Source organism: Lupinus angustifolius, chromosome LG02, assembly GCF_001865875.1.
Source record: "Lupinus angustifolius cultivar Tanjil chromosome LG02, LupAngTanjil_v1.0, whole genome shotgun sequence".
Classification (NCBI taxonomy): domain Eukaryota; kingdom Viridiplantae; phylum Streptophyta; class Magnoliopsida; order Fabales; family Fabaceae; genus Lupinus; species Lupinus angustifolius.
Genome location: NC_032010.1, coordinates 22,804,526 through 22,944,235, shown reverse-complemented (window position 1 = coordinate 22,944,235; position 139,710 = coordinate 22,804,526). Strand labels below are relative to the sequence as shown.

The following is a 139,710-nucleotide window of genomic DNA, read 5'->3' as shown; positions in this document are numbered from 1 at the left end:
GACCTCCTCAAGTGTATCAATGTTACGCCGCCACTACATCTTATACACGTATTCTATTGATCATGTGCACACTGCTTTTACAGGAAGTAGGGCCAATCATGCATATGGACAGTGAAGTTTCAACTTTACAAACAGTGAAAAATGTAGAAACACTATGGGTTAGGGATTGTAAAATACAAGGCATTTTTCAGCTAGCAGGACTTCCCATCGATGAAAAGCTACATCCATCATATTTACATGATCTGTCCTTAAACAATCTGGCTGATCTGAAGTTTATATGTAGGGGTCCCCCACAGAGCATGAATCTCCATAATCTTGAAAGTTTAGAGGTTCATGAATGTGGAAATTTAAAATATATCTTCTCAACCTGTATTGCCGAAGGTCTGCCTCAGTTAAAGGAGCTTACAGTATCATATTGCGATCAGCTAGAGCGTATCATTGAAGATGAGGAACATCGAAATCCTTTGAATCATTGTTTGGATTCTTATGATTGCCAAAAGTCCACTTCATCTACTCCTCTTGAACATTTTCCTCATTCAAACCAAAAATCAGGTACAGGTAAATGTTACTTCATTTAAAGTTAAGAGGAAAAGAAAGATGAAATTTCATTGATTACTAAAATCTGCAATTACTCTACCATTATCTAGCATGTAACTGAATGCATAAATGAATGCACCGATTTGAGCCGTAACATGCTTCCAAAAGACACAAGGATACTTTGCTTATGAGACAATAGCGTTTATATTGGAAATTAGTCAAATTACTGTGTACTAAAAATGTTTGAAAGCGTTTTAATTTAAAAATGTATAATTACGAATGTCACATTTGGTTGCTTTGCAGCTTGCATGAACATGTAAACAAGTATTTTTCATATCTTTTTAAATTATATGAACTTCAAAATTGCATGTCTCCGTATTGCAGGATCATTCAAATTGTGCAGTCTTGAACGGCTGATAGTAGAGTCTTGTCCGATGCTAATATCTTTGTTTACACAATATACTGCTCAAACCATGACATCATTGGAAGACATGACAATAGATAATTGCCATGGATTGAAATGTTTAATAAAAGGAAATGAAAGGGAAGAAGTTCAGGGCAACCATGACTTGCAAAAAATTTCACTGTTTCCAAGATTGAAAGATCTCAAGGTTGAAAATTGTGACTTAATGGAGTACATATTCCCTATATCTTTCGCTCGAGGCCTAGTGAAATTGCAAAAAATTCAAATTTGTGAAACTCCTCGACTGAAATATGTATTTGTTCAAAGCAATCGTGAAGATATTTCATCTTATCAATCCCAAAACAAGGTTCTGGTCGAGTTTTTTTTGGAGAATCTCACATTAAAATTGGCACCAAATTTCATTAGCATATGCTCCGAGAACTATTATGCATCTTGCCCATCGTTGCGGCACCTTTCTTTAAACTACATTGGATTGCCTATCATGTCTGTGAGTAATTTGATTGTTGGTTCAGAAGAGACACTTTCAGATTGTGATTCTAAAAAGGTATCACCCTCTCATTATATCTTATTATACTGTCACTTTTTGTAGTATGTGTATTTTCAATTCGGGAAAAAAACTTATTCATAGTTATAGTTCTCCTACTGGTAGATATTTGTTGCGTAGGTTCGTCGGCATAAATTTGGTGACTGTGACTTGTTCGCAGTCATTAGTTTATTTCGTCATATGTGAAATTATATATTTGGGGATGAGAGACGACTAAAGAGGGAAAAACTATTTGATTTATTTAAAAATTCTACTTGTTGCATATGTAGAGATATTGGCAAGCCTTATTCAGCTAATCAACTTGTTTGGGATATTTATTCTAGATTTATTTAAAAAATTTGAGAACACTTTTCTATTTTCAATTTAATTTTATGCCCGAGTCTACGAGCTAAGGGGGTTTGTAAGATGTTTAACTATGAAACAGAATTATAAAAAGCTATCATGGGAAGCTGTTGTATGGTTTGGTCTGTAAGATGAAAGTATATAAATTCTACTTGTGTTTCATCAACTAATTCATCATTAAACATTAAGGAAATGAATCATATAAACAGATTTCTAAATTTATGTTCAGAAAAATAATTGGAAAATTTCTGATAAAGTTTGATAAGAGGGAATCGTTTTGCAGGATGCATCACATGTGAAAAATTTAAAATCACTTTCAGTAGAGAGCCTCAATGTAGATGGTATTTTTTATCTTGAAGGGCTTCCTATTGAGAAACAATCAGTGATCTCAGGGTTGGTTGAAATGGATTTGCTCCAGCTACCTGAGCTGAGATATATATGCAAGGGTCCGAAAAACATCCTAAGCCTCGAAAGTCTTACATCGTTAACAATTGTAGGCTGCAGAAAATTAAAATTTGTCCTTTCTGCCTCTGTCTTGAGATTTTTACCACTGTTGGAGAGCCTACTCATAGTTAACTGTGAAGAATTGGAGCAAATTATTGAAGAGGATGAGGAAAATAAAAATCAGCAACAAGTATGCTTCCCACAATTAACCGTACTTGTCGTAATACACTGCAACAAGTTGAAACGTCTCTTCTCCTTCTCAACTTCTCAAGAGCTTCCAAAATTAGAGCAGCTGATCATAAACGAAGCCTCTCTGCTAGAGGAAGTATTTGGATGTGAACTAGGTGATGAGTCAGAAGAGATGGTGGAGATTATGATTCCAAAGCTAGAACATTTAATACTTGTAGAATTGCCATGCCTGGCTAATGTCTTCCAAGGGAATGAGTTGCAGAGTGTAAGGTACCGTGTTGTGCACAACTGTCCGAAGCTCACTTTGACTCGAACTACTACTCTTCGGGACTTTCTGCAACAATACCAGAATGAAGGTACCAATATGATATCTTTATGTTATGTTTATATAAGATGTATGTAGTCTTACCCTTACAAGTAAAGAGACTGTTTTTTCAAGATTTGATTCCAGGACCTCCATGCCACAAGGTAAGCAACCTTTCTGTTGCGCTGAGGCTCACCTTCTTAACATCAAGTAAATATTAAAACTTTAACACCACATCAACAAGTGATACATAATTCTAAGTTGAAATGTCAGAATGTGGTAAACTTCAATCTCGAAAAAACTTGGGAGGTTTTTGCACCTACTCAATCCTTGAAGTTGAGAAGGATGCATTTTTCAATTTAGAAGTTTCAACTTTCAACAGTATGATTTTTCTATGAATTATGGAGTTTTTTTCTTTTAAAAAACTTATCAAGTCCAGTACATTTAGTTTTCACATGAACTCAAGTTTCATAAGATTTCAATTAACTTACAAAAGTCACTTAAATTTAATTTATATGATTTCATTTAAAATAAAAAAATTAGGAAAAATCATTAGAAACTAAAAAATTGTAATAGTAATGTTAGTGGCACAACTTTAAGATCATAAAAGAAGGCAACTCTGTCTATATAGTATTGTTCATGTGTGAAAAAGATTCTTCAAATCAATGGAAAGTTTCAAGTTTGTGATCCTTTATAGAAGTCAGGCCATGTGTATTGGAATGTATGTTTGTTTTCTTTGTTTTATTATCTAAAAGGAAAGCGGTGTATGAATGATGTTAACTTCTTTGTGTGCAAATCTACTTTCTAACTCAAAGGTGACTAGCTTTTATGTGGAAATCAATAGAGTTCACATGGAGATTGATTATCATTTTATAAGAAAAAAAGACCATCTTATGTGACATTGTCACAACCTTTTTACTTATTCTTTTTCATCTTACAAGGTTGTCTGATGCAGTTGCTAACTAACACAAATTCTTATTTTAGGTAACGAAATGGATGACCCTGCTCGTATTAAATTACTTATACTGATTGAAATGATTAAAGCCAACATGCATTCTAGAATCATGGCAATAGCCAATGAAAATTCTACTTCAGATGCCACTTATCTTCAAATGGACCTCCACATTGAAGACTCAGAAGTTCAGGCAGCATCAAAGATTGAGCTACCTCCTTCACAGGTCAAAACCAATACTATATTTATGCCTCATTGCCCCTAAAAGTTCATTAACGAAATTAAATGTAGTAAGCAAATTCTTTGTATGCATCGGGGTTGCTTACAGTATTCAAAAACAGAAAACGAAATTGTTGTAAAAGTTATCTGATGCAAACTTCAACTGATCCAGAGCCGATAAGGACATCTTCATGTCTAAATCTTTCACTTGCATGTTATAAATTCTTCAATGAGTATATGAAGGGGATTGACACACACTTATTTTTGTTTAACTATTACTTTATGCAGGACTCTACGGATGCGCAAACGATGAATGAACCAATTTCAAGCGGAGAGAGGTCAAGAAGTGAAACAATCTTCATGGACCAAGAGGTGCATCGAGAAATGGCATCTGATATGCATAATGATGACTCACAAAATGTTAAAAGAAAACCTCCAGATAGTTGTACTTTTGAATGATTAGTAGAAAATAAAAACTTACCTATCTTATGGTTCTGTGCAGAGTTTTAAAGATATTGTTCAAGAAAGCCCTGCAACAGAGAAAGCTAGCAAAGTAACCTCGCCACAGCTACTGCCAAGTTCATCACTTATTTATCCATCTCCACAGGTAAATGCACTGTTTTCATAAGATCTGTGATACAAACAAATGGCCTTAAACCAATTTTTGTTGCTTGTCCACTACTAACACAGGAGCTGACTCGAGATAATCAATCAATGAGCAAATCAACTTCATTGGAACAGCAAGCACTTGCGGAAGACAAAAAAATCAATCAAACCTTCTATTCTGATCCACAAAATGTCGAAGAACCTGCAAACTATAGTTCTTGTAAAGAAATGTCAATTAGTAATACAATGACAATTTCATTAGCTGTTCCAACTTCGTTCACAACGTCGGAAACCTCTTTGGAGAAGACCTCTGATCCCCAGGTAAAGTTTCTCTGCAGCATAAAGCAATGTTACTAATAGTTTGCAACTAAGCTCTATCTTTAATTTTTCAGATTTCTTCAGTTCCTGAAAATAGTACCTTCAGTGGCAACCTGTTGATAGAGCTGTCTAAGAGAGATATATTTTCAAACTTAATTACAAGCACTGATACGTCTAGTTCTAGCACGATTCATCAACCAGAGTTTCTCGGAAAGCTTAAGAATGAACTGGCTGTATATCTTGACATGTCTTTGGAAGCTATTTGTGAAGAAAATGCTTTTGACAATATTGAGAGGATTGTGAGCTCTCTGGCTAGGGGAACTACTAATTTTCTCGAAAAGAACATCGTCGAAGACTTGGCAACTCGACTTAGAATTTTCAAAGAACGTGTTCCAGAAGCCATAAGCTATATGGATTCAAGCTCAGAGTTAGAATCATCCAAGTATGAAGATGTGCTAGTGAGCTTGACGGCCAGATTGAATGAAGAACAGGAAAAACACATAGACTTGAATTCCACATTCTCTGAGACATGTGCAGAAGAATGTGAAGTTGAAATGGAGATTCAACAGTTGATTCTAAGGAAGAAAGAAATTATTAACAAAAAACATTCCCTTCTATTTCAACTTGACCAGTCTTCTCAATCACTCTCCAAACACTTTGAAACTTTGGAAGGTATAAGAGAGAAGTTGAAACTATCCATAGAAAACTGGATTAAATCAAAGGAAGACATAGTCCATGCAAATGCTACTTGGAAGATTTATAAAGAGAGTTTAGGATTATGAATTTTCTTTCATAACTCTTAGGTTGATAAGTAGTTAACTATAATGGATAAGGATCATTTGTCACATAATTTTCCTGTTTCCATGTCCCGAACTAATCAAACTTCACAAAATAATATTAAAATATTAATTTATGTTTTTATAATTTTTGCTTTTAAATGAATGGAACATTCTCATTGATTTGGTACATAAATTGGGACATGAGATTTCATCCTAACTAACCTAGTTAATTATTGAGGGCATGAATAATAAAAATGAACTAACTAGATATCTAGATATGTAGCCTTGCAAATTCTGATTGTAATGCTTGACCTTTTGTCTTCCTTCTCATTTTGCAATTCATTATTTCTATTAATTTTATCTCTTGATTAACAAGATTGGTTGTTATTTTCTTTATCAAACACTTCTTAACAGAGAATTGTGCTTTTGCTTTTGTTGTAAATAATAGAGAATTATAGATGGGAAATGCTACTATAAATAAAGTAGCTTTTTTGTAAAGTGACTAGATATTTCATTTTTGAATTATGATGTGAAACATCTTTCTTTTGAGAGAACATATGAGAGAGCAACCATTGAATCCATTTCAATAGTAACCTTTATGTAGCAGCTCAGGCAATAATTACTAGAGCATGTCTATTATCACACAAGTTGTATTACTAATTGTACCAGTAGTTTTTTATGGGTTGAAAAAACATATTTAAGTTAGAAAATTAATAATTAATTATTTTGCTGATTAATCACAGTTAATGATACATGAAGTGACACAACTTGTGAGACAACATATGTATACCATATGCCTATATCGACATTACCTTCATATATTCTACTGCACTAAGATTTCTAGGCATTTCATCTAATTAATCAATGTTGGATACAATTTTAGTTATTCACTTTTGGAAGATTTATATTTATAGAATAGTTTATATGGTTGCTTTATGGTTTTGAGGTTACATGTGACATTGGAGATTAAATTAAATTATTTGCAATTTGACATATTAAGTGGCCAAAACTGTCAAATTAAAAGTTTTAAACTTCAAGTCATAATTTACAAAAGGTCTAAGATTGCAAATGATTTGCAATTTGACTTTTTCATAAAGTGATTAAGAGGGTATTTCTTTTATAATTACTAGTGTCACAAATATGAAAATGTTTGCTAATCCACATTTTTATATTAAGTATTAAATTTATATTTTTTTATTTTAGAGAATTAAAATATTTTTTATTAAATGTACTTCATGTTATAATTCTCATATTTATTATAATATCAAATTTAAAGTGAGATGTATTAATTATAGTTATATAGGATTATATGTTTTTACTTTTTACTTTAGAAATAAAAAAATATTAAAGACAAAATAGGAAAATAGAATCAAGTTTTGTCTTTATATATAATATAAATGTAATTATTTATTGAACAGTTTGATTTTTTGGTAAGGTAATTAGGATGATATTATTAATCGAATATAAATTTGAATTTAATTTAAGAGTTTAATATTTTATGTGTAAATATTTTTAATCATAACTTTGTTTAATATTTTTGAAAAACCAAAATTTATTTTCTCATAATATTTGTGTGACTTTGTCCACAATCACATTAAAAATCACATCACACATGTAATAATGTAAATTTATTAATTATATAAAAAATATAAAATCAAAATTAAGTTCTATAACAATAATTTATATTGAAATTAAATAAAATTGTTTTTTTCTTCTTGAAGAAAAAAAAAATGTTTTTCGAAACTGGCCAGCAGCCAATTAAAACTTAACACGTAGTGAGTGACGACGTGGCAAATTGTGATTTGTTGGCACACGTAGCAACGCAACACAGTCAGATAGGGAGGTATTTTTATTTTGTTCTTCTCTGCATTGCATCACTCATTCAATTTAGAGAGAAAGAAAATGAGAAAGTTTCAATCTTTAGTTCTTCTTCCACTTTTGATTTCCATTTTCAACATTTTTGTTCCTTCATATGCACTCTATGGTTCATCTTCACCTGTGCTTCAACTAACTCCATCAAATTTCAAGTCCAAGGTAAATCAAGTTCAATTTTTTTTATCTTTCTATTCATGATCCCATTGTATTTTCTACTATTTGGAAATGGGTATTGCTTAAAAATTCCAAATTCTGCATCTTTTTACTTTTAAACAATCTGGGCATTTTGTAAAAAAATTAAATTGTTATTTTATTTGACGCATTTTTTACTTTTAATTGCTACGTTGTGGCGTTGGATCTTTGTAAATGTAATATTTTTGGGATTTTAGTTTGATGAATCAAGTGATTATATTTGAATTTGTTGCTTATATTGGAACTCGTGATATTACTAATATCCCAGATCACGCTGTGTAAATAAGCCTGATACGATAATGATTCTATGCAATGGATATATACAATCTGTTAATTCATTTTTTACACGTGCAATTATGTCATAGTGTTAGTGTTTTATCTCTATGGAAAATACATATCAGTGTATTGATTCCTTTCTATCCGTACAACAAATCTTTCTTATATATAGGACTTAGTTCTGGTGCATAGTGTATGGCCAAATCATCGAAGAAGTTTTACTATCATAATTACTACCTAGGAAATCTTACTTTTTTGGATGATAGTTTAAAAAATCGTAGACTTAGCATCAAATTTAAACTTCTTTCGATTAAGAAAGATGTAGAGAACAATTTTGCTGTGACTTTATCCATATATATATGTATGTATATACTAATTCTGTCATTATGACATTTTTCGATCCATGTAACCAAGCTCACCTAGTGAGATTAAACTTTGCATCAAATTTAAACTTCCTTGTTGTTATAAGACATACTATTCTAGTGCTACTCTGCTAGACTATGATCCTTATAGTATATTATAATGCAATGTATAAAGGTATCTTACCTTCTCTTCCAGTGTGATATATATCAGTCTTTTCCCAACACGGGTCCTTATTACTAGGCAGCTTGTTTTTTTTACTTTATCTAGTTTGTAATACATTGGGTTTATGTGAGTTGTCGGAATAATGGCAGGTTCTGAATTCAAAGGGAGTTGTTCTTATTGAATTCTTTGCTCCATGGTGTGGGCACTGTAAGGCTCTAACTCCTACGTGGGAGAAGGCAGCTACCGTCTTAAAGGGTGTAGCTACTGTGGCAGCACTTGATGCTGATGCTCACCAGTCTTTGGCTCAGGTTGTTTATTGTACATTTCTTCATAGCTGCTATTTTTGTTTCATGAAATCTGTTAAAGGAAGAATAGGGCGCATTATCTTTACTTCTTGCCATCATGCTTTTTGGAATATGAAGATGCAATATTATATGCTTAACTTTTGTATACTATGTTCACTTAAAGTACCCATTTGTGGATCAAGGAAGATGCGAATCATGACTTTGTTATATTAGTCACCAATGACTTCTTGGAAAAGTTTCAAACAATTGGAATACGATTAATTGGACCTCAGCACTTCATCCATTTCAAATACATGAGTGCTTGTATTGCATTTGTTGCATTAAGTCAAAGAACCTATGACACAAGTAGTGGATGTGTAAACTTTTTCCTTTTTGTTTCTAGCCCTACTATATGTATAAAGCGACAAAAGAATAGATGTGTTGCATTTTTTCTTCCATTGTATTCCTTTGGTGAGATAGAAGAATATCTCTACAAAGATTCTTTCTTTATCTTTGTCTTGCATAACATTCATCATTGTTTGTGACAATGTGATGAATATGAAATACAGTATGCATCTACCTTGTCTAGGCTTATTCAGTTATGTACATGTTTTTCTATATTCTTTGTCCGTGATAATAAATTTATATTAAAAGTTCAAGAAATTTAGAATTGCCGTATTTTAATTACATGTAGGAATATGGGATTAGAGGATTTCCAACTATAAAGGTGTTTTTACCTGGAAAGCCTCCGGTTGATTACCAAGGAGCGAGAGATGTCAAATCGATTGCAGAATTTGCACTTAAACAGGTTTGTTTGAATCTCTTCTGAGGTGTTTTAACATTTTGTCCAAAAAGTTGTAGCATGTAATATTTCTGTTGATGTATCACAGTATCGGTATGTGAAGTGTTTTCAGCTTGTCTCATGTTGGACTTTTGCTAGAGTATATATCTGTCTTGTTTCAGGGCAAACAAATTCTTCCACTAATATTAAAAAATAAAGGACAAAAAGAAGTAACAACTGAAAATTTGAAAGGGTAAATTCTTTTTGTGCACTACTTAGTCTACAAAATCTCAAAAGCAGTAACAATTTTTTTGTATTAAGATTATACTTTGTTCATTAAGTGGCTACTCCTTGTAATCTTTTATCATAGTGATTTGTCTCTGTTTTACTCATGAATATGCCTATAGATCACTGCTCGAACTGTGTTGAGTTCTGTCTATTTTTCTTGCCCCTTTTCTGTGCTTGAAGTTTGAACACCCGATTTCAATATTAATGTTGCCATACAGCCAGGGTATGGAAATATTGTGCATAAAAATGTGTGCAAATGTCATACTTCAATTTAAAAGTTTTTATTGAGTGGTAGTTCATGCAGCTTCCTCGCTACAATTGCATTGCACTCAAGGTGTTAAACTGCTCATAAATTGAAATACGTGTGCTCTTCAGAGTTCAGACTTGCTGAGAAATTTGAAAACTTCAATTAAGATGCTTCGTAATTTGTAATGTGGTTGGGTAGTCTAGTATTTATATCTGCCAAATAATTTTGAAAGAGCTTCCACACAATAGGTATAACTGATTTGTTGGAATGCTCTTTTCAGTTAACGAAATTGTTGATACTATGTAATCTTATCTGCATGTGCAGGTAAAGACTCTTTTGAAGGATCGTTTAAATGGAAAAGCAACAGGGGGATCATCACATGAAAAGACCGAAGAAACCAATGTTTCAGTAGAATTAAACTCTGCTAACTTCAATGAGTTGGTTCTCAAAAGCAAAGAACTTTGGGTTGTGGAGTTTTTTGCACCTTGGTAAGTGCTGCCTATGGTTAATTTTTTTTGTAGATATCACTATATTCATGACTGAGCCTAAAGTATTTCTACTTTTTGATTTGTAGCTCTAATAACACCTACTGTCCTTTTTTGTTTCTTAAAGGTGTGGCCATTGCAAAAAGTTAGCACCTGAGTGGAAGAAAGCAGCCAACAATTTGAAGGGGAAGGTTAAACTGGGTCATGTTGACTGTGATGCTGAGAAGGTAAGCTTATTGCGACATCATTAATAAGAACTATTGACTCTGAAATGCATTATTGAATGTATGAATATGTTTAAGTTTATTCTCTTGTTCAATTTTTATTATTCTGACAAAAGATAGTTCTTGCCAGTCTCTAATGAGCAGGTTCAATGTTCAAGGATTCCCAACTATCTTGGTGTTTGGTGCTGATAAAGATACTCCAATTCCTTATGGGGGTGCAAGAACTGCCTCAGCTATTGAATCATTTGCGCTGGAGCAGCTGGAAACAAATGTTGCTCCTCCCGAAGTGACAGAGCTATATGGTCCAGTAAGTGTGCCAACTTTACTTGGTTGTGGTTTTAATTCGAAATCGAGTGATTAATATAAGCCTTCTTCATAGGATGTTCTGGAAGAGAAATGTGGTTCTGCCGCTATCTGTTTTGTTGCCTTCCTTCCTGATATTCTGGATTCCAAGGCTGAGGGGAGAAACAGATACCTTCAGCAGTTGTTATCAGTTGCAGAAAAGTTTAAAAGGAGCCCTTATAGGTAAGTAAAAATATTTTTTGGCTTTAATAGTTTCACTTTGTGAAATTGTTTGTTAATAATACCCATGTTGCAACGACTTTATGCGCATGTGTGTAGATAAATCTTCATTGATAAATTCTTAATTCTTTCTTGTTATTTAAATTTTCGCCTCGGACAGCTATGTCTGGACAGCTGCAGGCAAGCAGCCCGAACTCGAGAAGCATGTGGGCGTTGGTGGTTATGGTTATCCAGCTTTAGTGGCACTGAACATTAAAAAAGCTGTTTATGCTCCTCTCAAGAGTGCTTTTGAACTTGATCAGATTGTGTAAGTCTGTTCTTCTAACTTCATGCTAAAGACGAAACACCGATACATATATGAGCAAGTACTTACTAGAATATAACCAATCTGTTTCTTTTTCAGTGAGTTTATAAAAGAAGCTGGACGCGGCGGCAAAGGCAATTTACCCCTTGAAGGCGCTCCTACCATTGTCAAGACAGAACCATGGGATGGGAAAGATGGAGAAATAATTGAGGAAGATGAATTCTCTCTTGAAGAACTCATGGGGGAGGAAACCTCAAGCAAGGATGAGTTATGATAAATGAAGAAGGAAATTATACAAAAAATGATGTTTCAAGTCACAACCAATTTTGAGGTTAATGGCAATGTTAGTATGTATGGTCAATGTTTCTATGATTAGAATGGTACACTGTTCTGTTTTTTCATGTTCCAAGTTAAGGATAATCTAAATCTTTTGAGAACATCCCATTTGTCATTGAGTGGTACATATTAACAAAACTTGCATTTATTTAATACACAAGGATGCAATTATTAGCATGTTTTTTTCTATTAATGAACATTCTGTTAACAGGCATTGTAAACATTACATACAATTTCATAATGACGTATATATGATAACATATCTCCTAAGGTACCACACCTATTAATATAACCAAGACCGAAATTATATCAAAAGATTGTAATGAATGGGCAAAGGTAGAACAGGGATAACGGATTAGGAATCAGGATATGTGGAATTATCTTTTTATATAACATGAAATGCTGCCTAAAAAGAACTAAATTGGATCATCATAAGTCTTAATCTATGAATTACTTATTTTTTATTAAGCAATATTCCTCAACTTTTCATATATCATTTCATATGTTAAATTACATAGTATACTAACATATTTTGTCTAAAGAGAAAAAGATATATACCAACAATGTAAGAATTATTTACAATATTATTATATCATACACTATTTATTTTTAATTAACATTGAGTCTTATAGAAAAGTAACACAAACCAATAGTACATATGCCAATATTCTGATAGTGTATAAATCTATACACAATCATGTATAGATATTGTACTTTTGTCTTAAAGGATAGACCAAATTCAAGTTAAAAAATAGATGCATTTGACATGTGATAAGGGTAAACTATTATTTTATTTTTAAAATAATAGATATAAAATATTCTCTAAGCCGTAAAAGAAGATAATTTCTATACTTACCATAAGTATAAAATAATTTTTTTAAAGAATCAAATTTTTTAACCTGAACCGACCCGGTTTTAGAATTGGAGCATAGTATTTGACTATTTGAGGGAACAAACACGATTACATCCTATTTCACATTATCCCAAGTTTTCAATTCTAAATTTGTGTTACATTCTATTGCTTCAGACAAGAGTTCGTATTTCTCATACTCATTCAAATGATTTCACAACTCAACCACAATCTAATCTTTCTTTTCCATCTTCCTATTCACAAAAAATCTGTTTTTCCACCAACCCCACTTTCTCTTTCTCTCAAAGTTTCAACCTTTATCGATTCTAACACTACCCATCTTCATTTTCCTCTTTTTTCTGCTCTCAATTCCACTCATTCATGTCCTTCTCCAAAACGCGTGTCTCATATTGTAAAAAATGAAGGTCAACGTGTGTTAATGGATTACCTTTACTTAACAAGGGGTTACAATTATTTAGATGCTGAATACATTAGCAAAAATTCTCCACGTTTTATTCAAGGTTTAGTGTCAAAGATTAATGTTCATGATGATGATGATGATGTTGCTAAAGAGTTAATGAAGTTTTTGAGGTACAACCCTATTAATGAGTTTGAACCATTTTTTGAGAGTTTGGGTGTTAACCTATCTGAATTGCATTTATTTCTCCCTAGTGGCATAATGTTCTTGGATGATGATCATGTTTTGCTTGAGACTTTTCATACTTTGAGTAGTTATGGAATTCCGCGAAATAAAATAGGGAAAATTTATAAGGAAGCTAAGGAGATTTTTGGGTATGCTAGTGGATTGTTATTGAAATTTCAAGGTTATGAAGATTTGGGTTTGAGTAGATCAACTATTATAAAGCTTGTTGTTTGTTGCCCTTCACTTTTGGTGGGTGATATCAATAGCGAATTCGTTGCTGTTCTTGACCAGTTGAAGAATATTGGGATTGGAAATGATTGGATTGTGAACTACATGTCTTGTTCAAGAACATATAGTTGGAAAACGATGATTGATACAATGCAGTTTCTCCGTGAAGTAGGCTATTCGGAGAAACAGATGCACGATTTGTTTAAGGAAAATCCGAAGTTTTTATTGGAGGGTTTCGGGAAGGTGCTATACACTTTTTTGGATCGATCAGTCGAGCTTGGTATAGAGATGAATGTGATTTATTCTTATTTCACAGAGTATCCTCATATATTGTCAAACAAGTATGCGAAAAATCTGTTAGAAGTGGTTGATTTTTTGTGTTTCATTGGAATGGGAAGAGATGACATTGTACACATTTTGTCAAACTACATGCATCTCCTGAGCACACGTTCCTTAAAAGGTCCTAGAACTGTTTGCAAGGAGTTAAAAGTTGAAAAGGCTGATTTATGCCGAATCATTAAGGATGATCCACTAAAACTAATTAGTGTCGGTTCAAAATTGGAAAAGAAGAGCTCTGGAAAGATATCTGGTCATGACCCACGTATATATTTGCAAAAAATAAATTTCTTGCAGAAACTTGGGTATGCCGAGAACACTGAGGAGATGGCAAAAGCTTTGAAAAGGTTCAGAGGGAGAGGTGATCAATTACAGGAGAGGTTTGACTGCTTGGTGGCAGCTGGTTTAGATTATAACAGTGTGGTTGAAATGGTAAAACGAGCTCCTATGATACTAAACCAGAAGAAGGCTGTAATTGAAAAGAAGATTGATTTCTTAAGAAATATTTTAGGTTGCCCAGTAGAATGTGTCGTGGGATTCCCGTCATATTTCTGCCATAATTTGGAGAAAAATATTGAAAGATTTTCAATGTATGCGTGGCTAAAGGAGAGGAATGCAGTAAATCCTGCATTTGCCTTGAGCAACATAGTTTCAGCAAATGATAAACGGTTTGTAAAGTACTTTGTGGATGTTCATCCTGAAGGTCCAACCATATGGAAAGGTATTAAGAGTTTATCAAATAAAGATAAAATAACTTGTAAGTTGCCTTGAGTTTTTTCCAAGGTAGGAAATGTCTTCAAATGAATATGCTGCTTTTTTACTGCACTCTAAATTTTCAATTATTGATATTTTCTCTATGCCGTTAGTTGTTTTTATGCTTATGTCTAGTTATAATGACGTCATCAAAGTATTGGAAGCAATTACTTATGCACATAAATTATATGTTTTATGCTATAAATTATATGAATTACCTAATCTCACTTAGATTGTGACTCGAAGAAATAGTTTTCATGTCCAGTCAAATATGAAAAAACAAGGTGCATAAATGATGAAATCAGCAACCAAAAAGAAAAATGACCAAATTATATGAGAACATCAAAGAGGATAAGCTTTAATATCATTTGTGGGGCAACTCTTTTGGCAGAGACATAAATTGGAAGTTTCTTCTCATGATAGTGTGACTCTTTCTATTTATGTTTGGATCTTTGTATACAATCCTACCCTCACAAACATAGGGGTTGTTTCCATGACTTGAGCCCATGACCTCCAGCCTCGAGGTCACAAGGCAAGCAACCTTACTCTTGCGTTGAGGTTCAATCTCTTATATTTATAGTTAGTTTATTGATATAAATTTCCAATCACCCTTTGTTACATTTCTAGATTTGTATACATTATTACTACCTGAGATTATTTCTTCTAGCAAAAAAATTGTCCCTTCGTCTAAAATGTGAAGTAAGCCATTTGTTCTTAAGGTTACCAGGTTTTTATGGTATAGTTTTGTAGAAAATATTCATTGCTAGTTCAATTTAAACTGTGTATTATCAATGGTGCGCTTGGGTGCAGTCCTTCCTATAGGCACATGCAGTTGCTATCCTTCTGTCTCACTTCAATTAGGTGAATTGCTTTTTTGTAAGAAGACATTGTCAAAGCTTATTAGAGACTGGATGGTCTGGGTTTCGTCAAGGAGAGACCACTTGGTTGGCCTCTGCTGTTTGTTTGATTTGGAGGGCAAGGAAACTCCGAGGTCTTCAACAATGAAAACCTTAATAAGGATATGGTGATTATAAGCTTCGTCCAAATGGTGGAAACTTGCAATTAAGTCTTTTCTGCAGAGGACCATGCTCCTTGTCTAATTTGTTGGGTGATGGCTCACGTCGGATGGTTTAAGATGAGTGTTGATAGCAGTCATTTGGGAACCCAGGCTGTTCTGGTTTTAGCAGTTCACTCACGCAGTCAGGCATGATAACAGGTCTGGTAACCTTTTGGCCAAATTGGCAGCTATCATTGGCAAGGTCTCAAACTAGCTTGTCGTGAAGCGTTCAAAAAATTGGAACTAGAGTCAGACTAGCTTTTGCATGTGTACATAACAGAGTGGGGCGCATTGATCTGTTCTTTACCATTCCACTTGGAACCAAAATGTCTCACTTTTTAGTCTTAACATCTTCTGTTTATAAAATTCGTCAACGCATTTTATATTCCATGGATGTTATGAGGTTAGAAAATGTGCATGACAACTACTATCAGCAATTTGGAAATGTGATTTCAGAACTTGACGGTCGTTCTTCTATACTTGAAGGTTTCTGGTTCATGTTGTGTGAAGTTATGTCAATGTGCTGATTGCAATTGCTCATGTGCTTGCCTAACCTAACATGTCATAATTGGATATTCAAGATTGATCTGTGCTACCAAACTTCAGAGTTGAGTTCCTTATATCAGCAACTTGATTAGTCAACCACAATATTTTCAATCATTTAGGTATGTATATGAATATTTATGACTATAATCATGTAGTCAAGTAACCTATATATTGCAGAATGGCAGAAAAAATTCCCCCAAACACGTCTCTGTTTGTTAGCATTTTCCAAATTTATTGGCGGCCTAATCATGAATGAGTGAGCCTCGCAATAATGGTATGGTTGCTTGTCTTACGATTTGGATGTCATATTACATTTGGTTGGAGTCTCGTGTATTGGTCTGTCCTTTTATTTTTAAGAAATGTCGGAATTAGCTTGATTTCTTACTTCATGTTGTATTTCTCAAGAGTTGTTTTCAAATCAAAATAAACATGGCAATGACATGTGATTGTGATTTTCTTGACAGAATATTAGTGAACTTCTGTGTTTGAAGAATTACCTTACAATCGTAAGTCAGAAAATGAACTTAAAAAAAATCAATATTTAACTAAGACTTTATATACTCTTAAAAACCAAGACTTTATATAACATGCTTTGATAATTATATCACATTTTCTTCAAGATATTCATGCACCAAACAAACTTCAAATTGTTCCTAGCAATGTGAAGATTTTCAGGAATTATACATACCCAACATCAGGAAATAGGATTCTTGGTGTTAGAATTGATCCCCACGATTAAGATACAATTTGTAAAAGTGCGTACTGCAGTGCAGTGACGTGACACAATTTGTGAGACAACAGAAGTTATCTTGCAGATAACCAACAAGAAATCTAAACATAGTTAATGAATAATTAAGAGCTTTAATGCTTATAGGGGCTTAGTCCATTATGCTCATGATCCATTGTTTTTGGAAGAGTTAGCCACCAAATGTTACCTAGATCTTAGGGGCATCTACAAGTAAATTCGGATCTCAATTATATCTTCTCTCAAGTAATCATATAGATAAGATAAATAAACAAAAAAAAGATTTATTTAGTGGACACAATCAAAATTTGTAAACTTCCTTTCATGACATGTATCAATCTGCTCCAAAATGAACTCCTATGTAAGCTTTATTCAACTACACCCTCCAACCCTCACATCCTTTATGTACTACTCCTTGCTCTCTACTCAGAGAGAAAACAATTAAGTGTTCCTATGACTTTCAATAATCAAAAAAGACATTTATAATTATTACATCCTAATTAATTCCCAAATGTTACCTAAACACTTTTAGTCTATAGAAAAAATCAATTGCTTTTATATGATTAAAATGAGATAATTACCAATAAGTTGTTCTAATAGTGTAAATTTCTACTAGATCTTTATACAAACTAAAAGGTTAAAAATTCGATTTCTAAAAGCCACAACTGTTAAAGACCACACATCCTGAAAGAAATTAACTCATTACCCATAAAATAATGGGACATCCTCCGTTAAAGCGGAAAAAAATATATATACTACTACTTTATGGACATTTTAATCAGAGAGTAATTTGACTGTTGAGAGTTTTTATAATGATTCTGTGACAAAAATGAGCTTGTACCTGACCCGGTTCGGGTAAATCACCCGAATTTTCGGTTCATTGGCAGGAACTGTATAATTTTTCATCACTTTCCTTCTCAATCAAAACCCCTTTTCTGTCTTTTCAATCTGCAAAAGGGTATTCTTCAAATGCTCTGAAATGATTTCAAACCATCTCTTTCTTATATCCCCTATCATATATCAAACACAAAACCCATCTTCTGTTTTTCTCAAAGTTCCAACCTTTCTTACTTCTAACACTACCCATGTTGTTAAAGCCTCTTCCTTTCCTTCAATTCATTCATCAAATTCCAATTCTAAAAAACGGTTATCTCGTATTGCAACGGTTGAAGCTCAGAATGTTCTTCTAGATTACCTACACTCTACACGTGGTTACACTTTCATGGATGCTGAGTACATTAGTAAGAATTCACCACATTTTGTTCAACTTCTTTTGTCACAGTTGGAACACCATGATGTTGATAATGATGTTGGTGTTGCTGGTTGTTTAAGAAAGTTCTTATGGTACAATCCAATTAATGAGTTTGAACCATTTCTTGAGAGTTTGGGGATTATACCAGCTCAGTTACCTTTGTTTCTACCTCATGGAATGATGTACTTGTCAGATGATTATTTGTTGCTTGAAAACTTTCATGCTTTGAGGAATTATGGGATTCCAAGGAACAGAATAGGGGTCATTTATATGGATGCAAAAGATGTTTTTGGATATCCCAATGGATTGTTGTTATCGAAAATTTTCGCTTACGAAAGTTTGGGGTTGAGTAGATCTATGGTTATCAAGCTTGTTGTTTGTTGCCCTTCACTTTTGGTTGGTGATATGAGCAATGAATTAGTCATTGTTCTTGATTGGTTGAAGAAAATTGGGATTGGAAATGATTGGATTGAGAATTACTTGTGTGGGAATTACTTGACTTGTTCAAAAACATATAGCTCAAAAGGAATGCTTGATGCTATGCAATTCCTTCATAAAGTAGGCTATTCTGAGAAACAGATGCATGATTTGTTTAAGGCAAATCCTACATTGTTATTGGAAGGTTTTGGGAATGTGTACATATTTTTGGGTCTATCACTTAAGTTGGGTCTCAAGATAAATGTGATTTATTCTTCTTTTATAGAATATCCCCATATCTTGTCGAATAAGTGCGCAAGAAATCTGTTAAGAGTGTTTGCCTTTTTGCGTTTTATTGGAATTGGAAAAGATGACATTGCATGCATTTTGGCTAACCACATGCATATTCTGAGTTGCTATCCTGTGAAAGGTCCTAAAACTGTTTGTCGGCAGTTAAAAGTTGCGAGAGCTGATTTATGCCAAACCATAAAGGATGATCCATTCAAGCTGATTAGTTTGGCTTCAAAGTTGAAACAGAAGAATGCTGAATACTTATCTCCTTATGACCCTAGTATTCATTTGGACAAAACAATATTCTTGAGGAAACTAGGATATGCAGAGAACTCTGAGGAGATGGCGAAGGCATTAAAAAGGTTCCGAGGGAGAGGTGATCAACTACAGGAGAGGTTTGATTGCCTGGTAGAAGCTGGCGTGGACTATAACGCTGCAATTGGAATGATAAAACGTGTTCCTACGATTCTAAACCAGAGCAAAATCGTTATTGAAAAGAAGATCGATTTCTTAAGAAACACTTTAGGTTACCCATTAGAATCTATGGTGGCATTTCCAGTGTACTTATGTTACGATTTGGATAGAATTATGCGCAGATTTTCTATGTATGTGTGGGTAAAGGACAAGAATGCAGCAAAACCTATGTTGTCCTTGAGCACCATTCTTACATCCTCCGATGAACGCTTTGTAAAATACTTCGTTAATGTGCATCCTGAAGGTCCAATCATCTGGGAAGTGCTGAAGAGGTTGTCACATGAAGATAAGAGCTAAGTCAGCGCGCTTCCTTCGTTTTTTTATTTTTTTTACTACGATGTCTATTTAACTCAATTTGTGCCTTGCTAACCCTTTTTACTCAAAATATGGTGAAGTTGGTTTAAAATAGACATCATTATTTGTGTCTTACAAATGAATAATTTGGTATTTGAAGCAAATAGCTAGGTAGATATCATTATTTGTATTTTTAGATGATTTTTTTGTTGAATTTTCCCCCTTTATGTGGGACAAAACCAATTAATCAAATCCCAATAGAGAGGGAATTATTTGTAATCATCATGAATATAGAAACTGCTTTTTCTTTTATTGTTTTCATGGTAATTGTGGTGATCTCATTCCAGGAAGGCTTCTTTGCCTATTCCTTTAGGCTGAGATGTTTAAGTAGAAAATTTCTTCTTAGGATAATGAAAGCCCTTTGTAGTTTTCTACTTATATTGGATCTTCAGATGTTTAAGGTTGTACTGAATCATGGTTCACTTACACTTTCGGTATCTAGTCATATAACTTTCCTGATAGCTTGTATAGTTGTATGGAAAATAGAAAAATTCTATTACTATCTAAAAAATTGCATTTCATGCATTATTATCAAAGGCACTGTGCAGTCCTGTGAACAATGCATACTCAGGTGCCACCCCTTTGCCTCAAACCTCGGCCGAGGCGAATCCCCTTCGAATTTTGATAAACCACGGCAAAGCACTGGCTTTCTGAGTGACTTTGCAGTTGTTTATGACTTTATGTGCTTGTTGCTCCCTTCTCTAAGCAGATGTCTTCTTCTGCTACCTTTCCAGCCCTCTTGTTCTGATTGTGATTTTAAGGAAATGTCTATGCAGTTTTTGGTGTTAGATATAAAACTATTTATGGTCTTGCTTGGCCTCTTTTTTTTTTGTATTACCAAGGATATCTTTCACCCTTTGAGTTAGAAACTAATTTCTTTCGGGGTGCGTGACTGTTCCTCCTAACAAGTGCCGCTCCTAAGAGTCGAACTCTTGACCTTTTGCTTAGCCTTTTGAAGGGACTAAGTTGGTCTTAACTTAGTATTAGAACTTTTATAACTAAATAAATGGTCATAAGTTTGATTCTTGTTATTCCAGTTCCTATGAAGTCAAATTGTAACACTTGAGCCTAATTGCTAATAAATTGTTAATCATTTGTTATCTTTCAATTCCTAGAAATGCATACATTGGTGAATACAAGTTTTATGATCATCATTTTCAATAAGCACATAAACAACACTATTCAATATAATTGGATAACTTTGATTGATACCAAATTGAAAAACATTGTACTAAAATAATGTATCATCTAAAATTTGCTAGAAGCTTAGGAATTAAATAATCTGAGACTATTCGATTTGTCTTCTCAGTAGGATGAAATGCATCCCAAAACACATATTTGTTGGCATCTGGGCATGTTAGTGGATTTTTGTCACTACACAAATAGCTCATTTCAAATGTTCCAGTAGAACAACATGCTTTTTCTACAACTTCATATCCTGAAATATATAATAATAAATATACCCATATATCAATAAATTTCTGTAAATATAATCTAAAAGAGGAACATAAAATAATTCCTAAAGACAACACTGAATATATATAGTTCTTGTACTTCTACTAGTACAATTGAGCATTTTGACTACTTTTTTAGTTTATACCTTTCAATATTTTTATGTTAATTTAGAAGAAAAAGTCTGTATCCATGACCAATATATGCACTGACAATATAACATGTTTATACATTTTTTGATTGATAGTATTATTGATGGGGTGTGAATCTTAATGAAAAGTTAAAACTACATAATTTACCAATTTTGTTGGTAGATAAATGTAGCATGTTGTAACTTGTTTGTTTGAGCCTCCATAAATTAGTATTAATGGTAAGAAATAAAAGCAAACCTAAAAGGTGATAGTAGGTACACATGGTCCCAGCTAGAAACTATATATCATAAACTTCAAACAGCAACTTTAAAGCACAACATATATAAGATAAGATTTTATTAGCCTCATAAGGTGTTATGAATTAAATTCATTTGAGATCTCAATCTAGAGTACTAGTCTATAAGGTTAGAAAACTTTATGGTTAAATATCATATTGAAGTTACTTTATTCACTCAAATTACCATTATTGTCCCCTTTAAGTATCTGTACTCAATACAATTTTACTTACTTATTAGTATACATTATTTAACCTTAATCTAGTTGTTAGGATTTAAGCTAATGGAGAAACCTGATTAACCCAAACAATAGTTTATAAAGTAAGAGAATCTCATGGGTGAAGTTTCCCATGGAACTATTCACTCATGGGGAGATTCATATGAAAAATCTTATAATTAACTAAGTAAAATAAATTCATAATTAAATAATTTCCCCTAAAATTTCACCTTTAGATAAGAAAAAGTCAGTGGATCATGCCATGTAATTTTAAAATAAAAATACTTTAATTGTCAAATTTGCAAGCCACACTGTTAGCTTTTATTATTATTAAATTGAGTTTCAATTCTTTATTTTAAGGAACTGAGTTATCAATACTTAATTAAAGATATATATATATATAACTTATATTTATAATTATTAAAGATTGATTTGAAAATTTGAATGTAGCTCTCAGCCAGCCTACACTATCCCCCACCCACATTATAAAATGATTTAGTTATTTAATGATTGAAGGTCCACCTCTTGAAAATGTTTAATCACTCACCAAAATTCTCTGCAGTTCAAAATTAGATTTTTTTCTATTAATATTGAGACATACTTTGTTAGTGAGTTTCAGCCATTGGATACAAGCTGTTAATTAGCTTTATCAACTACACATTATTTTGATCACAAGTGTGTTCAGCCATATCAGTATTGATTGATATAGAAATGTCATAGATTGTGAATATTGTACCATTTCACTTGTGTCATTATCATGCACTTCTGTTATAATAAGCAAACAACTTTTTTATAGGAGTGGAGAGAAAATTCACTATACAATATTTGAATTTGTTTTTTATGTCCTAAACTTCTAGCAATTGCGCTGATTCTTAGGTATACTTCTATTATACTTTGAAGTTATTTTAATGATTTATTATAGAAAATATATATATATATATATTAATTTTTAGAGGTATAGGGATGTCAAGAAAAAATATAGGCAAAATGATTAGGAAATATTTAGACATTAATATTTTGTCAATGAACATGATTTATGATTTTTCATAGAACATTACGTCTCATTTGATCTATGTAGTCGATCTCGCCCAGTAAGACTAACATTTGGATATATATACATATATATGGAGCGATTCACATGATAACAATGCGCTATTGTGAGAAATGAAAAACAATTAATATGAACCATTGAATTTTATTTGAATAATCAAAATTAAAATTAGACACGAGACTATCATATGACCAATAATTAATATTTAATTCCAACTATCCATGATTGGTTATAAGAATCAAATTTATTTTTATTGTTGTATATATATATATAGTGGAAGAAAGAAATTGGCAAACATGAAGACCAAACGTAATCATGGGAAGAAATTGAAGCAAATAACATAAGTTAGAGCAAATATAAGAAAAAACATACCATATGCCGAAGGTCGTGTAATAATGTCATTGACAATGTCATAAGCATTTGCTGACACCACTTTCAATTGTGGAAGTTTCCTATTTAGCTTTGAGATAAGTCTATCCAACTTCTTATTAAATCCCAAAGCCACATTGTTGTACTCTTCATTACAAGCATGGTCACCAAAAATGTTTGCAGCCCTTTCCAAGGGTAGGCACCCCATGGGAACAAGACCAGTTATGGAAATTTTCCTGGCTCCAAGTTTATATAATTCCTTAACAAAATTCTCTGCTATACCCAATAGAAAATCCTGATATTGTGACACAGTAAAATGAAATCTTGTGGTTGGGAGTATATAATAGTTCTCAAGGAAATCATTGGTTCCTAAACTCATTAGATATAATGCCTCTCTTATGATCTCATTTGCCTTCTCTACACCAACATAGCCTCTTAATTTGGCTTGATACTCCTTGTAGTTCTCTAATTCTTTCCACATTGGCATCACATTCTGTGAGATATTAACATCAAGTATTAATTAGTTTAAAGTTTAGTAACAAATTAACTTCATTTTGTGTTACATTATGTATTTTTATTAATGTTCTTTGGGTTTGGATGATTGGATCATGAACAATAAATATACTTATATTTATTATTTGTACTATGTAGTGTTTATACTCAACTTTATCTAGAATGATATCAAGGACACACAATCATTCATGTCTCTACTTGTTGGATAATAAACTCTTGGACAACCTCAATTGCATTTTAATCATTCACCATTAAAATCTGAGGAAAAAAATTAAAATTTCTCATACATAACTTCATACCCCAAATTTTTTTGGATCCCCTTGATCCTTATCAAGATCTGTCCTTGCACTCCTCCCTCTTCATTCAAACATAACAAGGTAAGATTATTTACAAATTTGCACCATTATTGTCTTTATTTCTCTCTCTCTCTCTATATCTATCTATATATATAGTTAAGAACAAGGTTAAGGCTTTAATATGGAGAAGAAATAGGGAAGAGAGACATACAAGTACTTGAGCAGTTGCATTATCATATCCAGTTCCAGCAGAGGCAAAGCAAACACCAGTTGCAAAATCTTTAATACTATAAGCAGGATCCAAATATGCAGGTATAGCACTCTTAACACCAAAAGCCTCAGCAATAAAATCTGGTGGAACACGACCATTACAGAACCTTCCAGTAGGGTTACCACCTTCGAAGTCACGTCCATAAGGCCTAAAGTTACTCTTTAAAACTGTCCCTATTTCATTGTTGTTCCCAGAATCAACACTGGAGTCTCCAAAAACTATGACTGCTGGAACTTTCTTATTAGCCTCAGAAACCACTATGATGAGAAGAAGAATGTGGGTTAACAATAGCCATGTTGTTGCTATGTATATGCAAGTGAAACCCATGTTTTTGGTTTTGGTTTAATTTAGTTTTGTGGTGACTTGTGATGTTTGGATTGGATTGAAGCTTTATACATGTTAAATATATAGTACCATATATGTAATTAATGGGTAGAGAAAGTTTGGTGAGAATTTTAATGAGTGATATGCATGGTTGGTTTTGGCTACTCCAGAAGAGTAGGTAAGAGTTTTTTTCAGAACATAACCCTCCGCATGACCAGATCACTAGGTCATGCAAGGTGACTAATTCATTTTCAGATATAAACATTATTGCATTGTGTTTTCATTTTGAGACTCAATTCATGTACATTCATATTATGTTTATTTACAACTATGGTGGGTGTTAATAAATTAAACTTGTATTATGTATAAAGCTTATATTTATGTGCAAAGAATACCAAGTAAGAAAATGCTTCGATGCTCATTATGTTTATGTGTAAAGTGTAAACAACAGAAAGTAAAATTCGTGGGCAATAATTGAACTTATATTTATTAATATATTAATGGTATTTAAATTATTTTTTAGTTGTAACTGAAGGATGTGGAATAAATAATAATATTATTGGACTTGTAATGTGTCATTGTATTCTATCTATATCACTTAAATAAGATATTGACAATCACAAGATATTATTATGAAAATATATATACTATCAGTTGTCTATTTAGAGTGTCAAAATGGGTTGGTCCATTCATAGTTATCCTATCCACTTCAATTTAATTTTGTGCCAATTCATACTGGTTTGAATGCATATTAGGTCTAATAAGTTATATGAAGTGGTTCATACATCAAACAGAATACAATCAAGTTCTTGTTACCATGTATGAGTGGGAATGAAGAAGATATAAACAGTAAACTATAATGTTAAGGATATATATATAAGGGATTTGTTTACATTCAATCTCAAACATTAATTTTCTTAAATTTAATGGATCAAATGAGTGAAACTTAAACGTTATTTAAGATTTTTTGTTTTATTTCTCATCATTTATTTCACTTACCCATTTGGTCCATTAGATTTAACAAAATAAATGTATCAGATTGAGTGTAATTAATATTCCTCATCTTATATATATACTCTTCATCTCTAAGTATTATCAAATAAAAACTAATATACCAACAAGTTGTTGGTCTAGTGGGGTAAGACTTCACTGGATCTCTAAGGTCGATGATTCGATTCCTGTGAATGACATTTGTTGGGAGGGCAATCACGGACTCCAAAAGGATTAGTTCTTTATCCAAAAAACATGAAAGAATACTCTTAATAATACATTTGGCATTGGCAATACTAAAAAAAATAGAGACTAATATATTTTGTGACGAATAGATCAATGAAATGAGTTTGACTCTCCCAAAGAAAACATATTCTACATAATTTGATGATTCAGATTTATGTATATAATTTAATCACGAACATATATAGAAGGGAACCATGTGGTGTTTGGTTTGGTCTTTGTAGCAGATATAGCTTGGTCTATTCTGTTTTTGCTTTTTCTTTTTAAGTATAGCTCTATGGAGTTTGTTGAATATGGTTGAGCTGATGGATTTGGTAAATGTATATTTTTTTATATGATAGATTTTAGGTGTGTTTAAAGTTTAAACCCTTCCTATATAGTAGGTGATGTTGTGGGGAAGAATATGTTCCAAATTTGATGCATGCTCAAGTTAAACCTTTTTCAAGTTTCATTATTTATCTAAAAATACAAGTATTTTCTTGTTATATGAAAAATCATGCACCATTTAGCATTCAGTTAATAAGGTTGATGTCACCTTTTTTATTATTTCTACCATGTATATAGAAAGGTTTTTTTTTTTATATTTTATTTTATTCAAATAGTCTTCTTAGCTTTTGGTATGAAAAAGCTAAGTATATCAATTCTGGATAAAGGTATAGTGCAGATGAATCTTGTACAAAATCCCTGAAATTGTATTAGATGGGAATTAAAACATAGATCCTTTGATGCACCATTCTTTTTTTTTTGACCCAATTCAACCAAAGTTACTAGCTTGCTTCAACTATGATCACATCTTATACTCACCAAATAGACCATTATAACTAACTCCACCTACCAACTTCAAAGCACCCTAAAAGCAGCATATGGCCTTCAAATTAAAGACATCAGCCAGTTAGTGCCTTATCAACTTCCTCACACACCCTATTTCATATTATATTCATAACCGCAATGACCAACTCTTAATTTTATTAGGTGACATTGACTTTATAAATCGAACAATATCGTAATGAAGTATCATATATTATGTTTATTGTCAAAATAATGATATCTCCAATTGATTTATTCTTCTAAAATTTCTAATAATCTCTACCGTACATATCCAAATCACTTAAAGGAAGGAATTTTAATTACGTGCACTATCTTGCACCTCTTGTCCTAGCTACCTCTGGAGTGTTCTAAAGTTGTTATATTATGTGGCAATGAACTTTTTTACTGACAGATAATAAAAAATGGCCACCATACTTTAATAAAGATTTGAGGTAGGTGCATTTTAATGAATAAAGTGCATCATTTATAATGGAGATAGAAAAACTTGTCAGCTTAAAGTTTCATGATATACTAGCATTGTATATAAGAAATTATAGCTGTGTATAATTGGACCTTTACTCTAATCAATGATCACCACTTTCATAATTTCACCAACTTAGGATTTAGTTGAGAGTGACTAGTTACTCTAATTAATGATGAACAATCTTATTTATTCTCTATCACTGCAATATAAACATGGGTTTTAACTTTTAACTTAACCTGCAATAAAATAAGGCTTAAACTCGAGTACTTAACTTTCATAATTTATAAATAAAGGTTTTGATAGGGCTTTTATCTCAAAAAAATATAGATAAAAATTAAAGGCGTCCTTTATATGAGGCTCCTTCCTACTAGAGAATTAGGAGTATACATATACATAATTTTACCAGGCATAAAAACTATATTAAAGGTTTGAACCATGACCTCTTGTAAAATTAAGAAAAAGATTCATTTTCTCATAACAAAACAAATAATAACAGAATGAGATGGGGTCTCAAACTCTCAATTGATTATTATATTCACAAACTAGTTGGAGCTTTCAATTGCATGTCAATAATTAGCTGATATATTTATTGAAGAGGTCCACGTAATTTGAACTAAAATAGATGATTGAGTCTTAGTTTATCGTTTACCATATGTATGTAGACAATGTGGTGGTGGAGAGTGGGGTATTATTCAATTACTCATTTACTTGGGACAGTTGAGATATGCCATGATAAACTCTTTTTGTGGTTGTTTATGTCATTTCAACCCAAGAAAATTTTGTCGGGAGATATATCCTAACATATTATATTCGGAGATATATATGTTTTATGATGCTATAATTTAAAATTAAATTTATACAGAATTAAATTTTTAACATGTTATTAACATTTTATTGATTGTCTTAAGATACATATGTCTTCACATAAATATTTCTTTTTTAATGTTTACATGAGACAATTCACTTAAGAAGAATATGTTAATATGAGAAATGAGAACAATTAATATGAACCATTGAATCTTACTTAAATAATCAAGATTAAAACATTTATATATATGATAATTATATTATTAATAACTAACTTTTAATCTTAATCATTTATGATTAGGTGTAATACTCAAATTTATTATTATAATAGTATTTATATCATAATTATTCTAACTTAACTCATCCTCTTTCCCATGTGACATGTGTATACAATTATTTCAACTATACTTAGGATTTAGATTCAATGAATTTCATAATTTGGTTACTTTATTTTGCATTTATTTTAGAATACAAAGGAGTGATGTTGAACTCGATTAATCGACTCTCAGTTTAATTTATTTAATGATGAGTCAATTATATGCTAGATTATTCAATATCACTTCCCACCAAAGTCTTCCAAAATTAGTTCACCATGGATTTTGTGTTCCACATTAATCTACATTCATGAAAGTCTCCAAATATCAAACATTACCAAACGGCTTTAAATTACAATTATAGAAACTAGCTTACCATATATTATCATTTTTGTGATAAAAATATGACATTGAATTGTGATATTATGAAAAATTATATTGGAGTTTGATATTTTTGGTGTATGTAACTTACTTTAATTTTTATTAATATTTTTTATTATGTGAGAAAATATTGTAATTTTAGTTAATTAAAATGACAAAATATGTAAGAGATAATTACACCATATAGGTAGTTATAAGAAGTTTTCCCTTTATATATAGTATAGAAGTATAGATATAGATAGATAAATATAGATTTTCATTAATATTTTTTATTATGTTAGAAAATATTATAATTTTAGTTAATTAAAAGAGCAAAATAGGTAAGAGATAATTATACCATATAGGGTTATAAGAAGTTTTTCCTTATTTACAAACGATGGTTATATAGTTTTTTATAAAAATTAAATAATGTGAAGGGTAAAATAGGAAATGAAAATTACACAATGAGAAAAGTTATTTCAAGTTTTGACTTTATATATAGTATATATATATATATATATGCCATCCTTCATCATTCATATATTTAATCCACGAAAATATAATGACAGTGTAAAAACTCTTATATTATGAATTTTATACATTTTTTCTCTTTTTGTTTTATTTTACTTAGATTTAGATGCAATTTGCTACTCTGTTAATTTTCACAAAAGTAGTATCATTAGCCTTATTCCCATGTTTGTAGTAAAAACCTTATTATATGTGAATAACAACATGTTCCAAATTTCAAGTGCATCAACCTTAAGACCAGTTCTAAAGTCCTCTAACAACCATACCCTTTAACACAAATTACCCTTGTTCTAAAATAGCAAACAACAATTGCATGCTTTAAATTCCCAACATTTCCAACTCTAACAATATTGATCCATAATATAATCACTCATAAACTAAAGCTAGTTGCAGCAATAATGGCCATATATTCCAGCAGCATGGTTGTGTTTTGTGTTGGAATACTTTTGGTTATAAGCTTATGCTGCATGAAAACCATTGAGGCCAATGATGGTGCAGAGAAATTGGATGCATTTAAGCATGAGGATCCTCATGTTGGATGTAACTCACATTCAGATGCAGGTCAACAATGCACAAGTGAAGATGATAAGCTTGGATTATATTCTGATGTTGATGACACTTTTAAGGTTGTGAAAAATGTGGCTGGTAGTGATAAATTACAACAAGATCTCTCTGATGTTGATTCACCAAATATCTTACACAACAATGTGGATGTGTTGGGACATTGAAGACAAGATCATTTTTTTATCAAGTTCCATGTGTTGGGTTCAGTTAGATTGTTGTTTTTTCTTTTTTTTTTGGGTAAGTGTTGAGTCCCATTTTTTTTGTTTTCTTGTTATTTTATTTTCCATAATGAGATAAAGGGAACTTATTTGGTTTAGTACTTTAGTTAAATTTCAATCTTATATCATTTTTGTAAGGTAGGATCCAGAAAAGTTACTTTAGTAGGGCCAAAACATGAAGCAGAAATTGAATCCTTCAAAGTTCAAGTTTAATAATTGAGTCAACTCATTCTTTGATTGGTGTATACACTCAGTTTCTTGCAACAACCATGTGATTGGTTAACTCTTATATAATGTTCTTGAACACTTCTTCGTAGACACTACCATCAATTTTTGCAGTATTTCTTTTGGTACAATCATAAGCATGTATTATGGAATATGCTATGGTTAAAAAAATTGTTGTAAATGCAATGGTTAAAAAAAGAATAGGTTCCTACACTTTTAGCTAGTATTTGATAGACATGTCACAAGTATGATGTTTTGAAAAAATGACATTTTAATTTCACCAAAAAGTATAGTATTTTGTTACATGTTAATCTTTTCTTGCAAGTATCTTATTTTTTAAGCATTTCACAATAGAGTTATGAGAAAAAAATATATACACTGATTTTTATACATTGTTATAGACTGTTATTGTATCATCATCATTGATTTTTTACATTGTCAATAGAGTTATGAGAAAAAAATGTATACGGTAGATGATGAAGTGCATGTGTATAAATTTTTACACTAGCTTAATTTTCATTCATTAACTAAAGTTTTGGATCCATTTATACTCTCTAAGAGGGAAAGCCATGAGGATTTAAACTTTGAACGCAGAGGACCAAAAGAACAAAAAAAAGTACAGCAGATGAATCTTGTTCAAACTTTTATTAGTGGAATGAGAAGAAAACCATGGAACAATAGTGATATGATGTAGAGCCTAAGTCCTAACAATCCTGTTAAAAATATAAAAAACATTAAAAATTTGCTTTTTTTTAATAGTTAGGTGGAATTATAAGAAGGGTATAGATTTATATATAGAGATGGGTACATCTTCTGTCACACAAAATACGTCACTTGATGTGATTGGTTGAATTATTTTGTAAATTAAAAGTTTAATAATCAAATATTTTTTTGACCAATCACATCAAATGACACATAGTATAACACACTTTCAGTTTACAACAAATATTTTGCAAAGGTGGACAATGGAATTACCATGATGGAGTAGGTGCTATGATTGATTTTGAAGGTGAGGCAGAAGTAGAAAGTAGAATTAAATTGGATTGAGCATCCCATTGTTCAGACTTTTTTCCTTAAAAAACCACATTTCTAATTTAAAAAATTATTCTGAGATTTTTAAGTTGATCTTTATGAAGGAAATTGTTTGGCTGAACATTACTACAAACATTTATCTGGGAGGGAAAAAAAGTGAATCTCAGCTTTTTGCAAAAACTTTGATGTCAAAATCATTTTGAAGAAACATAAACAAATGGACCATAAATGGAGTACAAAAATAACTTCAGCTGTGCTAAAGTAATAATAAGAAAACCAAAATGGAAAAATCACTTTGTCACCTTACCCTATGCATCTTTATTATGGTCAGTTTGGGTAATTTCATGGATAAATTTTAATACATAAAATTACATTAAAAACTCATGTACAAAATTTTCACTCCATTTTCTGTGAATCAATAATGCCAACAGAACATTTTCACAACATGATTGTTTAAACTTGTATACTTTATAGAATAGAATTTTACCAAATTAAAAACTAGACAATGTCAAAGTGCAGATCCACTGAAACAGGCACATCAGGCCAGTAAATAACTAAGTATCCTGAAATTCAATACTACAACCAGATAACTTCAAAAAGATTTAAAAGACATGAGAAAAAGTACTCTGTATAGAATTTTGCAAGTCCACTTATATGATCATTGCACCTTGTCTTGAAATATCGCAGTTGGCAGCCTTAGTACCTGTATAAAAACTAACACCGCGAATCAAGAACCATCCATTTGAATATCAGTACCATTTGGATTAGGTGGATTAGAACTAAATGGGCTTCCGGTCGCGCTATTCGGCATCTGACCAGCTCCAAATGTAAATGCAGTTGGAGCAATGTCTAGGGGTGGTTGGGCGAAAATTGAAGTAGTTCCGGCACCGCTGAAGGGAGGAAGTGAAGGTGAGTCATGGATCTTTGGGAAGCCAAAGCTAATTGAGCTTGCAGGTGGAAAACCGGGCAGCACAGAGCTTCCACCAACATTTGATACAAAGATCTTGTGCTCTAACTCCCTCAGTTGCTGGTAACTACCTATATTATTAAGAAAGGAAGGATGTGTTAGAAAGATGGTAATTACCCTAATGAAAAAGAAAGGAAAAAAACAATGAAAAGCTGCAATTATTCACTGTCATCATCACACCACTGACCATATATTAGAAAAAAAATGTACGAGTTTTATCACTCGAGATGGGAAGAAATGTGGCAATAGAAAACGTTACCTTCAGTTAATTCAACAGACGGTCTTCGTTCCTTCACCCACTGATAGCTCTGTGCAAGTCTCCATCCTCTGGACTTCATCAAGTACGCAATTACAATAGCCGGAGACCTACCATATGTGATTCAGATAAAATAAATACAGATACACATGCAAATACAAATATTGGTTCGGAATATCAATGTCATGCTTTTATAGTACATCGCAGCAATTTCTTACCTATTCTTTCCTGACATGCAATGAACCAACACACGAGCCTTATCCTTCTCGCACTGCTCTGTAAAACAAGCACATCATTGATTTCATTACAAGGGTAAATAGAAGAAACATAGATAAACAAATAGCGCTGTTAATAGTAAAACAGTGAGTCTATTAATTGAACTTTTAATTAGGCAAGTCACATAGTCAGTCCCAAGTCTGGATAAAAGAGGAGGGTGCTGAAAGTGCACATTCTTCTAAAAGAGCATGAATAAAGACACGGTTTTTCACACCTTGCAAAACTATCACGGGAAAAGTGCACCAAGCAGATCATGCATCCTTCTTTAAAATCATAGGCTTCCTGGTGATAACCAACAATGCTTAAAATTAATCATGCCTTATGGCATCTAAAGTTTCAAACTCTATTATGCCAGAGGGACCAAAATAAGAGGGTTAAGCGTAAGAATATAATAGATAGTCATCAGATTCATGAGTCTGAGAGAACTATTAATCGATCTTATATTGACTACTTCAGAATGTACACCTGCTGCTTGAATATGAGTATGAAGTGAAAAATGTGATAAACCAAAATGATTAAATAAATTAAAGAAACAAAGAACATGGAGGTACTAAGTGATAGTCCAATAGCATGTGTATGTATCTTGTTTGATAGGTATTTGTAGAAATTGTAAACCAATTACAAGTTGAAAAAGCACATTAGTAAATAAAATGGGCAAGACATGAATTTTAAATGGACAAGAGAGAACATGCCTAAAAATTGAATTCCTTCATCAAATGGCAAAGTTTTGTCATCTGGGAGGCAGTGATAGGTAAATGAGTTCTTGTAGAGATTTTGACAAGAAGGAACAGTCTGCACAGGTGGAAAATTCAAAGAGGATAAGATAGTAAACTGTCAACAGATTTGTATAAGAAAAGTTCAAACCTTGATAGGTTCACACAACTAAGTAGTAAAAATCTAATTTATCGTCATATTCATCATTGCATTGTACTCATATCTATGTTGCATTGTACTCATTGGCTGCTACAACAAATATTAGGGAAATAATACACACATGATTCATGAATGCTAACAAAAACCAAAATTAAAGACTTACTCATCATTAAATAATCGACAGTCATAGTATGGAATATTGACATACAACAAGCACCGTCAATCTAAGGCATAACTAACTAGTTACTAGTTAATCAAGGAAGATAATGGCAAAAAGGTGGTAGGCTGTGAAGTACAGAGCAAACAGAAAAGGAAAGAACAAGATGGTTTAAATACACAAGAATGAAGGGAAAAAGCAATGGTGGGCTACAAAGTCCGCAACAAGACAGCAAAAAAAGGGTGTTCGAAAACATGGCAGAGTATATCAGGTTGCTGCGAACAAGAGGCTGAAAGAGCATACCAGAGTCGACAATTACAATTGGGTCGACGGAAGATGGCCAAGTTTGGCATGAAAAAACTGGAATTTTAAGCCTTGAGCCTTTGAAGAAGAGAGAGCAAAAAACTAAGCGTAAGGGGATTACAGTTTGGGGTAGGATGATTAATTGGACGAAGATGGAATGTAACCCTGAATAAGTTGTGACTAAAATGTGCTACAACAATGTGAAATGGTTAACACTGAGTAAAATATGGGGATTTCTCCCTTGCATAAGAAAACATCTGTGAAGGACACAATAGCAGCCGTGATTCACCGCTTGTGTTATAGCCGTGATTCAATTGATAATGACTAAAATTAAGTGATTTGCACAAGGCTTCTCTCAAATGAGTTCACCTGCAAAGTAAGCAAGTGAAACTCTACTCACCTTTAAATTCTTTAGTGGATTAAGATCACAATGTACTTCAAATTAAATTAAAATTGGATATACCTTGCTATCTCTATAGATAAGGTCAATTTAGATGACCTTTTTGTTAATTACAAAGTGCAAAGCACATTATATACATAAAAACATATTGCATATCCTTTAACTTCTCCATTCTAATTTTAGCCACTTCCCCATGTCTATAATTAAAACTAATTACTTTTGTCTAAGAAATCACCAACATAGAATTATAAACTGCAATTAAGTTTACAAGTTCAGCTTCATGATTTTCGCCAGTTAGAAATTACAAGGATGTACAGAAAATTTTAGAATTTATCTTTTAGGCCTTCATATTTTCAAAACAATAATTTATAATTGAAGTGGTGCACATTCAATGGTACAATTTATTTTCCCTTACATTGAGGATACGAGTGATTCCCTGAGTCTTCAGAAGCTCCGAGCGCGAAGCGTTGTCGTAGCTTCCGAGGTAAAGAAACTCCGGCAATATCACCGACGGGAAGGCGCTAATTTGCACCGGAGTTTTCTCACCAACCGTTAACCGGTGGCCGCAAATTGAACACACTTCGCCTTCCTCGTATTTGTGATAGTGCCCACACACTGCACAAGGGTTTTCCCTTTCTCTTTTCCTCATAATCACCGATTCAATCGAAAGATGGGTTTATAAAGATTGGATTTTTTCGAAAGTGATTAAAGACCCAGGATCGAAAAACGTTTCAAAATTCAAAGAAATGAAAACCCAGATCGAGAAAATAGGAATAAAGATGGATTAAGAAGGAAAGGTTGAAGCTTTAGCGAAATGAGGAGAAGGGGTGTGGAGTGGTGCGACAGTGAGAGAAAAAAAAATTGGGTGCAGAGAGAAATGAAACATAAAGAATCAAAATAAAAGAAATAAAGAGAAGGAAGTAGTATATGCACCCATGTGAGTTTTTTTATGCAATGAAAAAAATGTATCTGCTGTTTAATTATAGTTGATTCTTATAAAAAAAATAATCTAAATAAACGAAAAATGATATAAGAGCAGTCCATTTCGTTGGATTTGCAAGTTTTATTTTTGTAAGATGATGGATGCAAATGAGTAGATCAAACCTTAGTATGAACAATATTACAACAGAACTTTTGAAGGGAAAAACTATAAACCTTCTCTCAATACAACTACTACAACTTTTGTGAACTAAGTTGCAAACCCTCCTCCACAACCTTACTACTCACAATTTCTTCACCTTTATTCTCATAAACATACCAAATTACCATATACAAGCATTTATAACCCATAATAATTTACATACTGATCAACCACTCATACAATTATCCTATTATTATCCTCTTACTAAAACAAATACTCCTCATATCAACTTGGAATCTGGATCAAACACAACATATTAAACACATTGTCCACATGATAGAGTCCAACCCTTTATGTATAGCTTAGACTACATCTCAACACTAGACACATGAGTAGATTTTATTTGGCAGATTAATGTTGAAAGTGATTCAGGAGGTTTTAGCTTTTGCTTAATATCCTTATCAGCAATGCTTGAACCATCTCTCTAGCTAGCCTGTGGGAGCATACAAATTATCCTAGCTTAAAAGTTTGTTCACTGTTTTCTGCATTGATCCATTTCTCCTAGCTTTGAAGTTTGTCTTTGTTTTTGGTGGTTTGAAGCTAAATTTTTCTTCTAGTGAACTTAATGAATAGTTATCCAAATGAAGTGGCACTTCATTTGATCCACAACTCTCTTTTTCTTCCTTGGCAGCATCTAAAATTCTTGTCTTGATTGCGAATTTGTGAGTGCTGTGAAAAGGATCATACTGCTTCATAGAATGGCTTTCAATAGATGAAGTGTCTGGAATTCGGGTTGCCATCCACCTTTCAAGCCAGTTCCAGCTCATATTTGGTTCCATGCTATTATATTTTGGTGATTTTCTCTTTGAACAGATTCTTAGCTGCAGAAACCAGAATTAGTGTTTTGATTTCAGCTCTATTTTTTCACTGTAAGAAATAGGTTTTAATAGTTACCTGCTGTGAGAAAGCATAAGCTAGTGCTCTTTCCCTCCTGGTTGTTGCCTCCATTCTGTTCTGCATTCTCATTTTTGAAACAGTGCTACTCACAGTACTGTCATCCCAGTCCTGAGAATGTCCATGTTATTATGCTAATGCTACAAAGGTTGTTTGGTATACGAGTCTCACACCTAGTAGGGTTTGGGGAGGGTAGATGCATGCAATCTTACTCTCGAAGGCAGAAAGGTTGTTCTAGGATTTGAATCAATGACCACTAGGTCACTAAGGCAAGCAATGTTACCGTTGCGCCAAGTTCCATGTTATTATGCAGCCTAAGATAATTTTTGAGGCTGAATTATGGCCAATTTGCTGAGTACAAATTCATTGAAAATTCAAACTCTTAAAAATGCTTCAACAATGTCTCGCTTTGTCTAAACATATACATAGTGCAGTGTTGGGAAAAGCAGAACCAATTCTCCTTCCATGTGATGCAAAATGGACACTTACATAAGTAATAAGAAGAAAATGAAATAGAGCAAACATAGAAGAATAACTAGGGAAACTTTAACATATTGACCTTCTTTACATATCTTTAACCATTGTTGTAGTTTTAAATATGTTGAGGAAGATGTCTTAAATGGCAATTCTCTCTAATTTCTTTGTCCTTGTCTTTATTTATTTGACCAAGTGAGTCATTGGTTTATTTATTTTATCTAACCAACATCATGTGTTAGTTCACAAAGTAACATCCTCTTCTGTTATACCTTTTGCTTTATTACTGGAATTCTGGTCCTCTGCTTGTTGATGCTCATTTTTTCTCCTTGAACAGAGAAAACTTCAGTAGAATTCTCTGCTTGGACTTCAACTGATGTACTCAAGGAATTTCTGTGTAAACTTTCTGTCACTAAATTGATCTCCTCTCTGCCATTTTTCGATCCGATTTCTTCATTTTGACGCCTCAGCTGAAATGTGTAGCATACCATTGATGTTAATGAGCTATAAATACTCTTCATGCAGAGGTCAAACATAGTATGCATCATATGAACATTAAATATATTGTTATATTCTATAATTCTAGCCATTGTCACTTTCCTCTATTCTCTCTTAACTCTTACAATTTTCACTCATACCATGCATACATTGAAATCATCACAAGCAACCTTAAAAGGTATATGCATGACTAGTACTCAAATATTTCCTTTAACTTCATAACTTTTTGTTAAGATAAGCTATATCTTTTCATGTATTATATGCAAATTGATGTAATCAAATATTGATGAGCTAACCAGAAAGCCTCTATATGCTGATTGAATTAGAATAGCTGCTTCTTCTTCATCCAAAAATCTGGAGTTTGGTTTTGGTCTATTCTCCACAGTTTCTTCACTTTTGGTCTCTTCTTTATAAGTTAAATCCTCTTGTATTGGCTGTGTAACAGTGAACTGTGAGCTTTTAACTGAAGCTGAATCTTCCTCTACACGGACTGAATTAAATTCATCACTACACAAGCATGTTCTAACAGATACCCATCTTCTATTTTCCGCGGTATTGCATTTCACCTGTTAGAATATGTTAATCCAAAGCTTGGTTCACTCATGGAATCTACTGTGTAAGTACAATGAATGAGACTAGTATTGGAAGTAGAAAATTTTGCTAACAGAACTGTTTTACTTTTATGCTTATAATACAGTACTTAGTAGATTAGCATTGCAGCATAAAGGGAAGAATGAAAGAGAGAAGCTATGATTATAGAATAATAAAACATAACAGTAGCCTTACTTTGATTTCATGAGACCCAGCAGAACAATTTCTAGAGAAGACACTTCTTACCAATCCCCTAGTGAAACCCATCTCAGCTTAAACAAGTTTTGAAGAGAAAACTTTTCACAAATTCTGAATGAGATTGTCCTCAACTATATATAGTAATATGAAAATGCAAAGATGGTGGAGGATGCTACATTATTAGAGACTTTGGATAAAGTTTAAAAGGCAAATGTCATTCTTACTTATATTCACAACATTAGCCATTAAATAAAGTTGTTTATAAAGTTGCAATAAACTACTAAGTAGATATCTAGAGAGAAATCACATGTTGCCTAGAGATGAATTAAATTTGATCATGATCTGTCAGCAGGAGAGTGCAAAGCTTTAATTGGTAGATTTAAATCAAGAAAATAATAGAAGCTGGAAAGTTAAAGAAAGATAAAAAAAGGGTGGATTTGAGTGCATGTTTTTATTGCTTTTGTGTATACTTTTAGCACATGGCTTGTAGAAGATAGGCTTTTATAAAGCTTGCTTGTTACTTGGTTTATGTCTATTCCTTTCTGGTTACTGGCTTAACCTTAGTGTAGCTTTTCTTTAGATTACTTTAAGGGATGCTCATGGCTTTGGGGACAGGTTAGGAAGGTATAGAATTTTTCTAAGGATTTTTCACTATCAATTTTGAAATGCTTTCTTGCATGTGTGAATAATATGGATGAAGTTCTATAGTGGGAAAAAGTAGAAATGTGAAATGCTCATAAGTAATAATTCACAAGTTTGATGATGCATTTCTGTGAGTATGTTGATGGAAAGTTATGTGCTAGGACCACACTTTATGCCATGGAGTGATCTAATGGAAAACCTGTGAGTTTCTGGTCTAGCTCAGTTCATATAATTTATCATAATTTGTAGAAGTTATGTGATATGTAACATTAAACCACAATTTCTCTTATATAAGTTATGTTCTTAACTTAATATATAATACTATCCAGTTTATTTGAATGTTGAAACATAATTCTAGATTACTATGACCAATATGTTACATCATATAATAGTTTTAGTCACAAGTAGTCCTACCTCATTATTCGTAGAACTATACTAAGATTTTATCACTTCATACTTATATAAGATGATGTGATTATATGTGTTGTGTATAAAGAATATTCAATATAAAAAAGAAAGAGTAGAATATTTATGTATTGATAGTGTAAAACTTTATACATAGTTAGTACATTATCCACAATTTATTTTTATTATTTTTATTTAAAATCAAACGAGTAAAAATAAATGGTAAGTAATACATTGACAATATAAAAAATTCTTAAACGGTTAATATTTTCATTTTTTTCTCTTAAAAAAAAGGTCATGACTGTCTTTAGTCAAAATGATAATAATCATATATGGATGTTATCTAAAATGATTATTTGTGAAGACAACATGTGGGTCACACATGTGATACATTGTCACATGACATCTCTCATGAGACTCAACTTTTCAATTGAAACAGTCTTACATACAAAAATAAACTTTATTTTTGTTTTCTTTATCATTGACTTCAACTTTCCTATATTAATCTAATCATGAAAAATCTATGAGATATCTTGTTCACAACGTTGAAGTTTAAAGGATATCTATGCATTGTACCCAAAATATTTTAACAGAAATACTAAACCATCAATTTTTCTTAATAAACGAACCTTTATTGTGTTATGGACTTGAAGTTTGGAGTAGTGTATCTTTTAGCACTTAAAATATTGCTATAGGTCGCATCTCAAACATAAAGAAATTATTACCAGGTCTAACAAATTTGACCATGTCATCAACACACATAAAGAAAACAAGAGTGCTAAGGGTAAGAGTTGATGAGTTACCTTATGTTTTCCAAAATGAGAAAAGAAGACACTTTATTTGCATTATTCATGCCAATATACTTAAAGCTTTAACAGAAAACAGACATATATCATTTACCTTATGGGTATGGATTTAATCCATTTCGGGGTGTGTAACTATCTCTCTCAACAAGTATTGTTCTCATGAATTACATGATAAATTGGACAAGGTGGAGAATTAGCTCAACTTAGAGGATGAAGCAACCATAATAATTAGGGTAAGGATCATAAACTACATGATACATGGCATAATGTGGAGGATAGTTCCAATGATTATTACAATAAGGAACCAACACATTTTCCATTTCACTGTTTTGTTCCCCTCTTCCAGAATTATTATTTTCAGCCTCATTTGGAGTAGGGTTCACAATCACATCTTCAACACTTATAAGGGTTGCATGGTGGAACTTCTTTCTTAACTTATTTGTCAAGCAAACTGAATCAATTCCATTTCCAGTTACCACCACTTGATTTCTGCTTTCTCCTTCTAATGACACTGAATTCACACCTGCATACTCATGTGTTTGATTTAGCCATCACAAATAATTAACAAGTAATGCATACATTTTCCGATAATTGTTCTCTCCAGTAATGGAGAGGGGTCTGACTCAATTTTTCAATTTTAACAAGCACATCTTAACTAATAGATTACTCCAAAATGAATTTTAAAGTTAAGAATATCGTTAGATATATTCATAGAATTGGTGTTGAAAGTTACAAAAGTAATGCAAATTGAACATGACATATACCTTGAGAGGCTGCAGCAATTTTCATGGCCTTGCTTCTGCATTTCTCTCTCTCCATGTGCACTTGGATTACTATTTTCTGCAGTGACAGCATAGAGATTATTACTAAATACGAAATTGCATATACTTACCAAGCATGTAATGTGATGTAATTAATTCATCATTTGTAGTGATCTTACCTTCATGTTTGATATATGATTTGAAATAAACCAATGGCACAAGTTTTATGTAGCTAAGCTTTATGTTGTGAGAGAAGCTTGATATATATTCACTTTGTTTAAATTTCAGTGCTTCTAAGTTATATACTACATATCTATATGTTAGGGATCTTATTTACTGTTTTTATTGACTCACCATAAACACGTTAGGTGTTAAGGAAAATAGCTTTGGTTTCTTTCTAGAATTCTAGCTTCAATTTTCTCCCTTTTACACTAGGAAGAACATGCTGAGAAAGTAGGTGTTAGTTAAATATACCGTGTTTGATGGGAAATATATAAAATTAAGAGCGTAAAGATTTATATAGTCAATATATTAATTTTATTTAAAAATCAATAATAATAAAATATAAATGATAAATAATATAATGATAGTAAAAATTTGAAGGAATGTATCTTTTCTATTAAATTAAATTAACTAAAAACAAAGAAAGCGAATTAATTATGAGGGAAGAGGAAATGAGACCCAGGAATAATGTGGGTCCCCTTTGACAAACTAGGCATCGTGGTTGAAGTTCCTATTTTGGAATTGACTTCATTTTTTAAGTTTACTTCATGTCTGTGACTCTTCTCTTTACAGAAACGGCCAAAGTCGTTGTAGTTAAATGCAATGTCCTTAACTTTAAACATTTGAGTAGTTAATCAATGGGATTAGTTCAAATGTTAGGAAATATTGATCAATGGGATTAGTTCAGTTGTTAACCACAGTTGATTTATGATTAATCCAGTCATAAATAAATTCATTTTGAGAACATTTTAACTCGTGCCTTTGGAAATGAACTTGTTAAATTAAGCTTCTAGCTACAGTGATATCAAATAAGGCACGAGAATAATAACATCTTCAAGTAGCAAACCTTTTAAGCCAAAGTATAATACTGAATAAGGCAACGTATCATTTTGACATACATCACTTTTTTTATATTGTAGGAGAATATATACTTTTTGTATGTAGATATATCATTGTTCTGTCTATATGAGTTAGGCTTTTGTACTTATCGAAAAGTAAGTAATTACTTTTGCATTTATATAAAAGAATAAAAATGTTATATCATTATATTTTAAAGATAAAAATATTAAATTATATTACATTTTCTCTTATTTTAGTTTACATGTGTCTCTATTAATGGAGAGAATCCCAACTCAGTCACTATATACACATAGAAGGTGATGCATTCTTTAATATAGGAGGAATGTCTAGCTTAAACTATGCATTTTCAGGTTTGAACCGCCTTGGATGAGACCTGAAAGAGGAATGTTAAAATGGTAGTAGATATGGATAAGAGAGATTCTTGATGAACAAGAAAGAATGAGAAAATGTTATTGAATTGAATTGAATTCCAAAGTGACATTGAATCACCTATATAAAGAAAAGAAAACATTAACTATCATAACCAAATTAACTAACCGACTAACAAAAGCTTTATTATTTTAAGAAGGACTTAATGTTTAAGTTAGTAATTTATATAAAATTGATACTTAAGGGTGAAGAATGATACTAAAATTACCATGGTTGACATTAATTGTGGTCCACCACTCTAATCTATCTCATTAGTCACTAGCTAAAGTTTTAAATAAATTAAAAACTTAATTAAACAATTAAAAATTTGTTACAACATACGATAATAAATAGCAAATAAATATGTCGAAAGTACTAGATTTTTCTCTTCTCTAACGATGTCATTTTTTTTACCTTTTAAAAATGTCCCAGAGGACTAAGGTCATACAAAAGTCTTGGAACCAATTTCATAAGAGGGCATATTTAGAAGACTTAAAGCCTAATTTATAGTTAGATGCTGGAGGCTTATTAGTGAGGGTGGGCCTCACGACTTAGAAAACCTTGTAGATGTATTTTTAAAAAATCATCAATAGATTAGTAGTAGTAGAATTTAAACTCACTTCTTTCAAATATGAGTCAAATTCTTACAAATTATGTCACTCTTCGTTTTTTTGTACTATTAAGGGTATTTCTTACCTTTCATAGGTAATGAACTAATCTCTTTCAATGTTCATGAATATTCCTCCCAACAAATGCCACTCTCAGAAGTTGAATTGTTGACATTTTCATCGCTTACTAATATTCTATTTGGCATCTTATTCTAAACTTGCTCCGCTCATCGTTTGCAATATGAATTTAATTTTCATACCCGAAAATTAAAAAAAATATATACTCCACTATTTTTGTTAAACCCTAAAATACTCATCATATCCTATATCCCATCTTTTGTGAGGAAGTTTTTCAAAGAACATAAGGCCACTTTTAAACCTCAAAATACTCATCTTATCCCATCTTCTGTGAGAAAGTTTATGGAAGAACGTCTTTGTTATTCTCGACACTTCTTTACGAAAGTACACTTGAATTTTCCTGAGAAATTTACGAAATAAAAAAATGTTCTTATGTATGTAAACTTCCTTTGGGAAGAAGAAAATCTTAAGCTTCCTTAAACATGAATAATAAACAAATCAAAAAATCTGTTCATGTGTCGATGTCCATAACCATATGCATGTGCAGCGGATATTTTAATCATTGGTTCCATTTTGCATTTTTTATATCATTGGGGAAGTAATGTCATAATAATTAAATAAATATTAACATTTTTCATTATCGTATAATGATTTATGATAACTTTTTAACATAAAACGTGTATTTTCATATTAAAAGTAAATATTTTTTTAAGAATACAGTCTATAATTTTATATTTTATATATTATGGTATTATATCTTATACATCCTCATAATGGTATATACCACTCCATTCATCTCATCTTAAGTTACATTTAGTTTTTTTCTGTGTCGTTTTGGAAAATAAAAGGTGTTGTTAATTACTTTTATTGCCCTTATTGCATTAAATAAATTGTAATAATGGTGGGTGTGAACTAGTAGGCATAGTTTAGTTAAAATAAGTTATTATTTTATTTTGGCATTCAATAATTGCTTTAATATGTGTGAATATGTTAAATTGACAATTGAAATGTGGCCAAGAAAGTAGTACTATTGTCTGTACTCTTTTCATTTTGGTCTTCTTATGTTACATTTTCCAAACATTAGTTGATTTTACTATAAAAATACATTCATTAATTAAAAAATATATCTAATTATTGACACATTTAATAAACCTAACCAAATAACAAAAACAATAAATTATTAATTTCATTATTGAAAATATGAATCAAATTGATATTATAAGGTTCTAGAAACTATTTTCTTAGGTGTGTATGAATCTAGCCAAAGTATTTGTATAGAAGATAGATTTTTTTTTATTACTAAGAATATCTCATAATATTATAGATAAGAAATTAATTTATTTCAGCATCTATAATTATTCCTCATAACAAATATTACTTATAAAAATTAAATCATTTAATCTTTTGATTTTTCTTATAATCTAAGAGAATCTTATACCATTTGTCGACAATTGTTGTGTATGGAAAATAGGATATGAACATAGAAAGTAGAAGAGACATGATAAGAATAAATAAATGAAGTGGTTTGGTGATTGATAGAAGATTATTAAGCTAAAAACCGTTGACTGGTGTTTTAAGAGGAAGACAAAGAGAACGACACCAACGTGTGAAACAAAACGCCTTCTTTGTTGGCCCACACCAAAGAAAATTATAACACTCTTTGAAAACAACATCAACGGGAAATGCTCCTCATCTTCTTGGGAACAACCTTCTTTTTCTCTCTGTTCTCAGTTATAATAACCACAAACAAACTCACACCCTTTTCGTCTTACTGTTTAATTTCTATCTTATATAACTACCCATTTTAGGTCTTAGTCTTATCAAACCAAAAGGTTATGCTTTTGGTTTTGAGAATAAGATCATGATCATTAACAACAAGATGATGAAGAAGTTCATGAATGGTATTCCTCATTATGGAAATGCCATTGCAGTTCGTGTTGAGCTGGAAGAGGTTCATTTTGTATCATTATTCAGTGATGTTTTTTGTCACTCTAAGATAGGGTTTTGAAAAAGAAGAGGAACTTATTTCTTGTGGTGGAGAATTCACCATTTCAAGATTAGAGGCGTACATGGGAAAGCCAGGCATTTCTTCACTTTCTTCTGCTTAATTGTTCTTTGTTTTCTTCTACTAGTTATTTATGTTTCAATTGAATCTTATCGATTATTATATTTGTTGGTTTAATTATGGGGTCAGAGAGAGCCAGAAATAGTTACATAAAACAATTGTAAGTGGTTTTTAGGATATCAATGTTCACCAGATCAAAGCAATGAAATAAAACTCTTGGCTGGTTTTCATTGTCCCTCTATATCAAATCTTCATTTCAATGTTGTACTCTTTCTCATATTTTTGGTGTCCAAACTGTATATTATTATCCATAAAATAATGGAGCAGATTCTTTATTTCTGTCTTGTTACTGATTTGAATGATGATAAAGGGTATTAGTCAAATTAATTTATCTTGTTTAGAAATAAAAATGGTTACAAGAAAAGTAGTATTCCTGAATTATTTGCAAGGTTATTGGTGGGTTACTATGTTCCGTTGGTGAATTGTTGCAGTGTCTTCACACACTTTAAATAAACATTTTAATGTGGTTGCTGTGTCTTTCACAAAAATAAACAATTTATTTAAAATGTTCACTTGAATAAAAATAATTTCATAAATAAATTTTAAAATGTTTGTTTTTTTAAAATGTTCCTGCATTATTTATTTAAAATGTATTTGATACTTAAATAAATGTTCATTTTAAATAAATAAATTTATATTTATCAATTTATTTGCCTTGTTAAAATTTATTTTAAATCAATGTTCACTTGTCTTTCACGGACATTTTAATTGTTTATATGTACTTCTATTCTATACTATATACAAAGTCAAAACATGGTGTAACCGTCATTATGCTATAATTTATATATTCTTATTTTGCCCTTCAATTTTTTAATTTAAAAAAACCATATAATCTTATATAATCACCTCAAACACATTACTTGTAAGTTGCATATTCTAATAAAGACAAAAATATATAATATAAAGTAACTACAATACAAAATAGATATTTTAATTCTACAAAATGAAATATATAAAAAATAATTATTTAGTACTTTAAAATAAGGAACCAACAAACACTTAACAAACACAAAATTAAAAATAACTTAGATCATTTTATACTTATCAATTACTTTATAAGTATCAAATTCTTCTGGTCTAATATCATCCCATATCTATATCATATTAGTACTTTATAAGGAACAAACATGTTTATGTTGAAACCCTAAACTTTTTTTCCTGACATTATGTTCTTCATTTTCCTGCATTATTTGTTTTGTTGGTAACAAGGCAAATCATTTGACATTAACGTGTCATTTTGATAATTTAGTTGACTTAACCTTAATTATTTTCCGAACATTTACCTACCTTACTTGTTTGCATATGTATTAATTAAAGGATTACTTAAGATAACCCTGGGGTTATTGTATAGTTAAATGGAATCTTCAAGTAACACCAACATTGATTACCTATTTAAAAGTTGATAGACATTTCACAATGTCTGGAATAGAATGGTACTCCAATAGTCCAATCAAATATGAGTGTAATATCATTGGATTCTCATCAAATATAAGTCAAATTTAAATATTTCATGCTAACCAAATATAACCAAATATTTATTTGTCCCAAGATGTGTTTTTACCCTCTTTCTCTTTTTTAGTCAATTTTAATCAGTAATCCATTTGATTTCTAAGTGAATATTCTCATTATTGTGCAATAAATATATTTAATTTAGCGATTGTAAAAAAAATAGAAATGTATAATTTTCTTCATCCTATAACCATTTTTTGCTTATATAAAAATATTTTATTTTTTTTATATAGCCAAATATATCTATCCACATATGGATAACAAACTAATTAGAATTAGGATGGTAAAAATACACAATCCATGGCTATCAACAAAATTATAGTTTTTTTTAACTGAATATTTTATTAAATTATAATTTCTGTAATTATTTTATTATTTTATAATGTATTTTATTGAATGAACTATAGTGATAAATTTATTATGTTTTTATTATTTATGTAATAATTATAAAATATATAAATATGTAATTAAATTTGAAAATATGTATGAGCACAAGAAAGCACAACTTATATCCATCCCACCTTATTGAGAACCCTGATTTGAGTAATATTTTCTGATTTATATATATCTTCATTCATGTATTCTCATCGTATTTGAGTAATATTTTTTTTAATCTGTTACTCTTTGCATAAGAATATTACTGTCTTATTGTTATAAGAAAATATGGGTCTAAGAACAAAATGAAGTACAAATATATTGTGGGACTTAAATGAGAATGACATTTATAATTGTGAATACCTAAATAAAAATAATATGTAATAAATTATAAAATAATAGTACTCTAAATATTAATTAAGTAACCATCATATCTGTGCCTGGTTTTATATATATGCCGCTCTCAATTATTAATTATGTGAGAATAATGCTGATTTCTTATTTTAATCATCAACAGTAATTAATGTTGCATTATGTTTTAGAATTTGGATTTTGGAAGGTGTGAAGCAGGCAACATTTTCAAAATTATACGGCATACGTTACGCCCAAGAAAGAGTTGTTGACTTTATTTTCTCTATTATTGAATATTGATGATCATATAATTGTCTCTTACTACATGTTTTTCTTTTAATTCAATTATTGTTAAGAATCTTCCTACAGTGATCAACTCAAGTTAGTTTATATACTGTTACAATCAAATCATTCATAATTATATAATATAATAATAGTGTATAAAATTTTGTAATTATATTAAAATGTTGCATTAACATGGCATGTGTTAAACTTCCTGTATTTTTGTTGTTGAGGTTTTTGGGATTGGGAATATAAGACTTTAGAGTTTAGACATTGAAGGACAGAAATGGCTGGAACTTTGTACTAGATTAATGATTCTTAAGCTTGGTTTAGTTTAACTTTGACATTGGGTTCCATCCCTTTCACACGTGGATCTAACACTTTTGTCTCTCTTTGTCTCTCTGCTTGTGCACACGTGTGTATGTTTCTTGATTTAGAGGTAATCCATTTGATCATTTTTTAATTATCGTTTGTTTCAAAAGAGGTTTAGCTAATTCATCAAGTAAGGCACATAAAGATAATTGAAAGACTTCTTAATTCAGATAAATGAAGGATGTTAATAAAAGAAGGTGAAAGGCTACTCAATTTTAATAACAATGGAATTATTCATCATCACTAATTCTTAAAGTAAGATTTAAAAGTTTGTTTTTAGAAATAAAGTAATTGAAACGGATAATTTGAGAGTTATCTCATATATGTATTGTTCTAATATTTCTTTTTTTCCTTTAATATTCTCTAAAAATTAACTCGCAAACAGACACTAGGGCTGCAGAAAATTAGTTGAAACTATCTATTTTTTTGGTTTGTGGTACGTGTCTTTAGTTCCATCCAGCATCAAACTCAGACAAGAACCCATCATACCTGATCTGTTCTAAAAAATTGTTCAACATAAAACTTTAAACAAAGGTATCATAAACTTGGCAGCCCTTGAAAGGCATTTGCCTTGTTGAATGATAGAGTTCAGTATAGACTACTTGGTAGTGGCCTAAGGTTAAGTTACATTTGATTGTTCTTAGTTCTGCATGCAAGCTTGGCGCATAGAGTCTGATATCTCTCCTAGGAATCTTCTTAAAATATCTTGGATTAGTTGTGCTGTAATGAAGATGTGTTGCTTTATGTGATTAAGCGCAGAGAGGGAGATTGGCTACTAAGGAGGAACTTTAAAGAAGGCAAATTGTTAGTGGGCTACATTTGAACCGTGTTTTATTTACGAAGCATACAGAGTCCATTGATCAGCTACTTTTAGCATGTCCTTTTACTTCGTTAGTGGATAGTATTCTACTATTGGTTATAGGTTCCAATTCTTCTCCCTAACTCTATTTTTGATCTTATGATGATGTATGATTCTTTTTATAAAACACCAAAAGGTAAAAAGTGTTGGAGAACACTTTGTTTGTTTGTGTGATTGATTTGGCAATTATGAGAACTGATGTAATTTTCTTTGATAAAGAAGTTAATTAATTATATTGTGTTGGACTTGATTCAGATTCGATCATAAACTTGGTTTTGTTCTATTAGTAGTCTCTATATATTTATGATTTTGCGCACTGGTTATAGACCCTATGTCTTGTATTTTTCCATCATAACAACAATGTTAATGACTTGTGATTGAGTGATGTATTGTATTTGGGATTTGGGTTGGTCCCTTGTAACTTGTTACTGAAATTTTGGCTTATATAAAACAAAAAGTTGTGCATGCAAGCTGATGTCATATTTCAGCTAAGTACCCTTCTCTTAGTCACTTAATTAGAGCCTTGACTTATTTACAGAATACCTCTACTTCCTCCCAAACTTTTCCATGTTTAGTCACTTAATTTCACACTGTTTTTGAACTTTCCTATTCCAACAATAGCTGCTGATTTGTGTAACAAGTTGTTTAAATCTTTTGAAAATTTGATTTATGATAGGGCCTCCAACATCACTAAAAGACCTAACCGTGGATACACTCTAGTATGTTTTAAAATTGTTATTTTGTTTTAACTATTTGTTTAACTTCCCTTCATATCATAAACTGTTGTAAACTTCTCTTTCTAAGATCTGACCAAATGTATATTATAGATTAGTAGTCAGTTATAATTTATGTCTATATATAATGTACTAACAATGAAGAAAAGGAATGAAGAATAATTTCCAGAATTCTATTTTTTTATTATTTTCTTCCTTCATTGAAATACTTCCTTGACCTTCTTAATTAGAATAAACTTCCTAACAATTTACGATGGAGGTGTTAGAAATAACAATCATTCAATAAAATTAGGTCTGTAACATGTTGAATTTTGTTAAACATAATATCTAAAATTAACATGCATTATTATATTTAATATAAGAGTAAATTACACTGACACCTTTGAGTTTTAGCGAAATTACACAAATCCTCCTCAATTTTTTACACCTACACAAGCCCCCTAATTTTTATATTTTCCTTACACGGACTACCTCTGTATGAGAAATAAGTGCAATATTTTAAACAAAAAATGCGATAAATGTAATTAAGTTAAAAAAACATTGTATATTATGGAGACAAGTCCAAATAATATATGAGTCGACACCTCTTTATTATTTTTGGTTCTTTACGATATAGTATAAGAGCAATTTAAACAATATCTCTTTAGAATTGTTGATGCATTTTGTAATAAAAAATAATAAAAATACATTGATTTATATATTATTTGGATTTTCCCTCACAATATACCATGTTTTGTTTAACATTATTGCATTTATCACTTTTTTTTAAATATTACACTTATTTATCATGCGAAGGTGGTCAGTGTAATAAAAGTGTAAAAACTAAAGAAAGTTTATATAGGTATAGAAAAGTGAAAGGTGAGTTATATAATTTTACTAAAACTCAGGGATGTGAATGTAATAAACTTAACATATTATTATAACATGTGATGATGGGCCAACAAAAAAGTAAACAAGGTAAGAAGTCCAAGATGGCGTGTAGGATCCACTCTGTCATCATTCTATTGGAGTACTATACGTGTATTTTATTTTCTTTTTTCTTTTTTGAATTCCCATTTTTATATAAACAAAACCCAAAAAAGAAAAAAGAATAAATTTTCCTTCAAAAAAACTATATAACTCACTCAATTTTCAGATCCAAACGCACAAAGAAAGAGAGAGAATGGACGCCATTGATTCCGTCTTCGATCCACTCAGAGAATTCGCTAAGGACAGCGTTAGGCTCGTCAAGCGTTGTCACAAACCTGATCGCAAAGGTTAACTAAAGCCTAATTTCTCAGATCTCGCTTTTTTTTTAATTTTTTTTATTCGTGATTTCAATTTTTGTGGTGTGGATCTTAATTTTTACGATGTGTTTTGGTTTGTAGAATTCTCTAAGGTCGCTGTTCGTACCGCGATTGGTTTCGTTGTGATGGGATTCGTCGGCTTCTTCGTTAAGCTCATCTTTATTCCAATCAACAACATCATCGTTGGATCTGGTTAGGTATAAACTTTTATCCTTTCAGTTAATTCATGTTATTTTCCCAATTTTCGGATATTGCATGTGAATGTTGTTCTATGCCAAATTGGAGATTGTGATTATAATCTGTATTTGTATTTGCTGTAATTTTGAAATTGCTTTCCTTTGAATGACTTATCCGTTTAAATTGATCTGTGTTTTTCTGTGTTAGTTTGACAAATGATGCGATAAAGGATCTAAATTGAAATTTATATTTTTATTTTATATTTTGAGTGATTGATTTTGTTACTTTCATCATGATTAGTCAAGCATAATGGATTGGATTTTAGATTTTTTGTTCCATTAACAATATGAAAGGAAGCCTGCATGCAATCCTGTATTATACGAATTAAGATCTGCCTCTTTTTTAGTTACTGCCTTTTCCATTATCATATCTTAGATGTGATGACACAGTTTTAAACCTGGTTTTGTGGTTGCAATTGAGGCTGCATGCTACATTATGGTTTTAGCTTTCTCCGCAACCACATGGAGACTGCAAAAGTGGCCCTCGGCTGCACTTTTCAACAGTAGTCCGCAATTGTGGTAAATGCAGCATAATCGTGATTACATTTCAAAACATGTGTCATGATGAAAAGAATTGTAGATTCGCTCACTGAATGACAGTTTGCTATGAGATGATCCCTTGGATCGTTAGCGAATCTTTTCGAAATTAGTATAAAATTTACTGCTATTTATACATAAACATATTTGTTGATAAGTTTATCAAATGACAACCTTCAATATGAAGCATACCTAGTCAAACATCTCAGAGGGCAGTTGCTGCATTCCTACATGTGAAGTTAATTCCTCAGGAGACTATTAACTGTTATCGATGCCCTCTGGAGCTTTTGTGATTTCTACCTATTTCTCTGATGAGAGTATTTAGTATTTGCCATTGCAATTGCAACCTATGTCAGGGACTTTTATGTTGGAATTTATCATTCTTTAAAATATTTTAATAGTCATCTTAGTTTTTATTATCAGTTTAATGCTTACTTTTTTTGTTTTGTCAGTAGCAATGCTGGCTAGTTTTTTGATGAAACTTCTTTTCAATGTTAAGTTCAAATTTGAACTGATTGCTTGTTGTGATTGGACACTAAGAGGCATCATATATATATGTCTGTGTGTGTGTGTGGCATTAAGGATGCAAAAAAAATAGTGTCCTAACTGAGGTGTGTAAAATGAAAAAGTGGGCTAATTAACTATTTGTTATCTCTGCAGGGTAAGGGCAACTATAATCTCGCCCAAGAAATTCTAGTCGTGAAGCAAAATGAGGCTGACAGTTCCCTCTTCAATAGATCAATTAATGTACTTTATCTTATTTAGTTTTTGCAGTATTTCATTTTTGGTTTTCCCTTCTATCTTAACATCAGGACATTACAGTGTTATCTAAAATGTAAAACTTTATTTTATCATTGTTAGACCTTGAGACTTTGTTTGATATAGGAAAAGGTGGAAAAATAGTTGAGTAATTGTAGTTTTGCTTTGTGGCTTTGTCTATGCTGTATCCCATTGGATTAAATCTGACTACATGAGCTTTAAGTTTCAACAGAATGTAGTTTGAAGTGGTACACATACCACAACTACATAAATATATATTCAACAAAATTGGTTCTCACGTATATGGCCATAGCTCTGTAATCTCATCTCATTAGTGTGCAGCAAGTTTGAGGAACAAAGATGATTATCATGTGAAATGTTAAGAATAAAATAATAAAACCAAAAAATATTAACTTCAACTCTTGAAGTGAAAAAAGAAAGATCCGGAGAAGTAATTCTTTCCAACAGTCGACAAATGGCTAATTATTGCCCGCTTCTTTTCGCCTAGAATTCTGGTTGGTCCTCTATCAAGTATTCATGGTGGCTAATTATTATTTCTCGAACAATGCACTCAGAAGTGATACTGCTGTCTTTATTATTTATTTATTTTAGTTAAAGTGAATGAAGATTGTAATGCATTATATAATGGACAAGTGATTATGTGATTGATGTTATATAAATATGAAAGTTGTGATAGGTTGTTCATAGCCAACATACTATGGAATAATGCTAGTGCTAGGTTGTTTTTAAGAAGCAACACATTGTATAACCCGACCCGAGCACAGTGTCAAGAGGTTGTTGGAAAATAGTTGAATAATGATTAGGAGGATTAATTTTATGCACCTATAAGAAGCAAAGTAGGTTAGGAAAAATGTATGAGAATTATATGCTCCAGGTGGACATAATTGTAGATGAAGAATAAAAAATGATGTGTTGGATGTAAAGAGAAAATAAGATTTAATTATAGCCCTAAAGCTTGTAATGAATGAAGGCAATTTTAATGTTGTTAGTGTTTATGCACTTCAAGTAGGGCTAGAGAAATATTAGCAGATAAAATTTTGGAAGGATTAGGAAGTGTAGACCATGCAATAACCTTTGGAGAAAATATTTTCCTTAAAGACAACCTTAATGGGCCTGTAGGAAGAGACACTAGAGAATTTGAAGGTTCATGTGGTAAGTATGACATAGGAGAAGTAAATGTGGGAGGCAAGACTATCCTAAACTTCTCGCCTTTTGATTGTCCAATCCTAATATGTATTTTAAGAAATAAGAGGAATTATCATATATAAGAGTGACATTCCATGTTTTGAAATCAGTTTTTTACTTATAAGGAAATTTGATAGAAGTTTCGTTTGGATTGCAAAGAAATACCTCAAGAGAGCTTGACGATCCAACATAAAATTTTGCTTATAATTAAGAATAGAGTGGAAAAAATTATAAATGTCAACCAAACATATATTTTACTATACCTATGAATGACATTCCCATGATAAAATTGATACAATATTCTCACTATTATAAATTTGTAACCTTAAAATATTATTGGATATTGATGGGGTATTAATTGATGAACTAAATCTTATTGAAAATAAATTAATAAACAAATAAAAATACAGAGTAATAATTTTTCCATATTCAACTCATCCTCACATAAATATCGATATTTTTTGTTTTAATATTTCCCTTCTTTATATTATTTTATGTTACAAAATCAATCAAATGCAGGTGATGGATGTAGGAAATGTTTTTTTTGCCGAATTATATAATAAATATAATATATGTTTTGTATAATAAATTATATCCTCATTTTATGACATACCAATAAGTATAGTTTCCATAAATAAATATTTATAGGATACCTCATCCAATGGTTTATAGACCAAATCATTGTTGATATAAACATATAATAAAGAGTAAATTATACACCAAATGAAATTGCACAAATCAATTTTCTCTTCTTTTATAACTATATAAATCAATTTTTCTGTTCTTCTGCAATTACACAAATCATTTCATAATTTATATACAAATATGAGTTTAAAATGTGTGCACTGACAGTGTAAAGTTTTTTACACTGTCAACATATCATCTACTATAATAATGATTAATAGATTAATGGTGGATGATTGACTGGCAGTGTAAAAAACATTTACACTGTCGGTGTATACATATTAAATCCTACAAATATTATCATTATCCTGTTGAAGGTGAGTGTATTATATGTATATAAATTATAAATATTGGTGCAAGTGGAAAAAAATAAAGACACTAAAATCAGTGTATAATATCCTAATATCACTTCACCACCATGTTTCACCCACGAAGCTCTCTTCCTTTTTAGCGACGGGTTGTGTTCATGTGTTAATGCTCAACCTCTCTCTTTTCCCTTCAATTCTTCTATTTTCCATTGCACCCTCAGCTTCATTCTAAATGGAAGCTATGGCTTCTCTCAAGTCTCCCTTTCAATCTCTCCCACCCTTCTCTTCCACACTCAGAACCTCTTTTCCTCCAACACGGGTCTATATCTCTACAAGAAACCCCTTTCTCACTTTCTCCGTTCGAGCCCAGGTGAAAATTTTGACAAATTTTCAATCTTTTTGCAACCCTTTAATCCGTGCCTGTGTGTGTTGAAATGGGTCTCTTTTATTTTATTTGATTATATTGATTTTTAGTTTTTGGAGTTGGGGTTAGTTATGGCTTATGGGTTCAACTGGGGTTTAAGAATGCTGGATTTTATATTATGAGGAACCTCAATTGTTTTGAAATTGTGATTTTTTATGGCATGTGTGGCTGTTTTGATTAGATGGAACCTACTGAAGGTTCAGCTGCAATAGTCTCATCTAGTGAGCCTGTGGAAGAGGTTCTTAAAGTTAAGGAATGGGAAGTGGGAATGTTCCACAATGAAGTTGCTGCTAGCCAAGGTATAAGAATTAGGAGAAGGCCACCAACAGGACCTCCTTTGCATTATGTGGGACCATTCGAATTCCGGCTGCAGAATGAGGGCAATACACCGCGTAATATCTTGGAAGAGATTGTGTGGAACAAGGATGTAGAAGTTGCAAAAGTATTGTGATTCATTTGCTATGAGCTTTATATTTCTTAATGTATGGTTTTGTATGAAATTGACTGACTGTATTGTTGGGAACTTTATTTAATTTTCAGCTTAAAGAAAGAAAGCCTCTCATTTCACTGAAGAAAGCCCTTGCTGATGCTCCACCTGCTAGGGATTTCATTGGTGCTTTAAGGGCAGCCAATGAACGAACTGGGTTGCCGGGACTGATAGCTGAGGTGAAGAAGGCTTCACCAAGCAGAGGTATCTTGAGAGAAGACTTCGATCCGGTAAGTCTGTCTTGTTTTCCGCTGTCATTTTTTATGGCTAGAATTGTTATGTTTATACATTGTTTTTAACAGCAATGAAGTTGTTATTGATGTCATGTGAGAAATATTCGAGTCAGCTTTAACTGACTGGCAACATCACTGCATCTTGTTGGTTATAACTGTTCAACTATTTGTTTTTTGTTTGGCCTCCCACTTGTTACAACATAAGTGTTTGATCTAAGTCATGTTTGCAGAAATAGTTCTTAAATTATTTAATGCTACTACATATCATTTTCTTCTTTTGTGCATCTTAAGCCTTTTGCCTCTCTTACCCTTTAATTAATTCTCCCTTCCTTACTTGGTGATTCCCATCGAAATAAATTCTTTCTTTCCACATGTAGTATAAACACTAAGGATGCTTTTATTATTATTATTGTTTTTGTTGTTGTTGTTGTTGTCGCATTTAAGTCATTTCTGCAGTTTTTAATTTTATCTGCTTCCATTTAGCTCAGTTAATTGCAAATACAAATTTGTCTAAGAGTGGTTGGATTTTTAGCTGTGTACACGACTTAGATAACCATTGCCCGAATAAATACTAAATATTAAAATTTTGGTCTCAATAAAATATGTGATGCCCGGTTTTGGATAGCTCAGTTGTTTCTCAACAACTAGTCCGAGTTAACGGCTTGGAAGGTAGAACTGCTTCAAAATAAGGAACTGTTCTGAGTTTACTGTATCAGGAAGATGAACGTTTTCTCATTAATTTGAGTAGTTTGGTCTCCTATTATTTTTGGACCTTCAAGCAATTTCTCAAAGCTGTTGTTAGTCTGTATTTCTTATCTTTATAGTTTATGCCACTATTTTAGAGGTTGTCTACCTGTTCGTGATAGGTTGAAATTGCTCAATCTTACGAGAAGGGTGGAGCAGCATGTCTAAGTGTTTTGACAGATGAAAAATATTTTAAGGTAAACCAACTTGAGTGCTGCTGGATAATATTTAGTTGGTTGAGAACTTGTTGATATTGCATGTAAATGATAATTAACTCAAATTTGGTTTTCTTGACCCAGGGAAGTTTTGAAAACCTCGAGTTAATAAGAAAGGCTGGAGTGAAGGTATGCTTTTTTGGGAGTTTATTCTATGCTCTAATGCTTTATGTAGCCCGTGTTGATGACTTGAAAAATATGCAGTGCCCTTTATTGTGCAAAGAGTTCATTATAGATGCATGGCAACTCTACTATGCTCGGAGTAAAGGTGCAGATGCTGTCCTTCTAATAGCTTCCGTTCTACCTGATCTTGACATCAAATACATGGTTAAGATATGCAAGTTACTTGGACTGACTGCACTTGTTGAGGTATGGCTTGTACTTCTTTATATCTTTCCTAAGTTTAATACGAATTTATTCCGGAATCCTAGTTTTAAGGTTATCCCATCTTGTGTAAACTTGGTCCCAAAGTGGGCTAATTTGAGTTTTGAATAGTGTACTTATAAACAACGATCTGCTTTACTTGTAATTATTCGTACTTGAAAGTAAGACTACAAGAATTAGAGCATATTAGACTTACCATTATAGATGGACTAAACTTATGTTGGAACGTGGCCTAAACCAGATTAGCTTTACTTAAAACCTTGAATTGCTATGGATGACTTGATGATTGTGATCCTGCACTGTATTCCGTACTCTTATACTGAGATAAAAAGTGATCAATATGATTTGCTTCATATTCTCCTAAGTGTACTGTGTGTGGAATCTTTTATTTCATGAAGACCAGGAGAGAGAGAGAGATATTGATTTATTTATGTTCTGACATTTTATGTTGTTTTCTCCTAGGTGCATGATGAGAGAGAATTTGATCGTGTTCTTGGAATAGAGGGCATTGAGCTCATCGGCATCAATAACCGTAATCTTGGTTTGCCTCGTTACTCTCCTCTCTCTGCCCCCTCCCCACTCTTTTCTTTTTTGATGAAATGGAATGCTTTTTCTGTTGCTTGTACTAAAGAATAGGATTAGTAAGTCAATAGATTATGCGAATTGTCTTTTATTTATCTCTAAATTAATCCCTTTGATGTTTGATCTGCTTCTTTGCCCGAACTCTTATCGGATATGTGTTTTTGGTTTCTAGAGTTGCTTTCATCTTCTATATGATTTTCCAGTTCTGTTATTTCACCTTCTGTCTTTCTTTAACTTCTACCGGGATAGATTATTATCTTCTGAGATTCTCTTACCTATTACAGTAAACTTAATCTTGTAAAACTTTAAGAATTTCGGACAACAGAATTATTTTTATCTGCTTACTGCATGCTTCTCCTGGCAAAATATATTATGACTTTTCTGCTTCTATCAGATTATGTCATTCATGGCATCACCGATAAGCACATGAAGGTAACATTTCTTGAGTCAATTGTAACTTTTCTTGTTTGGGCATGCAGAAACATTTGAGTTGGATATCAGCATCACAAAGAAGCTTCTTGAAGGAGAGCGAAGAAAAATAGTCCATGAGAAAAACATAACTGTAAATGACCTTTCCCTTGTTTATTTAGTTATTTTAATGAAATGTTATTCTGTTTTTAATATTCTGCTCATGATTATATATGTTTTATTTAGATTGTTGGTGAATCTGGTCTATTCACTCCTGATGATATTGCCTATGTACAAGAAGCAGGTGTTAAAGCTGTAAGTACTGGAATTTCATTTCTACACTGTAAAACCTGACTATATACCTAAAGGGTCTGTTTGCAATTTGGTTACTGGAGGGCAATAGAAAGAACTGGAAGACTTCGGAGCCATGAAATACACCTGTGAGGTGGCTCTCAAGTCTTCTATTTCCCTTCCTTCCTCTCTAAAAATCAACTCGTAAAAAGACCCTAAAGATGATAATTACTTCCTAAATCCCTTCAAGTCCGTTTGCGAGTTGGATTTTGGAGGGGAAAGGAAAGGATTGAGAACCATGAAATACACTTATCATATAACTCTGAAGCCTTCCCTTTTATTCATTTCTCCTCCAAAATTAGCAAAAAAAAACCTTATACATAATGTGTCAGTACTAAAATGTGATACAAAATTCTGTTATCAGCCAAATTACTCATCAGTCATCACCTACTCCTGCACCCAATTATCAAGGGTACTATTACCTAGAGTGATTTGTTAAACATAAAATTATATCCTAATGATTATTCCTGTTTATTTTTCTGTAGGTTTTGGTTGGAGAGTCTATTGTAAAACAAAGTGATCCTGGGAAAGGAATCAGCAATCTCTTTGGCAAAGATATTTCTCATAGTTGAAGTTAGCAATGTTCCTTAACACATTGGCATTTCAAATTACAGATTTTGATAAAGTTCTTGATATGCTTCCTCCTACCTTTGCTTGTACCAAAATAAAAGAATATAATATGCATTTTCAAATATACTTTTCTACTTAATTATATCTTTTTGTGATAGATGGATCATTGAAAATAACATGTGCCCTTTACTTTATATTGAATCTCTCATTTCTCAATTTACAGTAATACTCAACATGCTTTGTCTACTCGATGGTCCTCTTGTTTTTGTTCCCTAGCAAATTCTGATATTATGTTGTAAATAATTAATATACTTGGTTTTAATACAGTCAACAAAATAATTAAGTTTCTGTCACACTCACTTGTATATAAATAAATTACAAGGATTCAAGTAAAAATAATCCGAGATTAAAAAAAGTGATCCAACGAAAACAAGGTACCAAGTATCTGATTCCTTTGGCAATGTCTTAACTAAGATTCATGTTTCCCTCTACCAGCTTTTCTCATGATATCATTTATTCTATTAGTGATGAACTCTTTTGAACTGAAAAGGACACCATGATTCACATTACCCTCGACCATTATATTTGGTCCTAACAGCTTCCCCCTGTCAACATTCTTATGGTCTACTTGCAAGTTGGGTTTTTGACGGAAAATAGAATAATTGAAAATGATATTTCATGCGCTTTGCATAAAATATTAAAGGGAGAAATTGGACTAATCTATAAAGCAATTCTCTCCACTAATCTTTCATTTGATCTACTCTCTTTACTAAAACTTCTAACGATTTTCTTTACATTATCTAATGCATGATTGTATAATTTTTTTACAATTATGAGCTACTCCAATTTTCTCCATAATATATTCATTTCTAATACTAATATATTGTTTAGTATATCCACTCATTCAACACAATATTATCATCTCTGGTACAAAGAGTTTATTCCTTTATTATCATTTTTATCCTCTAACATTCACACAATATAACATTGCAAGTTCTATATCAATGTAGTAAAATTTGTCTTTAAGCTTGAGTGACATATTTCTATCACATATAATTCCTAATACATTACGTCATTTTATTTATTGGCTTTAATTCTATGGTTTACATTTTCCTCAATTTTTCCTTTGTATTGTATGATTGACCCAATATATAAATCTAGTGACTTATGGTATGCTATGATTTTTACTTCTATAACAGAGTTTGTTTGATTCTTGTTAAACTTACACTTTGTATACTTCGATTTATATGAAAATCATATATTTTTAAGACTTACCTTTATATCTATAACCTCTCATTTAATTCATCTAAAAAAAATGCATTATAACACCAATTTTTTAATATACTCAATAACCATATCCAAAATTGATGAAACAACTTGAAGCTTAATGTTAACCATGATGTAGTGATATAAGGCCATAACAATAGAAAAATCTTCAGTCTTCATAAAAGCTTATAGAAAAAATCATTTTCCACCAAAATTACAATTATTAGAAATGACAATTTATAGTAGATTTTAGTGTTGTGCATGCCTAAATAATTAGTATTAATGAGAAATTAATGATAATACAAAAATTATGTGTTATGAAAAGGTGATATTAAAGTTTATATTTATTTTTCTTACGGATCCTGTAAACTCTTCATAATTAAACAATCTAAACTACACCAAGAATGATTTTTCTTTTTAATGTACCAAAAAACTACACCAATAATGACTAAGTGGCCCAAAATAGAGTGTGAGAGATCGATGTCTCACATTTTGGGAACTTTTTTCTCTAATTAGCATCATGATTAAAGTGTTAATATTTTCTTTGTTTAGTTTTTTCCTCTTGGATTTTTATACACAAATATTCGAAGAGCAACAGACATAGAAAAGAGAACAAATAGGAGGAGAATTCCTTATCCTCCATAACCATCAAAACTCCTAACGTTCCTAGGGATTTTTGAAGGAACAATAGAAAATATATAAAAATATACAACTTTACGCCATAGTCAAAGTTATTTACAAAAAATTGTTTACCTCTAAATATAATCCACAAGCAAATTCTTTATATAACTTTCGGCCCTTCATTTAATTCTTTAGCTTTTGAATGAAAAAGGAAAATCTTTAATTTAGTCATATAAAAGTACGTCTATAAATGACTAAGGGACTTCAAAACTTGAACACTTTTTAGAGACTTTTTTAATACAAAAAAAAGACATGATTATACAGGAGTAGTTTTGAAGTTCCTTGTCATTAAATAATGGCCACAATATACTTTAGTAAACTTTTAATTTCTTCAATAAATATAACTTATTCCATGAATATATATTGAACGGTGATGAACTCTTTAATTTGCACTCTTCTCTTGTCCATACCATTCTTGATAATTGAATAAACCAAACCAAACCAAGTTTTAACATCAAAATAATTTGTTTTGCACCTATAATTAACAATATGGTACGTAGTCGGTGAATTTTATTCTATAATCTATATACTATATAGAGAATAATACACGTTATTAAGGGAACCCTCACGTGAATTTTCCGATGAATCTGCATTAGAACATGGTAGCATGAGTAGAGTAACAATTACTCCGAACAACTTTCATATTTAGTAAACAACGCTTTCTAAATATAATTGACACATATAGTTAATGATTGTACTTGTTTAATATACTTCACTATATCACCAATTAATGTTTTGAAGTAGAAGCATAAGAAGAAATTCATGCATCAAATTCTTCTTTTACCAATAGTGGACAAAATGTGCTGGCTTTTGAGGCTGTTGATTCTGTCATAAGTACAATGAGATATAATTTTTGAACGCAGAAATAGAAGATAATGCAGATAGTGGTTATTTTTATAGTAGTGTGGGCCATTGTAATATAAGAAAGGACAGAATATCTAATTAATAAGGTAGTTGATATAAATATGAGAAGTTGTTTTAAGAAGAATCAGTGCAGTAACAATTATCTAGATATATCAATATTATACTATAGTGTAATTACGTTTACGCAAACTATATATATATAGCATTAAATCAATGATCTCAAGGGAAAAAGCAAAGAAGTGTTCTGTTCATACAGCTCATCTATATATGTGACATTTAATAGTTAATAGACTTTACAGTGTTATGTACTGTGTGATATGTATCTATCCGTGATGCTTGAGTAGGTCCGATAGACATCTAAATTTTGTATCACTCTATGTACTACTTCTTTTTATTGGTCACAAAAGTAAAATATAAATTAAATACATATTACTTTTATATTTTTAATCAATGATAATAAAATAATATATAAAATGATATATATATATTTTGGGATAGAAGATGTGGTCGGGAGTAGATAAATATATTCATTTATTTCTTCATGCAATTTAATGAGGATGAACGGTTAGCACACAAATCCATGTTCAAGAGCAAAGTTGATAAAGTTTGGTAGGAGGTCATAGTGTGAAACCTAACCCATATTTATTTCCTTGTTTGCTCCGGAAGGAATAAACATTACCAATTAATGAGATGATAATTAATCACTCTGTTAATTAATAAGGTTTGATATATGGTTATGATCTTTTAATATATTTTAGAGTTAATTACATTAACATTCCTCGAGTTTTAGTAAAATTACATAAATTATCATTCACTTTCTACATTTACACAAATTTTTCATAGTTTTTATACTTTCATTACATTGATAACCTCTGTATAAGAAATAATGTACTGATTATAGATATTATACTCCATTAGTTTTGCTATATTTATATGCATATAAGTATAACTTCAATGCCCAACAAGCCTTTTCCTTTTCATTCATGGAATTATGCGACCACAATGTGTTTTCATTTAATATAGTGTTCATCCTTAACCAAATTCATTTTTGCCTCTATTGTTTTCGGTCACTATGATATAATATATATATAAGAAGAATGTATGTATTAAAAATGTATGAGTTTTATAAATTTTTACTGTATCATTATTAACCTTACAAAAATAATAATATAAATAATTAGTAGATAATATATTAATTATATATAAATTTTTATATTAATATTGTATGATATTACACTCATAATATAAATGAACTACCCTAAACTAGGTCAATGTTTCTTAATCATTGGTTCAGATTCTTCCAAAAAATGGTTTATGCAACCATATAGAAGACATTAAATTTGAAAATTGGAACTCCTCTTCAAAAACTAAAAAAAAATTAATATGATATGTTTATCTTTTAAACATAATATTTTATTATTATTATCATTAAAAACATAAAAAAAATTAAATATTTCTCAGAGGATCCCTATTCGTTAAATTAGCTAAGAATTAAATTTGTGCCAATCAAAACAAGGCCTATTTTAAAATTGAACAGCACCTCCTTCTTGAACTTAAATTAATTCCTTAGCAATGTAGAAGAACGTGTCCCAACCAAAAACAATGGAAAAAAATTGTGGGAGAACATGCACCCTTTATTATATTGGTAAACTATTATATTAACATTTAAGTTATTTTCTGCTTTTATTTTTATTTCAATTTGTTTTCATACTACAAATTTTTCCCTCATAATTTTCTTTATTTTCAACAAAACATAGTTTTATTCTTTGAAAATGTCTTTCATTTTTATTCTTTTAAACTACCATTACAGATAAATTTTAAAGTATCAAAAAAACAACCTAGAACATTAATTTAATAACAGAAAATAAGTTACATACATATGAATCTAGAAGTTTGGATTTTATATATATAGTAAGTTTTAAGTGAAGTACGAGAAAGCAGAAGACCAGTGTTGAGTTCTAGACAGCAAAACATAAAGAGTGTATGTGCTCTACTGTTTATAGCTCCATTTTTCAGATCTTGAGTCATTTATATGTGACTTCAAAACAAATAATACAATCAACTTTTTTACTCTTATAATCCAAAATGGTCAGTGATATTTCCAATTCTCTCTCAGTTGAAGAATCCTTCAGAATAAAACAAGATGATAGGTTTTTTTCAAGACTAATGTCAAAGGAGAATTCTATGGCTAACACTTCTTCAAGGGTTTTCTATTATGGAGAGAAATCAGGTGCAGTTCCTTTCACATGGGAGGCACAACCAGGGACCCCAAAGCATCCCTTATCTGAGACATCTTTGCCTCCACTTACACCTCCACCTTCTTATTTTTCCAATTCAAAGTCACTTAAAAACAAGCATAGAAATTCAAAGGGTAGTAGTATATTTTCATGTATTTGTCCAAGGTTTTTAGGGTCAAGGAAAAGTACTAATCATGTGTCATCACCATCATCATCTCAATCTTCTTCATCTTCTACATGGTCATTATCAGTATATCCACCTTCTTCATATACCATGGAAGAGAAAGATAAAGGAAGCATCTCTTTCTCTAACTCAAAACTAGCTTTTGGCTCTTTTTTGAAACATAGAGGTTCATCAAATGGATTTAGAGGCTGCTATGCTTTTCGGAACATGAAAGAGTCTAGTTTATGAAGGTAACTTTGCTAGAAATTAATTTTCTACTAGATTTATTACTTCTTGTAGAAAATCTTTTAAAAAGTGATTATGTGGGCTTATATCTGGCAGATATATATATGATTCATATATCAATGATGAAGATTAGCAATGTACATTCTTTAAATTAAAATATATTTTTACCTTTTTCTCATTGTATGCATCAGCATAATTATATAAATACACATCTATAGTTGAACCTTCCACTCACATATAAGTTTCATTGTTAGGTTAGTCCATATAGAAATTCAACTTATAAATGATAAATCCAAAATTTCATCACTATAAGTTCTCATTGAGATTGATGGTTGCGTGTGGTTATTTTCTGAGTTGGACCCTCCAAAACTGGAGCAACCATTGAATCATTTGGTTCCCGAAACTGATAAACAAGTGCTACCAATAAAGATGAATCAAAGAAATTATGTTATTAATTGTATGATTTATATGATAAATTTGGTTTTAAGTTTGGGTGATTATTTTAGATTTTCCAAATTTAATTATAGCCACTCTAGAACCAGCAGTGAAATTATATGTAATATTTGTTCATATCTCACTCTCTAATTACACTGAATGTAATGTTTTAAATAGATGGAGCTGTAAATATAATTAAGTTAAACTTTACTGTAATATACTTTCTAAATTTTTATAAGACAAAACTGTGCATGCTTTAATGGGATGGGGATCCTCTGTCCCAAAAAATTTATGTCCCCATGTACCAAGTCAATGAAAGATTATAGAATAGCGTAAAAATATTAATTTATGTTATTTAAATTTTATTTTTAATTAAATAAAATTTTCTGATTGGATGGGGACACCAAATGGGATACCAAATGGGACACCAAATGGGATACCAAATGGGATACCAAATGGGACCCCATCAGCTTCAATGACCATATATGTTTTCAACTCCATTTACCCTAGTCCCACATCCAATAGTATCCTGCCATCAATGTGGTGCATTTAATGTTCTAATATTTGTTTCATTATTTTTTTAAGAATGGATAATAATACATGAATAGATAACAGTGTATAAAACTCAAATGTTGTCAATGTATACACTTTTTCTTTTTAATAAATACAACATATGCTTAATTATCAAAATAAATAAATACAAGATGTAAATATAATAATATTGGAAAAGGGAAATTAAAGCTATAATTAGTTTTCCAGCAGGGTTGTCTTGATTGATAAAGGTTTAGACAAAAAATATCATGAGTTTTTTTGGTTCCAAGTTATATCACTAATTTAATTTCAACATAAAACTTTTCACTATTAACTCTAATGACTTATTAAGAACTTATTGCTAAAAATGAAAAAAAAAATTGTTGCTACATAAATCAACAAGTTGGCTACCTTAACATTTAAAATATAAATGCTACCATCTAACCATACATGATATATATATATACGTCGTTATATAATATGATTTATACTTTACACGAAGCTAGACTAGTATCATGCTTAGTTAAAAAGTCAATATTTGATTTATATAAGCTATGCTTACGGATAGGGATAACCATAGTATCACAAAAAGGATTCCCTCCTCTGAATTTGCATCTAGTTCTGAATTAAAGAGAGTCTATTGTATTCAATCATATAGGTTATTATTTATGTGCTTAAGTTTTATCAAAATTTAGACTTCATTTTATAAGTTATTATTAATATTGTAAAAACTGGGAGGATTTTCCGCCTGGGAAAAAGAGTGTCAAAACGAGTTTAATTGTTGGTGAGAAAAGTCACTGGTTTATACATTAGTTTAATTTGTTAGCCTCAACTTCGAGAGAAAATTTTATCTTGTATTTTTTTACTACAAAATCTTATAATAATTTTTACTATTGGGTATGATTACACTACTAGTGACAATGTGGGTGAAAGGGTACCACAACTCAACCTCTCTTCGACCTTGCAATAAGTACTCAGTGGCTCTTTGTTCGGCTATACTTAGGAGTTAGCATGAGTCAAGTTAGGACACGTTAAGATTTGTCCTTATCTGATCTATATACTATATAAGAAAAGAAGGTCCCTCCATGTCACGTGTTACAAGCTCAGTGATTTTTTTCCCGCTTAAAACCCTCCATGTTCTAGCATGTACTGTCACATACATGATAATATATCTTGCTGATTATAATAATAAAATAATAATAATAACATAAAACGTTAATTAAAGTCCATTTAATAGTCATTTGAATTTCATCTCCCTACCACACTCAAAAGGCTTGTGTTTTATGATCTCTCATGTCTCTCTCCTTTTGTCCCTTCATTTCTCTGACTCTTCCTTCACCTTCATTTATACTTATCATTCATTGGTTTTTATGGGAAAAAAAAGTCTCTTATGAGTTATAAGTCTCCTTATCTCACATTCATGAAAGGATTTACATATTAACTATTTGTGTCATATACTTTACACAATATTAAATTGTTAACATTATCTTTAATGATTAGTTGGTTATATAATCAAATGTTTTACACTATGAATATTATATATTTGTCCTATGAACTATATGTAAGTGTGTTGAACATGCATCAAAGCCAATTTGACCCTTAGAGAGTAACAATTTAATGTATTGAAATAACAAATATAATGATATCTATATATTCCATTTCATTTGATCAAGCTATTACACAATGTAACAAATATATATCTTTAATAAATTGATGATTATGTTGTTTTGAACATGCCTCAAAACCAATTTATTTCATATAAATACATGTGTAATATGTGTTTTCTTAATTATGTGTTAAAAATTATGTCTCGTGCATATTTGCACGGGTAACTTACTAGTTCTAAATTATGGTTAGGTCATTTTTTAAATTTGGATTCGATCATAGATCCGAAACTAACATGATCTTAAATATTGATAGGTCAGACTTTAAACTTGAACCCAACCTTAATCCGATTAAATATAATTCATACTCATTTTATAAAGTTTTATCAATATTATTTATTATTATGATTATGTAATTTGAATATATAAAATGTTATATGTATATATATTATTAATCATGTATATATGATGAAAAAAATATAGAAATAAAGATATTTTCGACCAAAAATGTGTCATTACTCTATACACATTTGAATAGAGATACATACAAACATGATGAGTGAACAACCATGGGACGAGTCATGTCAGGTCATGTTTGGTCTCTACCCGACCCTAAATAATAATAGGGTCTAATTTTTGAACTCGAACCCGACCCTAGACTCGATGAGATCTAACTATAATCAGACTTGATCATGATCAGGTAGTAACATGTGAACGGGTAGGGTCAAGTCCTGCTCACCCTAACTATAGGTAAGGGTGGAAACAATCGAGGTCAGGTCAGACTTTGCCTTAAACAGGCCGAGCCTATCTAGCATGTATGAGTCTGGGTCTGACATGTTAGTCTGTTTAAAAAAAATCAAAGTATAGGTCTCACTTATTAAAAAGTCTGATCTGACCTGTTAACATGTTTAAAGGTCTTTATGGTCATGAATTAGGCCATAATACATATGTATTTAAATGGACGAATAGACCTACTTTTGACCTATCTAACTCTAATATTTAAAATATATTTTTGTATTTATTTTTATATTAAAATTACATATATAATAATATTACTTATATTCAAATACTATAATTTTAATATTCATGTATAATATAATTAAATAGGTTGACATGTTAGCCTTAATATGCATTTTAGATGGCCTAAAGTCTGACTTATGAAACTAAATAGACTTTTAAAAAAGTCTGAGTCTGGTCTATTCACAAAAAAAGTTTAGCCAAACCTAACCTGTTATAGGTCATGTAATATACCCCCTAATAGGCAATCTGCATGTTTTCACCCTTAACTATAGATAACAATGGACTAATCCTTTGTGTCGCGTTTTGTTTGTGATTAATTTGACACCAGTTTCATCCAAGGAAGAAAATGAATAATAAATATGTTTCGACTCTTTTTATGAGGGGAGTTTGGATGGAGAGAAGAAAAAAGTAAAAACTTTAGAAATATAAAATACACTCTTCCATCTCTTTATGATCATTATGAATATCACTATATCAACTTATCACTTTCAGCCTATATTTAAAGTACAATTGGAGTAACACCAAATTACATAAGACAGCCGAATATATATTACATTTGAATCTATAAAGTCATTACATCGATGTTTTGGATTCAGTTTATACAATTCAACTCGCGCATTAGTATATATATTCGCATAAATTGTTGTAGTGAAAATTCAATCATTGAACCTCTTACATACTTTTATTCATTCTCTAATCTATATGGTTTTTCCTGTAATATTCAGAATAATCACTATATATCTACCAACTCAGTTTCATATTCCTCATATAACTGTCTTCCTCATAATCAAAAACATCGTCATAGTCAGAACCAACAATGCCATCTAAGAAATTTTTGCAAGCTTCTAATGTTTTGAGTGGAATATTAAGAACTGCTACAGTTGCTTACTCTCCTATTGAAATATAATATTTATTTGAAGAGCCATCATTAGAGCTTGAGCTTTTATAAAGCTATATTAAGCATTAGAAACCAGAAATTTCTGAGATGCCTGCAATTATTTTTCAATAGTAGCAAGAAGTAAACATGTGTAGGATTTGATAACATCCAATATTAACATTCCTATATTATTCCAATTTTACAAACCATAGCAAAAAGTGCAAATCATAGTATTAAGAAATGTGGGTAGCCATCAATGTGGAAACGATCTAACATAACATAAGATATTAGGTAGGGGTAAGGTGAATATAGGAAGCACAATTTCTTTTAAATAAATAAAAGATACTACTTCAGAAATCAAGTAACTCATGTACTTTGTCCACGACTTTAGTCTTATCCGAAATCACTCATGTCACACACATGAATTACATAAACTTGTACATTGTGCCAACGATTTAGGCTGAACTAGCGATGATTCCATTGAAGTCGCATTTGTTATCCACTATTTTGCTCAAATATAAATCAAAACTGTATTTTTTCAAAAGGTGTAATAATATTGTAATTTTTCAATCAAGGTGGTCCTATCTGATAAATTTTCCCCATATGGATGAATATGAGATCCACAATAACAATTGAAAGATCTTTACTAATACAATGGTTATTAATTAAGATAAAAACATTTTAAAGGTAAAGTTAACATTTGAGTGGGTAGGAATATATAGAAAAGTGAACTTGCATGCGCATATAGTATGAATGGTCAATAAAAATAAAGGTGATGGTGCCAAATGGACTCCAACCACAGACAGAACATGACTCCACATTTGACATGCCTGCAATAATAAAAACCTTAGTTTTACTGTACTCTGCCTCATATTCTGCTTTCATCATTCATTTTCATAGCAAGGATTATAATTATTTTGATGTTTTCTTTGTCTTCTTCTTATTATCCCATTCACCTATGGGCCCCTTCCTCTGTAATAAAGAAAGAATGATTGAGACATGTACGTGCAATAATGCAATTCATGCAGTGGAAAAGCAAAACAATTTCTCTTTTTTAACTTTTGTAGGTTTAGGTTGTATTTTTATTTCAATATTTTATTTTTTACATTTTAAACATGGTAATCATCTTTCATGTTTTTCATGACTTGATTAAAGAATTAAGTCTTAATAATTTTGAAATATAAATTTTATTAAAAATATTATAAAATAACAACTACATTAATAATTTCTTAATTTGTGTGAGAATACTTTAAACTTATCAAATAAAAAATGGAGGGGTACCAGTAGACTTTTTAGAATAACGAAAGAGATAAAAACATCCTTACCATATTATCAACCTAGGATAATTGCTTTATAAAAAAGTACTGATATTCTCACATCACCAACTATTCATAATCTTTCTACCCTGACTTTATACTTTATAGTTTATATCCATTAATCATTATATTGTTGTTTCCAAAATAAAAAAAGTTTGATTATAATTATAAAGTAAATGTATAAAAGAATTGAGTAAAAGTGGTTTGACATTATCATTTTCCATCACGAACATAGAATGTTGGGAAATATTTCTTCATTTACAAATTTTGAAAAATACTTTTAAAAGGATATAAGAATCCAATCTTAAAATCTAGAGTCATGAGTCTTAAGTGAGTAGATATCCTTTCAATTTTCTTCATTTTTCTTAACCAATGATCAATAGTTTTTTAACTATAATTAGATTCAATATTTAATGTTATGGGTAAATTATTTAAGGTTTATACATAATTAGTATATCTCATGCATCATTCATTTTTATTACTTATATTCAAAAGTCAATGAAATAATAATTAAATATGAATAGTGTATGACGTTTTTTTGATACTGCTAAAAGTATTCCCTCACCTTTTTGGGTAAGTAACTAATCTCTTTTGAGGTTCGTAATTCCTCCCTAACAAGTGTCTGATGAAGTAACAATGTAAAAAAAAAAATTACAATCTCCATGTATACATATTTTCCCCATTTGTATTCTCCCAAATCACTCAAACTCTATGTAAACATTATCTCATCATAGCCAACTTTTTCTTTTAATGCAAGTATGTATATCTCATGCTCAAAATTATTTGTTCCCACCTTATTCACTAAGCAATCTAGTGTTGTCTTAATATATATAAATATCTATTCTACTTTAATCAGCTTATGAGAGTTAGCATGGCTAGTAAGATAAAGATGGAATGCAGTTGATAAGAAAAGTCTGGATTTGAGTAGTGAATTTAGTGAATAGAAGAAATAAACTATTTTGTCCTTTTACATGCTCAATTAACTAATCAATTTGGTCTAAACTAGTCATTATAAGAAGCACCAATTAATTGGTTTTTTGTATATTATGTGAAAGAAAGCTGAGATGGCTTCTTACCACTTCCTCTTGCTTGTTCTTGTAGTTGCAGCTAGAATTTATGAAACAGAAGCAGCTAATAAGCTATCTACAAATTTTTACTCCTGCAACTGCCCAAAACTGTTGCCTATAGTAAAGAAAGGAGTCAAAAAAGCAATTGGAAATGAAGCTCGCATAGGAGCTTCTTTACTCAGATTGCATTTCCATGACTGCTTTGTAAATGTGAGTGTACATATATTAATTAGCTTAACTTAATCTTGTTTTCTTCCTTGCCACTTTAGCTACACTTCAAGTTGCCTTCTTAACAATATGATCAGGGTTGCGACGCATCGATACTATTGGATGACACGAGAAACTTCGTAGGAGAGAAAACTGCAGCGGCTAACAACAATTCAGCTAGAGGATTCAATGTGATTAAGGATATTAAAGCAAATGTGGAGAAGGAATGCCCTGGGGTGGTTTCATGTGCTGATATTCTTGCTCTAGCTGCTCAATACTCAGTTGTTTATGTAATATTTTATACCACTAAGGTGTTGTCAACTATGGCCCTTAAAAGGTTGAATACATAGGACTTACTATCTTTTTATGAAATGAAATATTTGCAGTTAGGAGGCCCTTCTTGGGAAGTAGGCTTAGGAAGAAGAGATTCAACCACTGCAAGCAGAAGTGATGCCAATAACTCCATTCCAGGACCCTTCCTAAGTCTAACTGCTCTCATAAAGAATTTTGCTAACCAAGGGCTCTCAGTGAAAGACTTGGTTGCTCTTTCAGGTACAAAAATAATAGATGAAATGTCTTATACTATCAGCTAAAATAAATGCTTTGTCGGAACAATTCTAGGCAGTGTCAGAATTGTATGTTTCTAACCATTTATTGCAAAAACAATAAAAAACATCACTCTTTTGTTACAAAGTTGTGATTGAACTCGGAAGCATACCTGTATTGCATTGTGTCCCTCTCATGACTTTGAATAACAGGGGCACACACCATTGGCCTGGCAAGTTGTAGAACTTTCGCAGGACACATCTACAATGATTCCAGCATAGATGCTTCCTACGCCAAGTTCCTGCAGAGCAAGTGTCCCAGAAGTGGAAATGATATACATGAACCCCTTGACTATCAGACTCCAATCCATTTTGATAATCTATACTACAAGAATTTGTTGAATAAAAAGGCTCTTCTTCATTCCGACCAGGAGCTGTTCAATGGCAGTTCTACCGACAATCTGGTCAAGAAATATGCTACCGACACAGCTGCATTCTTTAAAGACTTCGCCCAGGGCATGGTCAAATTGAGCAGCATCAAGCCTCTCACAGGAAGCAAGGGGCAGATCAGAATCAATTGTGAGAAAGTCAATTGAACATTAGCAAGTATGTAATAATTCAATTACGTGTTTTTTTATCAAAAACTATGCATGCTAATTAGATCCTTTGGCTGTCACCCAAACTGGTTTTGCATCAACAACTACCTGATTTATATGTATATGTATGCACATTATTATGCCAAGCTTCTCATCATCCCTGCTAAGGTATAAAATCAGCAGAAGCTGTCAGTGCCAAAGTTTTAGTTAGTTAATTGTTAGTTATGTTTTTTGGTACTACCAAGGGTATCCCCTCACCTTTTTTGGGTAAAGAACTAATCTCTTTCCGGGTTCGTGGCTACCCCTCCCAACAAGTGTCACTCATATGAATCGAACCCTCAACCTTGAGGATCAAGTGGGGCCTTACACCACTAAACAAACGCCTCATTGGTTATGTAGCGAAGTAAAGAAAATATACATATATTGACATCAGTCAGATACTGTTTGTGACAAATAGTAAGTGTAAAACAGAGCAAAGCACTTAAAATCACCAATTCATGAATTTTAAGAACACTACCACACTCCAACTTGAAATTTCCAACTAAAATAAGAATTATCTGACAATTATCGTAATAAAAACAGTTAAAATTTTACCTTTCTATTGTTACCATTAAACTATTACAAAGATTAATACGGACTTAAATTTATATATTTGGTCAGAGGTGGCAGTTAGATCATTGTGAGCTATTGTATGACAACTATACAGCCAACCTAAAACAATGAAGTTTCGAAACCATTAGTTATAAATGTATTACATCTCTTCTGGTTTAGTCTAATTCATCACCGGATTCAACCTCCTCTTCTGACAGTTTAAATTCATCAATTGCTTTGAAGTAGGCTCTCTGTTTTTTGATAAAATCTTGCAGCACTGGATCCTTTAACACATCTTGTTCGGACGACACAGAACGATGCTTCTGAAAAAGCAAATAAGCACCAAACACATCAGCAATATTTCTATTATGATGTGATTAGTACCAAAGATTTCACAAAAAATGACAAATGTTATGTGCGAACATCTACCCTCCCAAGACCCACTAGGTGAGAGCCTCGTATATTGGGTCAACCTTTACATGCAGCATGCCAAGGGAAAGAGAAGTAAATTAAGCTAAAAAGTACTAGAACTTGTCTATGTACTTCCACCATCAATTATTTCAATGGTTTTACTAGGCCAATGAGTAATAACAAAGGAACTTCGAATATTTATAAATCACATTATGTGCCTGGGATTGAAATTTGATAAACTCACAGTAAGAAAGTTATACTAGTTCGAAAGCTAAGAATGTATGAGTGCACAAAGCTCCCACTAGTGTGAGGTTTGGAGGGGGTCAAATATATGTAGTGCCCCCTCCAATGGGCGGATCCGCGGATAGGTTGTGTGCGTCCATAAAACCAACAATGTTACCATTGTGTTAGGGCTCACTCCTCACATTACCTCAAATACTATAAAAATGAAGAAAAAACTATTTTATACGATAACTATGAGTCAATCAAACAGAACTTTCTTAATCTAAAATCTTCAGCATAATTTACTTGGATTTTAAGCATTAAGGGAGATATATGAAAAATTGTCCAAAGTAAACACGATAAACTTAAGGATCAATCATGCTGTAGAACTTTGCATGCCAGCTTCTGCTTCATCTTGTACAGTATAGACAATTTTTAAAATCCATGGAAAATGAACATTTAATATTTTCAGCATGGGCAATTTCAGAAAAGATCAAGTACTGGTTAAATAACCAAATTAACTTCCATATATTCAGAAGAGTTTGAAGTTCAATATAAAACCACAGAAATCAGGAACATATTATTAAATTTATATACCTTTCTTAAAGGAACTGTCAATGTAATGGCCTTAGGTACATTTTCACCTTCAACACTATCACTAGTCTCCCTGTTTTGCACGACAAAGGAATATACAAGACAAATTATTATATGGTAGATTTTTCTGGAAAGAGGCAATAAAAGTAACAATCATACTTGGTAAGCAGAGATTATATGGATCTATCCAACCATAACATAGACATCACCAAAGGAATGAAAGAAACCTGAATTTCAATGGTATGATGCATTCTAATGGCAAATTAAGACAGAGGTGAAACTAAAAGAGAAAAAACGTTGAATCAGTAATCTCTTAAGGATATCTTCCCAGGACACCTACGGACCTACTTACTCAAATGAAAGAAACAAAGACTTTTTAAGTGTTCAGTCAAATATATACATGCCCAACCCCACCAAGTGGGATAAATGCTTGGTTGTTGTTGTAATCAAATATATACATGCCTGATAGTGCCCATCAGAATGTTTTAAAGGAGCTCAGAACTATGTTTCAGTTTCCACTATTCCCTGAATTTCAAACAGCCATATCCTATTTTAACTTTTATCATTGTTTCTTAAACCTAACATGGCTTCTATTAGAACACTATCATAGAGTCTTATACTCTTATACCTGGACAGAATGTGATAGAATAGAAAAATATGACATTAATAGGGTAGCTCTATTCTGAATTCTTTAGTTTCACCCCTATTAGTGTAAAACCAAAATGTCACACACTTTAGCTTCATATCCTATTTTGTTCTATTATCAAAGTACAACAAAGATAGAATAGAACCTATATGTTATGTTTCACACGCTTCCAAATGTTACCTATCTATCACAATTCACAATGTAAAACAGAGAGAGTGAGAGATGATTACCAACTATTAGAGATGTTCAGATTGGGAGTTCTACTGAGAGGAATGGCTACTGCATTGCCCTTATCCTTTCTTTGATTCGAATGGCGCCTCAGACTATATTTTATCGAAAAATCACCAGTACCTGAAATCAAAACATGGAAAATCGTTTACTTCTAAAATTAAGAAACAAACACAGAATACTAACCACAACTACTATAGAATTGTTAAGGTCAAAATTGAAGTACCACGAAGAGACGATGATTTGAGGGGAGGCGTAGAAAGAATGGGCGAAGGAGGAGAATTAGGGTTTGAAGGAGTATCGAGAATCGTTGAAGTATTGGTAGAAACGATGCGTTTGGTGGAATTTTTATTGAACGGTGAAGAAGGTGAGGGTTTGATTGAAAGAGAGGAATGGGAATTGGAAGTGAAAGTGTTGGTGAAATCGGAGAAGGGTATTCTTTTACGCGATGAAACTCGTCTTGTTGGGTCAGATTCAATTGATGCCATTGGAGTGTTGAAGTTGAAACCGGGAACAAGATTTGGAACTGAAATATGAATTCAGTGAAAATTGAAAAAGCTTCTTCTGTAATATCTTCAATAAATTCCATTTTTATATTGAAAAATTGTGTAATGTGTTTAAGCCCATATTCCCAAGATGATCTAACACTTGTTTTGGTCTTGACTATAAGGGCTACCCATTTTTTTCCGATATTACTATTATCTTATATTCGTCACCTATAAAGCGTTGGTTTAATAATGTAAGATTCTGCTAGATCCCTAAGAAGACTAAAATAATGTTACCTATCTATACAACCTCAAAGGCGGTTATTGAGAAATTACAAAATGTGGGGTTTGAACCTTGTTTTCTAGGGTTTAAATCTTAGACCCCTTTTTTTATGTATGACAATGGAATCTAATAGAGGTGAGCATATGAACTAGCCATAAGACATGTCATCATTGGACGAAGTTGGTCTAGATCAGACTTGTCTATCACATTTTAACTCATTTCCAATAATGGAGAGTCAAGTACTAGATTATAAGAGGAAACGAGATTTTATCAAATTTAAAATTATTTTATTAAAAATAAGTTAAAATTATAACTGTTAGATATTTATTCTTCCTATATGTCATAATCTCAACATGGTAATGGACCCTCGAATATTGAAAAATATCTTAATTCATCTATAAAACATATAAAGGATGTGTTTGGTTCTAAAATTCGCATAATTAACTTAGATTCTATTATTTTTATGTAGTATTGTCTACATACATTCTTATAAACATTTGTTTAATTTGTTCAATCTTCAATTTTAGCTTTAACTTTCATTCTCCTCCTAGAGATAAATTTACAACTTTTGTCTAGGATCAATACCAACTTGTTTTTACCGTTCTTAGCCCTAATGAGATCCATACAAGTTCATATTCTTTATACAATATCGGTATAAAGATTTATAACAACAATTACATTATTCATCATTTATTTTAATTTTTTCTAATAGTAAATAATAATTATATATAACTAATAAATAATACAATAACCGTATATAAAACTCTGCCCCACATTTTCCACTCTTTTAAAGTCTAGGGGTATGTCCTAAACTTTTCTGATCTATATGCTCACCCGTAGAATATACTACGAGTCTATGTAGGAGAGAAAAATATTTTTTAAATTTCCTAAAACAGCCATCAAAATGGGTAAGAATCCATTAAAGTATTCGTTTTGAGACACACACAACAAAGTCACAAAACCAACGTAAGTCTCCGGTTTAAGCCACTAGTTTAACTCTTTCGGTGTTCTAACCAACAGTGACAAACCCATTCACCCTGTAAACTTATCCAGAGGCCATCAACAACAATTTCAACATTATCCTCACACCAATCACCTATAAAAATGTCACGTTTACCCTCCCAATACACTTCATAAAACTCCTTACATATTATCACTAGAGATTTCCAAAACACAAAACATAGTCAATTAGCAACCAAAAAAAGAATCACCATGAAGGCTTTTCAGTCGTGGGTTTCAGAGCACAAGCTAGCCACCATTGGTAAACATTTTATTATAGAGTTTAAAATCTGTGCACTGAGACTGTAAAAAAATTTACACTGTCAGCACGTCATCCACCATTGATTTGTATTAGTGGTTAATAAATCAATGATAGATCATTGACTGACAGTGTAAACATTTACACTATTAGTGTATACATATTAAATCCTTTATTATAATGTCGAATTTAATAAATACTTGAAACTTATCTAAATACCTAAGTAGGTTAGTAAGTATAAGATGATATAGTTTTGTGTTGAATTTGATTGCAGGTGGATTGTGGGCCTCTGGAATTGGAGCATCGCTTATGGCTAATTCACGTACAAGGTCTCCAATGAAGCCAAGTCTCAGGCTTATTCATGCCAGGTAAAGACCGAAATGTCAAAAATTCAATTTCTGATAATAATATTTATTGGAAAGGTAATCATGCATCTGAAATAGATTAGTTTTTCATAGAATGAGGTGACATCCTTAGTCATACCAAATAATTATAACAGGAGTTTAATAATTACGGTTTCTAATACATTTGTTGGTTTTTTTTTTTACATTAATCAACATAATGTTATTTTAATTAATTGTTTTTTTCATGTATGAAGTGTTGAAATGAATTTATATTATTTGGTTTGCAGGATGCATGCTCAAGCATTAACACTAGCAGTGTTGTGTGGTGGTGCGACTTATCGCTATTACGAGAACCATGCTGGTGATCCAAAACCATAGATAAATTGTGCTTATCAAGTTATTATCAATACAAATTCCCCTTGTTTATACTTTTAAAAAAGTTCTTGTAATTATTATTATTGTATAAAATAATATGCTGTTGGAATCAATCTAATTGTGGGTGTCAAAAAAACAACAGCCAATAAGATGAATTATAATTGTTAGATGAATGCGTTTGTTAAAAGTTGTGATTTTATCTCATTGTGTTTATGAAGAAAAAAAATTGAAAAAGGTAAAAATTGTTAGATAATTTCTATATTTTGACAGGGATTAGTTTACATGTAACAACTTAAACACTATTGATGAAAAAATATTAAGTTATTCTAAAAAATCAGAAGACCATCAAAATGTTGGGTTTGTTGTGTTTTATTTTCTTTATTTAAATTTAAATGGAAGAGTACCAATTCAACATAATGTTTTATATTATTTCTGTTTCTTACAATGATGTCCTTTGATTAATAATCAAAGGCTAATCCTCTGTAGCATATTTCTCATATACGTGGCAGTAATTGAACTATTTATCAATTATATTAAGTCTTGTTGATTTATATTATATTTATTTTATTTCACAAAAGTTTAGGTGGACTAAGGCTTAGAAGTTCAACATTATCCTGCATGACTCATGGCATTGTGATTGCTTACGAGATACAAATTACCCATCACCTTTTAATATATGTTCCTTTAAATTATTTTTATAAGATTGTTTAAAAGTTTAATCTACAATAAATAATTTTATTATTAAAATGTCATCATTCAATAACAATTTGTGTGGAAGAGAAAATAATTTAATTTTATTAATGAATCATAATAGATTCCATATTGTATTTATGTATTCATTAATATCTCAAGTTTTTATGAAGACAAATGCAATTAATATAATAGTCAATATCTATTTATTAATTACTTTTGATTCATTATAATATAATATAAAAATAATTTAAATAATATTTCTTTAGAATTATTGGTACATTTTGTAATGAACCAAATATAATGAAAATATATTAACTCTTATACGGATATGTCTTTACAATATATCATATTTTGTTTAATTTAATTATATTCATCATATTTTTTGTTTAAAATGTTAAATTTATTTATCGCACAATGATAGTTAGTATAGTATAGTATATATATATATATAAGTGATTTGTGTAGGTATAAAAAATAGATGAATGATATATGTAATTTCACTTAAACTCAAGAAATGTTTAATGTAATTTAGTCAAATATTTTTGAATGACTATATTTGTATTTGATATTTTTATAATTATTATATTGATAAGATTAGATTAATGATTTTATAAAGTTGTATGATTCCAAATGGATAATTAGGTATATCATGGTTGAGTTTTGAGCATAAGACCTCATTTTGAAGTTGAGATTTTATTGATTCTTTATACATTTTTAATTTGTTATGAAAATGAATCTTAAGCTTACTCTAATAACATTGAGTTCAACTTTCTATAAAGCTTAACTATATTTTCCACAATAAAATTTAGGTTGTTAATTGTAAAAGCGGGTATTACATTAGTTTTAAATTATGTAAATTCTTAAATCTTTAATTACTTTTTATATAAAATAAATCTAATCAAATCAACCATTGTATGAAAATTTCTATCAAATATAGTACTTCATCCATATACACTCAAATTAATTTAATATATGTCTTTGAAATACATGAAATCTGAAGCATTCATGATATAAACTTGTACATTATTTTACTTATTTAATTTATACACGTAACAACATAAATAAATTAATACTTTTTCTAAATTTATTAATTTATGTCATTTTGTAGTTATAGTATCTTTATGTTTGACTAGTAACTGCCAATAAGACGCTCACATCACCCACTTCTCCGTCCAGATTCATTACTTGTTGTGATTCGCGATGCTTTCTCCATAAGATGGAAACCAAGCCACACACATTACAGTCCCAAACTGTGAAACAAAATATTCAATCTTAATTAAAAAAATTAAACATTATTATCTTTATGTTTTCGTTTAAGTATTATTAGTTTTGAATATAGTTTAAGACAGTATATCTTTGTCCACCAATCCTAAGAACGACCACATTCAACCTTCTAATTCTACATCATACTCCAACCTGTCTTTGCACGGCTCTTAGGAAAACCACATGCTCTAAATTATATTTCGGGATAACAACCAAAATGATGAGGTTTTACTTTTACTGACTCCAATTTGAAAACCTCAACCCTAATATCTTGGGTTGAAAAATGAATCTCATTTCTAATTTAATTGGATTTGGGTTTTCTTGACTCAGCCTAAAACTCGCTAATGTTTTTAGGAGGATTATGATTGATCATCTCAACAAATATCACTATTAGGAATCGAATTATCGGTGAGGCTTTATACCACTGACAAACGCTTTGTTGGTAACTCAAACTCGAATGAGATTAAAAAATAAACCCAAACTCAATCAAATATGTTTTTCCAATCTTACCCTTCCCAATTCTCACCTTACATTCATGCATAAACCCATAATGGTAATCTACTACCCCTCAATCATTCAACCAACATAACTATAAATCCAACACAATCCTACGTTAAACTCTGTTCGAAGTTCTCTTCCTCTTCCTCCTCCGTTGACTTACTTGCCGGCGAGATGTCACCGGTTGACGGAGCTCGCGTCCCCCTCTTGCCGGAATCTAAGCTAAATCATGTAAAGCCGGCAACTGTATCCGGCGCAGTGTTCAATGTCGCAACGAGCATAATTGGCGCCGGAATCATGTCTATTCCGGCGACCCTGAAAGTTATGGGTGTAGTTCCGGCGTTTTTGTTGATCCTGGTGATCGCTCTTCTTGCTGAAATATCGGTAGAGTTTCTAATGAGGTTCACGCATTCAGGGAAAACGACGACGTATGCTGGTGTTATGAGAGAAGCGTTTGGGCCCACAGGAGCAATAGCAGCTCAAATTTGTGTTACAATCACTAATCTTGGATGTTTAATCATGTACTTGATTATTATAGGTAAGGATGCAATTTTTTTTTGCTCCATGTTTTTTAGCACATGTTAAATCATAGAATTGAAGTAGAGATTTTTTAAAGTTTCATGTTGGTTTAGTTATTCTAATTGTAAAATTTAGATTTTGGAACTTTAATTCAATCTTAGTATGAAGTCTCTAATTTGATATAAGGGATGATGGAAGAAACCCATATGATCGTTTTTTGTAAGATTTGGTTCAAGATGTAGTATCTCATTAGAATAAGTATTCTCCCACGAGTCGTGGAGAGACACATTCTTGTTTCTCTTTTTTGTAAGAATGAAAATTGTTATTTTGATTTAAGTGTCATAGCATATTGTTTTTTGTTTATTATCTTGTAGCAGTTGCCTCTCTAGTATCGGAGAAGATCCTTACTCGTCTCGTTAGCTTTTTACTCTTCTCATGACCCCGTAACAATCGGACTCTCTGGTGGTTCGAAGCTTCCTGTAGCTGCAGAAACTGTCCAACATTAACTTATTCTGAGTTGAAGTTTTATGTATTTATTATACTAAAGAATGATATTTGACAATGAAAACAGGGGATGTACTTTCTGGAAAGCAACAAGAATCAGATAAGGAAGTGCACTTGGGTATTTTGCAGCAGTGGCTTGGAATTCACTGGTGGACTTCACGCCAATTTACTCTCTTCATCACCTTAGTTGTCGTTATGCTTCCATTGGTATTGTACCGACGTGTAGGTCAGTGTCCACTACGCTTAGTACATTTCAATTGAGAAACGATCAATATTCTAGTTTAACTGATGATACTAGTTGAAATTAAGTGAATGAATCCTTAATAGTTAACCTACATAAGATGTGATTTTAATCTAATTTATCTATTATTATGCGATTGTTTTCTGTTTGGCAGAGTCATTGAAGGTCAGTTCTGCAATATCAACTCTTCTGGCAGTGGCATTTGTTACAATATGTTCTGTGTTGGCAATTGTTGCTGTTGTTCAAGGAAAAACAGAAACTCCAAGATTGTTTCCTCGTTTGGACCACCACACATCTTTCTTTGATCTGTTCACTGCAGTTCCGGTCATAGTCACAGCCTATACATTTCATTTCAATGGTATGTAGTTTGCAATTGATGGTTTTGTTGCATCGAGAATTTCTTACATGACTAAACTAAGTATACTGATATGATCATTGGTTGGTTTTACTTGCAGTACATCCAATTGGGTTTGAGCTTGAGAAGCCATCTGACATGACCACAGCAGTTAGAATAGCATTGATGCTTTGTGCTGCAATATACTTCGCCATTGGTCTATTTGGGTACCTCTTGTTTGGTGATTCAACACAATCAGACATTCTCGTCAATTTCGATCAGAATGCTGATTCTGCAGTTGGTTCCTTGCTCAACACTCTAGTCCGTTTAAGCTATGCATTTCATGTTATGCTGGTGTTCCCTCTCCTCAACTTCTCATTGAGAGCTAACATAGATGAATTACTCTTCCCAAAGAAGCCTCTCCTAGCCACAGATAACAAGAGATTTGTGATCCTCACTCTGGTGCTGCTAGTTTTCAGCTACATTGCTGCTATAGCAGTCCCAGATATTTGGTACTTGTTTCAGTTTGTTGGATCAACATCTGCAGTGTGCCTTGCCTTCATTTTCCCTGGTTCTATTGTCTTGAGGTAAATCGATATGTCTCCATTATCTTATTCCACTCCCTTCCATTGAACAAGAGAGTTTCAAATTATGGACCGCATATGGGCCACAATATCGTGGCTGTGGTTATTGATGCAACCACATCACCCCGCAATTGTGGCGTGGCATCGAAACACAATAAATGCTGCTGCATAAGACCCATTGCAACCGCGTCAAGTCGCACCGGGTTAAAAACAAATTTCAGTCACACAATGCAATGCACACAATCGCGGCTGGCGGTTGCAAGTTGCAACTACTGCCAGCATGTTATTAACAAATAAAAATATTTAACAAAGAAGTGTTTTCTAACTCTTCCATTTTTCAACAACAGGGATGTTTATGGCATATCAATAAGGAGGGACAAAATTATAGCACTGATTATGGTTGTAGTGGCTGCAGTAACAAGTGTGATTGCAGTTTCCACCAACATATACAATATATTAGGTGGCAAGTCATAATTATGTATCATTTTTGGTTTCATAATTTTGTTCTGATACCTTTAGTAGAAATTTTGGTTAGGGAAAAGGGACCCGAGGAAAAAGAAAGAAATGGAACTCTAGACGCATTAGCACTAGTGTTTGTAGGGTTCTTTTGGATGTCATTATTATTTGTATGTTGTAAAAGTCATATTTATAATAGCTATGTAAAATGTAAAATATCAAGCATACAATACAATTATGAGATCCAAATTTTCAATGAAAATGGATGTGAATGTTGAATTATTTCACAAAACTGTTACTAAATTATCTATCATTGATGTGAATGTTGAGGAAGAGGTTATAACATTTTGTTGTGTCTTCCAAGCTCTTACGAGAGTTTAGTCACTACATTCTTTGTTGAGAAAGAAACACGTGAACACAACATAAATGATGTGATTGTTGTATTATTGGTGAATAATTTGTTTGTTTTCAAGAAACTATCTGTTCCAGATGAGAGTTATTTGTATTGTTTGGTGTAGTTGTGTTTGGTGGTACTCTTGGCTATAATTCGGTTAAGAAGAATTCAAGATCAACTTCTATGGATGCCATAATATAAAGATATGGACTACAATTATTGTCATGAGATAAGTCTATTAAATTTTAGAGTTTAAAACCTACACACTGATAGTGTAAAGTTTTTTACATTGTCAACACATTATCTACCATTAATTTGTAATACTTTTGTTTGAAAGTCAACTAATGGCGTTGTAAAAAAACATTTACATTGTACATATTAAATCCTAAATTTTATTGTAGGAAGCTGAAAGCAAAGTAGCATAGTTAGTGAGCTGCTTCTGCTAAAAAACATGCAGTTGAAGTATACAAGTTGGCTAATTTACTCAACCAACATGGATTATGTAGTTGAAGTATACAAGTTGCTCCATATAGCAATTGCTCTTGTGCCCACAGCCAAAACAATAACCACTATTGGCATATCCCTGTGCTCAAAAAGGAGGGGGGAAACAATGGTTGTGGATCCCAAGTACTGAAAGAAATAGCATATGTTTGGGATGGCTTAATCTAACAATGTCATTGACTGTGATATTTGAACTATAGTCAAAGTTCACTACCATATCACCCATCATGTACTCACTAAACAATGTCTACAATAAATGTGGTTAGTGTAACAATGGGATTGGGAGGTAGCTATTATCTTCTATCCCAAAAAAATATATATATCATTGCATATGTCATTATTTGTAATTGATCAGAAAAATATTAATTATTAAAATTTTAACTTAAATACATTTTTCAACCAATCACAAGTACTGTAATAAAAATGAATTACAAATAATTAATAAGACGTTGATATAGTAATGAAACTACTAATTCCTTGATGCTCAAATACTACACAAAATGGAGAGAAAGAAATGAAAAGGATATACTCACGCTCAAACCAACATAAGTACTAATCAAAATGGAAAAAGGAAAAAATAATAAATAAACAGAAGAAACATTTATTTATCAATACAAATAACAAAATAATAATTCCGATCCGACCGTCATATGTTTTTATGAAATAAAAATATTACCAAATAAATAAATTATTAAATTACTAACTATTTTGACAGCCTAACTTAAGAATTTATGGTTGTCTGTTAATCATCCATGCAATGAATTATTCTTTCCCTTTTGTAACTTGAAATTCAGCCCAAAGTATTGTATCTTTTGTTTATGTGGGTAGCCCATAAATTTGTCAAAAACTGTTCCAAGTATTGTATCTTTTGTTTGTTCTAACTTCCAAGTTCTGTGATTTACTTAATTTAATAGAGTGTCAAGTTGTAGCATGAGCTAATTAACCCTTTAAAAAAAAGAAATACTATATAATGGAAACAAAGCTACCAAGCATAAAGAAGACAACAACAATAACAATTAATCGATTAACTGGTAAGTGTTAATCGATTAACTACTTAATAAATGACACATTTTACACATTTAACAAATATTGAATTACTTTACAACATGTGTTTATTAGCTTATTAGAGAGTTAGTTAAGTTAGTTATATTACTTGTTTTACAAAGCATTGTATATAAACAATATTATCTTATATCATTTTAAATTCAATGAAAAATTATCATAATAATCAATTAACCAATTTAAAATGGTCAACAAACAACAATGATAATCAAATAGCTAGTTAGTTCTGCAGTAATAGTTGTTTAATGAACATTAATATAGTATGAAGCAGGTAATCAGGTATACACAATAAACAACATTGCATAATTCTTGAAAGTGATATCACTCTTAAACAATATTTAAATTAAAATAGCTGATGCATAGAACCAACAGGCTGAGTCACTGCATGGTCTCTTATGTGCACCTCATGAAAAGCATACTCATGTATCATTAATATTTCACAAAGTTTTATATTGCATATGCACTATCTCGACAAGGTTTTGGTTAAGTAGTATAAAATCTCGTTAGATCTTCACGATGATCAATATAAGTTAAAAGTTTGATTCGTGAAAGAAGTGATTTTTGTCAAGCGAAAGAGATTAATTCCTTACCAAAAAAAGATAAAAAAATATCCTTAGTATTAACAAAAAAATATTTACTACCTATCATAACATACATTTTTAATTATAGTTTAAAATGGAACTATGTTAAAAAAAATTGATCCAATAAAAAATAAATAAATTTGAATGTTTCAATATATATGTTCATGTACAGGTCACCTAATCAAGAATCTTATAAATAAACCTTGTGTAGAAATGAGTGAAAGAGAGATACTGTTGAAGGTGATGATGGGACCCATCTTTTTCTTCCACATACACAACATTCTAGATAAAAATATCATTTTTCATTGTTTATTTCCCACCTTGTCTTCCTTTCTTGCTGAAAGTAAGGTTTTTTATTTTCAACCCACCAAATGAAATTTTCAATTGAGAAAAACTTGTATAAAAACGTATATAACATGTCACACCTATATTTTATATTTTTTGATGTTATCATTTAAGATTAAATTTAACTAGAATTAAAATATTAATGTGTTATCAAGATTTTATTGATTGTCTCTACATGGTTTCGTCTCCTTATAATTCTTTCTCATTTTCAATATGTTTTCATTGTGTCCTTGTTTTCTCTTTTTGTGGCAAGTGGCACATTAAGCAATCTATTTGACCATATAATAAAGTTAACCAGCTAAGGCTGCGAGTACAAGTAAATAGAACTACTCTTGTTTTGTCAACACCAACTATTTACATTTGATTACTTTGTTTAAGTTTAGATTCGTTTCTTTGTTTGTTATTTTTTGTAGAATACATCTTTTACTTGAATTCAACGCCTTCTTCTTCTTCTTGTTCCACTTGTGTCAGCTTTCAGGTATGGTTTCTATAAACTCCTGCATCTCTAACTTTCCTTCAAAATTTGTTGTTATTGTTATGGGTTCTCTCCCTTATAGTTATAGAGAGCATATATTCAACTACCAAGATTTTTTGAGGCTGTTTGTCATGCATATTTGAGGATTTCTTCCCACTTTTGTTTTTGTTTTTTTAGTTGTTCCTGAAATGAATCCATCGCTATTATTGGAATTAGATTTTGGGTTGAGTTTTGACTTTTGAGTTATCTTCTATTGTCTAATCTATGAAATGTGGACGGTTTTATGATGACCTTGTTTTCACTTTTTATATGCTAGAATGTCTTTTTTGTTCTTATGGATTCAGGTAAATTTTGTTATGGATTTGGATACTTTGTTACTTGTATCAAAATTATTCTATTTTTGTGCTTGCAGTGCTTGTTCTATACATTTGAGAAAGCTCAGACATAATATCAGAATGGTTTCGGTTGATATTGGGGATTACAAAGAAGAAATTGAGGAATCTAATGGAAGTAAAGTACCGGAGTTTGCTTCCATTGATATTTCGACTTCGAGAAAAACATTGCTGACTAGTGAAAATCCTCAGGGAAACATAAGTCCTATTCTTAATAGGATCAAGTTCTTTAAATTTGGTTCTGCATCTGCAAAATTCAAGCGCCTTGCTATTGAGAAGGACCAGATTTCACAGTTGGTCCCTTCTAGTGTTTCATTACGAGAGCGCTTAGCTATGAAACTTAACTGGGTTTCGCTCAAGAAAATGTGCATGGAATGGATGAAGGACCCAATGAACATGGCCCTTTTTGCGTGGATCTTATGCGTCGCTGTTTCAGGTGCAATCCTGTTCCTTGTCATGACTGGCATGTTGAATGCTGTGTTGCCGAATAAGTCAACGAGGAATGCGTGGTTTGAAGTAAACAACCAAATACTCAATGCACTGTTTACCCTTATGTGTTTGTACCAGCATCCTCAGAGGATCTACCACCTAGTACTTTTGTCCAGATGGAATCCGGAAGATATCTCTAGACTTAGAAAGGTGTACTGCAAGAATGGAACATATAAGCCTCATGAGTGGGCACACATGATGGTTGTAATTATTCTCCTTAATGTGAATTGTTTTGCTCAATATGCACTCTGTGGTCTAAACTGGGGTTATAAAAGATCCGAACGCCCTTCTGTAGGAGTTGGAATATGCATAGCTTTTGCAATTGGTGCACCTGCAGTCGCAGGTTTATATACCATCATTAGCCCCCTCGGTAAAGATTATGATTCTGATATGGATGAAGAAGCACAGGTTCAAATTTCCGAGGCTCGAAAGAAAGAGCAGTTGAGAGGGAAATCATTTGAGAGGAGATATTCATTTGCACTTAGAGATCAACAAAGGGTTGTTGAAAGTAGACCACAGTGGAGTGGAGGAATACTTGATATTTGGGATGATATTTCTGAAGCATACCTATCACTATTCTGCACTTTTTGTGTGTTTGGTTGGAACATGGAGAGACTCGGGTTTGGAAACATGTATGTTCATATTGCGACTTTTATACTATTCTGCACGGCTCCCTTTTGGATTTTTATATTGGCTGCTGTTAGCATTGAGGATGACACTGTTAGGCAGGCTCTAGTTGGTGTTGGGATTATCTTGTGTTTCTTTGGTTCATTGTATGGTGGCTTTTGGAGGATCCAGATGAGAAAGAGGTACAATTTGCCTGCTTATAATTTCTGTTTCGGTAAACCGGCAGCTTCTGATTGCACACTTTGGCTCTGTTGTTGCTGGTGCTCCCTTGCCCAAGAAGCAAGGACTGGGAATTCTTATGAAATCATAGAAGACAAATTTTTCAGGAAAGAAAATGATACCAATGGTGACAAACTACCGATTTCAACTTTGCCTCGCGAAGATGTTGCATCAAACAAATCTGGCTCAAGTTCTCCGTTAGGTGGAAACCCTGCTTCTATGATCAAACCATCTAGTCCTCTAAGTTCAAGGGGATATTACAGTCCAGGTACGCCACTATCAACTGTCAAAGAAGAGAATTCAGAAAGAGGTCAAGATGGGATAATGAAGCCACCAACTCCGCCATTAATACACAGAGAATCTCTTTAGTCCCTGAAAGTGATCTTTCCTGCTTGGCCCTTGCTATATATCTCCAACATTCAGTGCATATGAAATCGTGTATTTGATCTCAGCTCTCTCACACTTGTTTATATCAAAGTTGTATTTTAGCAAGCAGGTCTTATATGTTGATCATCAGTCACATTATGTAATTATTTCGAGAAAGTTTTCTTCACATTCCCCCCGAATCAAATTCATTTAATTCAGCATTCATTCAATTTTTAGGACATTTATGATCAGTATTAAAAAGTTTTAAACTTATATCCAATTATATTCCGACAATTCAATTTTTGCTGGTTTTAAACTTATACTTTGTGCTGGTGTATTAACAACATTGGAGTCTAATATACTTAGTGTTTGATGAGAATCTGTGGATAACATTCTCCTGATGAAGCATCCCACCTAGTGAGATAAAAGTTTAATCGTTGTTGTATAAGATTGTTCAATACTGTGATTAGTTTAGTTCGACCATTTGTTACATTGATTGGATGTTTGGGAAGGTATATCAGATAAAAAATACTGTGACTCGGTTAGATTAGGATCAGTTAGGACAGTTGCAGTTCCAACTGTATAAATAATACCTAGTAAGAGTTATTGGCTATCTTAAAAAACAAGTTAGTTAGTTGGTATTGGGAGAAAGGAGGGTTCTCTTGAATAAACATCTTAGTAACTCATTGTTGTCCTTCTATTCTACTACTTCTGAATCATTATCACTTTGGTAATGATCAAGGAGATTAAGGTTCTTCAATACAAATAGAATTTCCTTTCTATTTTTTCAATCAATTTACCAGTTACTTTCATACACTTTCTGTTTCTGGTTTTTATGATATATAGCATGATTTTATGTTTCTAAATAACCTTCTATTCTTTCAACTTTTTGCTGCAAACTACTTGACAACAATATAACGATTTCTATGTTGATAAAATCATTCTTGCCCCAAAAGTAAAAAATAAAATCAGAGTTCAAGAATATTGTTAAAATTTGTAGAAAATGTTGAAAACCAATTTTGTTAACTTTATGATCAAAGTATTTAATAGCAAAATAAATAAGCTCGCATCTATTCTAGGCACATAATCTGTTAAAACAACGATAACTATTAACTGCTTTATCCTCACATAACGGGATTAAGGTTTGATTGGTGTTGTTTGTTGTAATGATACTTGCTTTATATGCACGTATAATTTGTTAAAACAATGATACATGATACAATGCCACTGAATGGAAGACCCTTTATTTGAGTTCTTCCTAGGATTTGCTTATAAACAATCATTTGTTGATAAACACCATGTTCATTCTCCAAGTGTGATTTTAGGTAATGCTATTTAGCACCTCTTCTGTCCTTTCTCCAATCCCAAGGCTTCTCAGGATTTTTAGAAGCCCATAACCCAACTCTCCTTGCTCTAGCTTCTTTTTCCCACTGAAATAAGAACATCAAGAAAGTTAGCATCTTTAACAAAATATGAAGGAAACTTGAAGCAGAGTTAATACTTACTGTTTCCAATTCAGGTCTTTTGTCATAGGCTTTGTAGTGCCATGCTAAACCCTTCTTTAGCATCAATTCCTTACATGAAAGAAAAAATAAAATGACAAGTTTAGACTATCATATATTCATATGCTGTATAGAGTTAAAATGAAATTAACTAACATGTATAGAAGTGAAATGAATACCTGTACAAACATGCCATTGCAGTATATATCGCCAACACAACGGCCGTAGCGATCTTCTCCGTAAATAAGGACCCTCAGAGACTTATTCTGAACAATTTTGGTTAGTTCAGTTTTAGCTTCCTTTCCGAATGGCATCGAACTTTCTGGCGCATCAATTCCCCTGATTTATTTCTAAAGTTCATCAAGAATCTAAAGACAGTCTTATACTATATGTTTGATATATAACTACCTCAGACGAATCCGATACTTTTTGGCAAGAATTTCCTCATCTTGGACAGGAATCACCCTATTTGAGAAACAATACAAAATCATTCGAAGAAAAAATACAGGGTTGAATAAGCTGAAGTTATTATGCAGAATATAGCAAGTTTTGATACCATGTGAAACCAACTATTCAAAATCTTTCTTAAGCTTCAAGCAAAGTGTTTTATAATTGACATTGACATTTTGAACTATGAAACTGTAAACCAACTCACCGATATCCCGAATCAATAATCTGTTTGTGTAATGCATCTGCCTTTGTATAATCCCTCCGAGCACGCGCTTCTGCTCTTTGCACAGCTGCTGTATGCACATTGCCAGGGACAATTGATGATTCTCTAGGGTCTGTTATGCTAACATACACTGTTACAGTATCACCATCTGCTACTGCTTTTGCATCAACCTAATTCCATAATATCAGATACCATATTCTCTTTATACTATTATACATATACTTAGTTCTATAGGATTAAGAAAAAAATGTTATTCTTACAGGCAAGGTGTGTATTTCATATTTGACTCCACCAGGCAAAGATGTAGGAGGTTGAGCAACAACTTCAACAAGGGTGTGTGGTAGTGGAAGACCATAGAAAGCCAACAACCCCTATATAATAAGCAAGGTATATAAAACTTTCTGATCTGTAATGAGATTTATTTTGGTATTTTCATATACTCATACTTGAATTCAAGTTTGTAACTATAAGTATATACATGCAAACCTCAACATCTGCTTTTTGATGTCTTTTCAATGTCTTAATGACAAGTCTAGCTGCTTCTTCAGGTGTCTTGGGAGGGGGTTTTGATTCTTTCCAAGCATCTCCTAACTTTCTATACCTTCAAATTTTGTCCAAAACTTAGTAAGGACCAGAAACAACATGAACAGAACTACAATTCAACATTTTTATAATCAATTTTGTATGTAGAATATGGTTAGTACCAGTTAGCTTGAGCCTTCTTAGAAGACACAACATGCTTGCTCAGTCCTTCCGGAACCTAAAAACATCAAACCAAAGTATATAACATACAGATCTAACAACATATGATAATGAGAAAATAACATCAACTATGTCAAATTAGCTGAAAACACAAAATTTCAACCAATTAGGTAGGATTTGGAGGACATGTATTTTTCTTCTGTTCAGTGTGTTAAGTTAATGAGAACAATACAATACAAAACTATAAGAGTAAAAAAAATGTTATTTTGTATCATAATTCAATCTGGGCCTAAAAGAGTGTAAAGAAACAAGCCAATTACAGTGTGAATAGTTTCTACCCCAAGGATTATCTTAGTCTATAATTGAAGAGTTAAAGCATGAAGGTAATTAATACCTGGGAGGTGATATCAAAGTGAAAGAGATCATGGGCAAGTGCTGAAACACCAACGGTAGCAGAAGACACACCATGTGGTCCAAGTGATTCAGAATCACCAGAAGCTGTAGGCTTGCAACAATGACCATAGAGCAATCTGAATGCATTTCCCATTATTGAATTTGCTCAAATTGATGGGAATTGATCAAAGATTGAAGCTTTGGAAAGAGGAGAAAGAGATCGTAAGGGAAAATATCCAAGGATGGCAAAGAATCTAGCTAGTATTGATATCAGAAAGAGAGAGAAAGAAAACAGAAACATGTGTCATGTTATTATTTGATACTTCAGATATTATTGAGGTAAAACTGAAACTGTGAAAGTTCAATGTCAACGGCTTAACGTAAAGGGTGGAAAGGAATAGTTGTAGGACCCATGCATGTGTAAACGTCCAAATATATCTCTTTCCTTTTAATCAAATATATTGTTTATTATTACAGCTATCACTTGTCTATTAATTGCTTTAGATATTATTTTATTTTTTGGTACATTAGATTCTAATATAGTAGTCATAATTATTATTATTATTATATTCCTTCCTATTTGATATGATAGTTTATTTTATTATAATATAGAATTAGGTAGATGAAGCAGAAATAATAAAGTTTTCCACCTAATGTTGAGACAGACCAATCAGTATTGGTTCTCACTCTTCATCAAGAAAAGTTAATCTTTTTTTCTAATGAAAAATTGGAAATTTTACAATTAATCAAGAATTAGGAAAATTTATGAAACTCAAGTGCATTTTACACACCTATAAAAACATTTGTGAACTAATCTTTTTTGCACCCCTCACTCCTATTTCACTAGAAATGATCATAGCATAATCTAAAATTTTCAAATTCTAATAAAAATATCATCCACCATGGACATAGTGGTTGCCAACTTTGCTTAGTGAGTGGAGTCTAGTTACTCCCATGTCAACATTTAAGAATAAAGTTTCACCTTTAATTCACATAATGATTCCATTATTCACTTACAGAATCTAATTCTGTATTCACGGTGCAATAATGCATCTTATTTATACACATATGTTGTTCTATGTCAAAGGCTTTATAGTAACAATTTTCTCTCAGATTTCTACATATAATATATATTATATAGTCAATAAGAATGACTAATGTAAGAGCCATTTACAAACTCCACTTGATATATTTGATGGTTTTCATCCATGAGACTGATCAATGTTTATTTTCTTGTTGTAAATGTGGTTAGGTGGTGGAAGTGAAGGTTGGTTTGCACTGTGACGTGTGTATCAAGAAAATTCTCAAAGCCATCAAGAAGATTGAAGGTAATTAATGGAAGAGTAATGTTACACCAAATTACAACAACTTTATTATTGGAAAAGAAATTTTCTGTTCGTCATTTTATAAGTTTTTTGACACCAACGATGGAAACCCATTATTTTTAATAAAATTGTTATTATATTTTTCATATGTTTTCTTCAACTTTACTCTAATTATTTTTATGAATAACATTACTCTTAATTAAATTCACTATAGAATAAAATTATGTAATTTCTTATAATGAATAAGATATTAGTTTAGTATAGCGAACTTAGTGTTGTATGGTTAATTTATTGAAGAATTTCATCAACTTACAAATACAATTTCTTTCTTTTCCTCAAATAATTTGTATTGTAGCTTGTCCCTTGCAGATATTGAAACGTATAACGTGGATAAAGAGCTTAATAAGGTGATAGTTACAGGCAACGTCACAACAGAAGAAGTGATTAAAGTCCTTCAAAAGAATGGGAAGAATGCAACACCTTGGGAAGATGTTCTTCAACCTCAACTCAATTGCTGAACTCACAATTCCATGACCACGCACGATGCTAAATTCTATGCTATCTATAATATATACAACAATTTATAGAAATAAAATCATAATATAAGAGTTTTTACATTATTATACTATATGATCTTGTTAAATACAAAGGAATGACTGATGAGTTCTTTATAAACCTTTATGCTTTATTTGGTTAACAATAGAAAATAAGAAGAGAAAAAAATGTGAGAAAGAGAATAATTATAATAGATTGTGATGTTTGGTATAAGAAAATAAAGATAGATAATGACTATAAATAGATACTTTCTTCTCTTACTCTTCTGTTTGGTTGGATAGAAAATGATAAGAGAAATGATGTTATGATTCAAAAGACAAAAATGTCCCTAAAAAAATAAAGAAAAATGTTATTTTATTATTAATTGAAAATAAATGTTATAATTTTATATTATATATTTTATTATAATTTCAATTATTTTTATTCAAAATTTACATATTTAAAAAGATTTATGTATATTACTAATATTTAAAGCAAGAGAAATAATGTATTTATTGTTAGTGTAAGAGTCTTTTATACTCTTATTATATTATTCATCATTTATTTTCAATTATCATTTATTAACAAATAAAATTAATATAATTGAATGATGAATGATCGTGTATAAATCTTTAAATTATCGGTGCGTAGATATTACACTTTAAAACAAATAAGTAGAAAATTTTGAGAGTATATTTGACATTTCAAATAAAATCACTATTTCTCTTCACTTTGTCACCATGTTAGGGGAGAAATAAATTATGGTGGATCTGATACATGTTTTACCTTCTCATCTCTTTCTCACTTCACAACCAAAGAGAAGAAATCTTCACTTTCTCTTCAGTATCTCTCTCACTAATTTCTCTCTACTCTAATTCTCTCATACCAAACAAAGGTGTAAAGGGGAATTCATATAGAAATGCTAAGGTTAAATTTAAAAAGTTTAAAATCCATTTGTTTTTACATTATATTACTTTTGTTTAAGAGTTTGATTAAAGAATAAAGTATCTTTTTTCCTACAGAGGTAACTTATCTCCTTAAATTATTCATTGTTTGACACATGTCTTATTTTTCATTTATAATATATTTTAAAATGAAAATTTATAAAGAGAAGTGAAATAAGACATATATCAAACAATCAATAAATTTAAGGAAATAAATTATCTCTTGATAAGAAGAGATTCTTTATTCTCAGTCTAATTAATGTATGAATAATGAATAATTTACTAACATTTAAAAAATACTTATCAATATATATATATTAAATCCAAAAAGAAATAAGAGGGAAATTTATTGGTAAACCGGTACACATTGTGGATCCTTCATGTGCTTTTATGCCTACCCAAATGGAAGAAATACTGAAGTTCCTCAATCCTCATTTAGGTGCTCGTTAAGTGGTGAAAGCCAAGATTGTGCTCAACAAAATCCCTACCTCAATGGAAATAATATTGAAGCTTGAAGTTTAAGGGAATTAAATTCTCCAAGGCCATGGACTTTTAATACCACTATTTGTTATCTCTTGTTAAAATATGCTTCTGCTTCCCAATTTCAATTATTTTCGTATCTCCTCATTAATTCTAAATCCTACTTTTAAATAATGTTTCTAATACTCTTATTATTACTATTAATTATTAAATATATAGATTATGTAATATTTTATACGTTGCAAGATAACGTATATTTAACTAATTAATTTTTCATTTAGAACTGTCCACCTCAAAAACAAATATTACTAATTCTTTTTAATTATAAATAAATGACATAAATGAATGTTTGAATAAAAAAAAATCAGATGTCACTTGTAGAAGAACTTTAGAATATAACATTTTTCAGTTATTAAAAAGATCAATTAAAAAGATATATTGTTAAAGAGTAAGACTCATCTCCATTAATGGAGAGACAAGTTATATTTTGTAGTGTATTTTTAAAGCCAAAATTGTAATTTCAATGAAAAGTAAAGGTCATAAATGTTATTGCCTATTGAATTCTTAGTGTATTTCCCCTAATATACCTCTCCATTAATGGAGAGGAGTCTAACTCATTGTTAAATTGCAGATCTGGGAGAAATGAGATTGCAAGTAAAATCACAACAAAACAGATTATTACAGTTTCAAATGGAAGGGGTGTGGTTGAAACTTGAGAGTAAAGAAGTTGATTTAATGTTAAATTCAGTTTTATTAACAACTAACAAGAAAGGGAAAAGGAAAAACAAAGTTACAACTTACAAAAGCATAAACACGAAACTAGAAACGGTTAAGTCATATAGACTCATAGCTAATGACTCTTGTTTATGTACACATACACAAGATTGTAACAGATCCGAAACACGTTTCTCTGATTCTCTCTCTACCTGGGCTGATGAATAGCCCGTGGGCTCACTCTGGGCTTTACAAACTTCGGAACCTTCTCAGCATAACGTGGTGCTTCAGCCCATCCTCTTTCTCCTTCCCATTTCAAAGCCCCCAACGATATCAATTCTTTCCCTTCTCTTCTTTCTTCTTCTGAAAGAAATAAATATCAAAGATTCGATTTCTGAAAGCGACACTTATTATTCGAATGTAATAATAATAATAATATATTTAACTTACGGTGTTGTTGGTGAAAGAGGTAATCTTCATCAAAATCAAATTCGGGAAAAGAAGTATCGGTTTCATTTTGGGGATCTTGAAAGCGCTCGCGAAGCCAATAGTCACGAAACCAAGGGTTGGAATGAACAAGGGACCACCATTCATCAGAGAAATCCTCCACCGTTCGATATGCCAAAGGTACGAACATTGGAGCGTTGGGATTTAAGGTCGATGAAGAAGACCTTGTTGTAGTACCATGAATCACTTCCATTGTTGTTGTCTGAAATATTACAAGATAAGGATGAAATAATGAAATGGTGTGGGTAGCTATAAATAAGGGATTTGGTCGTTAGGCACGTGATATGCATGTGCCTTAATTATCTTTTTCCTAATTTTGAAATAAAGTAAAAAAGGGTAGAGACATGGTATTAGGTTCGCCCACAGTTTGTAGGATGTCCTAGAAGCTGACCCAGAACGTGATATTATTGATGATAGTGGGACACACACACCCTTGTCATTCTTATCCTCAAATCATTGCTTTTTTGCAAACAAGGTAACACGTCATTTTTTGTCTCTTTCTCTACGCCTAGGTCGGTCATTATAACTAATATACTAATTATTGCATCTCTTATCCATATTATTTTTGGAAGTAGTGCTGTGATGAGTCACATAACTATTATCTATAAAAAAGGTAATCTCCCCCACGCAGATTCACTTTTATTAGCATACTTTACTATTTTATACAACAAAATTTCAGACGGAGATATTTTTTCTAGAAAAAAATGTATATACTAGTACTTGTAAGATTTTTATAATATCACTATCAACTATTATTTATTTATGATCATTATTAATTTTTAAAACAATGAATTCAAATAAATGTTAAATGATGTATTAATTATATATTAATTTTTACAAGATATTGGACTCACTTTATTATTTTTACAATTTTTTAAATATTTATTATTTTTTTACTATAAAAATATAAAGAAAACCCTAAAACTAACCACACTCCATTATTGCTTGATTTGTTTATATAAAGAAACAAATTATCAAAAATCATACCCAAAAATTTACCAAAAAACATCATATCCAGAAAACTGAAGCACTTCCTCATGAGACAAGAACCCAAATATCATCTAACACTAGTTTCATTGTAGAATATTTTATGAATATTGCCGCATCCCCGATTTTCGACCGTATGATCTCGTTGTCACTACATTTTTTCAATCAAAAACGTAGAAAAGTATTCTGGCCAAAACGCACTGGGTTTTGGACTTTAATATCCAGGTTCTGGAGTCAATTACATACTATGGAAGGTATTAGCACCTTAATTGCCTGTTTGAACGTTATCATACTATATTTATACTATATTGCATGAATTATTAATTGTACTGTTACCATGTTTTTACCCAAAAAATAAAAATGCTTTATTTTATTATTATGTCTAACAAGACGTGATCTTGGTGTTATGTATCCTTTTTGGAAATCAAGACTATGTAGTTCTTTGGGAATAAAAAATTTGTGGATTGGGTTAATTTTATTTCTTAAAAGAATTAATGTTTAAATTATATTTTTTTAAAAGATATGAGCGAAGCCTAACCCTTATGTCCAATAAGGTATCTCATATTAAAAGTTGAAGTAAATATTATTTCATTTTTTTATTGACTCATAGATCTTTTATTTAATATTTTGAATAAGTTTTTAATTGATACATGGTGAGAAACTAATTAATTACATATTTCGCTTCAAAAATAAATATTTATTGAAATAGAATTTTGCAGTGTGTATGCAAAGAGTGTATTGTATATACATTTATCTTTTTGATGTAGTTATAGTTATATGTTATAATCATAATAATTATTATTACTAATGCAATTATTGATAACAAAAATAAAACTATTATAAAGAAAGTAATGAAAACAACATACCTCTCATACTGATTTCAATAACAATGTAATGTTGCAACTCTAAGGAAAAGTGGTGCAAAAAAAGCTAACCAATATCGAACATGCATGTAGGAAGTTTGTGTGTAAAAACAAACTCGGAGACATGACCTTGAATCCTAATGCAATTATAATTTCTCTTACGTTTCTTTATGTTTTTTTCTCTCTTTTTTTGTATGAGAAATCTTGGATTATTGTTTTTGGATTGAAGATGATTCTTTTTTTGATAATTGTGTATGGAAGATGATGTTTAAGAATAAAATGAATGATAAGTGTATTTTTTATTGAGAGAATGGTTGAAGATTATTGAGAATAAATGATGAATGAAAGATTTTCTAAATGAAATTTTTATGGATTTGTGGTTGAGTAAAAGATGAATGAGAAATTGATGAGTGAGTCGATGGGTGGTTATGTGTGAGAGATTTTGGGATTGTTGTGGATGAGAGATTTTGTGCATGCAATATGATGTTTAGGAGCATTGTGTATCTATTAGGAAAGAAAAATTGTATGAGCATTATTTTTCTCAAGTGTGAATCCTCCTCTTCTAAGTGATTGGCCTTCTCCCTTTTACAGCCAAGACTACCCATTAATAAATGTTGAGATTTTATTTTCCTAACGATTCTCCATTAGTAGTTGATTTTCATCCTAATTTTTGCACATGGTTAAATTTGTTATAGTTATAGTTATACACTCCATTAATTCCATAATTTTAATTTATTTCAAATTATTTACATCGCTCACTCTAAAATCAAACAAATCTTGTAAATTAAGGAAATTAACATGTGATTTTATCAATCTTTGTTGCAATATTGAAAAAACAATCAAACAAGAAAAGATCTTGTTATTATTTGAAATTTGATTAACTTGTATTTGAGTATTGTTTTGTTTTGTTTTTTGGATACTTTAAAAAGTGTTATGACAAAAAAAAATCTTGAGAAGTGTAAAATTATTTATTTTTTGACTCTAAAAAAACTAGATTTGAGTTCAACCTTATAAAAATTTAATTTTGTAGAGTCGTGAAATAAATTTTCACTTTTCTTATTTTTACCGCAATAATGCTATTTATTTCCGGTGCATCTCTTTTTAACACAATTTTAGCTAATAAGTGATCAATAAACCACTTAATAATCATCCAAAAATTCCTTTTAAAAAATGAAATGAATATGTTGAATCCATGACATCATGGAATTATTAATATTTTCATTTATCAATCATGTTATTTTTTGGAAACAAATTATTGGGAGAGAATAATACTCATTAAATACTAATAAATTTAATTAAAACTCTTCTTGAAATTCAAATTTAAATTATATGGTATGAGATCATTAAGCCAAAAAAATATTTTTATTTATTTATAATTTTTTTTGAAAAAAATGTATATTGTGCCAAACAAAATTGATTATTCAGTGGTAAATATCTTAACTGTATACAACCCATACTCTGAAACTCCATTCTCTTCCCCCATAGAATTTATTCTAGTTTCCAACACTCTTTCTCCATATTCATTACCCGCAAAATAATCCATCCCTGCGTGGTGAAAGGGCGATATATATATATGCACTTGAGTTTATTGTTTGGTAAAACTAAAAGTTTATTAATTGCCAAATAATGACACTATTATCAAATAAGGCTAAAAATTATTGTTAGTTTTAATGATATCAATATGAGAGGAGAAGTGAATAAATTTATAAGCAAAAAAGGTTCATGAAATTATAATATTAATATTTTGGTCAGTTTCAAGCATGAATAGTGGTTAGCACTATTTGATCCTTTAGTCAAGTCCTAAAATAGTTGTAATATATATTATTATATGGCGATTTCAAGATTTTGAGCTTTTAATCTCACACATAAGATTCCTTTATGGCACAATTTAGTTTCCTTTAACCGATCACTTTTGGGTATGTAATTCTAAAACTATGTGATTTTTATTTTTTGTTGCATAAACTATGCGATTTTTTATATAATCAAAAGTATGTGATTTTATAAAAATAAAAACATGACTTTCAATCTTTTTCAACATACCCAATCCTTTTTATTGGTGCATGGGAAAAACAAAACAATACCATTCCATTTCTTAGGGATTGATCTATTTGTTAGATTTTTCATACAGCTAATAGTGTTGTCTCCTGGATCTTTGTCATATAAAGCGTTTGACTTAATTTTGACAATATAATCTTCCAATATATTAGCCTTCCTTAGCACCCCAAACTAAAATTCAACATCCTAACATGTAGCAAATCTTACCCATGAAAAAATTGTTTCTATAATAAAGAATAAGAATGATAGGACATTATTTTAATGTGGTTGTCACCATCTAATAAATTCTTATTAAGTGGCTATGCGACCATATTATGATGTTTCTAAATTCTAATCATGCATATAAATAGGTTGATCCTATAATAGCAAGGTTATTTTTATCACAATTTTTTTCCAACCGTCCAATAATTTAGTTACCCATAGTATAGTAATAATGCATTCTTTACATTCCCTCCCACCCAGTTCTCCCTTCTTCGCTCCCATTGCTTCCCGTGTTACCCCACCCTATTGGTTCACGCGCGGCAATCGGAGTTCCACGCGCCACCATGTCTTCAGCACCGAAACTCCCAATCTCCAACCATCAATCCAACCCTTCCAGCACCATATCCTCCCAATCTCAACCTCCAATCGCTACCCCAGCCTTCCGCTCCTTCATCTCCCGCCTCACCTCCTCCCTCCGCCAGGGCTTCTCCCGGCGCCGCCCATGGACGGAGCTGATGGACCATAACTACATGTCCAAACCGGAAACCCTAACTGAAGCATGCTCCAGGATCCGAATAAACTTCAACTACTTTCGTGTTAACTACGTAACCCTAATCGCTATCGTGCTTGCATTCTCTCTCGTTACGCATCCGTTCTCTCTCCTCGTCCTCATTGGCCTCCTCGCGTCGTGGCTATTCCTCTACCTCTACCGCCCCTCCGATCAGCCACTCGTCCTCTTCGGCCGCACCTTCGCCGATCGTGAAACCCTCGGAATGCTCGTCGTGCTTACGGTGTTTGTCATCTTCCTCACCAGCGTTGGATCGCTCTTGACTTCTGCTCTTATGGTTGGTTTTTCGATTGTGTGTGCGCATGGTGCGTTTCGTGTCCCTGATGATTTGTTCCTTGATGATCAAGAGCCTGCAAGTGCTGGATTCCTCTCGATTCTCAGTGGCGCTGCCTCTTCTGCCGCCGCATCCGCTGCTGTATCGCATGTGTAATTGGCTGGAACTGGTGATCCGTTTTTCCGATGGAGTGTTGCGATGTTCCTTCATGTTCAGCCGATTTTGTTGTATTATGTTGAATTCAAACTTGTTACGAGATTCTTTGGCTTCTCATATCCAAAGCAAATCGCTTTAGGACGTAGAACTGAGCCATTTTCATGCTTCTCAGTTCTCTATTAATTAATGCAATCTAGTCACCAATTTTGGTTTCTAGCATTATTTACCATTTTTGCAATATCTTAATACCATTATCTAATTCAATGATTATAATTCATGAATGATTAAACACTCTTTATGTTTTCTATTTTTATTTTAATATTATTGATTTCAGACCTAGTTTAAAATATTATATTATTCTTCAAATAAAATGCCCTATTGTTTAAGCGCATGTTCTGTCTTATAAAACAAAAGGAATTTCGGTTGAAGTATCAATCAATGATAAGAAAATTAGAAGAAACAAGGATCATTGAACTTCAGCTAAATAGAAAACTGGGAAATATATATTTGATAACAAGTTAAATAAAAAAGCATTTACATAGTATATATAGATAATCTATAAAAGCTAACTATGCTAAAGATTAACCCAAATCACTAACCATTAATTAGTGAATTTAATCTAGTAACATATTTTTATCGGAATATAATTTGGAAAAAATCACAATGTTAAGATCTTTCCCCTTTAACAACAGTTTTTATCATAAATATTAAATGTACATTAGTGATACTCTTCATTTCCCAAGTACATCTCAACACTAGCTTGGCTCCAAACTATCTTTACTAAACCAACAAAGTGTTGATCTAGTGATGTAAAGTTTGCTAGATCTCCAGGATAATAAAAAAGTCAAGAGTTCAATTCTTGGGAGTGATACTTGTTACAATCAACAATCTTCACCGACAACTATGTGCCTTTAGTAAATCAATTTCTTTGTCTCGTACCTTCTCCATACTACAATCAACAATTTTCACCAATGATGTTCCGAACATAAGATTTTCATTTAACTGTATTGAGACAGATTCTATGACAATGCAACGTGTCACATATATATTTTCAAAGTTGTGAAACATTGTGGAAATTTGACAATAATGGTGGTAAGACTATTTGGTAAATATATGACAACTCTTTTTAGATTTTGGTAAGATCTTATCAATTTAGGAGTACCCTTATGAGATTTTAAGACTACTATTTACATTAGTTAGGACTGCTCTAATAAATACATGGTTCATTTCTTGGAATTCAAGTAGTTTCCTCTTCTTGTTAGAGTAACTATTTTTCATAATTTTAATTATCTTTATGTTTTTTCTTATCATCTTTATTTTTTGACTCATTTGTTGAACTACATCAGATCCCGACATTAAATTATTTATTGTCTCAAATCAACATATCATAATCCTACACCTTCTGACTTACAAAGCTTCATACGATTCCATACTAGTACTTGAAAGGAAACCTTGTTGTAAATGAATTCAATCAAGAATTGGTATATGTCAAAACTTCTAGGCTCTTCAATAATAGATCCTCTTAATAGATCTCTCAATAATTGAATTGTCCTCTCTAAGCAACCATTTGTTTTGTGGATGATAGGCAAAAATCATCTATAACTTAGTACCCAAGACAACTTGCAAACCATGCTATAATTTTGAAGTGAAACATGGATATGTGTCTAATATGATGTACAAATAAGTTAGCTTCTCTAATGAGTATGAGATGTTGATCTGGAGAAAGTGAGGAAACATAGTCAACCACTATACAATCATCCAAATTGAATTAGAGTTTTTGAATTTGGGAAAGTTAGTTACAATGTCAATTACTTTATACTATCCATTTTCAAATAGGAATTTCCAAAAGTTGTAATTTATCATTAGACCTTGAATCACTAGTGTCATAGAAGATTGATAAAGATGGAAAAATGTTTTTCTATGAGAAAATACATTGGTTGTTGATGTCTTTGGTCAAGTGAGAAATGTCAAAATTTTGAATTTTAAATTTTTGACCTTTTTAGAAAAGTGTGTGAAGTGTTAATTAAGTTTTGGGAGATGTCATCTAAGTGTGTAGGTTAAAGGAATATTAGGAAAATGACGTGTATCTCACATGTGTCTAACACAACAACACTTTTACATGAAAGGTGACGTGCTTTATAGCTTTAACTAGAGACTAATTTGTCTTTTAAGATTATATGAAAGAAAAAAAAAACAACCTAGGACACGTAGAACATGAGAAGGGTAAAGAAGTCATTTGATTGCATTTTGTAACTTTATTGTCTTGAAGAGAACGGGGATAGAGTAGAGAGGCAGAACTAGCCGTTAGGCTTTTGGGGTGGGGAGAGATTACAGTAGAATAATAAAGGGAAGTCAGAAACCCATATAAATAAATAAACGCGCATAGTTGTAAGGGAAACAAAAACTAGCCGTTTGTCTTTGTAATAACTGATAAAGTATTAAGAAGAGAACCTTTCTATTGTACCACCCTACCCGACACTTACTTCTCTCCACTTCTGTTCTGTCAAAAATCATATGTTCCAAATGATATTTCATTTTCTTTTCCCAACCAATTGTTACTTTTTATTATCTTTTATTTTTTATTCAGATTTAAATATGTGATTGACTTAAGATAGGAGCAACGCTGTTGAAAATAAGTTATCCTCATCTCCCAACATGTTCCTGTCACCTATATCTCAAATCAATAAAAATATGATTTATCAATTAAAAAATATTCATTATTTTTTTTTCTGATTTTGATTCAATATTATTGGTTAAACGTACAGGTTAAGATGACATATCTTTGTCCTCTTCCTATGACCATCATCACGTGCTCTCTCTCAGTTCTAAGTTTTCCTCTCTCTCTCCCCATTCTAGTACAAAATGTTCCCCCAACTATTCCATTTCATACTATGATATGATTTCATCTCTTACACAACCAGAGTGTCTTATGGGCACCATTTCTAGAGAGAAGAAGATAATAATCACTTTCACTCAAAAAAATCTCATTTGTTTTTCACTTTTTCTGTTTTAGTACTACTTCACTTCATTGTTCTGCTATTCAATAATACTCTTTATTGTAATGGAGAACCAAACCTTGACTTCAAAAAACTTCTTTTACCAAAACCCTCATCACATTTTACACCATTTCTCTCACAACACTATGGAGAGACACAAATGGATGATTAAGTCCAAAAACCACAACCCCTTTCATTTTTCATGCTTGTTTTTCTTTGTTCTGTGTTTGCTCCTTCTTATACTCCCAATGAAGCCAGTGTTGGGTGAAGAGCATTGGGATGGTGTGATTGTAACACAGTCAAATTTCTTAGCACTTCAAGCCTTCAAGCAAGAGTTGGTTGATCCAAAAGGCTTCTTGAGAAGCTGGAATGACAGTAGCTATGGAGTTTGTAATGGAAGTTGGGTTGGAATCAAGTGTGCTCAAGGACAAGTCATTGTAATCCAGCTTCCTTGGAAAGGGTTAAGGGGCCATATAACTAATAGGATTGGCCAGCTTCAAGGGCTTAGAAAGCTTAGTCTTCATGATAACCAAATTGGTGGTTCAATCCCTATTGCATTAGGACTTCTTCCCAATCTAAGAGGGGTTCAACTATTCAACAACATGTTCATTGGTTCAATCCCTTCTTCCTTAGGTTTCTGTCCTTTACTTCAGTCCTTAGACTTAAGTAACAACTTGCTCACAGGTACAATCCCTCATAGCCTTGGCAATTCTACTAAGCTTTATTTGCTTAACTTGAGCTTCAATTCATTGTCTGGTTCACTACCATCTAGTTTAACACACTCAGCTTCTATCACATTCCTTTCTCTTCAACACAATAATCTTTCTGGCTCTATTCCTAACTCATGGAGTGGTAACCAACTCAGAGAGATTTCTCTTAGTCATAACCAGTTTAGTGGAGCTATACCAAATGAAATAGGAAGACTTTCTAGGCTTAAGACAATAGATTTTTCTAATAATGCCTTGAATGGGAGCTTGCCTGAAACTCTCTCTAATTTATCCTCACTCACTCTATTGAATGTAGAGAACAACCATCTTGGCAATCAAATACCAGAAGCTTTAGGCAGATTACACAACCTTTCTGTTCTGATTTTGAGCAGAAACCAATTTAGTAGCCATGTTCCTCAGAGTATTGGAAACATTTCCACACTTATACAACTTGATTTGTCACAGAATAATCTCAGTGGAGAAATTCCGGTCTCTTTCGATAATTTGAGTAGTATGAATCTCTTCAATGTTTCTTATAACAACCTCTCTGGTCCAGTCCCCACCCTACTTGCCAAGAAATTTAACTCAAGCTCATTTGTAGGAAATATTCAACTATGTGGTTATAGCCCTTCAACTCCATGCCCTTTAGAAACTCCTTCTGAAGGACAAGGAATCCTAGCTCCACCTGCTGAAAAATCAAAACATCACCATCATAAGAAACTAGGTACCAAAGACATTATTCTCATAGCAGCAGGAGTACTACTTGCAGTCCTTATAATACTATGCTGCATCCTGATCTTCTGCCTGTCCAGAAGAAGATCAACATCAAATGCTGAGAGTGGCCAGGCCACAGGGAGAGCTGCTGCTGCTGCCAGGACTCAAAAGGGAGTCCCTCCGGCTGCGGGTGAAGTTGAAGCGGGTGGCGACGACAACGGAGGGAAACTAGTCCATTTTGACGGACCATTGGCTTTTACAGCTAATGATCTCTTGTGTGCAACAGCAGAGATAATGGGAAAGAGCACTTATGGAACTGTGTATAAGGCTACATTAGAAGATGGAAGTCAAGCTGCAGTGAAAAGATTGAGGGAAAAGATCACTAAAGGCCAGAAAGAATTCGAATCTGAAGTTAGTGTCATCGGTAGAATTCGACACCCAAATCTTTTGGCATTGAGAGCCTATTACTTGGGACCGAAAGGAGAAAAGCTTCTGGTTTTCGATTACATGCCAAAAGGAAGCCTTGCTTCTTTCCTACATAGTAAGCCTCAATTGTTTAATATACCAAAGTTTGATATTACCATGTTTGTATCCTTTATGAACATTGTTAAATCACACCTGCACAGTTTTTATAAGGAAATTTTAGTTTTAACTATTACAAACTTGAGGAACACATTACAAAATTTATTAACCGAAGTGTTTTATCTTAATGCAGCTGGTGGGTCTGAAACTAGCATTGATTGGCCGACAAGGATGAAAATAGCACAGGACATAGCTCGTGGCTTGTTTTACCTTCACTCCAATGAAAACATAGTACATGGGAACCTTACATCCAGCAATGTTTTGCTTGATGATAGTACAAATGCAAAAATCGCTGATTTTGGTCTGTCTCGGTTGATGACAACTGCTGCAAATTCTAATGTGATTGCAACTGCTGGAGCCTTAGGATACCGAGCACCCGAACTCTCGAAGCTGAAGAAAGCAAACACAAAAACTGATGTATACAGTCTTGGTGTTATCTTGTTAGAACTCCTAACGGGGAAGCCACCTGGCGAGGCATTGAACGGTGTGGATTTACCTCAGTGGGTTGCCTCCATTGTCAAAGAGGAGTGGACAAATGAGGTTTTCGATGCGGAATTGATGAGAGATGCATCAACAAATGGCGATGAATTGCTAAACATGTTGAAGCTTGCTTTGCACTGTGTTGATCCTTCTCCATCAACACGACCCGAGGCTCACCAAGTTCTACAGCAGCTAGAAGAGATTAGACCAGAGATAGATGTATCAGCCAGTTCTGGTGATGATTTTGCTATACCTTCAACCAGTGAATAAAGTGTGTTATTTAAGCACCATTTTGTGACAATTATTTCATTACCTTCATTCTTGAATTGAATTTTTGACTGTTAGATTGATTGTATTAGTGTGTAAACACTGTTGTTTTCTAGCTTCTAAATCATTTAAGAATGATTCCTCTCTAAGAAACACTGAATTCCATAATGGAATCAGTTTAGTCCTGTCTGTTTCATTTATTTGTTGTAGTTCTTCCTTTGCTACAAATTCCTCTGAAGAAGGAAAACAAGTGCAGAGACAAAACTGAATCAAGGAAATTGTAGACAAATAAAATAACTCAAAAAGATTGAATGCAAGACTAAAACTACAAAGAAAATATGGGATATACATATACAAAGAATCTGATTAGTTGAAACTCAGTAATCAGTAATTGTTACTGTTGTGAACCATAAATGGCCATCTAAATGAGTTTATTCAATTTTACATGAGATTGATTCCACTTCAATTCATGAGGTACAAAATAGGTGAAAACATTTTTAATCTGTTCTTCACTGTGGTATTTTTGTTTTATGAATTATGTTATTAAATAAGGACGAGAAGAAGAAACGAAAAAGGTAAATGTTTAGTTAAGAATGAGATAAATTATGAGACCCAAATAATAATAAAAAATGATTATTCTTATTTGCGAGAGTTGTAATAAATTATAAAATAATATATGAGTTAATAAGAATGAATATATTATTTGATATTGTTGTTGAAGTTATGCCCCAACCAGGCTACATAATTTGTGTTATTGGATGTGCGACACATGAAACATTTTGTGCGTGATCTTTAAGGAGGCCCCATTTCAGATTGAAGCATATATGAACAAGAAAATGATGGATTTGTTGTTTAATTTCATAGATTTGTAAATCTAATTGCTTAAGTTCACACCCACCATGAAAATGAAAACCCAAACAAGACAAAGAAAAAATAATAGTTATAGGAAATAATTATTTCACCAGAAAATGATAAGCTTTTAGAGCGGGGGTGCAAATTTTGACATGCTTACTTTTCAACATGCTTACTTTATAATTTCCACATCATTTATAACGACTTTGATGTGCATTCTATTTTTTTTCCTTCTTAAGAATCTAAGAAAGTCATTAACAAACTCTACCAAACTTTATGATATATGATGCTTATTCTTTATTTCTTGTTCACCTATCCAATCCCTAGTCATTTTGGTTTCTCTATCTCGTGTTAATCTTTGTCAATTGTCACACTCATATCTACATGCTTTCACTTCAGCATTTAACGGTTTTATGACAACCAAAACAATCTTTGGGGTCTTGACAATCCTTCATATCTATGATAATATATGAAGAAGACTCATTCATATAAAGATAGAGTAAATAACCCGACTAATGAAGGAAAAATACTCCATATTTCTTGTGATTTAAGATTTATATACTTTGTACTAATTCATAATCAAGCTAGTAACCAAGGTTTTAAATATAGTCTTTTAGTAAAATTCCATTCACAAGTGTACTATTGTGCTTTTAGTAGTTTTCATAATAAAGTCATAATTGGGCTTTTAGTAGTTTTAGCAATTACATGATAGTATCAATCATATTTTTCCAGAATTAGTCACAATTTAAAACGTGCTACAATAAATTTGTCATGTGTTTACATGTCCCTTTTGAAGTCTAAGAATTGATTTATAGATATAGAATAATATGGAACTATGATTATGTTTTTACATGTATTTTGAAGGGTAAAAATGTAATCTCCATATAAATTAAAGGATACAAGTATCATTGTTTTTTTTTTGACTTTTTTTGCTTTTCCACATAGCAGTAGAGATGGCAAAACGGGCATTGCCCGTGGGTGCGCCCACATAGCCCACATTTTACCCATTTGTCCGTTTCGCTCGCCAAGTTTGTGGGCATTTCTGTTGGACATGCGGACTGCTCACGGACGGTCCATAAACATAATTTAAGAAAAAAGTAAGAAAATTCTAAATAAGTTATGATGTAATGTGATTTTTAATCTCTAAAAAAATTATAATCTAATGTGATTATTATTTTTTTATCTTCAACTACTTTATTTAATTTAATTTCATTTATTATATGAATTTTTATATTTTTTAATTATTCAACAATTCTTATGAGCCGCCCACAAGCCCGTTTTAAAACGGGCAGACAATTATATTTTGTCTATTACAACAATGCAAGTATTTGCGAACACGAGCTAAATGGGTCGGGCGGCCTGTTTTGCCACCTTTACGTAACAGTGTCCTCTTCAATGATGGGTGATGCCCTAATATTCTTGAAAGTGGAAACAAAAATATGATCTCTCAATTTATGTCTTATACATTATTTTACACTAACAAAAATATATCATCATAGTTAAAAAATTAAATATTTATTATTAATATTATTCTTATTTCATTATTATTGAATGATACATTATATGAGACAAGATGATTTGAGAAGACAATCTATTTTAGAGTATAAAATGATGATTTCACGTATCTTTGTCTGTTACAATTTGCTGTTGGTGATCCATGTTTGAAAATGTTGGGAGACAGGCCACCTAATTTAATACTCTTAAGTTTCATTTTCCATAAATATTTCTAACTAAATTCTTGTTAGACCCAATCAAATCATGGCTTTAAAGACAGTACTATTTACTGCAAGGCAACTAATGGTACTCCAATTTTCACATTTGATATTAGTTTCTTACCTAGCAATAGACACTTGAATTTAATAAAGTATATTACTTTGATTAACCTAACCTTATAATCTTATATACACGTTTTTTTAATAACTAGTCACTCCAACATATCTTAGATGAGAAAAAAGGGTCAGTGCACCCTAAAAAGGCTAAAAACCTAACACATAAGACTAAGTGCTTCGGAAACAAGCAACAGAACAACCGTTCACCTTAACCTTAAACTAGGCTAACTATAGGAGTAAATTAAAACCCATATTATTTCTTCTGGTACTATCCCTCACTTTATGTGTAAAAAACTACTTTATTTCAGGATGTATAGTTGTCATTCTCAACAAGTGTCACTCCAAATAATTGATCCATTGATTTTTGATCATCCTAAGGATCTAGTGATGTATTACACTACTAGACCAATTATTTAAAACCTTTATTATTAATTCCATGAAGATAGTCTCAAAATAATTATGCTTTCCGAAAATTCAACTTCTCTAGATGAAGACTTGTTAAGCAAGCATTCCTATATGAAGTTAATTAAGTAGCTGGTGCAACAACTTTTATAGGGTTGAACTAAGTTTGTCAAAGAGTCTTGACCACTTGGCATTAACAAAACCAAACCCTCAAACCTAAATGACTCTAACTATCTCCCTTATAAAAGCATTCTCTCAATCTCTTACTTGCATTGCAAATTGCAACATTAACCATCATATAATACACATAGGTTATTTATTTCTCAACTAAGAAAAATGCAAGGTCTCAACACCTTCTTAGCCATTTTTGTTCTCCTAGCTTCAGCATTGTCCTTAACAAATGCAAAAATTCAAAAGCACGAGTTTGTTGTACGTTCTCTCACTTTAGTTCTTTCTCTTTCTAGCTGTTTATTATTGTCCCTTATAAGTAAGATAAGTATTATTTGTAACGTGACAGGTTCAAGCAACTCCAGTGAAGAGGCTGTGCAACACTCATAGTGCCATCACCGTGAATGGCCAATTCCCTGGCCCAACATTGGAAGTCAACAATGGAGACACTTTGGTCATCAAAGTCATTAATAAAGCACGTTATAATGTGACCATTCACTGGTATAATATCTGGCTAATGTATCTCCTCAAAATTTATCCCTTTCAATCGGTAGAAATATGACATGTGCATTTTTAGAAATATTTTTATAGAAAACAATTAAATATGACATATATCATGATCTTAGTAGCTGGATGAGATAACTTATCTCTTTATGCTAAAAGAAACTTTATTCTCTTTTATCTATTAGCCTCACTTTTCCATAAAATGGAAAATCTTTTTTTTTATGTATCATTTATATCTTTCCACCATATATTTTTTTTGGTAAAATATCTTTCCACTATATGAGTGGTAATTAAGTAACGAATTTCACATATAACAAACTTGATCTAAGACTTTTGCCTTAATTAATCTAGCTTGTTTGCTTAAAAGTTATACATTATGTACACTCGTATAATATATATTGCATGCTACGTGCATGAAAGTTTTTGTTATATTAACCAAGAAGTGACACATATTCTACTCCTAACAATAATATAATTTGTTTTCCATGTTAATTTTTTTAGGCATGGTATTAGACAAATCAGAACAGGATGGGCTGATGGGCCAGAATTTGTGACTCAATGTCCCATTCGTCCTGGAGAAAGTTACACATATAGGTTCACAATTCAAGGACAAGAAGGCACACTTTGGTGGCATGCTCATAGCTCATGGCTAAGAGCCACTGTTTATGGAGCTTTAATCATTCACCCTAAGCAAGGAGAGACATACCCTTTTCCTAAGCCAAAACGAGAGACACCCATTCTTCTAGGTAGTCATCATATATTTATATATATATACAATGATCATATTCATAATGGAAATGAGTTAATAATATATAGAATTATAATGCTATATGATTATAGGGGAATGGTGGGATGCAAATCCTATTAATGTTCTAAAGCAGGCCACACAAACAGGAGGAGCACCAAATGTGTCTGATGCATACACTATCAATGGTCAACCTGGTGATCTTTATAAGTGCTCTACCCAAGGTTTGTCTTAACTAATTAGTTTACTTTATAGAAATAGAGAATAAATTATTTGTTCGTACCAAAAGATAATTTATCTCCTTAAATTCATTCTGATACATGTTTTATTTCACTCATCTCTAGAAGTTTTAATTTTAAAATACATTATAAAAGAAAAAATAAGACACATATCAATCAATCAATGAATTTATGGAGATAAGTTATCTCCTCTCTACCAAATAATATATTTGATCGCTTTATGAATAGAAATTAGAGAACAAAGATATATGCACTAATAATATAATAGATTTTTGCATTATCATTTATTTATTTTTAATCATTATTGACTCTTAAATGAAACTAACATAAATGAATGGTGGGTGATACACAAGTCTTTATATAAACCGTGCATAAATATTATTACTCAAGCTATTGAATACCTTTGATTAATTAATTATGGAACACAGAATCAACAGGGTCTTATTTGACATAATTGGCAATGCAGGAACCACAATTGTTCCAATAGATTCAGGAGAGACCAACCTCATTAGAGTGATCAATGCTGCACTCAACCAACCTCTTTTCTTCACAATTGCAAACCATAAATTCACAGTGGTTGGAGCTGATGCATCATACCTTAAACCATTCACCACCACAGTCATAATGCTAGGACCTGGCCAAACCACTGATGTTCTAATCAAAGGTGACCAACCACCTTCAAGGTACTATATAGCAGCACGTGCTTACCAATCAGCACAAAATGCTGGATTTGACAACACCACAACCACTGCTATTCTTGAATACAAATCAGCACCTTGTCCTGCTAAGGGTGTAGCAGCAATTACACCACTTATGCCTTCTCTACCTGCTTATAATGACACTAACAAAGTCACTGCCTTTAGCAAAAGCCTTAGAAGCCCAAGAAGAGTTGAAGTTCCTACAGAAGTAGATGAAAATCTTTTCTTTACTATTGGCTTAGGACTTAAGAATTGCCCACCAAATTTCAACTCAAACCAATGCCAGGGTCCTAATGGAACAAGATTCACTGCTAGTATGAACAATGTTTCTTTTGTTCTCCCAAACAATATTTCAATCCTGCAAGCTCATCAACTTGGAGTTCAAGGAGTGTTCACCACTGATTTTCCAACAAACCCTCCATTGCAATTCGATTACACCGGTAATGTGAGCCGTTCGTTATGGCAACCGATTTCGGGGACTAAAGTGACTAAGTTGAAATTTGGATCAAGGGTGCAGATTGTGTTGCAGGACACAAGCATTGTATCCCCTGAGAATCACCCAATTCATCTTCATGGCTATGATTTTTATGTTGTAGCTGAAGGATTTGGAAACTTTGACCCTAAGAAAGATACTTCAAAATTCAACCTTGTTGATCCACCTCAAAGGAACACAGTTGCAGTACCAGTGAATGGATGGGCAGTTATCAGATTTGTTGCTGATAACCCAGGTAAAAACAAAATCACTTTTTTCATTTCAATTTTAATTGCATAAATCACAATTTTAATAAAAATAATGGTGTATCACACCTTTATTATATAGTAAGTTGATTTCATAATACACTTTATATTAAACAAAAAATAAATACAACCTTATTAACTCAAACAAATGTACTGAATTGTTCTGTGTTTGATCTCTTGTGATGTGTTTAGGTGCATGGATTATGCATTGTCACTTGGATGTTCATATTGGATGGGGTTTGGCCACAGTGCTCTTGGTAGATAATGGAGAAGGACTATTGGAATCCTTAGAGACCCCACCAGAGGATCTTCCTCTATGCTAGTATCATAAAAAATTATCAAATTCATGAGACTTGGTGTGGAAGTTCATTGTTGTTACCCTACATTGGGGGCTTTTGTTCTGTTTCATTGTTCTTTTCATATATAGGATCATAGATGTTATTCTTTTCCCTATTGTTAATGTTGAAAACAAGGATAAGTTTTGATTATGCTTCTATCTCACTCTTTTCTAATCTTTGAAGTATATATCTGTGAGAGAAATGGAAAACCATAATACCACATAAAACATTATAAAAAAGCAGAATTCACTCAATGTTGAATATCAATTCATTAGTGAAAAATCATCTCTCAAATTTGCATTCTAGCAAGAAATATTGTAACTGCAAATCCTACTTTAAAATTTGCATTCTAGCAAGAAAATAACAAGGTAGATGCAAGATCATTCATTTCCAGAATGGAGAATACTGGAAAGAGAAAAACATGTCAATGAGAATTGCACAATTTAACATCATACTAAATCAGTTATAACCATCTAGAAAATTAAAGCACACGAAATACAACCATAAAATAAGAATAGCGAATGGAATAATTAAAAAATGAAGTGGTTTTGTAGAACTAACAACTATGGTATTCCCATGTTAGACGACCAAATATACTAACACGGAGAATGTCAATGTGGGTACAACAGCAAGGGTCATTGGACAATGGTACACTAAAATGAGTGAAAGCCAGAACTAAAGTACAAGTTAGCTTTAGGTTTCTACAAGAAATCTAAGTCCAACCAAAGACTACAATATTTTGGCCTCCAACTCTTTACTTTTGCCAACATTGTCAAGAATTGGATAAAACACCTAAAGATAACTTTAGGTTTGGGTTTTCTGTTGGTCAACATTTTCTCATCTAATATGTAAGCAAACTTATAAAACTTGGAACACATTATGTGGTTTTAGTTTAATTTATTCTTTTAGATATTTTTAATTCAGTTAAAATACTTCTACTAGGTTTGACATTCAATTTTTATACTCATAACTCACTTCTATATATTTATTAGAAAATTATATATCTTCCTACTAAATCCTCCTATTTATAATAAAGTGACATGTGTCAAAAAGGTAATACCTTATTTCTTGATAATTGGTTTCCAAGTGACATGTATTACATTTATATAGGTATGAGGATTAGTAGGAGAATATATCATTACTTATATTTATTTTAATGTTGAATTCAACATAACCACTTCATCTTATCTTAGTCACACAATAAATACAAGTTTTCACAGCATTTATTCATATCTCAGTAGGAAAAATTGTGAATCAATGGGGACCCTTAATTAATTATGTTTGGAATAAAGACTTCAAGAAGGGCAAAAAATATTTAAATGAAGTGTGATCTCTTATATTGTAAACAGAAAACAGTTCAATATTAGTGAAATTGCCAAATTTCAGTCTTGCATGCAAGATTCCAAAGTTTCTAGTGTTCAACACCGAAACTGTGTGCGTCAGCAACTACGTGCACATATCCATATCCATAACGTTTATTATGAGTGGCCAATACAAATTTTCTTACACCTTATGTATTGTTCCTCGGAACCCAACAAGTATCATATATTACTCTGTGGATGTGCTTTTCTTACACCTCTTCTTGTAGTATTATTTATTTGTAATATCCAAAATACACATCATTCAGATATATATGTGGTATATAATAGTATTAAACTTGTATTGGAATAAAAGATATATATAGCTAGAAGCGTCATTTTGAGAGTGTGAAAATTTCATATTCCTACTCCCCAATCAAAAGTTATAGTCAGAAATACTCAGAACCAGCATTCACCAAGTGGTTAGGTAAGTAAGTAACGGTGGAACCGTATAACCGAACATCAGATGACGTGTCCTATTCCTTTGCCGAAAAGTGGCATATACATAAATAGACACGTGCCTCACGTGCATGAAATCATTGTAAGTTTATGTGTCAATTCTATATAGGGAAGATACGCTGTTGTCATGTCTGATGCTTCTGGTTTAGCATTAGAAAGACCCTTGGTCCTTGGAACCCATTCCTCATCTTACATATGTCATATTTTGTGTCTTTCTCATTCAAATACCTTTTTTGTCCTGGTTAAGAAATTAATGCAAACATAGAATGAAGAAATATAATGTTTTAATTTTCAGTATTTAGTAGTCTACAGAATTCTCGATGCATGTTTATATTTTTAATATTTAATGGAACTTTTTTTATTTGTTTTGTAATAGTTAAGTTATCTCATATTTTAATTTCGACCCTTTGAATTTAGCAACTTTTCTGATGAACATGATAAAAGAAACATGATATAAATCATATAGTTTTTTCTTCATACTCTCCCAACTCACTATTCTATCACATCAATATCATTACTATATGTACACAATAAATATCAAATATTTGAGAGACATAGTTTATCTTCAAATATCTCAATATACCTCTTATTATCAAGTAAATGTAAATTGAATTTCTTTTTCTAATCATTCTTTAATATAGAAGTAAATTAAGATTAAATTAACTCATGTTTTAATTTAATATTTTTTAAATTTAAGCTAGATTTCATTTTTTTTATAATATTTATTTCTAACCTTTATATAGAATAATGTTTATTACTAACGTATACAAATTAAGGTTAAGCTTTAAAACAATCAATCATGAATTTTTATTTAAGAAATCATATAATTTCAAGTCTATCATTTTTTAATGTATGTTTTATATATTATTTAATTTTAAAAAAAATAACATGACATGCTATGTGGCATGACTAGTTATCATTTATTTTTGAAAATCTTGACATGGGGAAACTTTGAGTCGTTTAAAAATTATGAAAATAAGCAAGGAGCAGACAAAATCACAGAGAGGTAGGATTTTGTATCTAAGCAAACACCCCTTTTAAATTTTTTTCCTAGTTAGATCTTTAAAAATATAGCATGATATGCTACGTGACATGTAGATTTATCTTTTATTTCGAAATCATGGCACGAGATAACTTTGTTTGAGGGTTTTTTTTTCCTTTAAGAAAAATCATGAGTATAAGTAAAGAGTAAGAAAATTAATCAAATTATCAATAGGAGGTGAATATCTGATTTTATGCATATAAAAAAGCAAAATTAAGACTTTTTAAATCATTAAATAGTTTTATACTCTAATTCTTTATTCAATACACCACTCTTAGTGAAACATCTTATTTTAAACTGGATATTTTTTCTCTTGGCATTCCCATTTCTTCTTCTCCCAAGAAAGCCCATAGTTATCGAATCATGAACCACGTTCACTAATCGAGTCTTTAATATACATTTTTCTCTTAAAAACTATATTTTACTTTTTGGTAGACAAAAAAAAAATTGTTAAATAAAAGGAGAAACCCATCAATTCAAAACAAGTATAAAGGATCACCTTTACGCCCTTACCCCCATCTTATCTTAAATAAACTTTATAAAAATTATAAATAAATAAAAAAAGTAAAAACCCATAGTTGTTCTGTGTAATTTTGTTTTCCTTTTCTTTTGGGATGTAAAACTCAAGTTTGCAAGGTGGTATTCAATTTATAAATTGAACAAGCAGATCTCACGCATTTGGGCTAAGGGCCCATTTTCGAAGGAAGAAGGATCTCTTCACTTAACTTAATATATAATTCATCTATTTTAAAATAATTGTCCACTAACGATATAAAAGATTATTTAAAATATATATTATATATCTATAATTCTACAGTATATAAATGCAAAATATTGTGTAACTATTATCACAGTGTAACTTTCTTTTTCTTGTTATCCTTTAATCTATTTAATTTATACAAAAATATATAATCTTAGGCACATTAAGTATCATTCTCACATTGTAATGAAAGACAACAAAATAAATAATATAAATTAGTAAATCGATAGATATAAGTGCATGTTGACACATTAGTCTACTTGTAATTTCAAAACAAATATTAATTATTATTTTCATTATAAGGAGAATAGTAAGTAATGAAAGATAACATTGATTTGAAGGATAAAATATGAATGAAAGATATTAAGAAGGAATGGAGTATCTCCTGGTATAAGGAGATAAATTATCTTCTCTTGTTAGTGAAATCATAACATGTGTCATATTTCATCATTTTTTATAAAAATATTTTTAAAAAGAAAAAAAATAGTATATATATCACATTTTTACTAGATAGAAGAGATAAGTTATCTCCTGATATCAGGAGATACATTATTCACTATATTCAAATGAAAGAAAGTGGTAATGTGGTAATGGCGTGATTGCAAATATCTGCAAAACAGCTGGGCATATCAGATAATGTAAAAGAGAAAAACAAGCTGTAGTGGCTCGGGAAGGTTTGACGACACGTGGCGATTAAAGGAACGCCACGTCACGGTAATAAACGTGCAATTAAAAAATCAGAAATATCTAGAGAAGGATATAAATAGCTATAACAGCTTGCGAAGCCAGATATTTCTTGAACAACACTCGCTCACAGAACAAACAAAACAAAGAACACACTTTATCAAACGATTTCAATCTCAAATCTTTACACTCAAAAAACAAACCCTGATTGCATAGGTTCGTTGCATTGAATTCATCTCTTCTTTCTGATTTGTTAGGTTTACGTTGATACCGTAATTTTTTTGTTTTGCCTATTTTTTTATTTGTTTTCTGCTTCTGGATTTATTTACTCATTTAGTATAGTGGGTTTTTATTTTTATTTTTATTTTTGTTTATCTTGCCCACCAAGTATTTGTCTTTCTTCTTTATCTTTATCTATTACTTGGGGATTAAGAAAAATCGAGTCTTGGTTGAATTTATCTATATCAGTAAGGGTTTGTATTAAAGTCCCATTCTTTATCTTTTGGGTCTTGAAAAGTTCTTGATAGGAATTTCCTTTTTCGTTACAGCAGATTGAGAATCCATTGCTGAGTGCGACAGCGTTGATAACTATTTTGTGGGTTGTACAAGTTTGAACTCCGAACTTGAAGGTGGTAGCGATTACTGGAACTGTTTGTATAAAAAATTGCATGAACATGGAGGTTTATGATGAAGTTTGTGGCATAAACATTGTGCCTTTGGATTCTTCAAGAAAGAGGAAAAGTAGGAACAAAAGGGGTGGTCCTAGATCTGTAGCTGAGACTATTGCTAAGTGGAAGGAATACAATAAGAATCTAGAGTCTACAAGAGAAGATTGTAAGCCGAGGCGAAAAGCCCCGGCCAAGGGTTCAAAGAAAGGATGTATGAAAGGTAAAGGAGGACCCCAAAACTCACAGTGTAATTACAGGGGTGTTAGGCAGAGGACGTGGGGAAAGTGGGTTGGCGAAATTCGCGAACCGAATAGAGGAAGAAGACTTTGGTTAGGTACCTTCTCTACTGCTCAAGAAGCTGCTCTTGCATATGATGAAGCTGCCAGGGCTATGTATGGTCCTTGTGCACGCCTTAATTTTCCTCACATATCGGATTATAGTTGCGCGATGGAATCACTGGCTGCAACTTGTTGTAGTTCTTCAGTGGCAACTCCTGCAACTTCGGACACTACTTCAGTATATTCAGAGGTTTGTGCAGCTGAGGATGTGAAGGAGAAACCTTATCTTGATAATATCAACAATAAGGTTCATGAAGCTTATGAATCTGCCTGCTCAACTAGCAAATTGAAGCAAGAACCGAAGGATGATCCTGCAGATCTTGTAGACCCCGGGGGTGGGGAAATCGAAGATTTTAGACCAAAAGAAGCACATGATGTTGAACAGGTTGATGAGGATGTGAACAAGGATCAAAATCCAATGGATTTTTCATGGATTGATGGTATTGATTTTGATAGTTTTTCTACCGATGAGCTATTTCAGGTGGATGAGCTTTTGGGGCAATTAGATAATGAACCAATGAAAAGTTCTGAGTTGATGCAAGGTTTGGATTTTGGTCAAATGGATTTTCCCTGTGATAATAATCTTCAAGTTGAAGCCTCTTCAAGCTTTTTATATGAATTACAAAATCCAGATGCCAAGTTACTAGGAAGTTTGCCCCATATGGAACAGACTCCATCAGGTTTTGATTTTGGATTAGATTTATTGAAATCAGAAGATACATTGGACTATAATGGTGTTGAAGGGGAAGAGCAGAAACTTCTTAATTTGGATAATATGAACCATAATTCAGAATGGAATCCACTCAATGAAGGATGATTCTACAGGCTGCGTATGCAAATCTTTGATGAGGATGTTTAGATCTCAATCAGGGTCTGGCTAAGCATACATTGTCTTTGAGTTTATGGTCCCTTTAGCTATAGGTACATGAAACTAAGACAGAGATGTAGCTTCTTTAAGATCTTGTGTTTTATACATAGGCTAATTCTCTATTGGGTTTTTCAAATGGAGAACTTGGCTGGAAAAAATTGTTTATTTTTCAAAATAGACTTTAGCTGAGGAGTAATATATAGGAGGAAAAGGTAATATGTAAACAGTGGCTGACTTTTCTGTACAAAGAACATGAACAAGTAACAATATATATTTGGAAAAACATTCACATTTTTTTGCTGCCCTTATATTGGCTGGTGTTCAAATGGTGGTGATGCTTTTTCAGTCATGAAAGAAACTAAAATATTGGAAATAGTATCTTCACTTATAAGAATAAGGCTGCTAGCACCTACCCTCCTTAAATCCTATTGGTCGAGTGCTTGGTAACTGTTTCTGTCTTGAATTCAGGTGTCTCTGAAATTTGTAGAGAATTCATGAACCAATAACTGGATTATTCTAATTTCTCAAAGATCCAACAACCTATGTTAAGTTATGAAGACATCTTCAAATTTCTGTTTTGTAATGATTGTTTTATTTAGTTAAGTTATGAAGACATCTTCAAATTTCTGTTTTGTAATGATTGTTTTATTTAGTGTTAAAGAAAAATCTTTATTTTATCTTCATGGATCTTGATAATTCAACAAGCGAATATTAAATTAGGAAGATATCTTTCAATTTCTACATTCTCGTTTGATCCTCAGAAAGGAAATTTGAATGCATAACAATTTATGGAGCATATTACATATCAAAATGTTTAACGAGTATAGCCAGAAGAATCTACCATTTACTACTCATCAAACCAATGGCCTATTGCTATTTGCAAAGTCTGATCATCAGTTATTAATAGCAAAAGTAAAATAGGATATACAGTTACTAATTCTCCTTTTGATAAAGATCAATCTAGTATTGATTCTATGACTACATGGATCAGACGACTTCTTCTGATAATGAACTTAAACTAAATAAAGTGAAACCGTATGGGCATTAATTTCTGAACTTGGATAAAAATATTGGAGGGTCTCGGTTATCAAGGATCTGGGCAAAACTTTTCTCATAATTGTTTTTCTTGTCAGTTACTTAAAGAAGTTGTTCCACTTAAAGAAGTTGCTCCTAGGGAATAGGATTCTAATAGTACCCTACACAATGTGTTTATTCTTTTTCTCTCTCTTTATTTCATAGGTTATGACTTACGATAGAGACTAATTATGATTGATAAATGTCTAAGTAGTTTCACACACTCTCTCACTCTGAAAATTTAAGATGCCGTGAATAATATGTAGTAATTGCATCCCTAGTTTTGTGACATTGCTGTTAAGAAATTAATGCAAACATTGATCTTTCTGCTACAAATTGTTATGCTTATTGACATTAACCCTTCTTCATACCATCCAAAGTTAAAGATTGCAACAGGACAACTACAAAAGGAGTGAGACCGATTCTTAACATGCCAACCTTAAAGGAGAAAACTTCTAACATCATTATCATTTGTGTCTTATCAACACTTACTAATGGCATGATTGAGCCTAGCACTTCCTTGAAGCCAGATAATTGGAGTAGTTGGAAAAAGTTGAAAGATGTTAGTATATTTATTTGCCACCCTTAACTCAACAAGTTGGTAAGAGACTAACTAGTTTTAATATGACAGATCACTTGTTATAAGGTTATTCTTCAGTTTCTGTTTTGGACTAATCAGATTTTAATAATGACATAAGAATATTAAGTTTTGTTTTTAAAAAATTTCTTTTATTTATGTATCAATATCTAATTGGTTGGGACAACCTTGAGGCATGTATACATGTTTAAAAAATGTTTAATATATAAAATAAGGTATGAAATACATGTTTATGTAGCTGACCAACATTCACAAAATATGATGAACCACTCATTTATAAGACATGATATTGACATGCAAAAATAATTCATTGATGTTACACATGATATATGAGTGAAAACCCAATTTTTATATTGATATTTAATATTCTAATATAATTTTAAACCTAACAGCCATATATTTAAATTAATGAATATAATATTAGAATTACAATTAAAATTAATTTTGTCATAGATGTTAGACCACTTTTCCAGAGACATTTCAAAAATAGAAATAACTTGAAAATTATTTAAGTATAATTTACATGGAGCTAAACTACAAGTATCAAAATAGATAAGGTTGGTGGACTAACCTCGCCAAAATCTAAAATTTCATTGGGTTTGAATATTATATTATGTATTTTATTAAATTTAAACTATTAGCTTGGACCAGCTGGACTAATTTTAAAAGTGGATTCAGACTACCTTGATGAGTTTAGATTACCCGTTTTTTCTTTTTCTTTTTTGCTTTTCAGGACTTTAGCTTAGCAATTACCCTTAAGGTAATGTTACTATAAACTTATAATAAAAATAGATAATAAATATTAATGTTAAGAACTGAAAACTTGAGTAATGTTTATAGCAGAAATGTTTACAAATTATATTAATGTTATAAATTGAAGCATCATCTTATTTTGGCATAATGTCCCTTTAATCACAAGAGCAAAACTGTTTATTAAATCAAATAGGTCTATGCTCAACCATTTAGATTATATTTTTCTTTTTTTAATTAAGTATTTCATTAGGTTTAACTTTTACAACAAAGACATAATAAAGAACAATAAAATTAAAAGGTAACATAATTGTTTATCATATGCAACTCTACATAACCACATTAAACTAATATTATTTCATAATGAAAGTGTTGATAATGAACATACAAATAATATTCCTAAAAAGGTAAGTAATGACGATCATATATTACGTTAATGATAATACTTTGATATATAAGTCCTGCTAAACTTGAGCTTATACTAATATTATGATAAACTGAAGCAACATTATACTATTCTTTGATAATGCTCAAATATTATATATTAAAGTAAAGTTACAAATTATATTTATTTTAGTATTCGAGAGTTGAATATGAATGATAGATTTAATAAATGAGTTAGACATAATAAGTGTGTTAAAAAATGAAATTGATATCACATCTGAACTCAAACATAATACATTAGATCTATGAGTTTGGTTGAATTAGACATAACAAATGTATTAAAAAAGTTATACATTATTATCAAATTATATATATTTAAAAAAGTTTAAATAGGTTAAAATTTAAATAATTATTTTTTAATATGTGGATATGACATGACACATATTTATTATTCCACAAATTGTACAACTGAATGTGCCTTCATTACCTATTAATTTTTTTAATTTAAATATTTTTTTTAAACAATCATTGATGGTATATGTAGTAGTGCAACTTGTGCACAAGAAAAATAATCTCCTTCTATGACAATTTGCCTAGAAAAAGAAAGATGTATTTTGACTCTTTACTACAATGAGAAACTAGACGGGAAACTGATAAGTAATAGGGATATTATCCTTCAAGACCTATAAGCATGGTCATTTTAGGGTTTTATATTCAGTAGTTGCAAGCATATACGAAAGAGAGAAATTCATAATCAAATTCAAACCTGACCCACACAATTTCGTCTCACTCGACTTTTTCTACTAGAAAATTGACAAGAGAAGTATAAAACTTGTTTGGCATAGAAAATCAACAATAGAAGTATAAAACTTGTTTGACATAGAAAATCAACTACGAAAGAGTTTAGTCCCAAACTCAAACAAAGCATGAAACAACTATTTGCAGCACTACATTCAAATAGAGGCTTACATTCCCTAGCCAGGTTTAATAGCATTTACAGCACATTAACTTAAAAACCCACAAAGGCATAGTTTCAAAAGAAAAGAATTAGAAACAACCAATCAACCAGACCTAAATCTGAGGACTAATCTTCAATAAGGAAGAACTTCAGACCACCACCAACCAGAAATCAACATTGTTTGATCTTAATAAGGAAGAACAAGTACCACCAATTAGAAATGACAATATCAGATCTTCACCATAGCATATACATCATATTTACCACCTTGATGAAAAATGTTCCCTTTTTCACAACTAATATTTTTTTTTAAATGTAGTGAATAATTGTATACCTCTAATGATTCTCAATAGAAATTATTTGAAGTTTTTACTACAAATATTATAATCACTCCCCATTAAGATCATATGATGGAAAAAATATCTTTATTTATTATTCACGGTAGTCGTCTATAAAAAGGAAATCATGCAGACAGCAAGCACAAAATAGGTTTGTACATAATAGATCAGTGAAAGAAACATGAGAATCAGTTATGAAAATCATCTTTTTTTTGTTACTAGGCACCACCGGCAAGCATAAGGAAGCCATTACATAGGTGGGAACTAAGGGGTGCTACATTGAAGCGCGAGTTAGAGCAAAAGCAAAAGCTGAGTCAATGATATGTTTCATAGATGTAAAGAAAATAGGAAGAAATGGGTAGCAATGGATTGAAATGATACTACAAGAATAGAGCTATTCAACCAGAAGAAATGCAGGTAGGCTTCAACTAAGAATAGGCAAGATGGGAAATAAAAAGTAAAACACTATCTTTTCTATAATTTGCCTCTCCCTCGTCCCACACATATGGCCACTGTTTGGATGTTTGGCACGATTTGCAGTAGCTACCACCACAATCATCTATTATTGTCACCATAAACAACAACCGAATGCAGCTTTGGTGGAATCTAGTATCTACAATCCCAAGGCTAACAAACTAAATGTAAATGTTTTCTCTTTCTTCACTCCTTTCTTTTATACTTTAGTGGGACAATTCAACACAAAAAACAGTGAGGCAATCTGTCTAACCAACTCGCTCTTGTTGGACGTATTTTGACAACTCTCAATGATAGGACAAGGAATAGAACAAGAAAATTTCAACATCACGTGAATGTGGAAATTGGTTTTGGCATGAAAAACTAGCAGATTATGATAAGGTGGGCGTGGATGTCCTTAGCTAAATTATATCTGGAATATGACCATATCAATCTTCACCCTCTTGTTCCATGCACCTCTGACGAAAATGTAATAGTCCTAAAATGCTGCAGTATTTCACATCAACCTTGTGCAATATTTCAAAATTTGCATTAACTAAGTTATCACCTCATATTTTAAGTATCTAGTTCAGTATAACAACGATTGAAAATACAGTGCAAATGCCAAAATCACATAAAACTCATACCGGAGAACTGACAAATTGGATGTTAAGTTGAATATCATGGCATTGCGAGAGCTTAGATATTCAATGAGTCAAATTCATAACTTTTCAGAACCCATAGAACTGATTAAACGACAAGGAAATAAATCAAGACAATATATGGATGGAAAGATAATATTCATTCAGAAATATAAAAGACTCAATAAAAAGAGTTGTGTGGAGCAAAATCCAAAATCCAACTGCTAAATCTGCAGACAATTAATTAGAAACCAAAAGCAATAAATAAAACTACCATACAATATAGTAGTTTACTCCATAGAGATTTAGGCAGTGACTGGCTGTTGAGCAGCAATCCTCTTCCTAGCTTCCTCAATGATTGTAAGCTTAATACCCTTGCCCTTGGGGAGAGAGATCCATGGCTTAGTCCCTTTGCCAATAGTGAACACATTGGCCAAACGAGTGGCAAATTCATGTCCTGTGGAATCCTGGATATGAACTGTCTCAAAGCTTCCCTTATGCTTTTCCCTGCTCTTGATCACACCAACACGCCCCCTATTCCTTCCACCAGTAACCATCACCACATTACCAACATCGAACTTGATGAAGTCAACAATCTTGTTCTCTTCCAGATCCAACTTGATGGTGTCATTTGCCTTGATGACAGGGTCAGGGTAGCGGATAGTGCGCCCATCATAGGTGTTGAGGTATGGGATTCCCTTATCCCCAAACCGCACTGACCGAACCTTGGAAAGCTTAAACTGCAAAACAATCATACAAACAAAAACTTGTAAATACTTAACACGCAAGAACTTGAAAAAATTAATAGTCCAGTCTCCAATTCAGCAACAAAATCAAAGTACCTTTGCTTCATCGTCCCTAACTGAGTGCAGACGGAAACGACCTTTGGTGTCATAAAGCAGACGGAAGTTCTCATTTGTTTTAGGGATGGATACAACATCTGCAGATAGACATTAAGCAATGAAATGGAAAAACTGTTTATTATAAAAATAAAATAAAATTGAAGTAGCCAGGCTAGTCTGAGATACCATTATATAAATAATTAATTCCCCATAAAAAATCCAGATTGAAGAGCCCATTACTCAATGAGAGAATTAATGGTTAGCATTTACTATGTATGCTCACAAATAACAATTAAACATTATCAATTTCACATCTAAGAACATGAATCCCTGGGATTCAAACAATATGTGACTCCCTTCGATACCCATCAGTATAACTCTTATAATAATATAGCACATAACATAATAGCATGAAGCCTGCAACTACTGAAAAAATCACATAGAAGATTCTATAACATGCTTGAAATTATTGAATAATTGCAGACAAAGTATATTATACCCATAAAGCCAGATGGATATGTCTTGTCAGTCCTGACTTTGCCATCGACAAGGATATGTCGCTGCATAAGAATAGCAACGACTTCTCTGTATGTCAAGGCATACTTCAGCCTGTTTCGCAATATCAGAATCAGTGGGAGACATTCCCTGGACTTGTGTGGTCCAGACGATGGCTTGGGAGCCTAAACAATAAAAAAAATCAGCATTAGTCAGTGAAATGCACTATCGAATATGGTCAAAATACGACGAAACTAATTTCTAGTTTCACTTACAAAAGCACCACCAAGTTTGTCAAGCATCCAATGCTTTGGGGCATTGAGCCTCTTCAAATGCTTCTTCAATCCTCTAGCCTGTTACAATCATTAAGTATTAAAAGTTCAAATCACAAATACAATATAAACACGGGATTTATGCATGAAAATTGAATACAACGAATTTGGAATAAAACTTAGGTCATTATAACGACATTGACAGAGAACACGAGTCTTTCTTCGGTTGAGTCCAAAAAACACAATACACACACGAACACGACAAATACAGTTTGAAACCGGTGACATTATGATATAGAACTAACAGTATAATTGATCAAATCAATACATGGCATGAGATTTATAGAGGAATTAGATCAAAATTGAAAAGAGATGAGAGGAAAATACGAACCATGTTGCTTCAGCGAGATTTGAGATCAGTGGTAACCACCCAATGTAGTAGTGTGCTCTTCTTAGTCAGAGAAAGTTATGCTGCTCTTTTAAGAGGTTTCATAAACCCTAATTTATTTCATTTCTGAATTATGGGTCATGGGCCTAGAGGCCCGTGTTCTTACTCAATTTCTGATGAAAACTTATTACCATTACTGTGCCCACGAATTTGGATATAAAATCCGTTTTTGTAAGAAATGAAAAATAAAACTTCATCTTGAATGCAACTAATTTGTAAAACTATAATCAAACAAAAATATAAATATCAAAAGTAACTTTTTAATATAAAAAATTCATTTATAAAAGAAAGAGTTTAGTGTCTCGTATTTTTTAACTTATCAGTTTAGGCCTTAAAAAAAAGACCTAAAATGGTCCACAAAAATTTCAAATGTAGGTTAAAATTAATCTTTTTGACATATTTTACAACATTTTCTAGGGACTAATTTGACCCCAAAAAAGCCTAATTTGACTTATATTTGAAATATTTGGGGATCATTTCTTTTCTTTTTTTAAAGCCTAAATTGATAAGGTCGAAAAATATGAGGGACTAAAATGATTATTTACTCTAAAGAAAAACTTAAACATGAGGTATTACATCACATCAGTATTTTACTTTAATCTCAATTTGTATGAGCAGAACAATGGCCCGTCTAGCTCAGATGGTAGAGCGCAAGGCTCTTAACCTTGTGGTCGTGGGTTCGAGCCCCACGGTGGGCGTTTTATTATGTCTTCATCACAATTTTTTGTTTCCTAAAGGAAGACGTTTTTCTTCTCTGGGAACAGCTTCAATGCTTCATTGTCTTAGCCTACTCACTGCCACTTGTTTATCTTTTGTTTTAATTTTTATTAAATTAAATGTTACACCATATTGTATAAGGTTACACCGTTGACACTTTCTTTATTTGGGTTCCTACAACGAACAAGGATACTCTAATGTCTAGGAGAGATGAGTTTTTATTTTATTTTTCCCTTACAAGTATATAATTGTCATATTATATAGTTATTACATTATTTATTACTTTTATAATAGAAATGTTACGCTCCTTGCTATATCCCTTGTTTTTTTAAGGATAGAAATATACTTTTACAGATGTTTTTTTTTACTGCAGCTACCTCCCAGAGATTCTTTCTATGATAACATGGACCCACAACTTGTGATGAGATCATAAGCCTTTATTCATTTTTTATTTGATGTGTCAAATCAATCATTAAGTCTCATTCATTTAAAAACAAAAATTAATATTTTAATATTCTTTTGTGATGTTTAATCGGTTAAGTAGATATAAAAATAATGGGACGGGTAATCATTCTCGTGCAACTTACTAGCACCTTCGTACGTAGGATCTACATAGGTAAAACTAAAATAACACCTTTACCACTGTCGGTACTCTGCTAGATTTGGTTGTTGAATTGCAATCTTAGTCTTCATCTTCATCTTCATCTCATTCCACACAACATCTCCACTTCTTCCTCCTAATTCCTTCTCTTAGTCACAGTAACTATAAACATGGCAACCAAAGTTCAAAACTTTTTCAAAGATAGAAAATACCCATTCATTTTCACTCTCCTACTTTTGCTTATTTGCGTCACGCTCCTCCTCTTCACTGACACCACCACCATCTCCAACTTCAACTTCAACCCCTTTTATTTCTACTCTGATTCAAGTGCCAAAAACAAAGAGCAACCACTCCTTAACCAATACATCACAGTCCCAAAGGATAGTAATGTTAATATAGAGTGGAAGCTTTGTAAGGGTGGTCTATTGGTAGTTGATTATATACCTTGTTTGGATAATTTTGAAGCCATTAAGGCTCTCAAGTCAAGGAAGCACATGGAACACAGAGAAAGGCATTGTCCTAATGTTAGTGTTCAATGTTTGCTGCCCCTTCCCAAAGGGTATAAAGTCCCCGTTCCGTGGCCTAAGAGCAGGGACATGGTGAGATTCATTTTACTTTGGTAAGAAGTTTTATGGTTTCTAATAGGTGCTTATTGAGTTATTCTTATTGTGTTAAGGTTATTTCAATAATATACTCATTTTATCATAGCATGTACTTTAAGGATTTTCATCTATACACAATATTGTTTTGCCATCTTGTTTTAATCTCATCATATCTTTATTCAAAGTTATCTTTCTTTCAGTAAATTACCATGAGGTTTGAGCAAAAATTTATAAACTTCTTAACAAAGTACTGATACTCTGGAGATGTTTTACACTTTTGCTTGGTAATTAGTTATCTGCTCTGAAGCTCATTGAATAAAATTTTGTGATCTTATCAATGTTACCTGTATTCTTAAGATGTTTAGCTTTGTGATTAGTCTCATAGGATGTTATCTGTTTTTACTTTTTTTCTAGTCATACAAGCAATCACCAATGGAATTTCATATTTATGCTTTCAGATTTGGTATAATAATGTCCCTCATGCAAAACTAGTTGAGTACAAGAAGGATCAACGCTGGGTGGAGAAGTATGGCGAATATCTTGTCTTTCCAGGAGGTGGTACTCAATTCAAGGGTGGAGCTGATCATTACATTGATTTCATAGAGAAGGTACACGGTCATGCGGCTGCTCTCAACTTTCCTTAATGACATGTCCGTTAATCTTTAATCTTCATGTAGAACTGTTATAGGTATGGAGAAACTGTAATGAACTTTGAAAATGACCCCCACCAATCCCCTAAACAAAGTACAAAAACCATTTGGGGCGAGAGGGATAGGAACCGGCATAGAATCTTACTTTTGTTATAGTTTATTCCATTAAAAGGGATCTAAGAACTGAAGCATTTGAGTCCAGGTCACCATAAAACCACGAAAATTTATGAGTAGTGAGGATGGAAATTTTATGTTCTTATTTGTTAGATATAGTGCTTTATTTCTTCTCTCTATGATTGGTGGAAGGAGTCTATGATATAGCTTTAGTTCTATTGCTAATTAAGAGTTTCCATTTTTAACTTCCATTAGTTGGCATTCATTTTGTTTTATCTAATAACAATCTGAGATTCTATTAAATTTTGCTTTGAATAACAAGAAATGTTTAATTTTTTTATCCATGACATAAATTCATTGCCTTACATATGTTATGTTGACATGACTATTTTTTGATATAGTTCTAGAATGATTACTATGTTTTGTGGTTTTTGAATATCTTTTGTTTTACACCAGACATTACCGGCAATTCAATGGGGAAAACATGTCAGAGTTGTTCTAGATGTTGGATGTGGTGTTGCTAGCTTTGGTGGCTATCTGTTGGACAAAAATGTTATTACTATGTCCTTTGCTCCTAAGGATGAACATGAAGCTCAGATACAATTTGCTTTGGAGCGCGGAATTCCTGCAACTCTTTCCGTTATTGGAACACAAAGGTTGAGTTTTCCTGACAATGGGTTTGATTTGATCCATTGTGCACGATGCAGGGTTCATTGGGATGCAGATGGTACTTCTTTTCTTTATCTATTTCCATATTAGGACGGACTTCTTTTATTGCCTTTCATGTTCGATTTACAACAATCTCGGATAGATATGTTTATTCACAAATATGGTTCACAACTTTAGGTGGGAAACCATTATATGAGCTCAATAGGATTCTTAGACCTGGCGGTTTCTTTGTATGGTCTGCAACACCGGTTTATCGTAATAATGAAAGGGATCAGCAAGCATGGAATGGTTTGTCTTTCTTTCTATCTCCCCCAATTTTTATGGTTATGTCTCTCTGTTGTTGCTTTCTCATAATCTCTCTCCTTTCTCTATAGTTAAAGATTTTTTATTTCTTGTAATGAGAATATATCTTATTCATTCAGTTTCTGTGTGACCCAATCAATGGCACCCCTAATAGGTAAAAAAAGCTTTTGTCCCTTGATGAAGGTTTTAGCGATTCCTGATGGATGTTATTGCCTTGTTATCTGCAGCCACCACAGCCATAACAAAAGCTATGTGCTGGACGGTTGTCACTAAGGCACGTGATCCATCGGGACATGGGCTCGTTATATACCAGAAGCCAACCTCATCTTCCTGCTATGAGAAACTTGAAGTGAAAAACCGACCTTTATGCAAAAATGAGGGTGGAAAAAATAGTTCATGGTAGTTTTCTTTATCGTGTTTTGTTGTGTTTCCATCTATTTTTACCTTCTCTGCAATGGCAACATAAAAACTAAGCAACTGAGAAAATTGGCCCCAAATAGTAGGCCAGGGTGATTATAGTGGACCATTGCAAGCAATGCCAAGCTTATTACTGTGGTTAATTTAGTTTCTGGGTTTGCTGATTTCTCTGCACAATTATGTTTAGGTATGCCATACTCAATAGTTGCCTTACTCCTCTTCCAGTTGATGGTGCGGGTAACGTGCAGAACTGGCCCATGCCTTGGCCCCAAAGGCTTACCAATAAGCCTCCTGGTTTATCTACTGATTCAGACGCAGATGATAAGTTCGACAAGGACAGCAAACACTGGTCTAAACTAGTTTCAGATGTTTATGTGAACAGTCTTTCCATAAACTGGTCAAGTGTTCGAAATGTAATGGACATGAATGCCGGTTATGCAGGGTAAAATATATTTTATTTGAAGATTTAATGTTTTTTCTTGCCTTTTATTGTTACATATTTAGAAGAATATGGGTCATTTTGAGGACCTTGGTAGATCCATATGATTGATCTGTGCTGCTAACCCCTATGTATATAGCTTTATTAATGCCAATCTTCTCTGGATTTTGCATAATCTGTTATTGATCAATACAAATTCACCAGTTATCCTTCAAACCTCTTGAAACTGATGCCAAGTGTGTTATTTTCAGATTTGCCGCAGCACTCAATGATCTACCAGTCTGGGTGATGAATGTAGTACCGATAGATGCGCCAGATACTCTTTCTATTATATATGACAGAGGGTTAATAGGAATGTATCATGATTGGTGCGAGTCCTTTAATACATATCCTCGCACATATGATGTCCTCCATTCCAGCTTTCTCTTCAAATATCTTGAGCGAAGGTATGCTTATCGAAAAAACCAATTACCTACAAAATCATGTTTACATGTAGATAGGCATGTGTTAAGATATGATTCTGACAATTAGCATTGTTCATCAGATGTGACATCGTAGACGTGGTTGTGGAGATGGATCGTATACTGAGACCAGATGGATATCTCCTGGTTCAAGACTCTATGGACATACTTAACAAGCTCAGTCCAATCTTGCGTTCACTTAATTGGTCTGTAACAATGCATCTAAATCAGTTTCTTGTTGGTCGGAAGAGTTTCTGGCGTCCCACGGTTGTTGAAACTGAATGATGAGTATCGTAGCCAATCTGATATATTATTCTTCAACAATTCATGTATCACTTTACTCTAGATAAAATTTGACAGCAAAAAATTGAAGTTTAAGAAAGAGATACTGTATTCAATGGGCAATCCTTTTGAGTGGGCTATGTTGAAACATTAATGTTATAGAATATATAGAATGGTTTCCCCCACCCTTTTTCTAATATAAATTAGCCAGAAAATTATGTTCAGTATGATGTGTTTTATAGTGTACCTGTGCCCCTCAGTGTGATACTAGCAGGAAATCCTTCTTCTTACAAGTAAACGATCACTGGTTACTAGCAGGAAATCCAGATTAGTCCTGTTAAATCCATTTCAAGAATTTTAGGTTATGCAACTTAAGTTCATAGAGGAAGCCCATGTATTCTTCTCCTGACTTAATGTTCCCTATGAGAATAAAATATGACATACACATGCAAATTCAAAAGGTACTACACATTGTCCAAAAAGAGTTAAATTACAAAGAGTTTTGACATTGAATACTTGAATCATCTCTAATAATCTTGCTATCAGCTGCTGCAACATTCAGGGAGTGACAATTAAACTTACTAATGTAGAAGTTAGAACTAAAACTTTGTTTAATAGTTGCTTCACCTGATAGAACAGAGTGATCCTCAACATCCATCCATTGTAGTCCTGGACATTATTAACTGAGTAACATTGGCAACAATAACATACCTATCACCATCCTTTTTAATACATGGTTGCTGAGTGGAAGTGATAACCTCTGTGAAGGCTTCCTCTGAACCTTCAATTCTCGATCAACTCACCTCTCTCATCGATCCCCTTAACCTTCATCTCCACCCTGAACCTCTGCTTCACCATCTTGTAACTCCCATTGTTATGAAACTTTATCAAGTTCTTCACTGCGAAACATTGTGAAAAGGTGGTGGTTACGTTGCCTGCACTAGAAGCAATCCACCTTGATATAATCGGAAAGGGCACCTCCCACCCGACAATCTTGCCATCAATTGTAACATAGATTTCCCTATAAGCTATGTTTATGAAGAGTCCCATATACTTCTTTCTTCCTCTACCAAATAAGTAATTATGGTACCCAAGCTTTTTGATTTTTCAAATTGTGGATGGCCTAGCTGTTTTACCCCAAGAAACAGAGATAAAGATATGAAGTAATTTATTACTTGACCTAGGAAACAATAACAAAACGACTTTGTCATCAACATCATTTATATCATATACTCACTTAGATTTCTATCATTGATAACAAAGATATTTTCAAGCTAGAATCACAGGAAAAGAAGACAAAGCTCCCCTGCTAATAAGCAACTCACATATATCATCATATCCCCAAACTCTTGCCATATACAAAGGAGTCGCACCCTTCTTGTTCATAGCATTTAGGTTCACACCCATGTCAACTAAAACTTGGACAGTCTCTATGTGGCCACCCTCCACCGCCATATGCAGCGGCACATGGCCTTCCTCATCCTTACATTCCAAGTCCAACCCTGCTTCACTAAGCACCAACACCACATCCTTGTGCCCTTTAAAGGCTGCAGCATGAAGTGCTGTCAAACCATATTGATCGCGGTAGTTGATACTCACACCTCTTTGCAATAGTGACTCAAGTTGACTCACGTCTCCATGCCTCGCAGCCTCTAGTACCTCTTCTCCTTGCTCCGAAATCACCACCTCCTCTTTCTGCACACAAGAATTTTCATCAATATATCACTTTGGAATACTAGGAAGAAAATGATTCAACAATTTTGTAAGCAATTTTAATGTTCAAGAAACCTAAAATGTCAACCGATAGTAAGCACGTATGAGAAAATAGCCTATGAAGTTTAAGAGTTTTTTTACAATTTCAACGCATCATCTATTATTCACTCATGTGTTAATATCATTGACAGTTAAATAAGACCACATAATGATTGATAATTTATTGTATGAACAACTTTACACTGACATTGCATATATATTAAACTCATACAATATTTAGCCTGTTATTATTCTTTAAGACTAGCCCTATAACAAAGAAAGTGAGCAGTTTCTAATACTATCTAGCTCATGTGATGTTGAACCATTTTATTAAGTAGCATGAACCATTTTGTTAAGGAAAATGGCATATCACCTACCAAAATCTACTAGCCAAAGAAAGTAACATTTGTCACATATTTTATTTATTAATTTATTAATGATTAGTTTATAAATAAATTATGTGAAATATACTCTTATGTTAATGCTGAAATTCGATTGGACCTTAAACAAAATAAAAGAACAATGGTTTTAGCCTTTAGGCTTGGCTACATTAAAAAAAAAGTGGAGCCTACTCGTTTGTAACGGTCCCTAACAGGACAAAATGAAAGGAAGCACTCACATGTGATTCATCACGAGCAATGTTCCCATTCGCCACGTGTACCTCATCATCACCCTTCACGTTATCCTGAATCCTCAACCCAGCTTCAAGCAGCAGGTGAACCATGTCATCCGGGTTAACCAACTCAGTAGCCACTCGGAGCAGTGACTCAGCTTCACTCAGCTTCAAATCCGCAAGCACTAAACGCTGCCGTTTCATCAAATTCCTAACAGCATCCAAATCTCCCCGCGAAACGGCGTCGAATAGAAGAACAGGGCCCACAAATGCCACCTTCAGTTTAATATCCCAAGTTAAGAACCCATAAGGACGAGACGCGAACCACGAGTTGAGTGAGTCAGGGTGAGTGGAACCGGACGAGTTGGAGACAAACTCAGCGGTTTTAATTAGGAACCGATCGGAAGGTGAGCGTGGATAAGCGCGTGGGAGATGCGACTGGGGTTTGAGGATGATTTGGAATGTGGCTGTGGATAAAGGAGGAATGAGTCCAGTAGGTGGGTTAACCAGAAACTTGTTGGGCGAAGAGGTTTGGACCTTGAACGCAACTGGTGCGTTTGGGTTCACAGAACTGAGCACCACCGTGGTTCTGCATTTGCAGTTAAGTGCAAACTCTATCCGAACCTCTGGTTCGTTAACCTCCACCAACTTCTCCATCTACCAAACCAAACATTACATCACATAATGTGTGATGATGTTATAGACAGTATAAAGCGTCATGTGACCGTGACGAGATAAATTTCTCAATTTACCCCATGGATGATTCACGTCAAAGTATTTTTAGATCAAACGTGTTGGTTATTCTTAATAGAATAAAACCAGTCTTACTTTGCTTTCCATTTTGTTATTATTCTTATTTTCTGCTTCTTTTTTTCTTAAATAATAACATTTTTGTGTTCTTTTTAACTTAAAGAAAATGAGGAGAGATATAAATATTGTAGAATAAAGATAGATGTTATCATACCTAAATAAAAATATGAATGATATTTGTTATTGTAGAAAAATATATAATATTTTTATTTTATTTAAAGTTGTAATAAATTATGATATAATATGTGAAACCAAATAAAAATAAAGATTTTATTTGAAGCAAGAGCGATGGTATTAATTTTAAGGGTGTAACATTTCAGTTCGGTTCAATTTTTGGTGCATTTTAGTGACTGAACCGATAAAAACGTATGGTTCGGTTCCGCTCAATTAACCACAAATTTAACTATAAGAACCAAACCAAACTGAACTGCTCTTGAATGGTTCGGTTCCACGGTTTTTCCATTTTTTTTTATAAAAAATATTCCGTGAATTGAAAATTCAAAATATAATTAAGAGATATTATTTATACATATGTATGAATTAGTAAAATATATAATAGTTACATTTTATAACTTACATTTATATTTCATAATTAGTAACACGTGCAACAATACATGTATAACAATTTTTTATATATGTTAGTTTCAAACTCATTACCACAAAAGTTATAAATATGTTCAAAATCATAAGATACTATGAAACAATTTAGTAACACATATAACACTACAATTCACACAAAAATTGATAATTTAAGCTAGAAATTTGTTGAAGAATTTAAACAATTATAACACATTATTCTCTAATCTCTGGTATATATTTCTTTAATAGCGGTTCGGTTCGGTTTCAACGGTTCCTAAATTTCTAAAACGATAAACCGAACCAAACATAAACGGTTCCTTAAAAAAATAACTTAACTGAACCGTGAAACCGAACTGAATCATATTTTGCGATTTGGTTTGGTTCGATTCCATAATTTCACGGTTTAAACCGAAACCGCTTACCGTTTTAGATATTACTCCTAGATATTATGCTTTTAAAAGGTGAAGTAACTCAAATGCTTTCAAAGTTTTTGTTAGACTTTGACAATTCTGTACTAATACTAAGAATATAAAGTAATTGTATAAAGATTTATACATTATGTATTATTTATATGTATTATTTTAATGATAAATAGTGTAAAAAATCTTTTACATTGTGAGTATGTATATATATATCTCTATTTTCTAAGAGCACATCTTCTGTTACACACTGAACACTGAGTATTACACTGAGCTTATTGTGGGACCGTAGATAAGCGCCATTTTTTCTCATACAAAAACCATTCACATTGCCATCAACGTGCTCCTTCTTTCTTATTTCAATTTTGAAAATCATGTATGTAACTAGGTGTGACCATGGGTTAGGTTGGGACGAGTTAAGGCTTGTCCTTACCTGACCCTAAATATTGGTCGAGTCACTTTTGTGAACCTGGACCTGATCATATACCTAACCCTAAATAGCGAACGAATTAGCTTTTAAACCCGACCCGACCCTAAACTCGATTATATATAATGCATAGTCATTTTAGATAAAGAATTCTCAATATTATTTATTATTATGAATATGTAGTTTTATATATATTCTTAATCATGTATATATTATGAAAAAATAAAAGAATAAATAATATTTTGACCAAAAATGTATCATTATTCTATACACATTTGAGTATAAACACGTACAAACATGATGAGTGAGTGAACATGAGACAGGACAGAGCGGGTGTGTTTAGTCTCTACCCGACCTTAAATATTAACGATGTCTATTTTTTGAATCTGAACTTAATCCTAGATCTGATCAAACCCGACCCTATTCAAATCTGACCATGATCGGGTTGTACTAGATGAGCGGGTAGAGCTAGATACTACTCACTCCTAGTATGAACAATCTTAGAACTAGGAATTCCAACTTTGAATGGATGATTCAAAACTCAACCTGTGGTAGACTATGTTTAGTTCTGGATTATAATCTACTCATATGGAGTATGGTAAAAAGATGGAGCGGGGAAATGAACTCCTATCCTATACTAGCCTCTCATAGAATATATGGAATGGATATTTTTATATGTTTTTTATTTATCTAATTAAGAAAATTGAAAAAAATATGGGTTTTGTACTAGACTCTAGAGTATTTGAGAGAAGAGGATATTTATGTTACATAACTTGTGTTATTGTATGTGCTATTAATTTGTAATTGGTTGAAAAATATATTAAAATTTAAAAATTAATATCTAACTAATTACAGCTGATGGCACATCCAGTAATGTGGACAACAGATGTGCACTCACTTGAGAGGAGCCTAGCCCTAGAGTGAGACTCTATGATAAGGAAAGACAAGTTGAGTAAAAAAAAAAACAAGAAAACATAAAGTGAAATTATATTTATATCGTTATTGATTAGATTAAAATTATACCGATCCAAATTAAAAGTAACTTGTCTCTCTCTTATGAAAAATAATCTAGTATTTCATTCCAAATAAATCGAAATCAAGTTTAGATTTTGTTTAAGTATAGGAAATAGATCTTGAGGTTTTGAAATACTAGATTGTTTCCCAAAAATATATCACCTCAAATTTCAAAATTGTAATTTGTTGAAAAACAATTAATTATTACCCTTTAATTTAAATATTGTTTTTGAACAATCTTACCTCCATTTTAATTTATGAAGGTGACATTATTTACATTTTAGTTATTACAACTGATAGCATATTTCTGTTAGTATGTTTAATGGATTTCTGTTGTAATTAACAGGAACCGTGATTTCGTTTTTTAATGTTTAAAATGATTAATAAGATATTAAAGAAACAGATAAATTATCTCATTCAACCATTAAAATCATGATCTATGTTATATTTAATTATTTTTTATAAAAAATAGTTTTAAAATTGAGCAAAACAATATACATATCATATTTTTACTATCTAAAAGAGGTAAATTATCTTCTAATTTAATGAAATATTTTATTATTAATATAAAAACCATGAAACTCCACTTTCACTCCACAACAATTTGGAAGAACCTTCCTGAATTCTCTTTTTGTCTTTTAGGAAAATATGATCTTGGGATAAATATTTTGTTAATAAACATAATCAATGCATTATAATTCATATAACATATCATTAAAAAGTGAGGGTTTGGAAGGGCCATATATCAAATAAATTTAGAAAAATATCACTACACCAATCACAACCCAAAGAAACTATAAATATTATGTAACATTGAATAACCCTGGATTATTTCTTATTTTTTTACATAACAGTGCCATTGACACATATTACTCGTTTACACTATCTTTTTTTGTTTGGATCTCACGGTTAATGTCACATTACATGTGTCATGAGTTGTAATTAGTCAAAAAATATTTAACAATTAAAATTTTAAATTAATTATATTATTTTATTAATCATAAATTCATAACATATAAAGTGACACATATTACCATATATGCTTTATTTATTTAGTAATGTAAACCTAAATCAATTATATATAAAATACAATCAATTATCACCCAATTATGAAAATTATATATAAATATTAACAATAATATAGTAATATATAAATACAATCAATTGAGTTATATTATTGTTGAGCAAGTGATTCAACAAATATCTTCACATATCTCTCAAATATTAGAGATGATCATAAGGAAGAGTTTTTTTTATAACCTTTTATTAATTATTGAGATATTCTCCTAAGGGTATTATACATATATACTATGAGCTAATGATACCACAACTCATATAGCACCAAGATCATATGTATGATTTTG

At 31.8% G+C, this 139,710-nt stretch overlaps 24 protein-coding genes, 1 non-coding gene and 1 pseudogene across 30 annotated transcripts in view; 17 read left to right on the top strand and 9 right to left on the bottom strand.

Moving 5' to 3' along the window:
* LOC109340689 overlaps positions 1-5,981 on the top strand; it is a 10,826-nt gene extending 4,845 nt beyond the window's left edge. The window contains exons 3-11 of one of the 2 annotated variants that reach the window (XM_019578417.1): positions 84-558; positions 922-1,505; positions 2,131-2,836; positions 3,769-3,962; positions 4,244-4,327; positions 4,458-4,562; positions 4,646-4,882; positions 4,954-5,695; positions 5,873-5,981. In XM_019578417.1, the coding sequence (XP_019433962.1) occupies positions 84-558; positions 922-1,505; positions 2,131-2,836; positions 3,769-3,962; positions 4,244-4,327; positions 4,458-4,562; positions 4,646-4,882; positions 4,954-5,661 (3,093 nt within the window). In that variant the 3' untranslated portion in view covers positions 5,662-5,695; positions 5,873-5,981. Of the gene's footprint in view, positions 1-83; positions 559-921; positions 1,506-2,130; positions 2,837-3,768; positions 3,963-4,243; positions 4,376-4,457; positions 4,563-4,645; positions 4,883-4,953; positions 5,696-5,872 lie in introns of both variants that reach the window. The other variant, XM_019578409.1, reaches the window with a different exon arrangement.
* On the top strand, positions 7,526-12,171 carry LOC109340676 (protein disulfide isomerase-like 2-3). Its single transcript, XM_019578394.1, has 9 exons — positions 7,526-7,692; positions 8,676-8,834; positions 9,505-9,618; positions 10,451-10,614; positions 10,739-10,838; positions 10,966-11,142; positions 11,215-11,360; positions 11,518-11,664; positions 11,761-12,171. Exons 1-9 carry the CDS (start codon positions 7,561-7,563, stop codon positions 11,933-11,935), a joined length of 1,314 nt encoding a protein of 437 aa, XP_019433939.1. The 5' UTR covers positions 7,526-7,560; the 3' UTR covers positions 11,936-12,171.
* Positions 12,930-16,592, top strand: LOC109340661 (transcription termination factor MTEF18, mitochondrial-like). The gene is made up of 2 exons (XM_019578379.1): positions 12,930-14,775; positions 15,618-16,592. The coding sequence occupies exons 1-2, from the start codon at positions 13,056-13,058 to the stop codon at positions 15,833-15,835; spliced, it is 1,938 nt and encodes a 645-aa protein (XP_019433924.1). The 5' UTR covers positions 12,930-13,055; the 3' UTR covers positions 15,836-16,592.
* On the top strand, positions 18,000-20,454 carry LOC109340670 (transcription termination factor MTEF18, mitochondrial-like). The gene has a single exon (XM_019578389.1). It carries the CDS (start codon positions 18,135-18,137, stop codon positions 19,884-19,886), a length of 1,752 nt encoding a protein of 583 aa, XP_019433934.1. The 5' UTR covers positions 18,000-18,134; the 3' UTR covers positions 19,887-20,454.
* Positions 21,123-25,047, bottom strand: LOC109340682 (GDSL esterase/lipase At2g42990-like). The gene is made up of 3 exons (XM_019578399.1): positions 24,480-25,047; positions 23,463-23,952; positions 21,123-21,381 (listed from the first exon to the last, which is right to left on the bottom strand). The coding sequence occupies exons 1-3, from the start codon at positions 24,864-24,866 to the stop codon at positions 21,188-21,190; spliced, it is 1,071 nt and encodes a 356-aa protein (XP_019433944.1). The 5' UTR covers positions 24,867-25,047; the 3' UTR covers positions 21,123-21,187.
* Positions 31,822-35,598, bottom strand: LOC109340653 (protein-tyrosine-phosphatase IBR5-like). Its single transcript, XM_019578373.1, has 5 exons — positions 35,083-35,598; positions 33,627-33,726; positions 32,877-32,934; positions 32,662-32,768; positions 31,822-32,473 (listed from the first exon to the last, which is right to left on the bottom strand). The coding sequence occupies exons 1-5, from the start codon at positions 35,314-35,316 to the stop codon at positions 32,163-32,165; spliced, it is 810 nt and encodes a 269-aa protein (XP_019433918.1). The 5' UTR covers positions 35,317-35,598; the 3' UTR covers positions 31,822-32,162.
* LOC109340647 lies at positions 36,475-38,797 on the bottom strand (annotated as a pseudogene).
* LOC109328359 (heavy metal-associated isoprenylated plant protein 47-like) lies at positions 40,443-41,262 on the bottom strand. Its single transcript, XM_019561794.1, has 3 exons — positions 41,257-41,262; positions 41,081-41,156; positions 40,443-40,839 (listed from the first exon to the last, which is right to left on the bottom strand). Exons 1-3 carry the CDS (start codon positions 41,260-41,262, stop codon positions 40,520-40,522), a joined length of 402 nt encoding a protein of 133 aa, XP_019417339.1. The 3' UTR covers positions 40,443-40,519.
* On the top strand, positions 54,954-59,278 carry LOC109340638 (indole-3-glycerol phosphate synthase, chloroplastic-like). Its single transcript, XM_019578358.1, has 10 exons — positions 54,954-55,247; positions 55,483-55,743; positions 55,842-56,018; positions 56,888-56,962; positions 57,065-57,109; positions 57,185-57,349; positions 57,827-57,905; positions 58,426-58,508; positions 58,601-58,669; positions 59,191-59,278. Exons 1-10 carry the CDS (start codon positions 55,110-55,112, stop codon positions 59,275-59,277), a joined length of 1,179 nt encoding a protein of 392 aa, XP_019433903.1. The 5' UTR covers positions 54,954-55,109; the 3' UTR covers position 59,278.
* LOC109329285 lies at positions 64,002-64,903 on the top strand. The gene has a single exon (XM_019562966.1). The coding sequence runs from the start codon at positions 64,172-64,174 to the stop codon at positions 64,733-64,735; it is 564 nt and encodes a 187-aa protein (XP_019418511.1). The 5' UTR covers positions 64,002-64,171; the 3' UTR covers positions 64,736-64,903.
* On the top strand, positions 68,246-78,618 carry LOC109340630. The gene is made up of 4 exons (XM_019578353.1): positions 68,246-68,251; positions 77,596-77,651; positions 77,923-78,016; positions 78,280-78,618. Exons 2-4 carry the CDS (start codon positions 77,603-77,605, stop codon positions 78,368-78,370), a joined length of 234 nt encoding a protein of 77 aa, XP_019433898.1. The 5' UTR covers positions 68,246-68,251; positions 77,596-77,602; the 3' UTR covers positions 78,371-78,618.
* On the top strand, positions 71,389-73,130 carry LOC109340611 (peroxidase P7-like). The gene is made up of 4 exons (XM_019578337.1): positions 71,389-71,792; positions 71,888-72,079; positions 72,176-72,341; positions 72,548-73,130. Exons 1-4 carry the CDS (start codon positions 71,580-71,582, stop codon positions 72,928-72,930), a joined length of 954 nt encoding a protein of 317 aa, XP_019433882.1. The 5' UTR covers positions 71,389-71,579; the 3' UTR covers positions 72,931-73,130.
* LOC109340620 lies at positions 73,558-76,196 on the bottom strand. Its single transcript, XM_019578345.1, has 4 exons — positions 75,849-76,196; positions 75,625-75,745; positions 74,752-74,821; positions 73,558-73,844 (listed from the first exon to the last, which is right to left on the bottom strand). The coding sequence occupies exons 1-4, from the start codon at positions 76,108-76,110 to the stop codon at positions 73,698-73,700; spliced, it is 600 nt and encodes a 199-aa protein (XP_019433890.1). The 5' UTR covers positions 76,111-76,196; the 3' UTR covers positions 73,558-73,697.
* Positions 80,909-83,654, top strand: LOC109340604 (probable sodium-coupled neutral amino acid transporter 6). Of its 2 annotated transcripts, XR_002106814.1 has the most exons (6): positions 80,909-81,359; positions 81,912-82,070; positions 82,240-82,443; positions 82,541-83,006; positions 83,351-83,546; positions 83,595-83,654. XR_002106814.1 is itself a non-coding variant. In XM_019578328.1 (5 exons), exons 1-5 carry the CDS (start codon positions 80,996-80,998, stop codon positions 83,475-83,477), a joined length of 1,320 nt encoding a protein of 439 aa, XP_019433873.1. In that variant the 5' UTR covers positions 80,909-80,995; the 3' UTR covers positions 83,478-83,654. The 2 variants fall into 2 exon arrangements, 1 of the variants encoding a protein (XP_019433873.1); XM_019578328.1 differs by having other exon boundaries at positions 83,351-83,654.
* LOC109340538 lies at positions 86,547-89,124 on the top strand. 3 transcript variants are annotated; one of them, XM_019578259.1, is made up of 3 exons: positions 86,547-86,658; positions 86,756-86,820; positions 87,230-89,124. In XM_019578259.1, exon 3 carries the CDS (start codon positions 87,273-87,275, stop codon positions 88,911-88,913), a length of 1,641 nt encoding a protein of 546 aa, XP_019433804.1. In that variant the 5' UTR covers positions 86,547-86,658; positions 86,756-86,820; positions 87,230-87,272; the 3' UTR covers positions 88,914-89,124. The 3 variants fall into 3 exon arrangements, with proteins under 3 accessions (XP_019433804.1, XP_019433812.1, XP_019433798.1); XM_019578267.1 differs by having other exon boundaries at positions 86,556-86,820; positions 87,260-89,124; XM_019578253.1 differs by having other exon boundaries at positions 86,556-86,820.
* Positions 89,956-92,506, bottom strand: LOC109340564 (staphylococcal-like nuclease CAN2). Its single transcript, XM_019578289.1, has 9 exons — positions 92,182-92,506; positions 91,790-91,845; positions 91,572-91,686; positions 91,346-91,456; positions 91,068-91,255; positions 90,821-90,877; positions 90,592-90,751; positions 90,416-90,484; positions 89,956-90,340 (listed from the first exon to the last, which is right to left on the bottom strand). The coding sequence occupies exons 1-9, from the start codon at positions 92,332-92,334 to the stop codon at positions 90,242-90,244; spliced, it is 1,008 nt and encodes a 335-aa protein (XP_019433834.1). The 5' UTR covers positions 92,335-92,506; the 3' UTR covers positions 89,956-90,241.
* Positions 93,220-94,089, top strand: LOC109340595 (heavy metal-associated isoprenylated plant protein 33-like). The gene is made up of 3 exons (XM_019578322.1): positions 93,220-93,339; positions 93,433-93,508; positions 93,875-94,089. The coding sequence occupies exons 1-3, from the start codon at positions 93,331-93,333 to the stop codon at positions 94,021-94,023; spliced, it is 234 nt and encodes a 77-aa protein (XP_019433867.1). The 5' UTR covers positions 93,220-93,330; the 3' UTR covers positions 94,024-94,089.
* Positions 96,183-96,919, bottom strand: LOC109340582 (protein EARLY RESPONSIVE TO DEHYDRATION 15-like). 2 transcript variants are annotated; one of them, XM_019578307.1, is made up of 2 exons: positions 96,628-96,919; positions 96,183-96,543 (listed from the first exon to the last, which is right to left on the bottom strand). In XM_019578307.1, exons 1-2 carry the CDS (start codon positions 96,875-96,877, stop codon positions 96,386-96,388), a joined length of 408 nt encoding a protein of 135 aa, XP_019433852.1. In that variant the 5' UTR covers positions 96,878-96,919; the 3' UTR covers positions 96,183-96,385. The 2 variants fall into 2 exon arrangements, with proteins under 2 accessions (XP_019433852.1, XP_019433860.1); XM_019578315.1 differs by having other exon boundaries at positions 96,183-96,540.
* LOC109340572 (PRA1 family protein B1-like) lies at positions 100,994-102,010 on the top strand. Its single transcript, XM_019578296.1, has one exon. The coding sequence runs from the start codon at positions 101,135-101,137 to the stop codon at positions 101,786-101,788; it is 654 nt and encodes a 217-aa protein (XP_019433841.1). The 5' UTR covers positions 100,994-101,134; the 3' UTR covers positions 101,789-102,010.
* LOC109340531 (probable leucine-rich repeat receptor-like protein kinase IMK3) lies at positions 104,597-107,730 on the top strand. The gene is made up of 2 exons (XM_019578244.1): positions 104,597-106,746; positions 106,921-107,730. Exons 1-2 carry the CDS (start codon positions 104,850-104,852, stop codon positions 107,535-107,537), a joined length of 2,514 nt encoding a protein of 837 aa, XP_019433789.1. The 5' UTR covers positions 104,597-104,849; the 3' UTR covers positions 107,538-107,730.
* LOC109340554 (laccase-12-like) lies at positions 110,884-114,159 on the top strand. Its single transcript, XM_019578280.1, has 6 exons — positions 110,884-111,046; positions 111,135-111,286; positions 111,791-112,035; positions 112,130-112,258; positions 112,740-113,699; positions 113,902-114,159. Exons 1-6 carry the CDS (start codon positions 110,954-110,956, stop codon positions 114,030-114,032), a joined length of 1,710 nt encoding a protein of 569 aa, XP_019433825.1. The 5' UTR covers positions 110,884-110,953; the 3' UTR covers positions 114,033-114,159.
* On the top strand, positions 118,757-120,539 carry LOC109340522 (dehydration-responsive element-binding protein 2A-like). The gene is made up of 2 exons (XM_019578237.1): positions 118,757-120,188; positions 120,244-120,539. The coding sequence occupies exon 1, from the start codon at positions 119,019-119,021 to the stop codon at positions 120,171-120,173; it is 1,155 nt and encodes a 384-aa protein (XP_019433782.1). The 5' UTR covers positions 118,757-119,018; the 3' UTR covers positions 120,174-120,188; positions 120,244-120,539.
* On the bottom strand, positions 125,566-127,560 carry LOC109340515 (40S ribosomal protein S4-1-like). The gene is made up of 5 exons (XM_019578230.1): positions 127,421-127,560; positions 127,033-127,110; positions 126,762-126,942; positions 126,263-126,360; positions 125,566-126,160 (listed from the first exon to the last, which is right to left on the bottom strand). The coding sequence occupies exons 1-5, from the start codon at positions 127,421-127,423 to the stop codon at positions 125,726-125,728; spliced, it is 795 nt and encodes a 264-aa protein (XP_019433775.1). The 5' UTR covers positions 127,424-127,560; the 3' UTR covers positions 125,566-125,725.
* On the top strand, positions 128,103-128,175 carry TRNAK-CUU. The gene has a single exon. It is a non-coding gene; the product is annotated as a tRNA-Lys (tRNA).
* On the top strand, positions 128,824-132,956 carry LOC109340502 (probable methyltransferase PMT23). Its single transcript, XM_019578214.1, has 8 exons — positions 128,824-129,394; positions 129,856-130,005; positions 130,618-130,888; positions 131,008-131,118; positions 131,361-131,532; positions 131,738-131,992; positions 132,241-132,435; positions 132,534-132,956. Exons 1-8 carry the CDS (start codon positions 128,966-128,968, stop codon positions 132,733-132,735), a joined length of 1,785 nt encoding a protein of 594 aa, XP_019433759.1. The 5' UTR covers positions 128,824-128,965; the 3' UTR covers positions 132,736-132,956.
* LOC109340507 (ankyrin repeat domain-containing protein 17-like) lies at positions 133,998-135,807 on the bottom strand. Its single transcript, XM_019578221.1, has 2 exons — positions 135,104-135,807; positions 133,998-134,427 (listed from the first exon to the last, which is right to left on the bottom strand). The coding sequence occupies exons 1-2, from the start codon at positions 135,752-135,754 to the stop codon at positions 134,002-134,004; spliced, it is 1,077 nt and encodes a 358-aa protein (XP_019433766.1). The 5' UTR covers positions 135,755-135,807; the 3' UTR covers positions 133,998-134,001.

What these genes read in the sequence shown, in the direction of transcription:
- LOC109340676 (XM_019578394.1), top strand. Translation starts at nt 7,561, where the DNA reads ATGAGAAAGTTTCAATCTTTAGTTCTTCTTCCACTTTTGATTTCCATT. An exon ending in CTCACCAGTCTTTGGCTCAG is followed by an intron (nt 8,835 to 9,504) that starts GTTGTTTATTGT and finishes AATTACATGTAG; the next exon opens with GAATATGGGATTAGAGGATT. An exon ending in GTGGAGTTTTTTGCACCTTG is followed by an intron (nt 10,615 to 10,738) that starts GTAAGTGCTGCC and finishes TGTTTCTTAAAG; the next exon opens with GTGTGGCCATTGCAAAAAGT.
- LOC109340661 (XM_019578379.1), top strand. Translation starts at nt 13,056, where the DNA reads ATGATTTCACAACTCAACCACAATCTAATCTTTCTTTTCCATCTTCCT. An exon ending in AGGTCCAACCATATGGAAAG is followed by an intron (nt 14,776 to 15,617) that starts GTATTAAGAGTT and finishes GCTTGGGTGCAG; the next exon opens with TCCTTCCTATAGGCACATGC.
- LOC109340670 (XM_019578389.1), top strand. Translation starts at nt 18,135, where the DNA reads ATGATTTCAAACCATCTCTTTCTTATATCCCCTATCATATATCAAACA.
- LOC109340682 (XM_019578399.1), bottom strand. Translation starts at nt 24,866, where the DNA reads ATGGGTTTCACTTGCATATACATAGCAACAACATGGCTATTGTTAACC. An exon ending in ATGCAACTGCTCAAGTACTT is followed by an intron (nt 23,953 to 24,479) that starts GTATGTCTCTCT and finishes AATATCTCACAG; the next exon opens with AATGTGATGCCAATGTGGAA. An exon ending in TACACGACCTTCGGCATATG is followed by an intron (nt 21,382 to 23,462) that starts GTATGTTTTTTC and finishes TATATATTTCAG; the next exon opens with GATATGAAGTTGTAGAAAAA.
- LOC109340653 (XM_019578373.1), bottom strand. Translation starts at nt 35,316, where the DNA reads ATGAGGAAAAGAGAAAGGGAAAACCCTTGTGCAGTGTGTGGGCACTAT. An exon ending in TGCATGTCAGGAAAGAATAG is followed by an intron (nt 32,769 to 32,876) that starts GTAAGAAATTGC and finishes CACATATGGTAG; the next exon opens with GTCTCCGGCTATTGTAATTG. An exon ending in GTCTGTTGAATTAACTGAAG is followed by an intron (nt 32,474 to 32,661) that starts GTAACGTTTTCT and finishes TTAATAATATAG; the next exon opens with GTAGTTACCAGCAACTGAGG.
- LOC109328359 (XM_019561794.1), bottom strand. An exon ending in AATTGCTGCAGCCTCTCAAG is followed by an intron (nt 40,840 to 41,080) that starts GTATATGTCATG and finishes ATGAGTATGCAG; the next exon opens with GTGTGAATTCAGTGTCATTA.
- LOC109340638 (XM_019578358.1), top strand. Translation starts at nt 55,110, where the DNA reads ATGGAAGCTATGGCTTCTCTCAAGTCTCCCTTTCAATCTCTCCCACCC. An exon ending in GACTGACTGCACTTGTTGAG is followed by an intron (nt 57,350 to 57,826) that starts GTATGGCTTGTA and finishes GTTTTCTCCTAG; the next exon opens with GTGCATGATGAGAGAGAATT. An exon ending in AAGAAGCAGGTGTTAAAGCT is followed by an intron (nt 58,670 to 59,190) that starts GTAAGTACTGGA and finishes ATTTTTCTGTAG; the next exon opens with GTTTTGGTTGGAGAGTCTAT.
- LOC109329285 (XM_019562966.1), top strand. Translation starts at nt 64,172, where the DNA reads ATGGTCAGTGATATTTCCAATTCTCTCTCAGTTGAAGAATCCTTCAGA.
- LOC109340611 (XM_019578337.1), top strand. Translation starts at nt 71,580, where the DNA reads ATGGCTTCTTACCACTTCCTCTTGCTTGTTCTTGTAGTTGCAGCTAGA. An exon ending in TCCATGACTGCTTTGTAAAT is followed by an intron (nt 71,793 to 71,887) that starts GTGAGTGTACAT and finishes CAATATGATCAG; the next exon opens with GGTTGCGACGCATCGATACT. An exon ending in CTCAATACTCAGTTGTTTAT is followed by an intron (nt 72,080 to 72,175) that starts GTAATATTTTAT and finishes AAATATTTGCAG; the next exon opens with TTAGGAGGCCCTTCTTGGGA.
- LOC109340620 (XM_019578345.1), bottom strand. Translation starts at nt 76,110, where the DNA reads ATGGCATCAATTGAATCTGACCCAACAAGACGAGTTTCATCGCGTAAA. An exon ending in CAAATCATCGTCTCTTCGTG is followed by an intron (nt 75,746 to 75,848) that starts GTACTTCAATTT and finishes TTTTGATTTCAG; the next exon opens with GTACTGGTGATTTTTCGATA. An exon ending in TGACAGTTCCTTTAAGAAAG is followed by an intron (nt 73,845 to 74,751) that starts GTATATAAATTT and finishes TTGCTTTTTCAG; the next exon opens with AAGCATCGTTCTGTGTCGTC.
- LOC109340630 (XM_019578353.1), top strand. Translation starts at nt 77,603, where the DNA reads ATGAAGGCTTTTCAGTCGTGGGTTTCAGAGCACAAGCTAGCCACCATT. An exon ending in GCACAAGCTAGCCACCATTG is followed by an intron (nt 77,652 to 77,922) that starts GTAAACATTTTA and finishes ATTTGATTGCAG; the next exon opens with GTGGATTGTGGGCCTCTGGA. An exon ending in CTCAGGCTTATTCATGCCAG is followed by an intron (nt 78,017 to 78,279) that starts GTAAAGACCGAA and finishes TTTGGTTTGCAG; the next exon opens with GATGCATGCTCAAGCATTAA.
- LOC109340604 (XM_019578328.1), top strand. Translation starts at nt 80,996, where the DNA reads ATGTCACCGGTTGACGGAGCTCGCGTCCCCCTCTTGCCGGAATCTAAG. An exon ending in CATGTACTTGATTATTATAG is followed by an intron (nt 81,360 to 81,911) that starts GTAAGGATGCAA and finishes CAATGAAAACAG; the next exon opens with GGGATGTACTTTCTGGAAAG. An exon ending in CCTGGTTCTATTGTCTTGAG is followed by an intron (nt 83,007 to 83,350) that starts GTAAATCGATAT and finishes TTTCAACAACAG; the next exon opens with GGATGTTTATGGCATATCAA.
- LOC109340538 (XM_019578259.1), top strand. Translation starts at nt 87,273, where the DNA reads ATGGTTTCGGTTGATATTGGGGATTACAAAGAAGAAATTGAGGAATCT.
- LOC109340564 (XM_019578289.1), bottom strand. Translation starts at nt 92,334, where the DNA reads ATGGGAAATGCATTCAGATTGCTCTATGGTCATTGTTGCAAGCCTACA. An exon ending in AAGTATCGGATTCGTCTGAG is followed by an intron (nt 90,752 to 90,820) that starts GTAGTTATATAT and finishes GAAATAAATCAG; the next exon opens with GGGAATTGATGCGCCAGAAA. An exon ending in AAAGACCTGAATTGGAAACA is followed by an intron (nt 90,341 to 90,415) that starts GTAAGTATTAAC and finishes TTCTTATTTCAG; the next exon opens with TGGGAAAAAGAAGCTAGAGC.
- LOC109340595 (XM_019578322.1), top strand. An exon ending in AGCCATCAAGAAGATTGAAG is followed by an intron (nt 93,509 to 93,874) that starts GTAATTAATGGA and finishes TGTCCCTTGCAG; the next exon opens with ATATTGAAACGTATAACGTG.
- LOC109340582 (XM_019578307.1), bottom strand. Translation starts at nt 96,877, where the DNA reads ATGGAAGTGATTCATGGTACTACAACAAGGTCTTCTTCATCGACCTTA. An exon ending in CCTCTTTCACCAACAACACC is followed by an intron (nt 96,544 to 96,627) that starts GTAAGTTAAATA and finishes ATTTATTTCTTT; the next exon opens with CAGAAGAAGAAAGAAGAGAA.
- LOC109340572 (XM_019578296.1), top strand. Translation starts at nt 101,135, where the DNA reads ATGTCTTCAGCACCGAAACTCCCAATCTCCAACCATCAATCCAACCCT.
- LOC109340531 (XM_019578244.1), top strand. Translation starts at nt 104,850, where the DNA reads ATGGAGAACCAAACCTTGACTTCAAAAAACTTCTTTTACCAAAACCCT. An exon ending in CCTTGCTTCTTTCCTACATA is followed by an intron (nt 106,747 to 106,920) that starts GTAAGCCTCAAT and finishes ATCTTAATGCAG; the next exon opens with CTGGTGGGTCTGAAACTAGC.
- LOC109340554 (XM_019578280.1), top strand. Translation starts at nt 110,954, where the DNA reads ATGCAAGGTCTCAACACCTTCTTAGCCATTTTTGTTCTCCTAGCTTCA. An exon ending in TTCAAAAGCACGAGTTTGTT is followed by an intron (nt 111,047 to 111,134) that starts GTACGTTCTCTC and finishes GTAACGTGACAG; the next exon opens with GTTCAAGCAACTCCAGTGAA. An exon ending in AGAGACACCCATTCTTCTAG is followed by an intron (nt 112,036 to 112,129) that starts GTAGTCATCATA and finishes ATATGATTATAG; the next exon opens with GGGAATGGTGGGATGCAAAT.
- LOC109340522 (XM_019578237.1), top strand. Translation starts at nt 119,019, where the DNA reads ATGAACATGGAGGTTTATGATGAAGTTTGTGGCATAAACATTGTGCCT.
- LOC109340515 (XM_019578230.1), bottom strand. An exon ending in ACAAACTTGGTGGTGCTTTT is followed by an intron (nt 126,943 to 127,032) that starts GTAAGTGAAACT and finishes TTTATTGTTTAG; the next exon opens with GCTCCCAAGCCATCGTCTGG. An exon ending in ATATCCATCTGGCTTTATGG is followed by an intron (nt 126,361 to 126,761) that starts GTATAATATACT and finishes GTCTATCTGCAG; the next exon opens with ATGTTGTATCCATCCCTAAA.
- LOC109340502 (XM_019578214.1), top strand. Translation starts at nt 128,966, where the DNA reads ATGGCAACCAAAGTTCAAAACTTTTTCAAAGATAGAAAATACCCATTC. An exon ending in GGTTCATTGGGATGCAGATG is followed by an intron (nt 130,889 to 131,007) that starts GTACTTCTTTTC and finishes TCACAACTTTAG; the next exon opens with GTGGGAAACCATTATATGAG. An exon ending in GGATCAGCAAGCATGGAATG is followed by an intron (nt 131,119 to 131,360) that starts GTTTGTCTTTCT and finishes TGTTATCTGCAG; the next exon opens with CCACCACAGCCATAACAAAA.
- LOC109340507 (XM_019578221.1), bottom strand. Translation starts at nt 135,754, where the DNA reads ATGGAGAAGTTGGTGGAGGTTAACGAACCAGAGGTTCGGATAGAGTTT. An exon ending in TTGCTCGTGATGAATCACAT is followed by an intron (nt 134,428 to 135,103) that starts GTGAGTGCTTCC and finishes TCTTGTGTGCAG; the next exon opens with AAAGAGGAGGTGGTGATTTC.